Source organism: Spea bombifrons, chromosome 4 (assembly GCF_027358695.1).
Source record: "Spea bombifrons isolate aSpeBom1 chromosome 4, aSpeBom1.2.pri, whole genome shotgun sequence".
Lineage (NCBI taxonomy): Eukaryota > Metazoa > Chordata > Amphibia > Anura > Pelobatidae > Spea > Spea bombifrons.
In genome coordinates this window covers 45,123,300-45,232,888 of record NC_071090.1, presented here as the reverse complement: position 1 = coordinate 45,232,888, position 109,589 = coordinate 45,123,300, and the positions used below count along the sequence as shown (strand labels likewise).

The 109,589-nt window shown below is 39.6% G+C and overlaps 2 protein-coding genes across 9 annotated transcripts; both read right to left on the bottom strand.

Moving 5' to 3' along the window:
* Nucleotides 1–4,271: 4,271 nt before the first annotated feature.
* On the bottom strand, nucleotides 4,272–89,870 carry SRGAP1 (SLIT-ROBO Rho GTPase activating protein 1). Of its 7 annotated transcripts, none has more exons than XM_053462027.1 (22): nucleotides 88,992–89,870; nucleotides 58,202–58,397; nucleotides 52,350–52,512; nucleotides 43,024–43,086; nucleotides 37,217–37,396; nucleotides 36,765–36,893; nucleotides 35,845–36,066; nucleotides 35,114–35,215; nucleotides 34,709–34,906; nucleotides 34,510–34,600; nucleotides 33,498–33,525; nucleotides 32,424–32,526; nucleotides 29,491–29,551; nucleotides 29,287–29,364; nucleotides 28,159–28,296; nucleotides 22,479–22,584; nucleotides 17,585–17,809; nucleotides 16,061–16,140; nucleotides 7,247–7,427; nucleotides 6,691–6,825; nucleotides 5,572–5,917; nucleotides 4,272–4,902 (listed from the first exon to the last, which is right to left on the bottom strand). In XM_053462027.1, the coding sequence occupies exons 1-22, from the start codon at nucleotides 89,056–89,058 to the stop codon at nucleotides 4,525–4,527; spliced, it is 3,270 nt and encodes a 1,089-aa protein (XP_053318002.1). In that variant the 5' UTR covers nucleotides 89,059–89,870; the 3' UTR covers nucleotides 4,272–4,524. The 7 variants fall into 7 exon arrangements, with proteins under 7 accessions (XP_053318002.1, XP_053318004.1, XP_053318003.1 ...); XM_053462029.1 differs by having other exon boundaries at nucleotides 4,272–4,899; XM_053462028.1 differs by having other exon boundaries at nucleotides 28,159–28,293.
* Nucleotides 89,871–101,402: 11,532 nt separating this feature from the next.
* Nucleotides 101,403–104,812, bottom strand: RXYLT1 (ribitol xylosyltransferase 1). 2 transcript variants are annotated; one of them, XM_053462040.1, is made up of 6 exons: nucleotides 104,571–104,812; nucleotides 104,064–104,208; nucleotides 103,657–103,759; nucleotides 102,987–103,301; nucleotides 102,587–102,757; nucleotides 101,403–102,456 (listed from the first exon to the last, which is right to left on the bottom strand). In XM_053462040.1, exons 1-6 carry the CDS (start codon nucleotides 104,727–104,729, stop codon nucleotides 102,042–102,044), a joined length of 1,308 nt encoding a protein of 435 aa, XP_053318015.1. In that variant the 5' UTR covers nucleotides 104,730–104,812; the 3' UTR covers nucleotides 101,403–102,041. The 2 variants fall into 2 exon arrangements, with proteins under 2 accessions (XP_053318015.1, XP_053318014.1); XM_053462039.1 differs by having other exon boundaries at nucleotides 104,064–104,234; nucleotides 104,582–104,812.
* Nucleotides 104,813–109,589: the final 4,777 nt, after the last annotated feature.

Here is a 109,589-nt window from a genome sequence, read left to right as displayed (position 1 = left end):
TCAATCAGATTCCAAACTCTCCATCATGGCCAAGACCAAAGGGCTGTCCAAAGACCTACATAAAGCTGGAATGGGCTACAAGACCATCGCCAAGCAGCTTGGTGAGAAGGTGACAGTCCCCCTGCTTGAGAAAGCACATGTAAAGGCCCGTCTGAACTTTGCCAATGAACATCTGAATGGTTCAGAGGAGAACTGGCTGAAAGTGTTGTGGTCAGATGAGACCAAAATCGAGCGATTTGGCATCAACTCAACTCGCCGTGGTTGGAGGGTGGAGGAATGCTGCTTATGACCCCAAGAACACCATCCCCACCATCAAACATAAAGGTTGAATCATTATGCTTTGGGGGTGTTTTTCTTCTAAGGGGACAGGACAACTTTACTGCATCAAAGGGACGATGGATGCATCAAAATCCCTCCCGAGTTGTGTGCAAACCTGGTGGCCAACTACAAGAAACGTCTGACCTCTGTGATTGCCAACGAGGGTTTTGCCACCAAGTACTAAGTCATGTTTTGCAAAGGGGTCACATACTTATAAATCGATTTGCATTTTACTCAGTGAAATAACTTATTTGAAATGCATTATTCCGGATTTTTTTGTTGTTATTCTGTCTCTCACTGTTCAAATAAACCTACCATTAAAGTTATAGACTGATCATGTCTTTGTCAGTGGGCAAATGTGCAAAATCGGCAAGGGGTTCAAATAATTTCTTGACCTACCCACTGCAAAACTAATAGGCGGTCCCCTCTGTGCTTAATGCCGTTTACCATACTAATACTAATGTGTGTTTCCAGAACAGGACCATATATATTTATATTAAATGTGGGATTCGAATGATGGTAAATGTTGGTTTGATTACTACGGGGTTAATTGATTTATATATACTTGAATTGAAATGAGAGGGACCAACATGTTAACTAAAGGTAAGACAGCGAGGTAACATGTAGTAAGACTCTGGGATGATCACACATGATGAAGCATGTCTCCTTGATGACCTAGTATTGTTTGACTTTGGATACAATATAATACGGGGGAAGTCTGCGGTACTCCAGGCCAAGTTCCACAGCTGTTGAAATTGATACAACACACTGCACTTTGGAGAAGTTAGGGGTTAAATGTTCAAAGCGAGTGAGCTTCTTATTGTATATTGTTTCAGCTTGCTACACTACTTCTTGGTCTCTTCCCCACACGTATTGTCACCGAGACATCAATCAAGTGGTCCCAAATCAGGCCTGCAATGTTATTTTAATTATTTATGCTACATACACAATTGTATCGATTAATTTTAGCTCTTAATACGCACAATAAGGAAATTCTACTGTGTAATACAGTGATGTCAATCCATTCTAATGTCTGCTTAGAAACACCCCCAAGTCAACACCAGAAATAGGATTTCCCCCCTGAGTTCCAGGTTGCTCCCACTAAGACAAAGTATAAAGAGCTGTCTCAGTTGGTGGTGGGCTACATTATGTTTGACGCCATGAGCAGCTGACACAGACTTTGTTCTTTCATGAGTCATGTGCATTTACAGAGTGAAAGATATGCCTTTTATGGAATATTTTTTAGCACCCAACTATCTTCGGTTACTCCGTGCATGCAGCAATTTTACAGTCAGCTGGATCCACAGCACACCTACACAGCCATTCCCACCAGATGTAGGACCTCTGAACAGAAAGGAACATTATTAACAGTTGCCTCTCCAGCCTGGCTTTGCTTGAATCGCAGTGATATGTGTTAGTTTCCACAATTTCACGTACAGATTTGAATCCAAATATCACTACTTCCACTGTCTGCTTGTTGATTCACCTAGAGGGACTAAACCTTTAATTATCTGAGCAGCAGCCCCATTAAAAACAGATACTCTGATTATCCACTTCGAGAATGTTGGCGTCTTATACTATAAGAATGTAGACGGAAACAAGAAACACATAGCAAGGTGACAGAACTATATCTTTTTATTATAAAGAAAGTCTACTGAGGAACAAACCTGGATGAATATTGAAGCCTGTAATGGTACATGCCAAAATTTACAGTACTATACATAAAAGTGCATCATCACAACAGATTAACAGCATTTTTTTTATAAAAGAAATGTATACTTTTTACATTTTTTTTTCATTTTTTTTTATTCTATACAATGGGATTGAACGCAATGGAAATGTAATACTCTGAAGAGTAAAAAGTTGAAGTTCCTCTAAAATTTTAAAGGCACTTTCACATGTACATACTACAGATGTACACCAACACAAATAGTTAACAGTTTACAGAAAGACCGCTACCAGTACTAGAGTTCATTAAACAGACAGTTCAGGGACAATACTGACAATAGGCTTGAAGAAGTTACCCTGAAGCTCTGCGTTCCCAGAGAAAAGGATCACCACGCACAAACCTGTTCCTACCGAGTGGGTCGTACACATCTGCAGCTGTATCAGCTTCTAGTATTAAATGGCCTTCTACATACCTAGAACCATCAAACTACACATTTAACTTGCATGAACGTGCAAAGTGCCCATTCATCAGATGCACAGAATCTAGCATATCATTTTGTTTACTACACTAATTCTAATATAATTATGCAATCGGTTACAGTTAATTAAATTTACAAGTTTCAACTCCGTTTCAAAACACACATTTATTTAACTCTATTATGCCACATTGACCATATGGAGAGGAAAAAAAAAGGTGTACCAGGCTTGCCCTGTGCTTGAAAGACAGTGGATACTTCCAGTTTGTTCCTTTGAGATCAGCCTTTTAACATATTGCGACTACAGTGTCCAAGTGAGGTCCTATTTTGGAGCCATCAGGCTCAGCTTCAGGCTGTATTGAGGAGGTATTGAACTCGTGTGGCCGTAGAAAACTGCCTTGCCCATGCTGGCAGCTTAGCAGTGCTAGTGGACTTGGTCCTAAAAGTTATTAACACCGTAAGGCTGGTAAGAGAACTAACTAGCAAAAAGAAGCCGCTGCAGTAACATCTTCAGATGTTCTGCTTTGAAATGAATGGAGGAGAACAGGCCGCATCTAAAACAAATTCTCCCAAATGCAGTTGAGAAAAGGCATATGCTACACAAATGCAGACTAAAAATAACCGGTGCAGTCTATAGATAGCATCAAACTGTAAATAGGCTGTAGATCCGGCTGCCAGTTAGGCCAGAACACTTAAACGAATATGCCCTGATCATTGTAACAAAACAAACCAGAATCCAGAAATGAGAAAACCAAAAAAAAGAAGAGAATATATACTGCATTATACTACCCTAAATGCCATACTAATTAATAGCGTGGCTCAAAATGTATACCACAAATATACAACTTAATGGCTTGTATACAAAAATAACAATCATTAAACAAAAGTACCAGCATATGTTTCTCTGCCAACAACAGGATTCAAAAGAAGTGACATTTTCCAACCAGTCACGCACAACAGAAACCAGGCGGGATGGTTTGGGCATGTGCTCGGCATTGATTAAGCCGATTCTCACATAATACACCCACACTAAAAATATATATTTCAATCCATTCCTCTATTAAAATGATCTTTCCACAGGCAGACACTATAAAAAGAAACTAATCAACAGTGGGAAAAAAGAGGAAATAGACTTAATATATATAGGTCATTCACACGGGGTGAACAAACTAGCTGTTCCTGTATAGGACTTGGGTTATTAACACTGTGCTAGCACTGCCGTACATTATAAAAGCAGGCCTCTGCTTTTCTAGTCCATAAATTGGGTGCAAATGTTCTAGTTTTAGTAACTAGAAGCCAGTATGTGCTCACAAACTCTCGCTGAAGAATTACTCACCTTACTGCACAATATGCATAGGTCTCTATTTACATATATAGGTATCTCTATACATAGAAATATGTAATGACACGTCCATACATACCTATACAATGTTCACATGCGGTGCATACAGTACATGTAAAATCTACTTAGAAGCAAACACAGCTTTTGCCCACTAGGGGACACAAATAGTTACAGTAACTTTTAATAGTGGTTTGTATTGATTGTAGGTGTTCCAGAGCATTATTTGAGATGTATGTCCTACTGCTAATATGTTAGGCTGTCTGGATTTGCTGCTCATGCCCTGGAACGCCAGGTGTTACAGAGCACATGGTAAGGCCCCAATGCAATATCATTGAGAAATTTTAAGGAGCAAATCTTACGTTGCTGTTAAAGAGGAAATACCCTGTACTCACTATGAGTTGTAAATTAAAACAATGGCATATATGTTTTCAAACTGACCAAAAGGTATGCACAATAAATGGCAAGTCTTTGATTTTGTAAGAGGGAAGCCATTTGTGATCTGTGTTATAATTTATACAAATTGTGCAGCATCAAATCTTCAAGTAAGATGTGTCCCTACTTATTGTAAATAACACCTTAACATAGTCCAGTTTATGGTTTCCCCTCAAAGTGCCCTAGTGTAGTCATCACGCTCTATGCAAAAGCCTAGCATCTCCACTACGCACACTGTGGGACCACGAGTGTCCTTTCTTTTCTAAAAAGATAACGCTAAGAACAAGGTTACATTGTGCACGATTTATCTGCCCCCTGGGAAGATTGAGATGTTCCTATACCAGGATTAGTTTTTGGAAGAACAATGGGCTTTGGCCTCAATGCAGGTGGTTTCAGCTGGACTCCCATTCTAGGTGCCACCATGGGCTTAAATGTACTCATTGTGTCACTAGAGGTGCTGGTACTGCGTCGGATTTGTGGCTCTGTATTCTTCAGTATCACATTGTGATGAGGACTCAATGATTCTGTTGACGTTGCTGGGGTGGCAGAGTTTTTCATTTGTTCTAGAGTATCCAGGACAACATCTGGGGCATGCTTTGCCGAACTCTGACGTTCCAGCTCACGCAGCTCGTTCAGGGCTGTGTTCATGGTCTCTTCAATATCCTGCTTAAGATAATAAAACACAACAAGACTAGACCACAGTCCTACATGCACTATAACAACATAAAAAGAATATTTTGTGATGTGTATAAATTTAACAGGGTTAAAGACCAGATCATTAAAAGAAAGATATCTAGAGGAAATATAGGATCCAATTTGAACCATCTCAAGGTACATCCCTCTGGCATTGCTCTCTTACACAGTAAGGCAGTGAAAAGCAAGATTTTGCTGTCATTAAGCTAAAATCAAATCCCCCATTTTTGACACCGGTTTACAATAAGCTATAAACATTTTTTTGTAACCTCAAGAGAGGTTAGAAATTTTAGACTCCTGTTCAAATACAGGTCTCTAAAAGTCAAGAAACCACAGGCTTATTGTGCTTTAAGTGGTGATGGTGACTAGAAAATCAGTATAATCTCAACCTCAATATGTGCTCAAAAGTAAAATAAAAATTCTAACAATTCTGTAATTAGGGCAACACGCAAGAACTTAATGACAATTTAGAAGGCATATGTATTTATGAAAGGAAGGAGAGCTAATATACTACAATAATAACAAAAATTACCATAAAAAGATAAGGAAACCAACATGGATGTAGGTTGGTGCCCAGTAAAATTAGGGTAGACAGTATAGACTATGGACCATAGAGGCAGGACATTAACTCCCTCTACATACCTTAGCAATTCCTTCTGGGTCAAGTGGTTTGTGGTCATTAAAACTTGTATACTGCCCCGATGACGTGGATCTTCTTATAGGGGGGCTATCTATCTTCTTAAGAGAATCGTGTCTACTGATGTTGGTCAGACTTCCATGACCTGGCTTTCTCCTCCGTTCTGGGCTGTCAGTATTGAGGTTCCGGTTATGCAGAAGAGCTCTTGGACTACAATGGCTAGATATATTGGAAGACCCGATTTCCACTGATGTATTGTTTACAGTCTGAGAAGGATGCACAGGGCAGTGACCGTCACTTGTCCGGCCTGAACGACGAGAAGGAGGCGGAGGATCAGCTCTTTGCCTTTGCCTGCAACAGCATAAAATATGTGGTGAATAAAAATCTCTCCTGTCATAGGGCTGGAAACTCTCATCCTGGCAAAAAAGGTCCATACAAAAGCCCAAGCAGTTATAGGTCAAAATCGATAATATTGAAAGAACACCATCTTCTCCAGCGCACACTAGCCAAAAGAGGCTGTATTAAAATCCATAAAGGATTTATTGTTGGTATATATATTGCCTAAATTCCACTTTACTCAATACTCACTAAGCAAAATACAAACAGGAGGCGTTCAGGAGGTGGCGCAAAATCTTAAAATAAGAGCAGGCCACAGTGTTGATTGCCTTCTCCTCTGCCCACCTTTGCTAGATCGCTAATATTTTACATATATGTAACAACACACCAGTCGATGATGTAATCCAACGTATGTGGTGGTTTAATAAAACAGCATATCCAAAGGTTCTCAAAAAACCTAAATAAAACAAACTTTACTTCTAACAGTTAGGTACATAATCTTTGAAACCCCTGAAAAACTGTGCATTATATATCCCACATCATTCAGAATACTGCTTCACACTATTATTCTTACTGTTATTCTCTGGAACACCAATTAAAACTCAGACATGTGTGCTTTAGATAAACACTACTTAAGTATAAAATCCCTGTATAATAAAGCAATTTATTAAAAAAATAAAATCCTAAATCCAATCGGCAGATCTGATGGATCTTTCTGATGATTTTTCAGTGGTTGGTTTCTTTGTATTTCGGAGCAGCATTTATTTAAAGCCATGACGCACGCTTACCTGGCTAAATATAACTCTGGGCGCCTGTCTGTTGGCGAGTTCATATCTTTGGATGATGACCTATCTTCCATCACCTGCCCACTGCTACTTTCACTGTCTGCCTGCTGACTCAGGTTATCCGAAAATGTGTCATCCCTATAAATAAAATAAAAAAAAATCATACACAATAAGAAGTACAATAATTCGGTAAGGCACATTTAGTACAAGCCATTGCTGCCTATTGTAAAGGGAAAAAACATGGATACATAGCCCTGTACTTTGGATTTTTGTATTCATTAACAATATCAACAGGTGAAAAGAGTTTCTACTACAAGACTGAGGCTGGTGGCTACGTGGTGCTACATACTTTCTAGCTAATATTAATTTGTATCCAGTTTTAGTTATATTAATGTGTGGGTTATTATGTTGCAACTATTTTACAAATGTGGTTTGTCAAATATCAATGAGGTGTAATTTAGTTAATACATTCTATTATTTTTGTAGACAGTTTCTGGACATTACATTGTAAAATGAATGAACAGATGCAGGTGGTGGTGTGATGTTTAATTTCCCTTACATGTCTTGGACCACAATGTACTGGTGGGGCACTAGACCATCAATCCCATTGTGCCTTCCTTCCCACCAGTCTTCTGATGCACGGTGGTACAGTAGGAGGGAGGCTCCTTTCTTAAATGACAGCTCTCGAGCAGACCTTCCGACATAGTCGAATTTGGCAATGGCTTCAATTGGTTCACACTCTAAAAGCAAGAAATACAGTAACGATGAGGATCAATACTGCAGAAGAGATCATTAATAGGCAGAATCTGGAGACACAATGGCCGCTTTTAAACAGAATAAGAGAGGAATGAGGAAGTCCACGGGTTACATTAACCAAAACTATTTTTTTGGTGAACCAAAACAATCAATATTTCAGTACTCCTGGCCAACATACCGTATTTGCTCGATTATAAGACGACCCTGATTATAAGACGACCCCCCAAAATCTGAATATTAACTTAGGAAAAAAAGAAAAAGCCTGAATATAAGACGACCCCAAAGGAAAAAAGTTTTACCAGTAAATGTTAATTCATGTAAACTATTTTTTTTAATAAAAGCTATGATTGATGTGTTACGCACATCTGCCCCCTGGCTTGCCACTCCAATATGGCACTGTGGCCCATGATATGCCTTTTAACCCTCTATATGCCACTGTGCCCCATGGTATGCCTTTTGACCCCCTATGTGCCACTCTGCCTCCAGAAATGCCTTATTCCCCTATATCCCATTCTGGCATTTAGGGGGTTAAAATGCTTATTATGGGGCAGAGTGGCATATAGGGAGGTATAAGGCATTTCAGGAGGCAGAGTCGCATTAAGGGAGTTAAAAGGCATTGTATAGAGCACTCTGCCTCCAGAAATGCCTTATACCCCCTATATGCCACTCTGCCATTTAGGGGGTTAAAAGGCATATTATGGGGCAGAGTGGCATATAGGGAGGTATAAGGCATTTCAGGAGGCAGAGTGCTCTATTAAATCCCCCCTTAAATCCACTCCAGAAATGCCCTATGCCCCCATTTAACACACACACACCCTATACCCCCATTTAACTAACTAACACACACACACTCTCTCTCTCTCCCCCTCTCTCACCCCCCTTCCCCCGCTCTCCCCCCTCTCTTACCGGTGCTTCCAGCTGGGGCAGCGGGTTGACGTCGCCTTCTGCTGCAGCCGGAAGGAGGTGTGGCTAGCAGCGGGGGTTTGTATGCGTCCGTCGCGTATACTTTCCCCGGCTGTCAGAGATCAAAGTTCCCCGCACCGCGGGGAACTCTGACAGTCGGGGAAGGTCTATGCGACAGACGCAGACAACCCCTGCTGCTAGCCACACCCCCTTCCGGCTGCAGCGGACGTTGTCTACGCGGATCGCGTAGACGTCAACCCGCTGCCCCGGCAACACAGCAGGAAGCACCGGTAAGTGTGTGTATGATGGGGGGGGGGGGGGTCGGGTGAGACAGGAGGATCCAGGTCCCCTGCAGCGGTGCGGGGGATCTGGATCTTAGTCTCCTAATCAGACCTCTATTTGGGGTCTGATTAGAAGACGACCCCGATTAGAAGACGAGGGGTATTTTTCAGAGCATTTGCTCTGAAAAAAACCTCGTCTTATAATCGAGCAAATACGGTAATTATTCAGTCTACAAAAACTGAATTTGCCTGGAAAAAAAGGAGTCATCTGAATCTTACTTGGTTTATCCATTGAGTTATAGTAACTGCATAATATAGATTACCATAGAACCTATTTAGCCCACTATACACATATCTATAAAGACATCAACCTCTGCCAAAGTGAAGCCACCACGTACTAGGAAAGCTGGAATAGGGTTAAAAAACGCCTTTCACTTAAACAGTCTGAAGTTGCTGAAAATGCACTTTCCTCTACAAAGCACCACTTGATATGTTAAAGCTTTTATGTTGCACTTTCTTTTTTGTGAGTGGGTTGCAAGGTCAAAAAATCAAAAAGATAACAAACACTGCTGTGTTTACAGACTAAACAGCACTGTCCAAGCAAACAGCAGGCACATTATATGGTTCAGGCTGACTCTAGCAGACCTAATTATAATTAGATCAGTATCACGCCCAGATGGGTTCACAGTCAAGCCTCCTTCTTCTTATTTAGATTTCTAAATAGTTCGCTTGTATAGTCACACACATACAAGTAGAAGGCCAACATGACTAAGATAATGGACATCTTCATATAAGGAAATGTGACATGAGGTTATAGAGATATCCTACGACCTACAATTCTATACATATAAGAACAGCTATGCAAGATTTAGCCCCAAGAGACAAGATGTTTTCAACAGCAGGAATGGATGTGTCTATATCGATCAATCAATGAAATAGCATAAAGGGGCAGAAGCAGTAAGATTATTGGAGCCATGGCTACCTGGCTCATGACATGACACAGAAATAACTAATAAATATGCATCTTAGTGCATTCTCTGTGTGACTCATGAGTTTACGGTTATTGTCTCACGGCAGGACTGAAATCTGTATTTTTGAGAAATGCTGCTTTTATTTTAAACGATTGCCTGTGCATTCTTTTTTTGACGGGAAGTTTTATAATGTTTTTCTCCTTATCTTAATTTGTATTTATTTATTTTTTATTGTTACTCACGGCTCCCTCTGGAGCTTCCTATAGTGTGGCATAGAGGGGACTTTGAATGGAAGTCCACAACAGGCCTGAAGGCATCCCAGGAAATGACCTGGGTATCATTCCTCATCTGAAATCGGATCTTTAGACTGGAAAGGGCCCTGTAGCTGCTTTTGTACGCTATGTACAACCTGAAAACTTTTACAGTTTTCTTCTTTTTTTCTGTATAAATGAAAAACCTTTAATAATAAAATAATAAAAAAAAAATCCTTTGTCTTTCTGTTTTGCTTGTCTTTGTATGTTGAAAGATTGGAGAGGTGGTCTGGAGACTTTAGGTGCATTTAGCTGCTCAGCCTACAATGAGAGCTGCTTAGACATAGAACGCTTTAAGCATCGCTTACAGACAAATATTACGCTATTGAGCGGGGAGTAATCAGCATGTTTTCACAGGTCATTATGTAACCTATAATTTTAGAGGGCTCTGGGAGAAAGATTGAATCAGGGAGGTTATATCAGAACAGCTATATAAATACCAAATTCAGCGCACTGCTTATTATAGTGCGCAGTCCCAGTGCTAATGCAATAATAACCTTCTCTGAGCACAACCTTTCATTACAAAGAAATGAAAGAAAAATTGTTTACTTTAAGAATTTAGAAAACAATTGCTTTAGTGAAGACTAAAAATAAACAGATATTTAGTTCCTGGACTCTGAATAGGATGCTAAAATATTTAAATTAATTGGTGAAATAAGTTGATTTGTTTCCAGGCCGACTTTCTAGGCCAACCAAAAAAATATATAAAATGGCGGACGTACCACAGTAGTTCTGGAATAGACAATGAGTAGTAGGTACAGACTATTTCTAACCGTATATACAGCAAATACAGGCACTGGAAGGGTTAGCACCATAAAGCAGGTTCATAACATTCACAAGTTGTTGCTGGTGCCTTTGGGACTTACAACAACTAAGCTTAGGAACATTTTTATTGGCTGGTGTCTGTCAATTTGAGAAATCTATGCTTATTGGGTGAATTCTTTTTTTTCCCCCTTCCTGTAACATTTTGTTTTACTAAGGCTAAAAACAATACATTCTGTATATATGACCTGATATCTTGTATTGGTAGAAATGTTCTGTGAAATATGTGTATGATACTTGGGAAGCAAAGTGTCAAAATAAAATGTCCAAGGCACAGGGTAAAAAAAAAATGGGACAGAAATGAAAGCCAGTGGCCAGTACTTTCAGCAAAGGGGGCTAAGACTTTGCCTAGCCTCTGAAAACATGTAGCTATACGCAAGTGCCCGGCTTACCTTACTGAAAACACAGAAAGCTTAACGAGAACCCACCAATTTCTTATAGTTAGCCGGCATACTTGAACAGAAGTCACATTGTTATGCATGGCTACATTTACATTCACTGGGAAAGCATGTCAGAGCTAGACAAATGTTTAACGCCTAAGGCAAGCAGGGAGTGTAAGATATTTACATGTATATGAAATCTTAACCAAATTTAATTTTAAGTAGGGTGTCTGGTTATTCACCATTATATATATATATATATATATATATATATATATACATACTGTATTTGCCCAAATATAGGCCACACCCCCCCACACTTTAAGACTTTGTATAATCGGGGTTTAGCACAGGGCTGCACAATTCATATCGCCAGACACATGCAGTGTCGGGCGCGTGTTTTTTCTTTTTCATTTAGCCCTACTGCGGGTAAGCAGCAGGATTAGGATCCAGATCCCCCGCAGCACTGCAGGGGACCTGGATCCTACTCTCCAGCAGCCGGTGGCCATCTGCTCGATGCACGTAGACAACCGCGCTGGCGGCACTTCCGCCGGGGCTTCTATGGTGGAGCACCGGTGTGACATTACCTTCCAGTGCTCCACCATAGAAGCCTCGGCGGAAGCGCCCACACCGGAGGTGTCTGTGAGCATCACGCAGTTGTCAACAGGCCGGCTCCCGCTAGACACCAGGGAGTCTGGGTGTGCATTGGTAAGTCTGAGGGGGGTGGCATATCTATAAGTAAGGTGCATTATGAATTAAGGGGGAACCTTAATTAAAATGGCTATTGGTTTTCTGTTTGTATATAACATAGGCTGACTAACTGCATAATAGATACCAAAAATTTTAAAATACATGTATTCCTGTATATTAGTTCAAATACTGTTTTAGTATTCCACTGTGTTTTTTTTTCTTTAAAACATTTTTTCTTTAAAATAGCACCAAACAATAATAATTACACAAAAAAGGCAAGAATTTAGCCATTACCCAGCAAATACTACTCAAAAAAACCCCATCTAAGCCATAAATATTGGGGATTCCGTCACACTATATGACTGTATATTGCTTAGCCGGCCACTTCAAAGTTCCTTAAATTTGGTGATTCATATATAATTTTTCATGGCTATACTGCTTTCTAAATAGCTGAATACATGGGAACCCACAAGCCAGGCTTTAAATTAGCTCGAGCGTCACTGTAGGTTAAAATGCAATGTATATCTATCTAGATATACATATAGACACATATATATATTAAGATTAACACCTTTTAATAATACATGTATTATAACTCATGATGCCAATGGTGTCAGGAGGTAGGTGTTTGTATAATTTCCAGATTAAGGACTTTTGTAAGGAAATATCAGACATAAGAGGTGCTTTACTGAATGTGTGTGTGTGTGTGTGTGTGTGTGTGTGTGTATGTATATATATGTATATATACACATATACATACATACATACACACACACACATATATATTCAGTAAAGCACCTCTTATGTCTGATATTTCCTTACAAAAGTCCTTAATCTGGAAACTATACAAACAGCTAACTACCTCCTGACACCATTGGCATCATGAGTTATAATACATGTATTATTAAAAGGTGTTAATCTATGTTTCAAATGAGAACAAAATGTATAGGCAGTTTTTTTTCTCTCGTCTACTAATTTAAAGCTGATTTTAGAAACAGCGCAATTTAACAAAACAAGGTGTTTTTTTTTTTATATACTCCACATATAATACATGTTAATCTTTAAACTAATACCTTAATGGTACATAAACGAAGACCATGGGTGGTTATAGTCCTTGGCTAAAGACTCCTATGCAGTTTCTTTGTCTAGCTTGCAATGGTAAGCATTGTTTCCTTTACAGAAGAAGACATAAGACGACTTATCCCCTTAGGGGACAAAGACTCAGCCTGCGAAGGTTTTATATGTGAAAGGACTGCTTAATATATTCACCGTGCAAGCCTGGGGATTAAACCTGTCAAGTAATTGTGATGGAGCAAAGTAATAAATCTCCACAAACACAATCTCATTCGACTATCAATCAATAAAGCAAATTTTGGACAAATCAGTTCCAACACACTGTATGCGTGAAAGATACAATCTGATAACATATTTTAACTTGTATGTTTCATAGAATGTATAAAAGGCAAAGTGATACGTTTGTATGGATGCTGGTAAAATATAGGAGGGGAGAGCTCTGCAAATTTCACACTTTCAATGAATATTTTCTGGTGCACATCAGACATGTTAAAGAGGGCCCTGCTCACAAGCTGTGTAAGTTATCTAATATATGGATTTGTCTGTCAATTCTAGCTCCGTCATACCCTTTCATTATATGTACCGTAAGAAGAGCTGCCTAAATTGTTGGCGTTATATTGGTATAATTTATTAATATGCAGACAAAAGCAGCACACAAATATGCACTTTAAGCTTCCAATAAAAGCTGGCAGTAAAACCATTTCTTCTGAGCAGCAAGCATCTTCTCAGTGCTTTTATTGTCAATATTAATATGTATTTGATGAAAATATGCTGCAAATGAGTTTTAAGCACAGAGAGACTGTAATAAAGTAGAAAGAATGGGTGACAATTTTAACATTTATTAGAGAAAATATCTAGTCTTATTGTCACTTTAAAGAGGACCTGCATGTACTGGATGATCTTGATAAAGGAAAACCTGAACTGCATACACCAATTCTCTGTGCCCCGTAGGTGTAATTTATCCATGAATACCAAATTACACTGCAGAGGGAGGAGGGGTGGCTGTTGTGCAGGAGTTTGTAACACTGCCTTTAGCAAAAATACATTGTTTTGTTCTTAATTTAGAAGTAGATATAAAAAAAGTGTTTATTATATATATATATTTATATATACACATATACATATATACATATACCTACACACACACATATATGCACACAATTCAGGAAATCAGGATCTCCTCTTAAGAGTATTTAAATGTATTTAATATAATTTTTTTTTTGTTATAGCTATTATACATTTTGAAGCTCTAGTGAAGAAATAGATAGGTCCCCTTTTCTTACCCAACTAATCTTCATGTTTATTGGGACTTACCGTATTGGCTCGGATATAGGCCGCCCCCGTATATAGGCCGCCCCCGTATATAGGCCGCACCCTAAAAGTTTGGTGCTTTTTTAAAGAAAAAGTTTTTTTCTTTAAAAAAAGCACCAAAAAACATCCTGCCACTCTGTCCTCTCCCCCCCGAGATACGCTGCCACTCTGTCCTCCCCCCCTCCCCGAGATATGCTGCCACTCTGTCCTCCCCCCTCCCCGAGATATGCTGCCACTCTGTCCCCCCCCCCTCGAGCTACGCTGCCACTCTGTCCTCCCCCCCCCCCTCGAGATACGCTGCCACTCTGTCCTCCCCGCGATATGCTGCCACTCTGTCCTCCCCCCCCCCCCGACTTACCAGAGCAGACTCCCGGGTGTCTTACGGGGCCGGAGGGGGAACGTCCGTGCGATGCGCTTAGACAACCTCCCGTGCCGGTACTCCCCCCCGTGGGAAGTGCTGGCACGGGAGGCTGTCTGAGCGTATCAGACAGTAGGATACAGGTCCCCTGCACCGCTGCGGGGGATCTGTATCCTAACCCCGCTGCCTGCCCGGCGCCCGGGACTGCATGTCCCGGGCGTCGGGCGCTAGACCCCGAATATAGGCCGCACCCCCACTTTAAAGACTTAAAGTGGGGGAAAAAAGTGCGGCCTATATTCGGGCCAATATGGTATGTGCCTAGTTATATCATATCTCAACATCTTAACTCCACAGCAACACACTTACTAGAAGCAGAATGAAGAGATCTGTGCCTATGAGGTTGCCCTTAATCTCTTGTCACCAATGTAATTAAATGTGCTATTTATTGCCATTCATAAATCCTGAATTCTTAATGTATACATTACTTCACCAAGGCCATTACATGTGAAATATTTTCTACCAACATATCTCCCCATGAGCTCAGAGAAGCTGCCCAGCTAAAGTTAAATCACACAAGCAGAAGTGACTTTACAATTGGACTTTTATAAATACCAGCTCACAAAACTTTTGATCACACGGGCACTTGTTTCAATGGTCATTCCCACATACACTATATGGACAAAAGTATTGGGACACTTCACTATTACATTAGCAGGGACACCGTATTCATGACATTACATTCTAAATACATAGGCATAATATGTAGTCCCCCCCTTTTGCAGCTATAACAGCTTCCACAAGACTTTGGGGTGTTTCTGCAAGAAATCTTGCCCATTACTCCTGTATTTGTGAGGTCAGGCACTGATGTTGGATGAGAAGGCCTTCCCACCCAAACTCATCCAACTATGTCTTTACGATCCTTGCTTTGGGCACTGGGGCACAGTCATGCTGGAATGGAAAAGAGTCTTCCCCTAATTGTTCCGACAAAGTTGGAAGCACACAATTGTCTTAACTGTCTTTGTAGGTCCCTTTCAGTATACCAAGACATTTTGGACAAGGCTCACAAATGCTCTACTGGATGAATGGGAAGCTGTTATAGCTGCAAAGAAGGGCCAACTACATATTAATGTCTATGTCATGTTTTACCCATTACATTAAATGTACACATAGGTTTGCCTCTTTCAATCCCAAAATACTGTCATATCTTAAGTGTTCACTCATACAAGGTGGGTTGGGAAATTGTTTATAGTGATCTTAGCAAATATTAGAAGATTGGTCCATTAACATAATAAGCTCCTGTGCAGCCCATTGAAAATGTAGTGATAAACATATTTGAAACCACCGCATATAGGAGACAGGGAAAAAACATGTTATTTTTACATGATTGTTCCACTTTGCAGAAATACATTTATACGACATTCATCAAGTTTAATGGTAAGTAATTGGTGATTTGATGGGAAGGATGCTTCAAAGAAGAATTCTGAAGGTTATTCAGGTTCATAGTAACATAGCTTACCATCTTCACTCGTGTGCGTCTCTGTGCCTGCATCCGGATCCACTTCATCTAATGTGCCATGATCACTGTACGGGCTATCACTAGAAATAATAATCAAGAAATATGTTCATTAAATAGAATATACACCAGAAAATGCAAACTCTGTGAAGCCACACCAATTTCACTGGTGTTAAATATATATTTTTTTTTAAATGACATTTTTGTTTTATATATTTTTCGACATACAAACATCCAGGTACAATTAAAAGGACATACTCCAGGAAAGCCCTAAGTCTAACACACATGAAGTATACACAATAATAAATCCAACAAAAAAACAAAAAAAAATTCATAGGTTTGCATGTAAGATACTCCCTGAAGCAGGAATATCGCACTGGTTGTATTGCATTTTGTGTACAACTAATTGTAGTTTATGTTGTATATCCTCCCTCATGTATTGACTAAATAAGTGTTTCCATTGTAAGAAACCATACAATCTTATAGATGAAAATCCTTTCAGGATGTACACTTATCAGCTCCTTGGTGACAGCAATGCAATTAGTCTAAATCAATGCACTACCGTCACCATCCCAACACTAGAACCCAGTAGTCTGTGATATGTTTGCTGCATCCATAATTCAAAACGCGGCTGCTGACTATAAATCGCAAAGAGCAGGACTGTGAAAACAAATGTCCAAACATCCCTGCTGAAAATTAGTGTAGTGAGGGTTGCAACTGAACACAAGTAGTATAAATCACTACTCTTAATCTGAATAGTAATAGGTTGTAACATGCTATATGGGATACCACCTCATTATTTACATGAAGAAGACAGATAGAAGATGTATGCTCAAAAAATACAGTTTGTCCTTAAGTCACACTTGTTTTATATCTTAGAACCAGTTTATATTGAATAAAACCCCCACAATTTGGCTTTCATTACACTGAAGTACATCATAAATGAAGGCTTTCAAAATCTCTTATTTCTAGAATCGCATTCAACACATTCTGCATCCATTGCCTTTAGTTCCTTACCATTTATTTTTAGCAGTTCTTAGATACACTTATGTTGAACCTTGCCACGTATGAACTACACTCTGGAACAGGTGATGTGGCAAAAGGTAGCCCTGACTGCTGACTCCACTGTGCCAGAGAGGGATTCTTATAATGGCATAAGTCACAGATTACAAAACAGGTGGCAAAGTGGCCCAGTCCAACTGTTACTAGACTACAATGCCCATAATACCACTCAATGCGCCCCTTAACAGTACGGGGACGGTGTGAGTTTTAGCAAATGGCATATATAACACATTCTGAAAATATGTGCTACTCAGATAAAGGGGTAGGAGTCCTCCCGGAAGAATACGAGTCAATAAGTGGTCAAAAAGCACTATAAAGCACTTAAAGCATAACTACAAAAGAGTGAGCTAGAAGAAGCTGATTTGTGTCAAAAATGGCTCTCAAACTTATTTTTGCTAGAATGTGAGCTTTTATAAGAACTCTATTGTCAGAGAAAACAGGAAATAAAGAAACATTTTGGCTTACCAGTAATCATCCCCAGCCATGCATTTCTCATAAACCGGACCCTCCAGTTCCTTAGCATCTGGAAAAATGGTTTCATGGTGGATGATAATGGTTTTAATTATTTCATTCACGTGAGCCTGACAAGATACCTGATCTTGTACATCTGGAACTGGCATTAGAGTTGGGCCAAAACAGATTGCCAAGTTATATGGATCCATCATGTTCTCATCGCTGTACTGAGAAAGGCTGTGCGGAGATAAAAGTACAAGTGTTCAAAACGCATCATAAAAAAGCAGACGTCGTGTTCTGCAACGCACGCAAAGCAAGATAAACCCAATGGAAACTTGCAAGGATATTTTAAAACATCAACTGCTCGTTTACATCAGTCTGTATTGGGCATTCGAGCAATATGACTGCATTATACATGTATATGTAGGGAGGTAATCTTGTGCTAGGCCCATTACTGGCACGTTTCACTATTAAAGACTTAGACCAAAAAAATAAATGGTGAACATGACATTTTCCTTATTAATAAAAAGTAAAAGATGCCAGCTTACAATGAATGTCATCATAACCACACCTTGCAATGGACTCAATATATCTGATGCCTTTAAACCCACCCCAGTAGCCACTATGGATGGACCACTTTAATCGTAATGTTTTCTCCTGCAGCACATGAAATTGCCTTCTATAAAGTTCATACATATTTTTTTAAAAAAAATAAATATAGCACGTTAATAAAAAGACAAACTCCGACACATTATTATAATCGTCAAACACCTGATACGAACTCAGAAATGGAGAAATCAATATGAACGAAGCATTATGCTCTCAGCATAAAGAAGGTTTATGGACCTGCTGAGCACCAGACAAAGCATTATGATAATACATGTAAACACTGGCTTTGTGGTTTGCACCTGGATAAGGCTTGTTCCTTGTATATTCAATAGTGTTTGGCCTTTTCAGTTCTTTTTAGTACTCTCCGACCTGTACTATATGCAAGGTATGTGTTACGGTGTGTACTGACTGTGACAGGGCCAGGCTAGCTGGCTCATGTGTCATATGAAGTTTAGCCGGGTCACGGAGCACTTTTGTGTCCAGTTCCGTATCCCGTGATCCGGTAATATTTTATAAGACGTTTTATTGTGTATTCGGCCCAGAGACTGATGTGGCTTCAGCTCCAGCCTTCAAGGAGACAATCCTATAATCTGGCTGGGGCTCTTAATCAGCCAACACAGCCCGGTCTGCCCAGACGGCACCCGCACTACAGGGGGGATAACACAGGTGGGGGAACCCATTGTATCCCTTAATCCCCTCACCTGATACATCCCCTGTATACCGATGGGATTTGTGAGGGGATGTGGCTGATGGGATTTGTGAGGGGATGTGGCTGATAGGATTGGGGGTTGGGTTCGGTGCACATAGCATTGAGATTGTATATAAATTCTGTGTGGTTGTAATAAAGAGTTCTTCTTGGTTGACTACGAATGGTGGTCTGGATGATCCGTGGATAGCTGAGTGCTATCCGTATTAGGGACTGACTGGTGATTCCTCAGCCCTCAAACAGGGGTACCCAGCCTTGGGTACGGTGACCCTGTAACATTGGTTGGCAGCGGTGGGAAGAATCCCACGACTTGGGTGAAATCCAAACCACCAACTGGGATTGCAGACGAGAGACACCAAGAGAGCTCCTGGAGGCTTGTAGCAAAGGAAAGGCTACTCTGATTGCGGACTGCAGAGAGATGGATCAGCACCAGGATGCCCCAGAAGAGAGCCTCGGACTGAGTGCTCTACAAAAGAACATTCTATGGCACTTATCCCTGTACCCAGGAGGGGCTACATCGGAGCAAGTGATGACGGTGATTGAAATGTGTCACCAGGAACTGAGCCAGAGTGGGTCTGTATCTCCCAGACTAGGGGAACAGAACACCAAAATATTGCACCAGGATATCCAATCCTTCCGAGAACCAGAGGATGAGACAGACCGGGTTACAGCCGAGGTGTGTGAGATGGAACACCAGCAGAGGCAGTTAGAGTCTGCGCCTGCAGACTGGAGGGATGATTTCTCCCATCCCCACTTTGAAACGTACTGGGCACAATACTGGACAATGTGGGATATACGAGTTCCACTCCTGGGGGAGAACCCGTTGCCGGAGTGGGAAGACGAATTGAGGGGTCTCATATATGCAGAGCTCGACCTCCAGAGCCGCTACCAGGGATTCTCCCAGCAGTTAGAAGGTGAAGACCACAGCGACCCTCTAATGCTGTATAGCCCCGTCGACCCAGGACTGATATATGATGCCTTTCAATTTGACTCGTCCTTCGGAAGCCCCTGCCAGTACCGCAGGGATACAATCTGGGACAACCGTGCAGAAGTCCTGGTTTATGCTATTCCCCCCGAGCTGGAGGCTGTTATGAATTGCCTGGTCCAAGAGGAATGGCAGCTCGAGAGGGACTATAAAGAATTGCTGCGGAGAGTGGAGCTCCAGGAGTTACAAGGAGACTGGAAGCATGATACTACAACTTGCGGGAGTGGGACCGAGGTCCTCGCCAGCAAGAAGAAGCGGAGGAGGAAGCCAAAAGCTCCGACCCAAGTCCTCACCAACAACCCTGGCTGCTCTACCCCGGCAGAAGAGATGACTGTCCCCACCGCCCGAGTAAGTGGCACAATCCCCCTCACCAAACCCCTAGCTATGCCTGTAGAAGCCAGTGCCCCAGACTGTCCCCCTGATTTCCCGAGTGTCCTGGAAGAAGACCGGGTCACTGCCCCAGAGGTTCCCTATGAAGTCCCCGGTGACCTGGTAGAGGCACCGTTCCCCGACCTAGCGAGGGCGCCAGAGCGGCTGCCGAGTTCCCTGGGTCCTTTCAGTAGCCTGGCGCAGGCCCTGGTTCCTATCCCTGTGTTCTCCGATTCCCTGAGTATCCTGGGAGAAGCCCAGATCCCTTTCCCTATGTATCCCCCTTGTCTCCCTGAGATTACCGCAGAGCTGTTTGGTTCTGCGTGCGCCCCTGAGAGTACCTGTGACCTGAGAGAGGTACCGGCTCCTGAACTAGTAAGGACACTGAAGGGGCTGTGTACTTTCCTAGGTCCTTCCGGTGACCTAATACAGGCACCAGGTCTAGTCTCCGAAGTGATCCCTGGTTCCCCAAGTGTCCTGGTAGAAGCCCAGGTCACTGTCCCAGAGTGTTCCTCTGACTCTCCCCGTGCCCAGGCAGAGGCACCTGTCCCAGAGAGGAATATTGAGGGTCTGCTTAACCCTCCCGGTGGTCCAGTATTGGCACCTGTCCCTGCCCCGGAGTTTTCCCCTGGGTCCCCTCAGTACCCCGCAGAGCTGCTTAGCTCGCCCAATAACTCCGTAAGGGCACCCGTTCCTGTCCCAGAGTGTCCCCTAGGTCACTCCAGTGTCCCGGTACAGGCCCCTCTTCCTACCTCTACGTGTTTCCCAGGTTCCCCGAGTGGCCCTGGCCCGATGAGCACAGCTTTCTTTCCATGCAACCGCCCTGGCCTGGCAGCTGCCCCAGACCCTGTTCCCAAGGCTAGAGAGCAAAAGTCCCCAGGTGCCCCTGTTACCCCGGTGAGGGGGATTGCCATGTGCCCCCGGCTGAGCTGGGACCGTCCTCCAATTCACAGAGGACTACTGACTATCTTTTTGGGCAACCAGGGCCCTGGCCCACCTACTCTGGATGCTTCTGACAAAGGGGGCCATGAACTAAGGCCTGCACCTTTGAACTTTGTCCACTCGGACAGCCTGCAGCAGACCCGTGTGGATCTGCCTGGTCTGCCGGACCGTTGGTCAAGGGGGAGATCTGTGACAGGGCCAGGCTAGCTGGCTCATGTGTCATATGAAGTTTAGCCGGGTCACGGAGCACTTTTGTGTCCAGTTCCGTATCCCGTGATCCGGTAATATTTTATAAGACGTTTTATTGTGTATTCGGCCCAGAGACTGATGTGGCTTCAGCTCCAGCCTTCAAGGAGACAATCCTATAATCTGGCTGGGGCTCTTAATCAGCCAACACAGCCCGGTCTGCCCAGACGGCACCCGCACTACAGGGGGGATAACACAGGTGGGGGAACCCATTGTATCCCTTAATCCCCTCACCTGATACATCCCCTGTATACCGATGGGATTTGTGAGGGGATGTGGCTGATGGGATTTGTGAGGGGATGTGGCTGATAGGATTGGGGGTTGGGTTCGGTGCACATAGCATTGAGATTGTATATAAATTCTGTGTGGTTGTAATAAAGAGTTCTTCTTGGTTGACTACGAATGGTGGTCTGGATGATCCGTGGATAGCTGAGTGCTATCCGTATTAGGGACTGACTGGTGATTCCTCAGCCCTCAAACAGGGGTACCCAGCCTTGGGTACGGTGACCCTGTAACATTGACCTGCTGCTTGAAGATAGAATTACCTACTCTTTTGAAACGTTAAAGCAGAAAGGCAGGTGGGGAGAGAGTTTCTATGTAACTTTAGATATCTGGCAATCTTAGATCTGGACCCTGAATTCTATGTATCTATTCCCCTGAGCAGCAGCTGATGAGCCTGAATGTTATAGTACATTAACACTCTTACTTCTAGGGTACAAAGGACTTTCTACAAGCATGTGCTCTAACCAACTAACCTTGAAGCCAACACGCAGGAAAGAAAATAAAATATATATACATATATATGCAGAATTAAATATTTTATGACAAAGGATAACAAAAACAATTGCTAACAAAAGTGCGTGGAATATACACAAAGCTACCAATAAAGGTCATAAATTTATATACACACACACACACTTTTAGAAAGACAGCAAAATGGGCAGACTGAATAAGCCAGCTGGCTCAAAGAAACGTATGTGTTGGTAACAGAACACTAAACAGCCCTTATGCTGACACAATATAAACAGAAACTGGGGGGTATTACTTACTGATTGAGGAATGCAAAGAGGTATCTCATTACTATGAGCACAGTCCTGGGTACTGTCACCAGGATTTTATGTATGTGGATGGCCCTCTCATAGAGATTCTCCACTCCTATGAAAACACAATGGATGAAGTTAATATAAATACAACCCATACAGTCACTTCACAGAGGTCAATATAACATGACGGTATATCTGTATTATATGGTGATATACTGGAGTACAGAAAATTCCACAATAGGATACCATCCATTGGGCACAGACGGTATAAATATGGGGACAACACAATTCTAAAGACATAGACATGGGTAGAGTTCTCCTCTCAGATTCTGAAAACGTAATAGGACAGGATCCATTAGAGCGGGTAGCTATATGTGTGCACTTAGACCGCAGGGGATGTCAATATAAAAGTGATAATGTATATTCTTTCATGGTGAAGTGACCTACTATGAGGTACTTGCAGCATCCGTTCATGTCAGACACTCTCAAGATATGTGGACATACTATCATGTACATGGAAGAAGTTCTATGGTTTTTAACTTAAAGGGGCCCAGAAACTAAATTATTTAACGGAGGGCCAAAATGTAAAACCACAAAAGGATTTCAGGAATTGGCAAAGACATTGAAAGCATGAAAGGCCAGATTTTCATGTTTAATTGACACAAGTATCGTCTTGCCTAGAAGAAAAATAAAGCTTTGCTAAGGTAATTCTTGTGCACAAAAAAGTTAATTAAAAACAACACTGTTATTGATCTATAGAGCGGCAGCGGCTTCCCTAGCGGTTTTACTCTGTCCCATGGCAGAGAACAAGAAGCAATAATAACAACTTCAAGTATGATGCAAACAGGGATGCCTGTGAGCAATAATCCTATGAGTACCGGACCGCCGCAGACAATACCAAGCAGCTCCGGTCAACATTTTAAGTGGCAGAGCCGAGAACGCTGCAAGATGAGTCTTTCTACACAGTTTAGCGCATTTCCCCAACTTTACTTTCTGTACAATGGAGGCCAGATCAAGCTACTTTTCTCATTTCTCCTTGTAAAATGAACTGTAACTCACTAAGTAAGTTTACGATGTACTATAAAAGCCATCTAGTGTGCCAGCTATACATTTAACAGTTTTTAAAAAAACCTCCTGGACTAGAGGGGTTACGACTTAATATATATTTACTGATAACTAAGTGGTACGCTTATCGTGTTGGGTTAAAGAGTTAAAATAAATCTTCTAGTTGATGGCGGAGATGGACATATGGGGAACCGTTCACTAGACAGACTTCTAGGAAGATTAAGCCCATTGTCAGCCTCCTACGTGAATGGGTTCAAAAAGCTCGAAAAGACAGGAAATGGGGGGAGAACGGCGAGCTTCTGATTCAGCAAACCATAAAACAATAGTTGGCTGTGTGAAGCAGACGAAGGAGCCGCAGTGAAATCAGAGCACGAGGAGCTGAACGGCCTGCAGAATGCATTTCAGAAAATGCTAACACCATACAGAGAGAAACAATAAACGACGGCCACGTGGCAAACAAAATGTCCTCATTAACCCAAATAACCCGAGATACAAAATGAACCAAGCTGTCCAATTTTACAATAGATAAAGGCACAGTTCGCAGGATGGCTGATGACATAGTCGGCTGTTTTTGGACGTGGAGACATTGAGACTATTAGTGCATCTAAGACAGTCTTTACGAATGATTTGTATTCCAACAAAACAGCCAAGCCAGAAAAAATTAAAATAATAAGCCTTAAATAAATATATACAACCTTTAAATATATGTAAAAGGTAGGGAACAGAATACGAGCAAGCGTCCGGTGAATGATGTTGATTCATTAAGTAGAGATCACAATGTGATTGCCAGAAGCAAACCAAAATACAGTATTTTATGTCATTTCCTGGGAAATGCATTATAATGTTTTTTTTAATCTTTTGCCAGTAATAATGAAGGGCTTCTGCGCTGCATAGCATGTCCGCTCCAAACCACAACATACCCTAAAGTTCAATATCTGTTACCATGCGCTTTGTGATGAGCTTGGAGGGATTTGTAACAGAGGACATTACAGGATATCATCTCCAGCCGTAAGGCTTGAAGAGAAACTCTATATGATGGAATGTACACCAGAAGGGGTTTTCCATACTTGAAATCTGACCATGTGTGATGCAGTATATACAGAATCCAGGGGGGGGTGTTGGGGGGGGAAGCTACTTTTACTGTTCTTTTACTTCGATTTGAAGAAAAAAAAAAGAATATTGTGGTCAGAAGCTACAGAATTTCACTGTAAAACTTTAGAAGCATAGCATCGTTTTCATACATTATTTGGGATTCTGTACAAGTATTACTGAAAATAGATAGTCTCCTTGAGACTGGATAGGTTCTTACACTTGAAACAGATCTGCGACTATCCCTTACACAATTTTATTGAAGACCAAAAAATACATAAACCTTTTGCAGATTGAAAAGGAGATATATATATATATAATGTCATAAACTCCTTTAATGTCCATCACATTGTAAGCAACCTGGTTTAAGCCGCTCTGGCAGCATTTTGTTATGGAGTGTATGGAGAGGGGCAATGCCTTTAGAACTAGAAATGAATAGTTATGCCGCCTTTTGATACTTCAGCTCCTCCAGGGAAGTTGCTTACTTTTAAAACATCATGGCAATTAAAAGACAGAGCAAAAGCTACAAATCTCCCCAAATTTTGTGCCAGATGAATGCCCCTTGCAATAGAAACTGCATTGGGTTGAGCTATGGTAATGAAGTTGGGGAGTAATTACCAAGTGAGTGATGTGAGTTTCATAACATAAATGCATATATTTATGATCTAGCTCTGGATGACGTTACTACTCTTCACACAGCAGGAAATATGTGCATTATGTACGTTCATTTTCCACTCTCCCACACATATATTTAACGTGTATAAAGCGCAGAAATGTTTACTTTTTTATCAGGTCACGGAGTACACACAAAAGAAACCGCAGAACTTGATTTGTGAACGGGGTTTTGTTTGAAGTATCTATTGAAATGACAATGCAAATGCAAAGAAAAAAAGCCCACAAAATAAAACACAATGAAGTTCCATGCTGCAAGCTCAGGGGATTTGCATGTAAAGTGGACTGGCCATGCACTTGTGTTCAAAGAATCTGCCTTTGTATAAAAGGATGAAAACTAGCCAAAGTAGGCAAAATGATTGCAAACATATCAAAGGTTTAGATCAGATCCAGTGAATGGTATATGTGTGCAATATAACTGCATTGTAGGTGAACATACATGTATAGCTAGAGCAGGATTTTATGTTTGTGTACCAGTAGGATGCCAATGTCTACATACAATCAGTGCATTATAATTATGCGTGGTTAAATTACACATATGCACTCCGTTTTAAAGTAAATAAGTAAAGCTAGATTACAGCATCATGGCAAAGGTGATATATGTAAAATACAAAAGTCATGCGAACAGAAATTTCAGAGACTCTAGATCTCCACCATGGATAGTATAAGCAGGGTGTTTATGGGACAAATGGCACAGGCAGGGTGTTTATGGGACAAAGATGGCACAGGTAGCGTGTTTATGGGACAAAGATGGCGTACACTCGGCTGTTTGGGAACAATGCTGACTCATGCTGGGCTGTTTGGGGCAAATATGTGTGTGTAATTTCGGTGCTGGTCAGGTTCTATGTGGGCAATGTGGACGCCGCTTCTTTTGGAGGGTTATTAAAGAAAGCACTATTATATGTTCAGTAAATGTTATTTAAACGTGTTTATTTTACTTATAAGTTATTAATTTATTTTTTCAGATTTCTTGTTGTTTACAGTTGACATACAGTTTACAAATTGGTGCAATAAATATTCTTGCCAACATAATTTTGTAGATGTCTTTACATTTTTTGGGGGGGGGGGGATGCCACTTACAGGATCCGCCCCGGGTGCCAAACACTCTAGGTACGCCCCTGCCTCAGAGCAGTTTCTCCGTGCTGAGGTATTGTCCTACAGGTATTCCTCCTTGTAGTGGTTCTGGATGACAACTGGTCCAATGGAGCAGATTATTGGTAGAAGTGGGTTTTCTATAGATGTCAGTCTGTATTTTCAGACCGTCATCTATATAAATAGTCATGTCAAGGAAATTGATCTTTCTTGTCTGAAGTTCATGCGTGAACTTCATCCCGATGGTATTATTGTTGAGAATATCAACAAAACCCCCAAAAAGTGCAGGATCCCCATCCCAAAAAATCAAAATGTCATCAATGCACTGCCCCCAGAAAAAAATGTGACTAGTGTAAAATAATAAATCCTCATTAAAAACGTGCTCGTGCTCCCACCACCCCATTATTGGACTATGTGGGTGATGTCATGCTTAGTTACCTTTAAAGCAATTGGCTGGGTTTGGCAACACATCTTATATATGTGTAAACATTGGATATGATTGTTCCCTCCCCTAATCTGTGATGTCATTAAAAAAGGAGATATAAGGCCAAACAGTCTCCATTTTGGAAGCCATTAGCCCAGACCTCTGATAAAACTCTGAGGAGCGAAACATGTCAGGGGGGCTATTTGTTGGAGTTTTTAATAAGCCTGTGTCACTGGTCATAATTCAATTATTCCTGTTAGGACTGCAGCCATCAACAGTATATATGATTTGATATTATTAGTGTTATACGACTGTGGGCATATGCCCTCATGTTACAGTGACGTATACCTTTCATGGTAGGACTGGTGACACTGGTGTCTTTAAACATCTTTTTTGGTTATACCTTTTAACAAACATATTAATAAAATTGATGTTTTAGGGTGGGGTAATAATAAGGGTAATTTTGATCCCAGAAACAGGATTGGTTTGTTTTTAGTGACCTCACGTATGCTCTACTGGATAAATGGGCAAAAATTCCCACAGAAATACTCCAAAATCTTGTGGAAAGCCTTCCCAGAAGATTGGAAGCTGTTATAGCAGCAAAGAGGGGACCAACTACATATTAATGTCTATGTATTTAGAATGTGATGTCATTAAAGTCCCTGTAGGTGTAATGTTCAGGTGTCCCAATACTTTTGTCCATTTAGTGTATTTACATGTGGGTAATGAGCAGTATTTTCAATCCAGTATTCACAGTTTAACCTTTTAAGCACATTGTTCAAAAAATGTTTCATGGCTGGTCTTTAACAAATAACTTCTACTTGCTTAAAACAAACAAAAAAAATATATGTTTTCTGATCTTCTAAACTATCCCCACTTATGTAGAACGTCAGTTCCTGGGTTTGATGGAGTTCAGAGGGGCCAACGTGAACCACAAACTAGGTAAGGAGTATGCCTGTACTTGCTATGCTTTGTTCCTGCTGCTTGCCTGAACCTGATCTCTACATGAAAGAAAACACAATTAAGGATATAAGCCTCGATACTGCCTGCAAGAATATTTTCTTGCTGTGGAGAACACAAAGTTATACATAAACCAATTTAAAAAAATAGGAGCGGCCACAGCTGCAAGTATGACTGCCAGAGAGCAAGGCAGATGTGGGTCAAATTGCCTTGGAGACATCTGATAGCTTTTTTCCTCTTCCAGGAAGCGCTTGGTAGAACGCACTGGAAGGGAAATGTTCTGGGGGTTGAGCAGGAAAATGTATTTTTGTGTTTTTTTTTTAGGACAAAGAGAAGGTGCGGTAAACACATAAAAAATATACATACAAACAAATGCAGACTTACGGATGCAGGATATCAAATCGTTAAATCTTTCCCTGGGAAAGAGTGGGTTTTCTAAGCCTCGGAAATACAACTTCAGGACTCCAGCCACAGAGTTCATATCGTGATTATTCTGGTCATCAGTCAAGGGATCCTCACCTGCTTAAAAAAAAAATAAAAAAAAAACGTCTGCTCAAAAAAGGATTGCGTGTTTCTAGACATTTAAAATAGATAATTAATATTGTTTTTGTTTATTTTACTTATACTTCCCAAAATAGTTGAATTTAGTAATTCTTTTTATATGGTTATGGTGTACCGTGCCTTGTACTACAAGCAAAAAATTGTATTATATACAGAAAAATTCCAAAGTAATTATTATTATTCAATCATTTGGCAGGACCAAAAATATCAATTTTTAAAAAGTGGAAAAAATGACATGCATGATTCTACATGAAAGGTAATATGAGAACATGCAGGTAACTACATGTTACACTAACCATATGGTCTATTTATGTTCTTTTACAGCATCCCACATACGTCTTAATGAAAGGACCAGCGTCAATAATTGTAGCTAAAACAGACATGCCTTTTTTTGTAAGTAAGGATTACCATATGTCTGGTGCTCTGGCACATACTTCATCTGCAGACAATGCTAGTATACTCTTACCACATTCATGCAACGGAAGGGTATTTAAAAACCAGCCATATGACAGCAATCATTCTAACAAAGTGGAGAGCCATAGGAACGCATTGCAGAACTACAATTGTGACAAAGAAAGCTATTGTACCCAAGTGCTTGGCAAAAACCAACGCAAAGGATTATGCCACATCCTTTGCCATAACTAATATGATGCCTACGTCCGCTGTTTCCATAACGTTCAGTCTGCGGGCTAAAAGAAAGAAGGGTGCCCATGGCTGACTGAGCATCGTAGGAGTTGCAGTTTCACCTGAACATCCACCTATTTCATCCCTGTCATGTGGCTCATGTTGCCAAGATCTAGTAAAGGGGCAAAGATTCCATTAATCCCTCAGCAATAATTCACTGAATCTTAGACTATGCTTTTACGTGATCAGGGCAGGGGCAGCCTGTACGTTTCACAACTCCTGATATGTTTCATGGGTACGAAAAAAAATAAAAAAATATAAACATACCTCTTTCAAAGGCATTTTTAATATCATTGATGTCGACCTGGGAGCCGGACACTCTGAATATACCCTGGTGCTGAAGGCCTACAGATACAGAAAATATAGTTAAAAGTTATGTTTACTGTCCCAGGAGGGCATATCGATGTAAGCAATACAAAAATGTGCATGCCAATAATGGGCACAATTATCCCAAAATAAATAAAAGCTTACCATACAAGTTGATGAACCTGATACAGCTTTCCACGATGCGAGGAATAATCTGCCCAGATTCCTAAAATATACAGCACAAAAAAAGATTCTATCATTTTGTTATGTAGTGAAATAACACACGCTTCTTCTGGGAAGATGACAATCATCCAGCGATTAAGCAGTAATCTTGTGTATTCAGTGTTAAAACCTTTTACAAATTAGTAGCAAACATCCTTTCAACATATTTATCTTCACGAACCATGAAAGTCATGCCTGTTCCAGTTATGACACCCATAATCTCCAAAGATTTTTGCAGGTCAGGGTTTAGTCACACCAGGATTCCAGAATATCACTTGTCGTATTGCACGACCATAAACAATTATTATTAAGTATTCGTTATTAGACACATTTTAGAACTCTGGTGGGATTACGGAGCTAACCCTCTGTTTAGCCAGTGGGATTATGACTACCAGATTTCTGCACTTTAACCCTATGGTGTGCTTCTCGGCAGCTGTGTTTAAACTGCCGGTACATGGTATAGGGGAGTAAAAGGCTAGCAAAGGAAACAAAGACTATATGCCTTGTGTGTTGTCAAATAGATTTGCAAAGCTCCATTGCAAACTGTGCCAGATAGATTTTGCCTTTGATACAGGGATAGTGACATAATTTATAAAATACAGTGTCGGTAGAAAAGTATATGCCACTGATTTTCTCATTGTTGCATGTTTTCGCACTGAAGGCTACTTCCTAATATGAGATGTATAGGGAAACAGAGTGAAGAAATAACACATCATTTAATATGATATGTTAAAGCGACTTATCCAATATCTAATGGTGCTTGGCCACTGGTATCAGCTTTTTCACATGGAACGCAGTATTCTCCAGGATTATCCTGGTGCTTTTTGGTCCTTTTTTTAAATTTTTTTTTTGAGAGCGCTGTGGTTTCCTCATTGATACTGAGTAATCACTACTCTCTTAAATCTTTTGAATTTAGCCAATAGGTCTCTATTAGAAACCGATGTAGAACTTTCCAGGCTAAAATGTATCCGCAAATGTTTGGTGGAGGTGTTCAAGATATCCTTTGAACATGGCACAACGTGGTTTGGGATCTATGTGTGCTGACAACTTCAATCAGATGGTAAGGGCCAACATTAGTTAGACTGAATTTGGGCAGGGCTGGCCCAAACAAGTCTCAAAACACCTGACCCCAATAATTCCTTCCATTGGGCTGTTCAATGGGGAGGGGGCAGCAAAATTAGGTATCATTTCGTCTCTCAGATTCCCCCTAATAACTAAAATACTTAAAACGATCAGACCAAAATGAATATGAAGTACAGTATGTGCAACAATGCAGAAAATCATGGGACAGATACATTTCAGCACGACTGTATATATTAATATAATAATGACTTTCCAGTGACATCTGAAACACAGGTTATGTTTAGAAGACAAAATGCATATTATAATTGTGCTAGAGTTAGAAGAGCACAGACAACCGTTTGTTTAGGTAGCATTACCAATTTGCGGCACTGACATGACTGCAAAACACTGAGAAAGTTTTGCCATGTTTTTTAGTTTTTTTGTAAAAACAGTCATAATGAGCAGAGGCTTGTGAGGTAGAGACATAAGCCATCGGAGGCAGGGTTAGTTGTAATGTATGCATCAGAAACAGCTCTCTTATAAAATGATGTCTGCAGCGTTAATGAACAGGAACAGTAGTCGCTTAAAAAATGTCAAGCAGGTTGCTGGAACTTACTCTGTGCCCTAAACATAGCTTTATACACATTTTTCATTAAAATGTTGCTAGTTTCTCCTTTCCACTAGAGTGAAACTGCTTATACATCAACATTGTAGGATGCCAAACATTAATGGTGACATTTTCAATGAAAACAGCGTATTCTGGACCGGTATTGACGTGCAAACATTATTTTGTTCCGAGACAGAATGTATCGCAAGCGTGGAAAAGCAAAATGATATGCGCAGGCAAACAGATTAAACGAGAGGCTGCCAGAAGCACAATACCTGGTGTCTTGTGTGCGAATTCCTTCTTCCACGACTAGAAGCGTTATTAGAAAGACAGGATAGAAAAAAAGAGAGAGTAAATGTAGCAGAGATTCAGAAGTACTTCTAATTTCCAAGTACGACATTCCTTGAGGCACAGAGAATAGATTGGACAAAACTCGTGGATCCCTGGACAGTATCAATCACTTACCTTCCATAGTAAGTGCAGTGACTGCTATTATATTAAACACCAGTTACTTCAGTTCTTCAGGTAGATTTAGATTTCTAAACCAAACAAATTCACTTCTAAAAGTATTTTTTATGGATATTACCAAGAAATATTAGCGAGCTGATAGTTCCTGACTATTTTGGCTCTAGAACATCTAGAGCAGCAGCAAGTAAAATATTTCTGTCAACTAACGTTATGCCCGGACATGTATCCAAATGTAGTTAAGCCTTCATAGTACAGTCTGTATCTACCAAATGTTTAAATGTTTCAACATTTCATGTATACAGAGGTGGACAAGATGTGGCATGACAAAGCCAAGAAGAAGGATTAGTAATTAGGGTGAGTTGGAGGAGCACTCACTGCCAATAGAGCACTGGAAGGGAGCCGCAGTTCATTGAAACAACAATCCTTGCTGGTTTTGCTATAAAAATTTGTAAGGGGAAGGACCGTGAAGAAGCTTTTCCTGCCCAGAATGTTTAATATAACAGAGTTCAATGCACAGAATTAAAAGTCTCTACCAGGCAACCAGCTTATCCATGTTTTCACAAAGGAAGAACGCATCTGTAAATCTTTCTCTGTGACTTAAGGAAGGAGATTGATCAGAAGGGGGAAAAACAGCCCACCACAGTCTAGAGAGCAATGACCATCCTCCGCTGTCATGAGACTGATCATTACAGCAGAAGCAAAGTGTCCAAATTAGCCACCAGCATTGTAGTGCCAGTACCTTGATGAAAGATTCCAGATCCCCATTAAACAACTTGGCATTATAATGGGACTGGGGTCTGGGATTCCTTTGTTTCTGGGGTTTAGGGGGTACATTTGGAGGCCTAGGGAAGGGAATATGAGTAACAAGTGAGTAACAACAGCTTTATTTGAAAATTTAAAGGTGATTAACATTACACATAGTAGAGACATGGCCAGACAGAATACATTCCACAATGATATACGGGCTCGGGATTTCAAATTAACTCAATTCTACTTGCACAACAGTGATTATTAATTATTCGTCTGGGATATCTTAAATGGCGGAGACATTGTCCCCAGACATAGGTGAAAGTGATTTTTTTCATTATAAAGAGGCTGCAAAGTCTTTCACGCACCGATGAGTGGCTAAGTCATGCTGGCGTGTCACTTGGACTACAAACACTGTACTCTGCAGAAACAAAACCCCGTTCTTCACAGCGCTGGATTTACTGGATTCATTTCCCTACAGGAAATACCTATGTGTATCTTAAAGCACATTAGCTTTGGCTACATGAAAATAGGTGGAGGCTTGTCTTATGTATTTTTATGTATGAAAGTTCACTTTAGAGGTCAAGCAAACATGAACAGCAGCATATTTTTAAATTCCACCTGATTTAATAAACTGCTAATAATACAAGACACATGCTACTGTATGTCTACATTAATATGGAATCCCTAAAAGTTAATAAAAGCTGTGTAAACACAGGTACAAGATTAAAGATTCATATATCATAAAAAAATTCTACATAAATCCTATAGACTGCCTCAAGCCGTCTTTCCCAACAACTGGCTTAAGCCACGCATAACCCCCATAGCCATGATTTTAAATAGGGTCAAAGCAGTGCTGCTGCTCTATTTTTGGACCCATTTAATCATTTTGTATAGTTGTTTTTGTAGTTTGTATAGAGGTTTAAATTTTTAACTGTGGGACGGGGAACCAGAGCATAATATAAACCATGATGTCATATGCCTAACAGGTCTATTGTTGGTTCATTTTTCAGCCAACTTAACTAAAAGCAAAGTAGCACCTAACAGAAAGCAAACGTATTCTTACCTTGTAGTCATGTATTCTGCCCTATGACCTAAAAGAAGAACAGATTTATAGGACATGAATGAAGCTTTTAAGGTGTGTCTGCAATCAAACTTCACAAGGATTGAAATCTAATTTGCATTCATTTACAGAGTAAGATTAATTTTTATTTAGACAGACTCAATCTACCAGCATGTTCACCGCTTTTTGGGGTGTAGGAACGAACATTAAAATCAGACACTTGCTAATACATTTCACTTTCTATATTTGTGTCTCCGTACTTTCCGCTTCAGTTGCTTTGCGCACAACAGATAACTCATGAGTGTGTAATGAGTTGTCTGCAAATGCAAAATGGGTTTTGCTGTATTTTATGGGTAGAAAACCCTGTCTGGGCTTGGCTGAGTATGTGAAAAGATACAGCGGAGTTGATTTAACATAATGCTCATTAGGTGTATTTGAAGAATCTCTAGCATTCACAGCACAAAGTCATGTCAACCATGGCTTGTATCATGATAGGACACACACTTGGCCCCACACAGCTTAGTACCAGAAGGTTAAAACAGATATAACCACCAATACGACCTCCATTTAAGATCTACATGACAAATAGAAGTTTGGGTTCTACTTTTAAAGAAATGAAAGTTCTCATGAAATTTTCTTTGGCGTGAGTAGAAAAGTAAGCCCTTCTTCAGACATACAGACACATGACTTAGTGGGAAACAGCATTGTAATGTAATGTGAAAGTGTTATGTAAATTTATATGGTTTTTTTCCCTGTAAGTTGTGAAACGCAATAAAAACTATTGAACCATTGACTTTTGTGAGATAACTGGGAATGCCATGTGCTTCTGATTCAGCAGTGATCACTTTCATCTATGAACTAGAAAGATTCCTCTTATCCCATAGCAATAAACACCACATTTCCTTTTAAAGTTTTCAAAGAAGAAATACTTTAACGTTAAAAAGGTAGATTATTAGTTGATGCAATCACGGGTGGCTCTCACTGCTTTGAGTGGCTGAATAATCTCGTTCATTACCTTTGACTTCTGAAAAAGTCCTCTGCAGCAAGTCATGTTTGGCTTGGAGTTTTGTGATGAGATTGCTTCCGTCTAGATGTTCCCATAACTTCTAAATACAATTATAATAAGACATTGTTATCACTGTACAACAAACTTTGTGAATATTATCATGATATTTAGAAGAGGAATAAGTAAATCAGTTCGATTAGACTCTTACCATGAAGTAAAACTGTTCCGTCTCTTGCTGATTTGCTCGCCTTTTTGCGATACTAGGCTTACTTAAGTATGTCTCTGAGACAGTGGATTTTACAGACTCCGTGGAACGACTATGTTGAAAGCACTCAGACACATCATAATCCTCAATGGTGGCCATATCTTGGATAGTCTGTAGGGTGGCTTCTGTAGTTTTCTTCACCTAGAAAAAAGGAATATATTTTATCCTTTAAATATATTTGCTTAGATGCACATAACATTTTTACCAATGGTGAGCTGGGGTTGTGGTTTAGTTAAAAGTGGAAATACTGTGCAAATAAGGTTTAATTATAATTATACAAAAGAATACGATCAGAGAGAATATAAGACTACAGACATGGCACAATATTACATCAATACACTCCTCTACCTCTTCGTTTTCTATTTTCAGCATCGCCAGTCGAGATTGGAGCTGCTGGTAGCGGACCACAAGTTCTCCCTGCAGAGGCTGCTGGGCGCTCACCTGGCAAACCTTGGTTTTAAAATAAAAACAACACACATTCAGATGTTACAGAACACTTAACATTCCCTAACAAGAGCAATAATCACTTCTACATCACTGCGTATCACTGAGTGAATACTTCATCATGTAGACATTTTTAGATCACTGCACTTCAGTGCCACCTGGAACAACCCATCAAGTGGTACATTGTGACAAGCACTTTCATGTCAAACTGCAGTGCTTGTACCTTTCTTCAGCGCTAGCACCTGGAAATATTAAGCTTGTTAAGATCTTCTTAAAGTACGGTACTTTTTGAAACTAATCTGTAGCTCGGTCATTCTTAATAAAAACTGCTGAGTAAATTACGTACAATACCTTTATGTAGTGTTGTGGAGATCAAAAGTTGTGATAACCACCAGACAGTAGAAAGAATGCTCACAAAACCGTTTGCAAAAGGCTGCTTTTTTGGGAGCTGCTGCGGTACGGTTATCTAACATTCAGTTTCCCCCCCCCCCATACACAGTAGGACTGTAATTCTACAAGCTTTATTTTCTGGCTTTTGAGCCAACAACCCATTTTTAACGCCGCCACCATTGCCAGGATGAGTATCGCTGACATCTAATAAATTATACAAAAGTCAATGTAGTGTGTGCTCTTACTTCATCACCGAGGTGAGGCTGAAACTCAAACTTCATTGGCGGGCAGAAAGCCGTGGGGTACATCTCCATAAACCTTTGCTTGTCATTCCTGGGTTCCAGGTTATCTACTGCGTTTTCTATTATGTCTAGGCCTTCATGTCGGGAAGTCTCAAGGTTGTATTCAGCAGACAGATACGTTCTTAGGGCTCGGTTTAAACTAGCATGATATCCAAGGTCACAGCACTGTAAGGAGACAAAAAAAAAACACAAAACTTTGCTTGTCTAGGTTTACGAAGTGTACAAAGTTACAATGCTTAAACAACTCATTCTATATCTGTCCTTTAAAAAGGGAGATATTTCCTTAGGGACAGGGGCAGATTAACAATGGGGCAAACGTAGCCTTTGTGCACCCCCTGCCCAAGGTTTACAAAGCTTGAAGTAATCCAAATAAGATCACCTTCATTACACCAAGTGTAAGGGTATAATAAATGCAAAATTAGTCTAATCTACCTACTACATTTCTAAATTGCAGGTGCTGTATCGACACGACAACGGGGCATCATGATCAAAAATACAACCCGGATCAAATAATATTAAATGTACTACAGGTACAGGTAGTGTCATTATGCTAAAAATATTCCCAAGCGTGGAGGTCCTTGTTTAATAAATTATAGTATACAGCTACAACAATAGTATGAAAGTGGAAATGGCCGACTATAAACAAAGCCTGATGTTGCTTGGCAACTTTGCTATAATAATCCAAAAGAACGTCAATGTGTGCCATCTACAAGACAATACAATGGAAATGAAATTTATTTCATTGTTCAGACAGGAAGATATTGTCAGCCTTCCCCCCACCAGCTATATAAAATTCATTAAAACCATACAATTCAGGCCTTCACCATGACTCATAGCAAACAAAACAGAAGCAAAGAACTTACATCAATTAAATCCGAAAGGTCATGTATGTAGTACTTGAAAACTGAAGCATTTGTCGCTTCCAGCGTTAGTAAGTATTCGTTCCGTGCTTTAATTGACTTTAGCTTGTTCTCCGAGTATTTGGCTTGACGCTGCAGAGAAAACAGAAAGGGTAAAGAGCCATAAGAATTTTCCAGAAGAAGAAGAAAAAAAAAAAAAAAAAGTTATCCACTGATATAGCGCCAATAATTGAACGCACCCTTTTAATCTGCCATGTTTATGACTAGCAGACAGAGCTGTGAAGTCTACCAGCTTAATTAAATCATTGGAGCATTACAACCACATGTCCCATCATTGGCAATTTATTACGTATAAGCCTCACGACTGTGAAAAGCAGACTACGTAAATCTTTAGAATTAGTTTATTCCCCTAGATCCCAATTATATGGTGCTGTGTTTAGAAAGAGTCCCCCTACCTTCTCTTTCATTTTCTCAATTTTTTTGACGGAGCTTCTTCTTTGGTGTTTGTCCTCCAATCTAAGGTGGAACACAGGGTCGGACCTTCCGATCTGCTTCTCTTCTTGCTTCTCTGCTTCCTTCAGCTTACATTCTGCATTGATACTCTCTGCATGATACATGTGGTAGGTCTTCATGACCTGAAGAAACGGGGCAAAACACTATCAGTTATTTGGTCCATGGTGTCAAAACGAGAGTTAAGGTACAGGTCACACTCATTCCATAGACATTTGTGCCACTGTCTGAAGCCACTACTGGAATGGACTCCAATTTATTTCAGTTGAAAACAGATATGACAGAGTAAGTATGAGACACATTTTAAAGTTCTATTCTCTCTTCCTCAGATGGAGCTTCTGTATTTAAAGTGTAAATTTGAGGCATCAATTTTTAATTGTAGTGTTATGCATATGCTTAAACAGTGCCAACACTTGGGAGTTTCATGATTGACTCCAATATACTAATGGCACTAACATGCTCAAAAATAAAGTCCAGTATATGTGTAGAGCTAAATTTACACCAGAGGATGAGGGACTGCTGACGCTAACGCTTTCTAAGTAAGAGAAGGAACGGAGAACCAGCCTCTTTGTTTAAGCAACGAAGCAGTGAAACAGCATTTTAAGTTTTTGCGTTCTTACTATAAAGTTTGGTAAAATAGACACTCTGCAAAAGAAAGACTCTAAAGCATTGCAAAAAAAAACAAAAACAGTTTACTCGGAGTAAAACACTGATTCTGCTAGACACAGAGAGAAGCAAAGCAATATTGAAGCCAGCACGTATATATTTTATTAAACTGAATACCAGTACAATTCACCTGTGTATACAAACTTTACCATCATTATACCACTTTGGCACCAATTATCCTGTTGACTGACTACTCATTACCAAACAGTTTAAATACTATGAAGTATATGAACATTGTCCTTTGCCCGTATAACCCACGTGAAATCTCATGAATAGCAAAGGTTGTCAGTATAAAATAAAGAGATGACTGAAATATTTTGTTGGACGTAGAATTTGTGAATACAGAAAAGCCTAGTGATGACTAACTTGTACCAGGACCATGGCTTAAATAAACAGTCACGCCACTGAAGCATGACTTTACCGCAGTAAATAAAGTAATAATGAATCTATTTGAGATTAGTAAACATTTGTCACTCTACACACACTGAATCCAATGCCTATGGAGCTAACCAATATCAAAGTTTATTTACAATTACAATATATAACATTGCAATGTAAATATTAACTATATTTGCCAAAAAGGCAACTTGTCGCATTTGTTATTGAGATCTAGTTCTCCTAAGCAGAAGGTGGGAGTATATAGTGTTGTTTACATTAACATGGGCTAGAATGAACAAAAAACATGTTGTTTTCTCTTATTTTTTTTCCAATCAACTTCCATTAAATGGACTTCTCCAAGCAGACCTAGAGTTGTTATATGTTGGGCGATTTTCCCTGATCAAATACCACACTGAAATGATTCTTTATGCCAATGAAGTCCGTTCCTCTACAGACTTATTAGAGTGTCTGACTGGATTATTAATGAGATTAGTTTAGGGTTCCATGAAGCCTCATCACATCTCCTGCACGCTAAGAAATTGGAGGTGGGTAAGGAGGTAAATGCATATAGGGGGATACTTTATACGTTCATTGCCTAGCAGACTGAAATAAGATAATAGAGCCAGAACAAACATAAATGGCTAATATGCAGAAACTATAGCCGTTTCATTATTTTACTATGGTGGGCATTGGACATTTCAGATGTATGATAAAAAACACTTGACTTTCACCATTACATCCAGGAGGTCTCAAAATCATTTCCTTGTGATATCCCATCTGGATTATTGCAATTATCTATTAACCGGCGTGCCACCTTTCACCACTCTAAACACTTCTGCCAGACTAACCATTTTATTCCACAGCTCCACATGAGCTGCACTGCCTTTATGTTCTTATATGAAAATACTCTATTAACTGCCCTCTTCGCCCAACCTTACCACTTGTGTCTCCAGATGCTGCATCTATTCTCTAGAATTCTATCAGATTCCCTCATACTTTTCCTCACTTTAAATAAGTTCCAAAGGAGCATAAAGCATGCCCTCTTAATAACCGGCAACATGTATTCCGGAAAGAAACCCTCTGTTCCCGCACACTGTTAGTTTTCTACTCTCCCTCGTTGCAGTACCCCTAGAAAGCCAAATGGAGTTATAATACAAGCACTGGTCAATATGATTAATGGCATTGGGTCTTTCATGAAACACCATACATCCTTTCAAAAACAAATGACACCTTTGGACACATTATTTTTCATTAAATGCTCCTTTCCTGGCAGCTGTAACCAGTGGGACTTATAGATGGGTTTGCAATCCGCTGCCTGCTCCGTGGTCTTAAGATGAAATCTCCTTTATGAATGAACTGTCGGTATAACACACTGATAACGTCAATCTGGCATGCAGTCGTTCCAATGACAAATGCCAAACGTGCTACTGTTAAATTCTTTCTAGTTAAAGAAGCCACGGCTGATGATTAGTGGATTACACATTTCATGCATTATTTGAAACTGCCATCTGGAAAAATACTGTGTAGCGAGAGTAAACAACCACGGCCTGATTTTAAAATAAGAATATAAACCAGTTTCTCTGCCAAGTAATTTCTGAAACGTCACAAGACATTAGGACTGACAAACAGAAAACGATAATTATTTTTCATAGCCCCGGCATTAGGAAACAATAACTACGTACACATTTTTAGAAACTGGAACAAAAAGATTGAATAAGTGGGTTTGTTACAGAGACAGTAGCACAGGGCTATATAAATGAACCGAATGCTACTCTGTAATACTTTCATAATCAACAAACCTGTAACACAAAGTATTTTCTTTGTATCCAAAAGATACTATGTGTAAAACATAATTAAAATAAGAGGTATTTTACATGTACACAAACCATAGTGTTTGCATAAACCCAGCAAATGGATGGTCTTTGCTGTCACAAACCACCTTTTATGATCTACCGTTTATGTACCACGTGCTGAAAACATCCAGAACCAAATTTATGTATTGATTTATAAAGTGGTATCAAAATTATATTATATTGTAGAATCTGTGGCTGGATTTTCCAGCCCTGGGCTACACATTGTTTTATCGCATTTCCCATAACTTGGTGGTGCAATGTATTTATCCAGTAGTGACGGAGAAGGAGAATAGATTAAGGATATCCTGATGCAAAAGCCATGCATTAGAATCTGTCCCTGCAGACAGGGTAGGATACAGGATTGGCTCTATCCAGACTATTTGTGGAGGATCACAATTCATTTACAAATAAACTGGTAAAACGACCTACTAATTACTAGTATCATCATATTCCATGGAGCTGTACAATAGGTAAACAGGACATAAAACACAGAACTGGATGTACAGAAATAAAAAGATGGAGAGCCCTTCTCGAACACTTACAACCTGGAGTATGTATTAATTACTTATTAATACACTGGGATGCTTCATGAACGTTGTAATATTTCTCTAATGGTAGTGCTGTATGTTAACATCTTGTTTAATATCAAATGTATGCATGCACATACTCGTACATCTCTAGAGCTAATTAATGGGCCACATGGAGAACTGTCAGTGACGTCCATGTCAAGGCGATATACTTGACAGGCACGTTCCATGCTGGAGGACATGAGAGCTCAGGGAGTAACTTTCTGTTTTGCTGCCTGGTTGATGATTGATCTTGAGAGTACGTCTGAAGGCATAGTGCTCTGCAAATAGCATTCAGTGCACAGCAGACATAGGACGTGGTGCTCATCTCTGCAACACAAGAAAGGTTGGTGCTTGACCTTAATACGCTTACATTTAGATGAAGCACCCAACATCCGATGCAACCAAGAAAGTGACAGCATGTACGGTATTTAGTTTATACAATTTTATAAGGACAAAAATCCACCATTCTAAGCAATCAATGTGCCACCTCACATGTTGAATGAAAAGACACTAAGACCAAAGGGGCATGGATCTACCCTACCCCACCCCAGCTGTTAAAGGAAAAGATCGGGTTGATATATGTAGGTATTTGTTGTGTGGCATACAACAAGCTGAATACAGGAAGCCGAGGCAAAACAAGCTCCTACAAAGCAATTACAAAGATCCTTACCACAAGCTACTGTCCCTGCATTTGAATATATAGATTGGTGAATCTCAGTGTACTGGACCTGAACGTCTTCAGCACGTGGTTACTTGCCGCTAAGTGCCTTATAGCCACAAGTAATGTTATATGGCGGGACCATTGCCAGTATAAGAGTCTACTACTTTCGGGCAGATTGCATACAGATCTATGTCTGAATATTTTTTTTTTGGAGCATCATCCATCTTCCTTTTAAATCCAGTACAATAATAACATTGCACAATTGGGATTTAAAACTACAACAAGAAGCTTCTCTTTGATTTGCAGTTATGCTTCATCCTGCATACAAACAAGCTAACTAACCCTGTAAAAACAAAACTTACCACGGAAAATTAAAAACATAAGCCTGCATGGTCTATAAAACATAACAAGCCTGCCAAATGACATCGATTTTCTATACACTAGGGAATCAACACTTTTAACAGAAATGACATTTCTAGCAAAAGGACATCTTTTTCACATATAATCAATTAGCAGTGGAGAAATTGGAGACATTTTAGTATTTTATGTAGCATGCCTTTATGGTGCTGAATTATAGCAAAGTTCCGAGTATGAAATTTCAGGAATCCTTGCACTTTGCATAATAAGCATGTTAAGGTCAGGCTTTAATCCATGTGCACACTGTAATTCACAGTAACACATTACAGATAATTTCCAAAAGGCAGACACATGGCAACGGGAATTATTAAAGGGAAGGAAGCAGTATGAGCAGTAATAAAAGAATACAAATTCTTCTCATTTTTATTGTTGTGCAGCGTGTCGGAGATGCTATCTTGTAAACCTTCTCTAGCAGAGTCAGGAAAACCATTGCCGCGGAGACCACGACTTCTACTTGGGCTGACCAATGTTGGTGGTGCCAATGCAGTCCAACATTCAGTTCTGATTTTATCTCAGATGCAACCTTTAAGTAACATCAAGAACAATGACTCATGGAAAAATAAAGGCATCTTAACTGCCAGGGTTATGGAATGTTTATTTACCTGCTTTTAACGCTCTAATGGAGGAGTTTGCTGAATATATTATGAAGGACAAACCATGGAAAGTTTCCCCTGCCAGAAAAGCTTGCTTGGCCCTGTATAATACATAGTCAAACCAGTGATATTCCTTTAAATCTATATCACTGATTAAATAATGTTTGACGGAGGGCCAGGCCAGCACGGGGGGGAAATCTTCCTGGGGTTGGACTTTTATAATGTACAGTGAAGTGAGTGAGGTAGTTGAAACACTGTACATGCATTAATGAATAAAGCATAGATTTTGAAGAACTTGATAGCTTGACTCAATCCAAGTAACCCAAGTTCTACGTTGGCAAAGGCATCACATCCAGGCTCAGCTTAAAAGGCTTTTCATTATGATAGATGATAGCTAGCTCCAGAACACAGGGCTGCATGAACATCTGTCCTACTTCCAGTTTTCCTTTCATAAAGGTTATGTATTTATCATGCAGGAGAGTGCCTTTTGAAGTCTCGTTGAGATGTTTTGCCTGCAGAGGCAAAGGCCTGAAGCTTGCCGTCACTTGAAACCCCGCTGTACAATACCCAGAAAAAAGAAAAAAAACTAAAAAACACTGCGTATTCGCTGCTTACCGTGTACAGTTCGTTAAGGACTCTCATCAAATCTTCATGCAGTTGAAAGGCAATTTCTTTGCTCTGTAATGAAAGAAAAAAGTGTAGGTCAGGTCAGTGTTAGCAAGAGCTATGCAAAAAGAAAAACTTCAACTTACTTCATGTTTTATTTTAAAAACAACATTTTATTTGCCCATCAGCCTGTTTTGGTTAGGTTTAGATTAAAAGGTACTATTTTACTTATAGAAGCTATTAACAGTACTAAGATTTGGGGTAACAATGTCCTGATTTGAAGTCCCTTCTCCGTCATCTTTCCTCTAAAGACAGCTGTCACTCAAAGAGTAGTAATAACTTACCTACCTTCCTCATGAAGGTGAGAAGTAACTTAATGCAGATAGAATGTACCTATTGTATAACGTGACAAGCCTCTAATACCTATATGTTTCAATTGAAAACAATACAAAAGTGGTGGACTGCTTAAGCTCAACCACACTATATGCTCTAAATATTCATTGCAGGGATGTGAACAATGTTCGCATTCGTGAAATGCATGAAATGCGTCCCTAACAACACTGTTAATCTAACAAAGCCTAATTTTCAGCATTCCGTGACCAAGTAAAGTATTTGGGGTTTGTCAGCAATTACGTTAAGCAGGGGACAGATTTTAGAGCTGGTCTGAGCAGTGTTAAGAATGGGTGTTTTAGAGCCTTAACAGAGAGACATAAATCCTCCGCAAATAATCCACCAGCGGCATTGTAGTAACATTACTGAGAAAAGAAAGCGATCTGTTCATTCTCACACGCAGAATGATCTACAGATCATATAACGTCTCCTTACTGAATGAATGGAAGCATCTTTAAAATGTAACACATTAATATAATATATTATATATACATACATATACACACACACACAGCATTATAATAATCATGCAAAGAAGAAAACCTATAAACACACAATATTGTCACAAAAGGCTGTGCTGATATATAGACAGTGTCGCCGGTGATAAATGTTTGTAATAAAACACAGTAGTTGCATACTACCGCTTAACCAGAAACTGAATATGAATAATACATAACATACAATGCAGATTTATTATATCCGCATGAATATTTACAAAATCTAAACTATGATATGTTTGTACTACAAATAATGTCAATAAAATCATTTCCAAACCATTCACTCAGCTCAGAGCTGTTCTCACAGTTCAATAGAGGTACGTTCCGGACGTTATATTTACATTTATGCATATGACAACGGCCCCTTTAAAATGTTATAGGTTATGTGCATTGCCAATGTCTGCAGAAGATACTGCAGAATCCTCTTCTGCAGAATCCCCCCATATGCATTTGTCCCTTTCCACAACCCCCTAGCCAGCTGCCACGCAGGAGACGCGCCCAGCCACATCTCCGTCAATTTCGATATTTTTTCATTTTGAAGAACGCGTTTTAAAGCATACCTCCGGGCATCTACCCGCAGTGAATCGGGAAGCCGGGGACGGAGCTTGGGAGGTAGATGCGACACAAACTGGCAGCGCTGCTGTGCATGCATTCCAAACCACAGGTCAGGTCATTGCGGTCAGGAATCCCACTGTCCCACCAAGCTCTCCCTTCGTCCCCGAAAAAAAAAGGGAAAGCTATAGAGCTTGGTTGGAGAGTGACAAAATTGGGACTGTCCTGCGCAAAACGGGACAGTTGGGAGGTTTGATATTAAATTACTGACTTTAATATGACTTTAATATGCCCTCTTCTTTAGTAGGACCATCAGCCACAGTCAACTGTCCTGTTAAGGGAAACTAGTTCCTTCCATGTTCTGCTCTCAATACGGCTGCCGCTGAATTTACCAAAACAAAGTAAAATTACGGTACTAAAAGAATTGGCTAATGCCGTTTTTACTCAGCAAATAACTATGTCTAGGCACTAATTTACACATCATATCTAAAGTCGCACAGAACATGTGCCAGTCACAGCCGTCAAGCTACGGCGGAAAATTATATTCTGACAGACTGCGTTTACACCTTCTAAAATAAACTGCCTGGTGGAGGCACGTTCACACCACTTTATCTACGCACTTCACAGACACAGCGACTCCAGTGTGGATTTGGAGGCAACAGATAATCTCACACAAAATGTCACACTTACAGTTTTTAATGAAAGAAATGGAATAATAGCCTCGATGTGTATATTATCGGGTAGCCAGCTCTCAGCGGCAGTGCAAAAACACAGCGGATTATTTCCCAAAAGCTTTACATGCCCACTGAGCTCAACACAGGTTGTTGGCTAAATTCCTGGCTGCATGATTCAGATGACCTAGTTCACGTTATAACGTCTAACGCCACCGATAGCCGGATCACAACACCTAACACCCTCAGTCCACCATACGGCAAAGGGCGACGAGAGCTCTGCTTGATTAACACTTACGATGATGGTTTGCAGGTGATAAGAGTATAGGATCATACGTGTAATACAGCCGAGATATTTCACTTTTAGCAACAGCATTAACACTACTTTCTAGAGGTGCAAAAATCACAAACCCAAGTGATAAGAACACGGATGGGGACCTGATGCAGAAAATACACTCAAAACAGACAGCTAGACAGCGCTTTATTCCATCAGCTCCAGGAACCGAGCTACTCATGCATTTGTGGAGACTACAAAGCCCAGTCCGACAGCAGAAGGAGAAGTCAGGTTCCTCAGGCCACTATCCATCCTAATATTCTGTGATCTTAGACATTAAGTCCCTTACGTACCGTGAAACCAAAACTGCACAGAAGGGGAATTTTCCCAAAATCCCCAAAACACAGCACGCAATTCCAGAATTTAGACAAATTACAAGGATCAGGCTATTTTTATAAACAGGTTCCATATGTCTGTAACTTGCTTTTAAACACCAACATTGTAATTATGGTATAAGCGTTACTTTAAGTGAATATTTTTTTCTTTGGTAAGTACTATTTTAATCTGCGGAAAACACACAAACATCCCCGAATAAGAAGAACCAATTTTAGCTCATTGCTGTGGTAGTGATTTTTTTCTTTCCAAAATATGACTGGGTGACAGCCAACGCAAGGAAAATGGTTAGCTAAAATATTATCCAGGCACCGCCAAGTTACTATGAATGAGGTCATGTAGCTTATAGCCTGCAATCAAAAAAAATGCTTTCACCTCAACATTTTGGAATTTAGAAACATTTAGGGATCCGACCACCGCAAATCACAAATGTAGATTTGTATGGATCATAGAGGACACTAAATGATCATGTGTGACCCTGAACAACCCGGAATTTGGGGAGATGCTAGAACAGGATTTCTAAGAGTTATGGGTAACAAAGTTACCGCAAAAGTGACGGCGACAAAACATAGCTAATGCACAATGCTATCATGAAATCCAAATATAATGTTCTTAGGCAGATAGTAACCCCCATTATTAAGGTATTAACTGCTACAAATCACAGACAGCCAAGAAAAGGTTTAGCTTTTTTTTTTCTCCATATACATTAATTGTTGACTATGCTGTCTGGGGTAGGAAAGAAAGAACATAAAATGATAGATTTCTTTTATCTTCTGTTTCGAGGCAGATCACCTATATAATTTTTTATTTTCATACCTAACCAGGTGAAGAAGAGTTAACCGTTCTGGCTTTGCCCCTATCCTAAATATATAATCCTCCTGGATTCCTCACCCCCTGTCTTTTATCACATGGCTGCGGCTAGTCAGCCACAAAACAAGCGGGGGAAAAGAACAGTTAACTGGAAGCCAGGCTACATTATGTAGCGCAGGTTCACAATGAATAATTTAGTTTGGAAATAACAAAAAGTAAGCGGGCCCACAACGTCATCATGGTAAACATGCAAGCAATACAAGCGTACTGGTACAACGCATCCTATCCCATGTGTTAAAGTTTCGATGCAAGCTGTTAAACGGCACAGAATGAACGTGGAGTGTGCGTGTATGTATAAATGTATGTATGTGTATGTCAGAAAACGGTTGTCAGGACATTAACCTTTTGCATTATCAACCCAACTGTGTCCACTGAGCTTCAAGGTAGAGCAGCTAAAGTAGATCACTTTTAAATATGACGCTGGCTCCAATAGTAAAAGAGTAAATCACTGAAGTTACACTACTTCCAAATAGTATGTACCTGTGTCATAGCTTTTATATGTACATCACAAAAGTCTGCAAACGTTCTTTTAAGATAAGTAGTAACATGCCGCTCCAAAGAAAGAACCAGACCTTAAAATCACTGAAAATTTATTAAAACAAACTGCTGAGGTCAATGTGTTTCTATGTAAAGTTTAAAGATTAATGATAATTTAAGAAACGTGGTATTTGGTAAAAAGCTACAATACAATCTACAAAATGAGTGTTCCTGTCTCGGCTTATTGAAACAAGGGACGGACATTTGCCTGTATTTTCATATTGTACATGTTAGAATGTATATAACTGCTCCATGTTATTTACCAGTCAAATATACACACAGCTGTCCCTGAGAGATGAAAGCCAATATATAATGGTGAAAGAAAACGACAATGATATTCATCCAGATGTATGCCGTGCACACAAGTTCATGAGTTTCCACTAGCAGCACTTTAAACGCGCTTATGCTATGGAGCAGTTGTATCCTGTTTGGGTCAATTGTTTCTAAGCTCCCCAGGGCATTTTTAGCGAGCAGTGAATTTGTTATGGGTAAAAATAACTGCATTATTTTAAATGACAAGCCAGAGCTCTTCGACCTTCACTAAAGTCAGAAAAAAAGTGCAAGGCAAAGAAAATGATGTGGGTGGTATTAAAGGGGAAAATACCACAATAAAGAGAAAGCATTAATCCTAGGCTATATGCCTATCCAGTAACATAACCACCACCATTGGAAACGGCTTAGGAAATAACAATTGGCCTTCTAGCACGCAACTCAAGATTAAAATGTTCTGTAATGCGAAATAGAACATGTAACAGCAATGCAATCAGAGTTTCTCAAGTACGGCTATGTATGTGTGTATATGTATTTATGTGGAAGTTAACGTGCGTGTCTATGTGTGTGTGAAGGACTGTCTGTATCCAGGTATGTATGCAAGACTGACTTCAGCACTATACACATACACACACACACATACACACTGACCCTGAAGCTACAGAATACACACTCACATTAACTACTCTCTCTCACCTGCCACAATGTTGCCATCGTGAAACTGGCACACTATGCTTTCTTGTGCGTCCAGAGCAAAGCAAGTGCTGCAAGGCTCCTAGCGGGTCATTTATGTATTATGTGACCCCATTGGGTGCCACCCACCACCCGCTATACCGAATTCATGATGGCAGCCCTGCAAAACCCTGGGCGCCCTGAGGTAAACTAATCTGCTCTAAACACTGCAGCTTCATAAAAAGTAAATCCCCATCCACTATATGTTTTGAAGCAGCCAATAAGTGAAAAGAAAGCGCTCCTACTGTCATCAATAGAATTCTCATATACATACGCATAGAGTGTCTTGTTAGACTTCTTAAATCTTAAATGAGCCATCACTAGGAGCCACCTTTCAGGTGAACACCTTTCGCAATCCTGGGCAGAAGGTGCGGTTAGTTACACATCCCCTGTAAGAACTGGAGCTGGGGGTAAGAAACATGCTAAATGCATAATCCCTCCAGGGAAAAAAAAAACCCCTTCAATTACAGGGTAATACCTGACCATCCCATGCATTAAAGTGTGTGCCTTTTAACTTACGTGACTTGTAATTAGATGTGCTTATTGCTCTGGAACTTTACAGTATGGTCAAATATAGAGATTATCGCCAAAACTTGGTTCCCTAGCAAGTAAAGGAAAAACTAAGGAAATATAAACAAAACATCTGGCAAAATGTGTTGTAAATGTAGGTAACATGCTTTGAGACAATGCCTTTTCCGGATTAAAGACCTTTACGAAAACCTGGGTTTTTACCATGTGTTGGGTATAGTGCTGTAAGTGTTTTTCCAAGGTGGAGAAAGATGAAGCATGTTTGCCCCCTTGTTTGTGACCCAAATTGATTTAACTTAAATAATCAGAATAAAAGAATTGGAAAAGTAGAATTTGTTTCATGCAATGCATGAAATACAGTTTACCCCTTTGTACTCGAGACAGAGTTTAATGGACATACTACTCCTTCCTTTTGTATTGTAGAGTACGGCTAGCAATAACCACTTACAATAGTAACTGGTGGAATGACTATGTCTTTAAAAATAATAAATATTTAGAACGGCATAGTATTTCATTCTTCACAAAGCTTTGTCTCTTGCATGGCTGCAAATCACTGGCCTATTTAAGTACAACTTTTCTTTATTCTAAATGGAGCAGATGCATTTACTTCACAGGTTTCTGAATAATAGCCGAAGTCCCATGGCTCATGATCTGTTCTACTGAGAGTACTCACTCACATAACTAGAAAAAAGTAAGACCTACTTTAATGTGAATCATGGCGTCAATAACATGAAACATGAAATATTTCTCAGTAACACAAGAGGTACAAATACCCAAGCAGAAGTGGTAAAAATTAATACTGTGAGGGAATTTGAACATGCATGGGATAGACACAAAGCTATCCTGAATCTAAAACATCAGGAAAAATGGAAATCTCCCCTTAGATTCCATGTTTCTATTCTACTGGAAAAAACATTTTCAGAAATGTCCATCACAGGGCAGAACATAATCCAGTGTGGATGCTATACTTCGTCATCCCTTTTCCCGTCAGGTGACATCATACAGTCTGTCTCAGGAAAAAGCAAGCCAAAAGCATATAATTAAACTAAGAAACCATTTAGGCTCGGGCCATTTCAGAAGATATTCTAATGTAGATATGTTCAAAGAAAAACATCTTTTGAGATTTACTGGTCAAAACAAATACATGTTTAAATTATAATTCTCTTATGTTCATTTTTGTGTCATAGACCACATTTATGCATCAAGACTGGCTCCTCATGATCCTCACTTTTTTCAGGAGTAAGCCACATATGCTGTATATTGTTTTCAATAAGGCCCTCAATCACTTTTGTCTATAGCTTTCAGATGTTACAGTCCTACAAAATAAAACGTCAGTACTAGCTCCTGCCTACGTCCAATCGATGCACCCATAACATGCCGTCAGCCAAATGTGATGGCTTTTATGGGGCATTTTAGTGTACCAACTGGAACTGTTACACCTGCTAGAATACAAGAGCCATTTTACTAACAATGGCATATAAAATCTTATGCTGGTGGACTAGTTAGCCAAAAAAGCAAATTACTGGTGTCTCTAGCTCACTGGGGCAGCCTACAGTCTAGTGGGGCTGTTGTTGAGGCCAGGCTCCTTTGTGGCTCAGGGGCAAGGTTGATCTGCACCCTCTGCCTCTGAAAACATAGACATGACACAGACCACCTCTCTGCTTTGCTGCTAAACGATTTCTCTGTCAATGTGGCCCTCAAGGTTTGTCTTATTTTAGTCTTAACCATCACAATTCACCATGAGACAGAGCTGTACAGCTTACATGTAGTACTAACACCTACCACAACCCCCCCCCCCAAAAAAAACATGATACACATGCTTAATTTAGAACAAAATTCTCAGGAAACAACTTTTAGTTGTGTATAATATGCACCTCCTGCTGTGTCCTACAAAGTGAGTGCTACACATGAGATTTCACAGTAAACTAAAGGAGGACACTTGGGGGGTATAAGGACCACATTTTTATATCTTGTACCAATGTCTATGGATGAACCCTTTCTTAAATAAAGCACCAAGCTGTTTGTTGGGTAAATAAAGAAAACGCGTCTATTGAGGATTTACAAACCATGCTAAGCCGCTTTTTTTTTTTTTATATAAAATCTTTAATTGACAAAAACATACATGGATTATTATTACCATTAAAATAAAACTCCAGCTGCCTCAGCTGACGTCTGCCAGAAAAGTCTGTAGCAAGCAGCCATTGAAATCAGTGTGCATTTTTTGGTTATAAAAAGTAATGAAGCCGAGCTTACTTTTGAGGCTAATTTGTCTTTTGTAAACTTTGATTTGCATTAATTTTGCGTTCTACATTTTGCTAATAGACACAATGCTCAAAAGACCTGCTGGTGTTAATCAGCAGTAAGGAATGCATCGCCATAAATAAAGCCTCACTTGTTCAATGCAGAGACAAAGTAACAGGAAAGGGGAATAAAATAACTTTGTATTCTAGCTACAAACAACAACAGATCACAGCATGGCTACCGCGAATTTCCTTTCTGGGACAAATTCTTTCTGACTTCCGCTACTCCATGTGGCTCTAAGTTCAGACACGCTGGCATTGAGAGCGCACACTGGCTGTCCAGGATCTATTGGTGGTAAGTGGAGCACAGTGTTCCTCTCTGCACTGCTTTCTCACTATAGCCATGGGAATAGAAGACAGATGCAAATAAGACGCTGGAAGGAGGAGAAGACAAATTCCAAAGAAGTTATGTCCTTGGAAACACCATACTTTGAGCAGACTTGTTGGGTTATTGCCTGGAAGGAGAATTGCTGCGCTCATCTGAATGCAAGTTGCTGCAAGTGTGATAGTGGAAAGGAACTAATCAATTTGCATGAAAGAAGGTCAGCATGGTCTAAACACCCCTAATGAGATTAAAAAACAAAACATGTGGTGTACAACAAAGGGAACTTTTGGACACAGAAAACTTGGACTGAATTACACTTGTCTCCAAGTTTTGGTCAGTATAGTCCCAGCAAAGAGACAGCAATCCTTACCAGCAACCATTCTGCCATTACCAGTGGAATATATCCACATTACAGGCAAACGGGATCTCCATGTATATTTTAAAGAAACTAACTCGGGATCAGTGCTGCCAAGGATGAGTATCAGAATTTAAACATGTGCACTTCAAGACAGCGTGACTGAGGGGAACAATTTCTATCTATAAATAACACATTTTAAACAACAAGGGGCATATATTTCCCATAACAATACTCGAGTTAACACAGTTTCATTTAAATATACGCACTGTACAAAGCAACAGACACAAATAGAGATGCCATGTATATAGGTAAAACATTACCTTTAATGTTTACAAAACAAGTAGTAGAACAAGTACACAGACTGATGATCTACTAAAATGTAGAAGTTTGCTTTGGGTATAATATCAGATGATATTGTACAAAGTAGAGTACCAGGGAACGTACTCTTTAAATTAAAATTACCATATTATAGCCATTGTGCTTTATATTGTTTTGCACAAAGAGGTCTTATAAATGAAATCTCTGAAAACATTTAAATATATATGATGTATTATGCATGTATATCTGGACATTGAACAATTCTATTGTACATAGTAGCAAGCTATAACCTATGCGCATTAATAAAGTAAAAGTTGTACCTTTTTGAACATCCTTGTCGAATCCTCACTTATCTGCATGAAGCGCATTATGACATTGTTAAGGTAGATGTCACTTAGCGTTGCATGGTCCTTACTTTCTCTCCTCACTTGATTCAGCAGTAAATACCAGCAGTTCACCGGAGACAGCAGGTTCTGGTCCTTCCTGTGTGTTAGAGATACAAAGCATTACAACAAAGACAACTCTTTGTCCACAAATGTCATGTCGTTAACAAAACCTAGTAATTAAAGAACCGTTTCATGAAAAATATCATTCAGATTTCAAAACAGCTTCTACTAAGCCCACCAATGGCGTAAACGCAACATGGAAGTCACGGAGGGGTAACGGTTTATTTACTTAAGGGAGAGCGGTGGTTTCAACTCTCTTGCGTTACTATTCATTATGAAAGGCCAATGCTAACAAGCTTATCCTGAGCTGGCCCTATATAACACATAATTCAGTAGATGAGGAGAGGTTGAAAAATCCCACTAATTTAACCATGCATTATAGAGGGCCAGCAGTAGAAGCGCAGTGAGGTTGGACATTCATGATGTATAGTGAAGTCAAGGAGCTCAAACCAAACTCTCCGTTTTAGTGAATAAACCCCAGAATGTTTTCTCACAGGCTGTGTATAAGCAAACCCAATCAGTAATGAAGACCATCCATATGCTACAAGACTATTCAATAAAGTAGTTATTAGTCACACAATGAAAAATTCAACTGAACATCATGATCTGATTCCGTATGCCCTGGCTGTCTGGGAAGCTTTCCTTAAATAAAGAAACTGTTAATTTGCTGCTGCAAGTAGGAAGGAAGTCTGTGAATGTAACATATGGCAAGAGGGGAGTTAGACACAACTCCTAACGGAAATTAAACATGCTCAGTGAGACACCGTGCCAGCTCTGCTGTACAGAGAAATATTACATACCCGCAAGAAGATGGGCAAAATAAAAACTTTCTAGGAATAACAATAATTTCTCTCCATTTAATATATATTTTGCCCCTGTTATAATGGCGTAGCAGAGCTGGCATGATGGCTTACTGAAGGGGAGTGCAAAGGTCATCCATTTATCCAACATCATAGAGACGTTTTGAGATTATAGAGAGGTTTTGTGTGGGACCCCAGGGTGGAGTATTTGGCGAGCAGGCCAACAGACTGGATATCCAAGCCAGGTTTGCATGATCCAGGCCACGATTTTCATAAAGCCTGAAACAGGGACAGGAGTGGAGCATTTAAACTCACAATCAGGGAGAGTGTTGAGGGGAGAGAAGTTCCTCTGTGTTCTGGCATTCCCTGCCTGGACCCTGGTGCACTGTATGGGGTGGGTTTTCCAGAGCCTGGCTTAGCTGGGTCTGGCAGTGAGGCTTCAGTCAGTGGATATTTAAACTGATCAGTCTGGGCCAGAAAAAGCAATGATTTTGTTTTGGGATGTTTGGTTTGTTCACGAGTTTATCAGAGTATGAGAGTCTATGTCTTTCCAAACAACAGGAGTAAGACATAAAATGATGAGTATGGCCAGACTACCACTTGCATCTCCTATACAAGGCAATGTGCCATGAGCAATATCAACAAGTATGTTATGTGCACAGTTGGGTTCAACATTGAATCAGATATTCACATCTAAGTCTCAAAAACACAGTTTATATAATCTACAGAAAACAAATTTAAAGCCCATATCAAGAGCTATTTCTGATAGAAGGGAATAGTTCTGATTACATTAGGCTAAGTCTCGCATGACAATGGCCTTACAGATTTGGCAGCTGGGTACCCCCAGAGGAAGAAATTCACCTGCAAACAGGTTTAGGATAGCAGCTGCTAGAAAATAATAAATACAATAATAAATTATTAATATGTAAAAGCAAATCTAGCAGATTCATATGGGAGTGGCACAAATGAAAATGGAGACAAAGTGATCCAAACAGATATCACAATACCTAAAACACTCTTATTAATGCATAGTGATCATTCACCAAAACAAACGCAACTGTGCTTGCGTGTGAGCATGGACGCGCAACTGTGCTTGCTTGTGAGCATGGACGCGCAACTGTGCTTGCTTGTGAGCATGGACGCGCAACTGTGCTTGCGTGTGAGCATGGACGCGCAACTGTGCTTGCGTGTGAGCATGGACGCGCAACTGTGCTTGCGTGTGAGCATGGACGTGCAACTGTGCTTGCGTGTGAGCATGGATGTGTAAGTGGGGTGAGATGCAGTGTGTGTTAGTGAGTATGAGTAAGTGTGTGTAATTTGCGTTTACATATGTTGTATGCTGCAAGGGGGACAAGGGCCAAGGAAGGCACAAACAAGTTGTTTTAGGGGCAATGATGTCACAGATCAGCTGGTGAAGTTGGGGGCCCCGGGGCATATGTTCACACCAGGGCCCTGTGGTTTCTAGTTATGCCTCTGTGGGTAGGATATCTATATATCAAACCTGTTTAGCATATGGAAAAATATGCTGTCAAATTATATGCCATCTTAAATATACTGCACAATAATAAAAATACCCCCATAACCCCTACCACTTATGTCACAAATCGGTATTATCCCATCTTAAGTCTAGACTGCGAGCATGAGCAGGTATAGATTTACATATATGCCATAAAAAATAAGTCACAGATACTAGTGTTCTGGATATAATTTACAACGTTCTTCTGCAAGGCTATCTTCATTTAGAGCAAATCTCTCCCTTGGGGCACATATAGTATGACCTTCTCTATTTCTAAGCTGGTAATTTATTACAGACAGAAATATTGAATACAGGGGGAGAGATGCATAAATAATGGTGCAGGTTCTAAGTTTAAGCAACATCCCTTGAGTCTTCTTTTGCCTCTGCATCTGTATGCTTCATATAAAGCAGCAGTTCATACACAAATTTATACATAGCTTGGGACATAACACTTTATGCTGATACAAAATAACCAATAACTAGTCAATTATTAGGCTGCCAGATATGCAAAACAGTAAAATGATGTTGACCTTCGCATGTTGCATCTTCACTGCATTGGTGGAAGGAAGGCCAAAAATACTTAAAGCAAAGGACCTCAGTTTCTCTGTAAATACATTGCTCATACTTCCTTCCTTTCCTGTCTTGGATCACAGTCCTACTAAGGATCAGGAATTAGCATTGGCTGGCTCCAACGAGAAAAATGCAATGGTACAAGGCGGTAAACAATGAAAAGAAGAAATGCTTTCCACTGGTGCCATTATAAGGTAGTTCTGCATTACATCTCAATTTCCAGTTACCACTAGCTTGCCTATACAGTATGGACCTTTTCCATTCCACTTTACTATGGGCAAAAATGTGACAGTGGCCACGGGAAAAATACATTAAATAAACCTAGACTCTGATGAACAGAAGCAATGAACAGTCACACTGCAAAGGATGTTATAGGAAGCTCAGAAGTAAAAACATCAGCTTTAGGTGGGACTTAATAAACCAATAACCAGATACCACTATCAAACTAAGTCTTCGCGACATCTTTGTTGGAAAAGCATGACGAGAGGCAAGAAGGGCAGAAGGCTCTCAGCTTCAGAGTCACAAGGTGGTCACTCTGGAGCTGCAATAGAGGTCTGTGCTTCAACAGACCAGAAATCTTGAGACGTATGAGCTAAGTACCCATGATACCAACATTGTGTACAACAAAAACAGTAAACGGCTAATTTTGTAGCATTCCCAAATGAAATTAAAACATAAAAACCCTCTGACCGAGGCAGAACTAAATGTGGTGACAGCACAGGTTACTGAATGATTGTGAATTGCCAAGACTGAATGAAAAAAACAACGAAATTTAGAGTGAAGAAGCATATTAGTTATGAACAAAAAATGAATCCACCCTACTCCAAAGAACAAAACGAACAAGAACAATCCCTTTAAAATATTACCTGTTGGCAATAGGCTTCTCATTAGCAAACCAAGAGTTGGACAGTGAACGTTTAACTAACTGACATACTTTGATAAAACAAGTTAAGCAGATATTAGGCCTTATACTGAAGATGCAAGTGGAAGCCTATTAAATTATTCAAGTGATGCAGCCACACTCATTATTACTTGAGTAGCACTGAACAGAGGCGGTTTAATCTGTAGCCTGGACTCAAATGTATGTCCTTCATAGATTCTGGATTTCTGATTGCACAGCTATCTCGGGTCAGAAAGAAAAGCTATTCGGGCATCAAATAGCTTTTACATCAAAATCTCAAGCATCTCAAGTTTTTTTCAGCATTTACAAAAGCTAGTCTTACTACGGACAACAGCTGGCCAGTGACATTCTGTTGACAAGCACACAGCCCCAATGCTTCGAATAGCTTCTGAACAAAGCTTGTTATCCATGTACTCTGGAGTTGGCCAGAAGCACATGCTGTTCCTCTCTAGCCTGTGCAGGGTAAAGTACCGCTAAGGAAACATCTACACATCAAAACAGCTGCAGAGCTGAAGTGCCAGTGGTATTTACGATTCACTACCCACAAGAGGATCCGGGCACAAATTACAAAAAAAAACAAAACAAAAACATTTCCTACTCTATTCCGATGTAATCCAGCACAATCAACTCATCGTGCATGGTCAATGAGGTAATTAGAAATGGAGATTTAGTGGCATGTAACATGATTGATGAGCAGGGTACCAAAATATGCCATCTATGGAAATCTGAATGTGTTCATTTCTTTTGAGATGTTTACAGGTCCTTATAAGACATTATAATAAAAGGAATTGGAATATGTTAGTCGGTACACTGATTGACTGAATCCATAAAAGTTTACCTTAGACAGCTCTCCCAATCTCGGAAAACAAGATAACACATAAACAAAATAGTATAACTGAGTCCCAGAGGGAATACTTATAGATGTGATGTGAGGGAAGTATTACTTCACTGGGAGAGTAGCAAATAATAGGAGCAGCCTTCCAGTAGATGTGGAAAACTAGATCGGTGAATGGTTTTTATCTGCCATCAAACTCTGCAATTCTAAAGCTTGTTGCTATTTTTACAGTGTTTGTTCAACCATTATTAACTTTTTTGTGTTTATTGTATCCACACAAATTATGGATTGTTTTTTCCCAAGACAAGCAAGGCATTTGAAACCATAATCACACATAAAACACCAGAATGTATTAGCATTAAAATATATATTAAAAAAATTACACGTTACCATTTTCTTTTTAATATTTTTGGCTTTTAATGGGCAGTGAAGGTTTTTATTTTTATTTTATAGTTATATTTTTTTCTTATTTATACACTTTGTTTTGCGTCTTCCTCTCGTTAAGGTACGTTTTGCCCTTAAGACACGGAGCGCCGGGAAACCACATCATATGGTACTCTGTGTCTTAAAGGTTTGCAGTGCGGATCTGGCACAGGCTCGGTAGTGTAAAGGACAACGGAGATCTCCCCTGTAACTGGCCCATTGAGCAGCAGGACACAAGAAGGCCTGATGAGCCAGGACGGCGATCTACCCCCCAGTTTGGAAGCCTCTCCCTGGACCTGCTGCACTGGGTCAGGATACATCAATGCCTTGGGGGGTTTTCTACACCCCAGGGATCCAGTTACTAATATCAGTTATAACTAATCCCATTTCTACCTTTTCTCACACTAATCTCCCTGTGTGCGATCAGTGACAGGGTCTTCCTCGTTTATAATTCAATTGCCTGTAGTTAAAATTACTTTAAAAAAAAATCTGGAATAGGTTGGTGCATGCCGGGAAATATTTTGTGCTAAGTAAGTAAGTGTGTTGTTACAAAGGCGTAATTGTTTAAACATGTTAACGCAATAGAAATAATAAAAACAACTTCTTTAAGGAGAAGGAGCAAAACATATAGATGCAACAGATGCGTAGAAAAGGTTACAACGAAGAAGTACATATTCTTACTTATACTGTTGGTGGTCTTTTGTGCTTCTCGTCTTAGCCATGAATCTCTCTGCCAGTTTTTCCAGATTCCGGGAATACTCGGTCTCAATTTCTGCTTTTCTGCGGAAGAAGTCCTGTAGATCATTGAGAAGCTGAGTCCTCATTTCTGTCTGCTGCTCCAAGCATTTCTGCTGCTCAACTAGCTGAGCTCTGATCTCTGCAAGAGGAAAGAAACTAGATTAGAACCTCACAATTACAAGATAAACCGGATCTTTTAGTCTACACAGTTTGTTATCTGCGTATGCCTTTGTTAGGCTTGCAAAAGTATGTTTTTTCAAACCATATGGTCATCTTAATATGTTTGTTAGTATTGGCTCCCAATAGGACGAAGGGGAAAAAAAGCTTTGTATGCAGAATTACATTATTCAACTGTAAAATAATCCTAGTTTATACATTATTGCAGCAATGGCATACATTTGATGGAGGTGCCTATATGAGGCAGGTATGCGAGAAAATGCCAATGGATTATGTTTTGGGTTGTTTTGACTAGGAAAGTCAAAAATTGTTTCGTCAACCATACAGAGAAGAAAAATGACATTTTAATTAATTTATACATATTGCACTGTATTAGATGTATTTTAATAAAAACAAATGGCAACATAGATAATAGACGACTGTGGCAAGGCAACACTACCCTTGTTGATGTAGCATCCAATGGCCCAGGGAAAAACTATTTACATGGTTCTTTAAGGCTTAACCAAAGACAAGGCATCTACTCACATGCAGAAGACTACTAGTAAGCTGTAATACAGTTGAAACATTTTGTCATCAAAACACTTAGAACACTAAACTGCAAGCTGTTTCTGGTCTGAGCATAATACACTTTTTTTACATTGTGCCTTCTACAATTTAACATTCCAACTCTCAGCGTTTCTGTGGCATGTGGTAATTTTCACGTTGCTCTGGTATTTTTAAAGAAGCCGTTTGAGTTTAATGTGGATGCTCAATCTTTTGCCCAAAAATGTAAGTTCTAGAATAATGCCGGACATAGCTCCAAGAAGCCATATGCTACAAAGTGATAACATTTAAAGGGAAACTGTCTGCTTTAAAGCTTTTAACATAACTGGGTGCTTTATTACAATTAATAGAATGAGATATATATATATATATACACACACACACATACACACTAATAATTATAACAACAATATATGATATTTAATAGACCAATGCCATATTATTCTGTCTACTGGTTCTCCTCACTTGATTCTTTCAAATAATTCTTCCCAATCAATTTCCACCCCCAGGAGCTATAATTTAACAAAAGGGGAGGAATAATAATACAAATCCTTGGAACAGGGAGCGAAGAAGGCCACTTTCAGTGACAAGCACAAAAAGCCCTTTTCCATTCCCCGTGGTACACACAAGAAGATGGATCATTCTATTGCTATTTGAATTTGAAAATACGTAATTTTCAAATAGTTGTCTAGCGTACATGGCTGCCATATGTACATTATCAAGAAGTAATTTGGAAAGCACCAGATAAATTAATTACTTTAAACGCATTTAGAGGAAGCCATGCTAATTTTTATAATAAATCTTTCATAATCATATTAAAATCCCTAAACCTCGGCAATACTCAGAACATCAAATGTATAGAAGAAAAACTGCTAAAAAACCACTGGTTTAAGTCTCAGTCTATAAACTACTGTTTAATGTTTTGGATTGTATTGACATTATTGCTGTTTTTTGGTTTTGGACATCACATCCGCCTCTACCAAAGGGAAGTAGGAGCATTTTACAAAGATTTGTGTCCATTTTCCTTAAAAAATATGCAAATTAAGACACATTAGGGTAACTTCAGTAAGCTGAAAGTTTAATAAAACAAATTTAAATGTATTATAGATCTGAAAGAGCCTTTTGTGAATAAGCAATTTTACAGAACTTATGAGAGAGAGAAAAAAACACAAGAAAAATCAGAAAATTACTACACTTGGCTACGATTATCAATAAATGTACTACATTTTAGAGATAATTAAAGAGACAAATATATGATGTTAGCGTCGCATTATCCATGAAATCCTTCACGCCCCAAAGACTACAAATATGCCTCTTTTCTTTATAAAGATCTGGAAATTACTATTTGTCTTGTAAGACACAAAAGAAATACAAACTGTGAATTTAATGAACATCTCAGCAGGGAACTGATGTTCCCCATTGTGTTCCAATATTTTTCTGCCGTGTTATTGAATGTCCTTATGCAAAACACAATAAACGTCTCAGAAATTTGACACTATTGCCAAAAACAAACAAAATAGATTTTATTGCAAAGCGGTGTTCCTTGCACTTATCACACACCTTCCAAAATGTCATCTGACGTGGAAAAAACAGCCCGCAGGCTCACTTGCAGGGCCCAGAGAAGCTACACCTTAACCCAAATATCTTTCTTTGCTGCCTCCACCAAGTTCTATTTAAGTTTTTAAAATACTTAAGGAGGCGTCATTAACCCATTGAACCGCTCAAACTCTATAAAAACCCAATTTGGCCAAAAAGTTAGCACGTAGGAACAAGCTACACAAACAGCAGAGGATCATGGGCAGGTGGCAACTCTCGTAAAACACGATAATTTTGGGACACACAATTATATATATATATATATATATATAGATAGATATAGATATACATATTTGTATATTACAACCACAGGACAATAACCCATTGGAATATTTAATTCCTCTTCGATCACACTTAATTTCTACCTGCTTAAAATTAGCAAAATCTGTCACAGAAGACTTTTCCCCCCAAATGGACAGCACATGTCTGCAGCACAATAAATAAGCACCACTTAACAGTCCGAAAGCTCGTTTTGGTATCAATTAAGGTTTCAATTTCTATGTATGTCAGAACATTAAAAATATAGAAATAGTTGACAAAGATTACAATCAAATTTCTATTTTACTTGTATCTATTTAAAACGTGGCATTTTTTTTTTTTTACATATACAAAAATAACTCACTGAAATCAATGGCACTGTGAAAATTTAATGAGTTTCCCCCCTCTCTATGTTTCTTTCTTTTGGTACTAGGAATGATAAACGACTGTGCCGGTTTCTAAGACAACAGCATTGAATGAATGGCCTCCAATGTACAGCCAGTGTATTCGGCTACTACAGCCTTCTTAGTGGAATGCAGACCAGACACAAAGCAAAGAATGGTCTTCAAAACACCCACGCAGCTACTTCATGTGCCCGTTACTGTGATGCCTCTAAAAACACACCGGATAGAGCACTACTAAAGAAAACCTTCACATAAGCAAAATGTATGTACAAAATAGGAATACTGAGGCATGTACTGGCCGGGGGGGCCTTGACACCTTCTGGCCTAGGGGGGTAGGTAAAGGTAAGTGACCTCACAGGCAGAAGTGAATCTAAAGCCTGGACTCAGGACTTACACCCCTCCCCCAAATTTACATTAGGAAAATGTCTACTGTCTCATTTATAGATCAGATCAAATCACCATCACATACAGAAGAACGATACATTAAGATAAATCTCTACCTTGCTAGCTATATATGTGTCTCTGTAACCTAATACTATTTGATAAAACAGATAATTTATATTTCTATATATCGTCCGTCTTCTCATAGAGGACAGTTGTGCTTTCAGCCAATCAGATCTTCCTTTCCCTACCCAATGACATCACAGCATGACACAATGGTCTAACTGACCTTGATGTTCACATTTGACTCGTGCAGTCAGAGACGACAAGTGACATTTAAACATCCTTCTTGTATATGAGATAAATGGGGCAAACACTACCTAGCCTTGTAGTTTTTCCGCTCAGAGAGCAACTGAGAATTACTCCACTGGCACGTGTTCTTGGAAATGAAAATACCATGCCTTTCATTGCCAGCCAACTGCTGTGTTTACCTGATCATTTCCATTTCCTACAGAAAAGGCAAGTGAAAGTTATGGGGTTAGGACTCCGATGACTAAGAACAAACTTTTTAAATTAAATTCCAAGGTGCAATATTCACCAGAAATGGAGACAAAGTTGGGAGAAAAGCCTTGGGAGCAGCCATGGTAGCTCACTGGATCCCCAAAGGGATTATATCACCCCTTATGTCACCGGAAAGGCATGGGATACAATGTGTATAATATCGGCTGCTCGTAAATAGTCGTTGCCCTTTTTAATTTTTTTTTTTGTTTGTTTCAGGCCTCCCAGGACACACTTCATGATGCTATTCTATTTGTGCAATCGAGGTCAGCTGTTTACGCATAAACAACGGGAGGAATAGAATCCTGCATTGCTGATTATTCCAAACAATTGTTGATGATTTGTTAAGTCTTTTAAATAATAATGAAAACCCACAAAAAGCTAAGACATAAAGTAGCATTTTTTGTCATGTGTATAAATAACTTGAAGAAATGAAACCTCAGAAGAACGTTAGTGTGAAAGGAGGGATGGAAACGTTTGGGCAACAAGAGCCAAACAGCCTGGAAACATAGTGACCCAAAACACATTTAACACACAGCACACATAGTCAATGGGCGGTATCCAGCCCACTACACATCTATCAAGACATTGGGAAAGTAACTCACAGAATAGATATGGTCAGTATGTAAACAATTTATAAAATGCAAAGAAGTACTGAGGATATATTTAGATTTAAAAGCAAAAAAAACACACAGAAATACAGCTTTTGGTGGCAGTGTAAAAGCTTTATAGTTCAGTTCAGCCCGCTGGGTATTGTTCAAAAACACAAAGCAGAAATATAAAGTCTATCTTGGAACGCCCATGAGAAACTGCAGCCCTACATATTACCTACCAGGACCCCATACTATCTACATTACAATTTGCGCCACGGCTGGACTGGCGCTCGCGTTTTCTGACCCTGCTGCGTGCATGCCTCCCTATGCGAGCTCAAACTTGTTCACAAAGGGCCAGTGCACCCTGGACCACCTTTGTGAACAATATTGGACCACCACAGGGGCAAATGCAGCCCCTGTGTCTATGTATTAAAAGCATTTACCAATATGCTGGGAATGGAGTGGGGTGAGACTGGGAATGAGATGGAGTCTGTGCCCCCCAAAAAAGGGCATATTTTGTACATTACACAGAGTATGGGATGAGGTGAAGAGGGAATAACTGTGGGCTACATCCAACAGTGATTATTTGCAGATCTGGTATCCAAAATGTTTTTATAGTGTTCACACTGTACAAGTCTACAGATCATTTTTCTTTATTTTATTTGTTTTTATGGACTCTCCAGTCATCTTGTGAACTTAAATGTACATAATAGCTGAGTGTCACCGTATATATCGTACCTATTCTTGGAATGCAAATGTATGATGAATCCCTCTATGCATGTGCCCTTTTCCCAGCACCATCTAGTTGACTAGCAAGTGATAATTTCGAAATGCATCACCTGCTCAGCAGTAACCATGGATGGGTGGTATCTCCAGGGAAGACCACCCACACACACGAAAATTATTTAAAATGGAGCCATTTCCCTGCCAGCGATTTGACATGCACAAATCGTGGAGGACAGTTTTTCTTCTTCAAGGTAAAGAATGTATATTAAACTACTTACTAAGTACTTCAATAAGCGTTCATCGTTGGTGAGGCTGTTTGGAGCAGCAGATGGTCGCGTAACTATTACTCAGTGTATGCTGAATGTATTCCCTATGTTTCTTAACACATGCAAGCAATACTTATGTGCTTGAGAAAAGGAAAAGGAAAAAAAAACCAAAACATTTAAGGCTTTGGCTCAAGAAGATAGCAGCAGCGGGAAAGTTACAAGTAGCAAGTAAATCAAACAAAGTGGGCAGCAAAAGCAGCCAGGTTTAGAATAAGCCCAGTAATGTCTGTTGCACATTAGCTGCCACTGTCTAATTGGTAAAAGCAGACCAAGCTACCGGTAATACTGAATTACAGTACTTACAGTTTTATTGTTCTGTGAAAACGCTCAGCCAAAAAGCTATTTATTTTTTTGTAAAATCCAGTTTACATTTTTCCAGAGGAAAATGATATCCAGAAGACAGAGAAAAAAAGTCAAAATTCAGAGCATTACGAGCTTATAAACGATTCAATGAGCCAAAAGAGGTTACTATAGGAAAATGTCAGCTCTTTAATCAAAAATTAATATTGAAAAACTTAAAAACCCAAGGGAAAGAAATGAAGTAAAACAAGTTTGCTGCACTTGAGTATGCATGGTAGACATTGCTTGTTTTTGCGGTTACAGGTTGACTTGTCAGTGATCTTGAGGCACAGGTTTGCTATGATGCATCCTCAGGGGCAGCTGCTACCATCAATCCTTTGGGGTCCAACAGTTCTCACTAAACCAAAATTTGCCGGCCAGCGCTGGCGCTAATTGTTGTTAAGTATAAGACGGGCACAAAGATGTGTTCGGCTGAACACAAGTCCTGCTGGGAAAATGGTGGTGGGGGGCAAAAATGAAAATGCATATAGGGGATTTTTAGAACCCTCTCAAGCATTTGCAAGGGAGGGGGGACAGCAACCACAGAATTTTAACAGGACCTCTCAACTATAATGTTGAGAGGTTAACACAGTATCAGTACTTAAATCTGCTTCAGGTTATATAACAAACAGCAGAATTATCCTGGGACATCACGCATTCTGAGGCGGTTAGGCTTTGCCAAGAAAGTAGTCATGCAAATGAATGTGTATTATAGAGTAATACCTTGTGACAGACCATTACCAACTCACATGGAGCAGAAAATAACTTAATGTTTAACTTGCCAATAAAAAGGAGGTAAAGAAATAGTGCATTATGCCGTAGGAATGAGAAATGGGTATAGGTATTTGAAAAGTGTAAGTAAACAGAGGGGAAATTACCTATGCCCTTCAACGCAAAAACTCCAAGACTCACTTAAGCGAAGGAAAAACAGACTATGTTTATCTATCAGGTCTCTCACTGAAAGAACATCTATCGCAAACTCCTGGCTTGGCACAAAGGCTCATCCAAGGTAAGCCAAGCCTCAAGAAAAAAAACTCTACCACACCTGGGAACTTCCCATGTGTGCCTGCACACAGGTCTTCTCTTGCTTTCCATATGAAGGCCAGTAAGGGAGATGGGCACACATGGTTAGCAGCAGGTAGGTGGGAAAATGGATGTAACTAGGTAGAGTGGGTCGAGTCCTCATTGATAAGGAGGACTGCCCCTGACGCAATAAGCACATTCCAAGTATGGCAAGTATGGCAGATCCACATTCATTCAGGAGAGGACTAACTTCTCTAGATCATCCTCTAGAATTTATATAGTGGTAGCACAATAGCTAAACAAGCATTTATGAAAGCATAGGCACAAAAGTCAAGAAAATGATTCTGTAGAATATTTAATGACAACAAAAAGCAGATGGAATGACTTGCCACTTGTGGAAAGGTTTTATGCCTGTGTTACCGACAGCTCCGGTTCAGAGAGGTCAGTGCAAGAGCATGTCTGACTGCATGCAGCTGGTAGCTGTACAGATGGGAGGACACGTGGCCAGAACTCTAACAATCTCGTTCCTCAGAGTCAAATAAAGAGTTTCACAAAAATAAACATATGCATCATAGTTAGGCTCATGGGACTGTTCCATAATAAACACCAGGATCTATCAAGGATTGAAATTTAAAAAATGCATAGCTAAAAGATGGAGTCAATGCTAAGTGCGCACACCAGCTACACAAGGCCAAATGCCTGAAAATGTGTCAGAGAACCTCTAAATGAGTAGGCATTACCTAAACGTGAAGGGTTTGCTATCTACAATTAAAATCCAGCATTAGAGTTTGGATATCACTGTAGTTCTAAAACATTAATTATCTTTGTGCTCCAAATAATTTCTTTACCGCAGCACATTTACATAACTTGCATAAGCATATTAACAGCTAATTAAATATAAAATTAATGAAAGCTTTAGTCTTTATATGCACACAATTTTTATGGCACCATTATAGGTAAAGAAACGCATGTATTGTTTGAGTGAATATAAGCTGGCTTTTGACCAATATAAAGGGTCGCACCTCAGGCAAGAATGCGGGAGACACATACAGCTTTGCACACGGCCTGACCTACCGTATATATCGCTAACGGCAACATTCCATACATCGTACCTGGCTATATGTTTGCACATGAGCCCCTGTTTTGCACCAAAAACGTATATTTCTGTGCTTATACAACTTTTTGCCCATTTCCGCATAGTTTCAAGAGTAACCAATTGTCACGAATTACGTAGCCTTACGCCCCTCTTGCCGGACGCGATATAAGCTATAGTATAAACATAATAAAGCAGAGTGATTTTGGACCTGACCCAGCGTGTGTCTTGTGTCTTATTTCTCTCTCCGTGCACGTAGATAATATTTGATAATTCGGAGCAGTTCAACAACCGAAGAAAGGCTTGATTAGAAAGCATCCAAAACACAATTACCGGATTAACCTTACCGGCTCAACTCCCTTTTACAGAAAACTTTTGGGTCTTGGAGCCTTATAAAAAGGAATGATATAGAGGGATATAGAATTTTTGCCTTATATATGGCTCAGAAATTAGGTCGAATAGCCCCCGAAATTAGGTCGAATAGCCCCGTAATATTTAAAATGGACATCTCCAAAATATTCTGTAGGACTGTTTTAAAGTTAAAAGCACTTTTTTTTGCCTTTGGAAGCCCGAGGTGTCGTGCTTCTGTGAGGAAGCCACAGCAGAGGCCTGATCCTTCATGAATGACTTGGCAGTGTCAAATTCGCGTCAGATATATAGTATAGCACTGGCACGGAGGGATCACAGCAGGCTTCAGTCCTGAACTGTACCCACAGGGAGAATGTATTAGGAACATGGGAATGCATACCCCATTATTGTGCATACCCCATTATCTATGCATGTGTGAGGTGCAGGAAAGCAGATACAGGTCACAAAAGACAGAAAATCAATGCTGAGAAAATAAACGAAGCAAACACAACACTTTTTTTTTAAAATAAGTGTTAAAATACGAGTGAGCTCTGTGCGTACCTCACTACCTTTTCACATCCCATTCATAATAAAATCATTTGAAACTTACCTATATGAACATGCAGCGTATTTCATTTACATTGAACCCTACCCATTTACTAAAGGGCAATGAAATGGAGCTCAGCTTCACAAACCATGACTAAATACTAAGTCATCTGAAACATGATGTGATCAACACTGACAGCAACATTATGAAATATTTTATGAGCCACAACTCTCTCTAATCCCTTGATAAGAACGTGCTAAATGCATCTAATATTATAAGCTTCATTTCCTATCAGATAACTAAATTGGCAAATTAAGATGAAGCGTGGAATGGATATTTTATGTGAAGCAGCGCAGTTTCAAATACTGTATGCAAATGTAAGGACACTTCACCGTGCCTGAGCATGGCTTGACACGGGCAGGTCTTTGCCAACTGGTGACTAACATACTAAAGATTCACTCATTACCCAGAGGCGAAGAGCTATACATGTAGGTAAACACTTGAAGTAGATAGAGATGCTTTACAAACTGCCGCTGCCTAAACGGATACACCCTTATGCGGTATTCTAGTCCTAACACTAGCTTCATTGTCTTCTCAAGAGATCCAAAATGGAAATGGCACTTGCAAATCTAATCCCCACATTATTTCACAAACGTCCCTGCAAAAATAAGTTCTATTTCAACTCCATATCTTGGATCAGTTATCTTCAACACACCACATATTTAAAAGAAAGTATAACAAGGTAGGAGAACAATGCAACATAAAATGGGAGTATCAGGGGCCTAGAAGAGCATACAGTCAAATAAGACGTAAATAAGAAGCTCTAATAAAGTCACGGCATGGGTCCTTATTGTGTGTGTTGTATGTGTGGCAAGTGCACCAAATCCATTCTCAGAAAATCACAGATGGTCTTGGCTAGCAAGCATGGTTACAGACGAACTAGTGGCATGTTGGAATGTGATAAAAGTTGGTGAATTATAAGCTGCCCATCTGCTATTTTTTTCTGCAGATGACCCATGCTTCAAAATAGTTAGACTATTTGTTAACTCAAACTAGCTCCACCAAAAGAATGCATATTAAAAGTACTTTAATACTGTTGAACCTGTTGAAATAACTGAAAGAATGAGCATGGGGGTTTTAAGAGATTGGTGGGAACTCTTGCATCTATCCTTGGAGCTGGCTGGCCAGCACAAGAAGTGTTCCAATGTATGCATCTCCCACAAGCCAACAAAGCTATGCATTAAAGTACACCAATGGATGGAGTGGTTCCTTCAATAGCAGTTCGCACGGCTCCGTCAGACTCAATATTACCAGCTTGACAACTGTTATCACAACTATGGAAACATCTGGGCAAAGGATGGCAGATTATAGATTCTAAACATTTACTACATAAAAACAGATAAATGGTAGAGAGTCCATTATTAAGTTATTAACAGATACTTTAAAAGCAAACAACTTAGAGTGGAATAAATTCACTTACATCATAGTATCTTTAGTACCTTTATAAGAAATTAGTTTAGCCTTGCCGTTCACGCCAGTAAATAACCTATAGAGAGTAACCACACACCACCCCAATAAAATATAAACCCTAACTAAAATGACGGGAAAAATAATAATGGGATGAACCTCATGAAAGTCAAGATGCGCTGAACCGATAGCCAGGAAGACAGAATTTTAATAACCTTCTACCCAAAAAGAGCTTGTACCTGATCATGGGACCCAGTGAAGCAACCAATAGAAAGCTGTTTTACCAGGACCAAATCAAAAAGAACTCATAGCTGTAATCCAGGTGTGTGTACTTTCACATCCCTTGCGCTCAATATGCTGGGCGTAGAACGCACACAGTTTTCTCATCTCATTACCAGATAATGCTTAGAAATCTTAAGCAATTAAAAGAAACCCCTTAACAAATGATAATGGTGATGCTCAGATGCCTTCTGTTTCCCATAACTGGAGGGAGAACACTAAACTAACGGGTAAAGCATCCACATTGCCAACATGAGAAACTGCATGTAATGTACCCACAAGTGTACAAAAACACAAACATCTGCTATAGCCTAAAGCATAGGCTGACTGAGCCAAAGCAAAAGAAGCCCTTGATGCAGCTGCCCCATCCCACCTCACTGCATAAAACTGCTACTGGTACCTGCTACATACACACAGGCACAGATCTATTGCATGTTCCAAGATAACTCTAGGTTTCAATGCAAGAGGTCAGCCTTAGTTGGTCCAAAATAACCATCATTCCCAGATTGTTTCTCAGCAGGTAAAATCATTTCATCATACTAGTAATTCGTTCAGCAGGCTTTGTTCCGTGAAATATTATATCTTAAATAATACAGATTCAAAAACAAAAATCACAAGCTATGATGTGCAGGTTATAGGTCCACCTTCAGCCACAGATACTATGTATGTGTTATAAAGAGGTTTTGGTGCTCAAGGCATGTTACTTGTCTAGTACACCACTGGCACCGAGGGATCCGGTTGGCTTCAATTCTGAACCCTTCGCATAGGAAGACCACAGGCAAAGTTTTGGTGTGACCATGATTGCACCTCCTAGCACAGTAAATATTTATAGATTAAGACACACTAACAGGTCTCTTGTGACATAAAAACAGAAGGAGAGAAATATAAATTTTTTAGGAAATTTGGTGCTCTAATGAGTATAAAGCGTTGCCTAAGCTCATGGGAACTGTGCTCCGACACATCTGAAAAGCTACCGGTTACATTCCCCTGCTGTACCGTTTAATTAGTCCAGAATCCCAGATAGATACCTATGAGGATCCTTTAGATTGTCTAAAATCATGCTTTGCTATTGCTCCCTCAAAGCTAAAACATTGACCTTATTTATTACTGGCACAGCTAGCGGTTCTGTTCTCTTTCCAGAAGTGGTGTCAGATGTGTGAAATGAAGTGGATATTCATCTCCAGAGCGTGTCTGCTATTTACACAATGTTCTTTTTTTTACATAAGTAGGGGTTTTGTGGTGCGTGTTTGTGCAATTGATTGAAAGCAGTTTGTCTCTGTGCACCGCGCACATTATACGCACATCAACAGACAGAACACCAGTGTCTGGACCAAAGACAATTTCCTGTCTCTGTATAAAAGTTCATCCTTCAGCATGCATGCCTCGGGCTGACAAGCCACCGAGCAGCTCATTACAATGGCACTGAGGCACACACTGCTATTACACCCAAATGCAGGTGGAAGCGCACATTTATACAGCTCCCACAAATTATACAATATTTCACTTCCGTTAAAAACTCCAAACCAACCCCAAAGTCAGAGAGTCTGTCTACTGCATAGCAATTATTGTACACAACAAAACATCTGAAACAAAATTACAAAGAAAGATAAAAGGAACTGGAAGAGAACAGTACTTGACAGTATTCTCTATTCACAAAGACACAGGTGAGGTGGACCTTTGATAGCTCAGGGGTACCTCGGGCCCCATACGGTTCAGTGAAAATTCTACAGACATCTGCTACAGACATTCCAAAGAAACTGTCACTATTTATTATTATATTGTGCCTACATGCAAGACCCCAAAAAACTCAGTAAAGTGGCCGCGTTTAACAAGATGAACTCTTATCCCCTATTGCAGCCACAAGCCACCCAATAAAGTACCCAAACCTTAGGGCTTGGTGGACATGTGCAATGTTGCCACTTGCCCTGTTAATTCATTAAATATATTTGTCCAAGTAAGGGATATTTAATATTTTTTTCCAAATCAACGCAACTCCTGGTAACAAAAATACAGCGTCCGATGCCAAAATGCATTGTTTGAACTGAAAGAGTAACGTACAGTTTGCTATCACACATGCTTTCAGTAGAGATCCAAATTATTCCAAAGACAAGCCGTGTTCTCAGTATGTTAACAGTGCATAATTTATAGGGTATGCCATATGTTGCCTCTCTGTGGGCCCAATGAAAGTGTCAGCACTCGTCTCTCCGTACAAAAAAAGCTATCAATTACCCTGCTTACAAATTCTCCTACACTGGTCAATGGAGCCACAAACCACAAATGGATTATTATTTATTGATTTAGAAAACGGCATCATATTCTGCAGTGATGAACCAAGGGTAAACAGGACGCAATAATTGGACTTACATAATCAAAAGGCGAGTATGGCCCTGTTTAAACAAGCTTACAAATAAAACAAACATACGCTAACACACTGACACAAACCATGCCAGATCCAACGTATTCCAGTATGGTAGCGTCAGAATGACTACTTTCCTTACTATCAATGAAGAAGCGTCCCATAAAAAAAAAAAAAAAAACACACAACCAGAAAAAAATAAGAGCAGATGAATAAAAGCAATCCTAATCGTCTTACAACTTTTTATATTTCTTTTAGCACAAGCACTGCATTACGTCTGTGCTAGCTACATGTGTATGTACTATGACCTCATTCTTCCACAACTTTACAACAACTGTACAAAGGTAATAATGCTAATGTAAGCTCAAATACTTTATTGTCATTATTATTCATTGGTACAATCAACAAAACAAGGAAGAAAATGTTTGGTTTTTTAAAATTTTTTTCCCCTTTTGACCTCAGGAAAGCCTGTGGCTGTTTGCTGTAACATGCCAAGTCTGTGAGCGGCGCGAGCAGTAGAAATAACAGGATGGGAGCTCAAGGATCACAATTTATCATTACAAAAGCTTCAAAATTGGAAATGGCTTTAGAAAAAACAAAACAAAAAAATACAAAAATGTCGGATGGAAATGGGTAAACATAACTCATTCATGAGTGAATTAAAATCGGAAATGCCTCCATGCCGGGGAGGGGATTTATAGTTTATAATGTTAAAGACACATAAAGATAAAAGATAATGAAACATACACTTGCTTTGCCAAAGGTCCCCTGCACGCTGGTGCATATAGAGAAACACAAACGGCTGAAGGAAATGCACAAATTGAAGATGGCAGTCATTATGAAAGGAAAGCAAGAAAGATTAATCTGCTTTAGGCTTCATCTGCGGTTTAGCAAACCTAAAGCTGGATCCACATTAAGGTAGAAGAGCAGTCTTCAGGAAACCAGTTCAACATAAACATTTCAAACTCGTAGCTGCATTACATCCACATGAAAGAGAAGCCAAAGCATCCCATGACTTGAAATTCAATTTTGTATCACAGGACACTGGGCATTAGGCCCCATGTTCTACTGATAACGCTATTACCGACACAAAACTCGTTAAATAAAAAGATCTATTTTCATCTTGTACCCTGGAAATATCTCGGCATCAAACGCCAACACCTGAAATGTCTAAACATAAAAGACGATTATTATAAAGCAATGACTTCCCTAAAGGCGTCACAAGACATTTATTCTTGTCAGGCTCATGCTGGCTCCTTAGTTTGCAAAACACTCTAATCACGGTGTAGCAGACACAAAGGGAGCGCTGGTTTCTCGCTAATAATATCAATCTGAGCATTTGAAATCAAACACTACTTCCTGTATGATCAAACAGGGAAGGATAAAAATGTATCTACGGTATATTATGAATACTTAGATCACCAACAAATGCTTTTAGCTACAGGCACCTTATGGTGTCTAAGAGGAGAAAGTAAAGATGGAAGAAAAATCTTTTAGAAAGTGGCTTTTTTGTCTTGATAAATACACTAATGATAGCTCCAGGTTGATGAAAAAGAAAAAAAAAATCAAAGCTATCAATTTTTAAACTGTAAATAATAACCATAAATATCTGTCATTCCATTGGATAATATTGTTTTTGGAAACAATGTAAAGCTTATTTGTGCATGGGAAGAATGATGTTTTATCTCAAAAGGAAAAACGGAAGGCTATATAGACGTTGAGAAAAAAAAATTATTATATCCTCAACGCACGTCACTGAAAGAGTTAATTGTGTCTTAGGGAGGGTGGGTCTAATTTAAGCCATCCACTATAAACTTCCGCATCAGGATTTATGGACAAGTGAAAGTCTTGCATTTTTCTTGATTGTCACTGTCTCCTAGGCGATGGTTGCTAGGATCAACAGTACAGATGGGGCCTGATGCTTTCTCCCTGGTCCCTGCAGTGCAGATTGATTAGGTCTTCCAAACGGCAACATCCTCTACTACACTTCACGTCACATTCTGATCTATTTTAGTACTGATCACACGCACATAGTGTCCTCTGGCTGTACTTCCAATGAGACAATGGTGCAATGTCACTGCAAACTTTGGAACAAAGCGGAAAACTAGCATATATTTCTAGATATAAAGGAGTTTTCCCCTTTACACACACACACACACACACACACTAAATACACACACTAAATACACACTAAATACACACACATATCGGGTAATTGGAGTGCAATGTTGTCAATTTGTAGAGAACGTTGATTTCTTACTCCTGTGTGACATATTTTGCGAAGCCACCAGGAGAACAGATAGTATCAAGCCACAAAGTCCTGGTTGAACTGAATGCAAATACATCAGATACAGATGTGTAAACAAATCCTTAGCCATGAAACAAATCTCAGTTTTTTTTTTTTTAAACAGACGTTGATTGATTGAAAATTCACAGTCTAAATTTTGGGGGAAAATAATCTACTTTTAAACCTTTGAGGGTTAAAGGGTAAGCAATGAGTGAATCACACATTGGAAAGGCCACAATAGTAACAACTGGAAAGAAATCTCATTAAAATGGCTGAGATGTGCGGTCTGTGCATGGACTGGACTACAGCAGCTGTGTATTACATTATCTCAGGAAAGGGGAGCCACAATTATACCAGAAAGGGAAGGAACTGGAATAGCTGCTGTGTAACGTACTCCAGTTTTGTCTGATTTCATTGACTCTGAATGACTTTGCGGATGCAGACAGCGTAACATGAGAAAGAGGCCCAAATAGCCACGGGAAGCCGAAATAAGAAAAGCAAATGTCTTTGAAGTGGTAGAGGACACTTGGCAGAATACGACACAAGAAACCTACAGACTGTGGTAATTCTTTTTATACTTCGCCCAAGGAGTCCAGCAAAATAATCAATAATAACCCAGGGTGACATAATAGGAGCTTTGTCAGCTGTATTAGCTGGCTCATAGCCTTAACAGTATCGACCATTTGAGTGCCGGCTGGGCTTGCACCTGATAAAAACAGGACTGTAAGTTGCATGTGGAATTCACAATTTTAATGAGCAGCAGCGCAAACTCTCTTCTGTCCTTTTCGTGCCTCAGGACATGAATAGGCAGTGTATGGATCTTCTATTCTGAAAATGGTCATCATACGGCCATATAGCACCTAAATGTGAATACTGATCCATACCCGATTACTTTATTAAACGGACAAGAAAAGGAAAATAAAAATATACAGTGTCCAAGTTACATTAGAATTAGGTTATTGTGTCAGTAGATATGGCACTTTGAAAAAAGTACAAATGATCTGTGTTTATGTAGCACTTGTAGCCGTGCACATCACTTGACAGCCATAGATATATCTCCCCAAAACCCTACTAGCTTCAAAGTGTGCTTTCCAGTTATTGTTGGCTATGACCAAAAATTATGATATTTCTGCTAATAATTACATAGAAGCTTGCGCTGGAAATCTGGGAAGTTAACTGGATCGAAAATGTATCGATGCTGGATTGTCTGCTGCAGCACACTTAGTTGTATATTATACACATAACATAATACAAACACCAGCTTTATTCACTATAAACCCATTAGTTCTGTTTATATATAAAGTCCATTATTTTCAAGTTCACATCTTCCTGGATGCAAATTGGTGTAGCCATTGCTTAATTTTTGGAGTCAGACAAAGAGGTTTCTGACTCATGTAAATCTTCCCTTGGCTGCATTAACAAAACAAAAAATAAATAAATAGCCCATTTTGGGACCAGACTGATGCTATAAACTGTCCTTATGCCAAGACTTTACAGATACATCCCATCTGCTGAAACACAAAAACATAGATGAACTCGTCTAGACAGGACCAGTCATCCCAAGCCTATATCACGCTAAAGTGGCATCAGAACAGTCCCTGAAATACAGATGGGGTTAGTTAGTTAATGACAGATGTACGATGGATATGCAATGTCAAGTTAGAAAAACAATTGTAGAAGCATACTCGTGGAGTAATTACGCAGACATGGTGTGCCAGTCATACTTCTGTATCATAGGTAGAAATGGCGAACCCTATTAATCAGTGATGCCCAAATGAATGTAGGCAGTAGGTACGCAGCATATAATCCTGTAAGAATGGTAATATAGATAATAAAGCAACGCCATTAAGCTCTCAATGGACTAAAACTTCCATTCTTTTCCGCTGAGAGGCTGGGGTGCTGCTCTGTCTAGCTCTGGTTTAGGAGAACCAACAGTTGGGTGTCATTAAAAAATAACTTTTGCTTAGAAAAGTTACACAACTTTGCCAAGAGTTTTGTCAATCTGCAACAGCAAACTTAAGGTATGTATTGCTGGCTGCTGACAAGAATGGACTGTTAGCTACTGGCTTCCTAGCATGCCAGACATATCCTGTTCACAAATTACCACCCGGCTAACGCACTTGAATCTGGAGCTCTCATGAGGTGATAGTCATATTATGTTCCGCACCAGACATACTAGGGCTTTTCATTAGACTTAAACAGTTAATCGTATATTTATCTCAGCAACCACAACATTATCAGAGCGTTTCTTTGTGCAAGCAGCTGCGAGAGTCACAGAAACCACTGCAAGAAGGGATTCTGAGGTCAACTGGGACAAACTGTACATTCAAAGTCTATCTGGTGTCATCAAAGCGATTTCTCACATTGTGCACCTAGGTAGAAAAGTTCTCCACAGCTATGATTAGCCCTGAACATGTTCTTTTGTAGTCGCCTCCCAGGCTCTTGTTCTAGGTAGTTTGCTGATGTGAGGGCCAAGAGAACTATTTCTTGCAGCAGATGTTCAGACGTTCTTGTAAAAGTGCGCCGCAACAACTAATATTGGTTATTCAAGCATATTGCTTTTCTTTACCAGATACCTTTTCCACTCAATTTGTTTATCGCAGGGAAGACATGTCCCCTTGTATATTTTCAGCTTACAGGCATTTTTTTGGCAAGCATCTGCTTGAAACTTTATGGAGGGCTTCTTCTATAAGACACAGGCACGGCAAAAGCACTAAAAGTCCAGACAGACGGTTAAACTGTTATGGTTTTGAAGGTTTCCTATGGATTTGGAATGTTAAAGACAGATAGATAACAGGTAAAACATTATTATAAACCCGGGATATTTGCTATGTCAATTTCACAAATATACCGTATATGCCTTACACAGTTCTATACAGTTATAGAAAAAGTTAGGGTTATACAGAATGTGATATTCTATGTGGTAATATTCCTCTGTATGGAAAGAAATCTCCCAGTTGGTCATTGAACATTTTTCTTAGGGTGTGTGGCCTGCACTCTGGGTTAAGTGGTTTTGTTATTTCCCGATACAATAGAAGCCGCTGCTTTCACAGTTGGGCATTGTTCGTCATAGCCTTCATATCCGTGTATATTGATGATATGAGTTTTGTCCATTTGAGACAAGACCCATATATGGCTCCATGCAACCCATGGCAAACATCTATTATGTTTTTAACAATCCTGACATGTACAGTGTTGTCTCACTACCTAGGGAGGTTGCATGGGGCACGGTGGTTTGTCTGCAACAATCAGCATTCATCTCAATGTAGTCTTTACTCATCAAGAACAAGTACTGCTACATGCAGGTACAATACAATAAACTGAACGTAACGAGATTCCTTTATTTAAACACAAAAATAATCGCCTTATGCAATATACCAACGTAAACCCAAAGCAAACAATCTGTATGTCGAATTTTAAATCCAACTCATCATCCTGGAATGGCCTCTACAAAAAAACATTCCTTGAGCAATATTGGAGAAGTCAGGTTAGAAAAAGGGAGCGCTAACCATCTGTCGGCATGTGATTCTATAAGAACATAAAGAAGAGAATGAAGTAAGGGAAGAACAAAACCAAGCCCTGCTGAGTCTTTCATAGTGTGCTGAAAAGTTCATGAAAATGGAGACATTCACAGCTCAGCGAGCAGAGGTCTTGACAAGCCTGACCCTTCCACAAAAAAACCAAAACACAAAAGACCCGTAATGCACAGACATTGTCCTTATAACAAACCAGGGACAATAGGTACTGGAGGCCTTTGTTTGCTATGAAAGTCACTGATGGCCTCTAGATCGTGGAAAATTGACATTAACCATTTTAGCACTAATTTTATTACTGCTATGGTGTAATGATGCGCAAATCGCATCACCAAGCTGATCATGTGTTCTGGGCGATTCTATTCTGCATGCAATATCAATATGGCATTAACCATATATTAATGAATCATTCATATGCCCCCCCTCAAACAATCACACGCTGTTTCAATATTAATGCCATTATAAATGGGGATTCCAGTTCTATGAAACAAATAAAATAATTAAATAGTATTGAAATACGTGTTTTTAGGAAACTAGCCTATTAACTTAATGTTAAAATTAAATAGTAGCTGGGACGGGTGTTGTGTAAAGGTCAGAATAAATCTTTCCCCATATAACTTTTTATAGTCTGTTTTGGGGTTTTGAAGCGCTAAATACAACTATTAAATGTTAAGCATGCATGCGTAAAGCTTTAATCCCTGATATATCAGCAAAGCTCTTCCCATCTGCTGGACTGGTACAAGAAAACTACCCAAATCCTAAATCATAGGCAGGTGCTTGGCAATCTATTTTTGTCAGAAGCTTTTTCATCACTAAACAATAAAAAAGAAAAAATACATTTGTACTAGTTCTACAAGAAAAAAATGGATATCTGGGGATGCTTATGAGAACCTAACGTGACCTACAAAGCATCCTTCCCATGGAAGGTGTTTACAGAGCTCCCAATTAAAAACACACATGTCCCAGGATGGGGAAAATACAATCATACCGGGCAAAAAATATATAAAAAAAACAGTAGCAAACTCAAAAACGAATGAGAAAGTTCAGAGTATTCTTCGTGCATCTGTTTTGTTATTTTTAAGTAGATTGAGTGAGTCTGTATTATATTTCTACGGGGAGGTTGGTCTTTGTGCATGTCTAGTATTTACTGCCTTACTGGGGGAAGACTGAACCTGAAACAGGACGCATTAGTAATCTGAATAAGAATTTCTTATGCACACGTATCAACATCCAGTTATAAATGCGCATTATTAGTCTGCAGCGAGCCGCCTGCGTTTGCTGTAAACAGTCAGCAGAAACAGTTTCCTTATTTAGAATATTACTTTATTCTTTAAGCTTGCCTTATTACAGCTATTAAATTGCACTTAGAAATTCATAACAAGAATAGCTGGGATGCTTTAACATACAGATATAGCAATAGACAGCTGTTTGGGTAACAAGCGGCTATAAATTTACTAAATGGATTACATTAAAATAAATGCATTGTCACATATGCTTGCCCAGTCTTACATTTTTATCACTGTCATACCAAACCAGATTTACGATCACATTTATAACTAGAATATTTCAATTAAGGGTTATTAGTACCTGGCAAATATAAATTATAGATATTACATACACACAAACACAAAATTGCCAGTTATATATCTACAATAATTACTTTGTAGGAAAACTGCTGTAACTTTTACATGCAACCCTAAGCCATTGCTGTGTCTAATGATATCTATCTATCTATCTATATTTATATTTACACACACACACACACACACACACACACACACACACACACACACACAGGACTATATATTGGCTCAAACTATTACTTAACATAGACTTTGGATGTATTTTTTCAAACCCAACAGGCAAGCAAGAACTGATACAGTCATGGACATTCATGTAACGCAGTACAAATACTCTAGAAGCCATGAATGTGTTTAATCAAACAATTAACATTATCATTGTATTCCTATAGAACGTCCTACGTCTTAGGAGAAACATTAACCGCATTTGCTAAACCCCTCAGCATTTATGACATCCACTTCCTAGCCGATTTCAAAGGCTTTCATGAAATGGCAAGTCAAAACGACGAGGGGGAAAACACACACACACACACACACACACACACACACACACACACACACACGAGTACCACACAGGAGCCAGCTGGCTAGCGAGTTCCTAGGAAGCATTATACACAAACCTCACTAAAGTCTCAGGCACCGGAAACCAAAACAGTTTGTTTCGCTGATTGCCCCTTTAAAACGGCTCTTTAATTTTGAGTGTCTAGGGATTAAACACATGAGGGCAATGAGTGAAGCTATGTGCTCTTCTGGAAACAGCTTGATCCTGATGGGGAAGCAGATGCATTGGGTCTCTCCCGCAGTAAAGTGTCATGCCAGGCCTCGTGGGTGATAAAAATTAAACACACCTCACAGATGGATGAGAAACTGGCTCCTGAGAACCAAAATAAATATCACAGTTCTGTCATCTCCAGACACCTTCAATTCTCGGTTGCACCCAAAAGTGTTTTGAGGGCTATAGAGTAATCTAAATGCTAGGGCACACAGAAGCCACGTGAACATGTTAGACTGCTGCACAAAAAGCCACCTAGGCCATGCATTAGTATATTTCCTGCACACAGTCCTCCACGTTTGTGGCATGTTTCATTTTAAAAAGGACCTTCAAAGTGTATTTTAACCCTTTTGGTAACTGGAGACTGCTACCATAACACATCATCAATAGTGGCAAAGCTTCTTGGACTTGCTGATATTGTCACCCTGGCTCACATGCTCACGGTATGCACGGACCATCAATATATTTAATATTAAATGCCAGGAGTTCATGCTCATAGACATGATGCACTACACAATGACTCGGTTCATCACTGAACCTATGACATCAGAAGGAAGCCACTGGGAAAGTTACTGGATCGACATACTGCTGACACTGCAAAGATTCAGTGAGGGAAAGCAAAAATACTTGGCCATGATAACATTTCCACTGATGCTGGAAATCATAGACTGAAGCAATATTGAGGGCAACAGCAAATAGCTTTCAAAAGGGCTAGGATTTTATGCCAACACATGGTTCTTGTCCTAATGGAAGAACAAGTGATGATCCAAGTCAAAATGCAGGTATACAAAAAGAAAACAGTTAGCTAAAGAAACATTATTAGAACCACATAAATGTTTCACTACTTTCTCTCCACTGCTGTCATGTCGGATTACTGGAACAGAATGAACTCTGTAGAAGGTAAACCATCGGCAGAGGATAGACAGCCCTAAAGGGGCTCAGCAGTTTCCTCCCCTGTTTCCTGGCAGAAGTATATCGAATTAGCACCGGGAGCCGGTGTCAGGCAGAAGTACAACTTAAACTGCTCTGGGTAACAGGAAAAAAAACAGAATGTTACACTGTGCAATATACTTATTATACTTACTAGTGTGATACACAATCATCACAACTGTAGAACTGTATTAAAATTGCTTTAAAACAAGTCACCATAGAAAGTGCATGAAGTTTTTTTGAGGCAGAACAAAAAAGTGTTCTAAAATAACTACATGAAGTTGAAAAAACCCACTGCAGTTACAGCATCCATGTGATGAGTACAAGGATAGAGTAATCCAACGTTGCCTTTTTACACTAAACCACTATTTCCTTTTCACCTTCCAAGCACATCCTCCCCCAATCTAGCCTTCCTTTCCTCCCCCACAGGCTAATTACGCATCTGCCTTCGGTGAAACGATAAAAAGGTGCTCTCCCATTCACGTTTTGAAATCCAGCAGTTTTATGACTCAAATACAGCATGAGGAACCTCATTCCTTGTATTTTGGAATAATCCAAACCCTTCTCGGAAATAGCTCTTTAATCGTGTCAAATTTTGCCTCCTTGGTAAAACTTTCAGGAAATTCTTAGTTGTTATGAGACACAAAAGTAGGTGGTAATGGGTTGTTGCCATAAACTCTAAATAGCTATTAAAGGTTTTTGGTTTTGATGCAATCAGATGAAATAATAAAATTACAGTTCTGCTAAGGTTTATTTGCTTAAAGTGCTAGACCGCTCAGTTAACGTTTGTGTCACAACACATTTGAAAGAACATGCCACCATTCAGAGGACTAAGGGAGCCCACGAAAGAAGGTGTGAGTCTTTACATCAGGAAATATGTGCCCACTAGATGGGCTGAACGGTTCGTATCTGCCGTCAAATGCCTCTATGATCAGAATAGACTCAACTGGCAAGATCTAAGAGATGACTATAAGCATAGCGCAGAAGAACAAGAAAAAAAAAACGCAAAGGCGTTTGATTATATTTCATTTTGTATATATATATATATATATATATATATATATATATATATATATATTTTTTTTTTTTTTTTTTTGTGAATTGCTGGAAAAAAATTCAATAAAAGGTTAGGATAGATCATGACATCTAGGCTGCGAATGTTTGCCACACTGCCTCACCCCTACACAATGCCTGAATTAGACTGAAACAGAGATTGTAACCCATTACAGGAAACCACATCTATTTTAGTGATACCACAACATTACTGCAATTACGCAATAATAACACAGCCATGCTGGATACAAGCTGTCCATCAGCGACGGGTGGGTGTTGTAGCCAAGTATCTGGAAGGTTTTACTTTACAATAGAATATTTGGAGTAGTTTTACACCTTCACACAATCCCCTGATAAAATAGGTCAGATGGACAGCTCCAGAGGATGGTATTAAAGGGACCCAGCTGGTGTTGTCAGCTCCATCACGTTATTCAATGCCATGACAAGGATCAGCCTACATGAAAGCAAACCTGGCAACCCTCCGGGGTGAAGGTTTATGGGACACTTTTACTTTCTCTACACAAAATTACTTTTACTATTCTAAAAAATAATTTTCAATCAGAACAATCACCCTTAAAATATTTACTTCATGCCCGACTAATCAAATCAAAGTACAGGCACTACATTAAAACGATTCACAAAAGACCGAATGATCACAGTCTTGAGTAAGTGGCCGCTGCCGTTAAACGCATTGGTGATCTGAGTGAAGGAAGCTCATGTGAAAGGAATCTAATCAATTAAACAAAAATAACACTGAAATTATTACAGTTCATCACCCGGGGGCCCAAGGTTCCCAGTAAGTTAAAACCAGCGAAAGGACCAGGAGATGAAACCTTGCTAAAGACAACTTGAGCAGCTGCCAGATGACATTTCTAAACTGCACTAGGCTAGCTGAAGTAGCAAAAGCCTTGTGCTTAAAAATAGACAAACAACTGTCTAAACAGAGGTCCATTCCACGCATCACTGTTCACCCCTGTGTAAACAGCTATACGGCCCAATGCTTTGGGAAGTATTACCTTGGCAATGTAAAGACTCTTTAGCACATCGCCGTAAGGGAAGCCAAGCCTTCAAACTGCTAAGAGCAATGGTCTTCTAAAAATACACCAAGCACCCCTCCAAACGCCTAACATTTCACACAGCTCTCCATAAGCCAGGCTCCTTTTCCCGTTCTTACACGCCAAGAACACAATACACCTGAATGCAAAGGAAAATGTATTTTGTCGCATTTGTGACAAACGTGACAACAGATGGACATTACAAATCATTAATGTTTGTGTAAACTGGTGAAATACCTCCTAAATATCATTTTGGTGCCACATATTAATTATGTCCAGCTGGCATTAAAAGGGTTTAAAATACCTTTGTAGCTGCTTTAATTGAGGAATAACAACATATTCTTTAATGGTAGATGCTAATTAGATTTAAGATATATTTCTTTTTCTGATGCGAACTAGGAAAAGAAAAGCCTGGAGGCAGTCATTACATATCGGCCTAGAAAACATCAATCATGCTTTGGAACATCAAAAAATAGATTAGATTCATGGGTGTGCAGATGGAGCTGCACAGACATGAAGGCTGCTTACTGTCATCTACTTCATAAAATGAAATGCTGTAAAGTGCTAGAGAGAGCGTTCCAGGGGTTGTAACAATAGTCGGCCTACCAGAAGCATTGGAACAGTCTTTCCCTTTATTCATTGTCCATAACCACCGCCATCTTTATGATATCACACATTTGCATGGCCAGTGTTGGAGTATTACTTTATTTGGAGTATTACTATACGATTCAGTTTCGAGTGGGACAATAAGAATTTAATTTTGGAAAAGGCACTTCAGTATAAAGTGCAACCAATCACACACACTTTATTAGCACCGATTAGCAGCAGGAGAGCATTAAACAACCCTAACTTAATACAATATAAAGATACTTCCACCCCCATGAACCATATAAGCATAAACTCCAAGCCCACAGAATTTGGAACATCACAAAGATTAGAGTAATCTATATTTACTTTGATACGAGAATATTGTAACCATTAAATTGTACACACACACACACATTATTAAGGCACATGATTTTTTGCATCTAGATCCTAAATCATAGCATAAAGAGTTAAAGTTTAATTTATGCCGGTACCTCCAGAACGTGGTGCTTCATTTTAAAAAGTAAGAAACCCATGGTTTCTAAGGCAAAACATAAAAACGTTCCCCACTGGGCTGCACAAATGGAATAATTGTCTATCCGAGGCTGTAGCTTTAAATCAATGCATTTTTATTTGCAAAAGCTAAAATTATATGGCACTTGAGAAAAAAAAAAGCGTAGCATACGTTTAGCAGAATGGCGCAATTAGTTTTAATCACATCACATTGTTTAAATCCCGAAAATAAGCAGTCGTGAGAACTTGCGCAGATGACTAATTTTGGATTGGTTTGAGACAGGTTTTCCCAAGGACTTGTAAGAGAACATTTTTGGGGTATGTAAAAAAAAAAAAAAAAATAAAGAAAGCAACCAACGCAGTCACTTTTATTGAGCTTAAACTAAAAAAAAAAAAAAAAAAAAGTCTTTATCTTACAAAGGGGATAACAGGTATAATTTAGCACTTCGGTTATACTGGGTACACAGATCAGGCAGACACTCACATTTAAAGGGATCTTTTCACTAAATTAAATCAATTTTTGGTAATTTTAAGTAATTGGTAGTGATGATTCGGTGGATACTGTATAGTAATACAAATATATCCCAACTTATTACGCCATGGTTGCCGCATTGCACTAATATACATGCATACTGGCTAAAGCACACCCATGAGCATTGAGAATGGCCTTGAAACACCAACAAAAACATAGGTGACAACTGAGAATGTATGTGCTTCCTTTCTTTACAGCAGATCTGTCATTCAAAGTGACATCTGTATGTATATGCTCTCCTTGCCCCTGCCACCCCAACCACTTAAAATTTAATGGTTTAAAAACTGCTTTCTGCAAGGCTCCAGAAGTTCTGCACTGCAGGAGGGTATACTGCAGCCTCCGTCATCAGAGTCAACTGCTAGCGCCCAAGTCTTGATCAGTTGACCAGGGGCCAATAGAACCTCACAAAGCAATACAAAACTTCTGTCACTCCTACAAACGACGGGATCTTCAACTCACCAAAAGTCTGTCAAGCCACTTGGGAGCCACTGCGTTTATTTGGAGTGTATATTGTACTGAAGAACGTGTTAAGAGTCCATGCAGGCGCATTAAAAATAAATAGAATAAATGCACGTCTGAATTACGCCTCCACTGATGTACCAATGGCAAGACATGTTGTCTACACTACAGTATCAAGTAGTAAGGCACAGCCAAAGCAAGATAACTCTCCGCATATGCCTCAACAGCACAGCCTTCACGAAGCACAAACCACGCCAGCGACACAAAGGCGCACACAATTAACATATGATAAACACTGGGAGCTATCCTACCAGATAATAACTCACTGGCAGTGATATATGCTAGACACAAGCTCCTTGCCACATGCTGAAGCAAAGGCACTGAATGCCAGTTCTAGTTTAGCATGTCTGCTATGCAAAGCGTGTGTGTGGGGGGCAATCAATCAGGCAAAGAATGAGAGGTTTTCTGAGATTTGGATACTGTTTGCCAGTGGCTGACTGAGATCATGGGAGTGAAACTACCAGCTCCTGCATTCCGAGGCTTTTCCTGACACCTTGGGTTCTGTTGCAGTGGAAATATGGTGACATATCTGGTATGATAACATACAGTACTGTACGTTGATCTATGAGCCATGTGTTCACAATTCTTACCACCTTTCCAACAGAATGTTATCTTCTACACATATAGCTAAATACTAAAAAACTGGAAACGCATCTGTTTATCTGTGCTCACACGCTAGAACACTCTGTACTGTTATATTAGGCCAGTAACAGATAAAAAGATACTAGTAACGCAGAAATTAATTAGGAGCCGTCATTTATAGACTTGTATGTACTCCATGATTTGGAAAAAGAAATGAGTGCTTTGAAAATATCAGAAAGCAAGTCTCTGCTTGGCATTCATTCCCATGGGATGACTATAACAGAGAAAAAAGAAGTCACGTTGGCCTGTCTCCTTTACCCTTACCCCAGAATCGTGTACTGCGAAATTCATCATCTCTTACATGGCCAGTTCACTGTCAAAGAGGATCGTATCATTGCACTGTGGTGATTTTCTATTTTTATTCACCTTCAGGGAGCCACATCAAAACCTACTAGTGGTAGTAATAAATGAGACAGACCACAAAAGCATCTTGGTCGGCACTGCACCCAGCTCTGACTCACACAGTCATGAAACAATTTCCTAATGATCGGAGAAAGAGTCACTTCCAAGTGATGCAGCACAAGCACCATGCCATGCGAACCAGCACTGAAATAAAACCGACATGATACAATAACCATTTATTATCTGCCTGGTTATAAAGGTCATACATACCAGATCTGTGAAGTAGGAGTTAACAATTTACAATTACGGTAATATAAAGTGAGGTATGAAAACAGAGTAACTATATAAAGGTGTTTAAAATGTACAAGTAAGCTGAATACACAAGACACACATCGCTCCTGATTCCTGCAACAATTACAGACATTTAAAAACGTAACACACGAATCTACAAACGTTGGGTAACTTTGTGACGTAGGCGTAATTCAAAGGCCAAGTCCAACATGATATTAGCCATTTTAGCAGAAGTTGAAAGGGAGACTTCACGAAGACGCCAATGTTCAGTGACACCCTAATGAGCTTGAGATATCCATCATCCGTGACAAAAATATCGTCAGCGATTTACATTATCCGTTCCCATGTTTCACAAAGGCGGGAAAGGTTGAATAGAGCCGCATTTTGTGTCCACATAAACAAGGCCAAAACCCTCCTGATGGGAGCTGCACAATTGGCAACCCAACCATGGGTGGTGTTGTGGGTTGGCTGCTGTAAGATTAAACAATTTAAACAACTATGCTGGCCCTATTCAGTTTTCCTTCCAGAATAAAACTACTGGAGTCAGCCCTTCATAAGGTTTATAAAAGTCACTGCTTACCCAATTAACAGATGGGCAAAATTTAAACTAGAGGATTTCATGTTTGATCATTTTAAGTGAATATTTCCCTTGGACACAGTACAGGCAGTTTTCTAACACAATAACGATTCATGATAAAAATAGACTTTTCCACAATTCTTGAGTTCTATATCGGTGTCTCGGGATTCAAAATGCATCAGCAGAATGCAACCTCCATTGTGTCCTCCCTACCCCCCAATTACTTTTCTAGCATACAATGTAGGCCAAATTAAATTTCATTCTCTAAGGAACAGGTCTACCTGGATCCCAACTAAAGTGTGCATGTCAAGAGCAAAGTGGAGATGACAAGTATGCATTGTGGTAGCAGAATACAATACTGATCTGTACATTTGGTAACAGTGGGTTGGTTATGTTGTATTTCATGCACTGGAGTTGTTGAGGGGCAAGCAGAACGGATCCTGCCATTAGATGTATATGCTCTCCTAGATAACATACACCGTTTATCTGCTGAACAATGGACATACAAAACACACCATAGAAATGACAATTTGGTTTTAGACCCATAAAACACACCAGTCACGATCATTTACAAGCCATACAAAAAAATAAAAACAAAAGGAAAATGAGACATCGGGAACGGAGATAAAACGGAAAGTTCTAGGGCCTTAACAATGGCGGACTGACACGTTTGGACAATGCTACCTAGCATTAGACTAGGAGACAGAACGGAGAACGGCCTCCATGTGCTTAGCATTTGTAAAATTAGAATACGTAACAATCGTATGCTCTAGTCAAGCAAGCCAGAGCCACCGAATAGTCACGGACATGCTGAAGATGCGTACACACAAAACATAGGGGGTACCACATTGCAACACTATCAAATACCCAGTGTAATGCAAAGACACATTTGCAAGCAAAATATAGGTTTTTCTTCTTGGTGCCCCTTTAAATCACTCTCTTGCCAGCATGCACTTAACAACCCGGCTTTCACAGGCAGCCTTTTTAAAGCCAAATAAGTTTCAAGTGCTTTGTTTATATTACAAACGCAAAAAAAAACCAAAAAAACTATTTGTGAACTAAATAAATCCGTAAATATTTAGGGATCCCAACTTATAAAGAAAATATTTTTGACGTGTTTATTTACGATTAGTTTATTAACCATTTGTGGAGTTACCAGTGTCTGTTCGGGCTCTAGAGCAGATCGTCATATACACACCTACAGACTGAAGCAAGTACTAGCCTAGAACATCTCCTGGTACCATGCCACATAAACTCAGAAAGAGCAGTCAAATGTTTTGAAAGCTCCAACATCAAAAGATGAGTAGGAGGGAATGTATTAGAATTTGTGAAGGAACTCGGAGATCATTTGTCTTCAAGTATGTGTGCAAAGTTTCCCCAGAATATGCAGCAGATCTGCAGGATCTTTCCGTAACAATAAGCCCTCACATTGGGATCCAAGTCAAGTCTTTGCCATTCACCAGAGAGTTTTTCTGTAATGAAGAATCTTCTAGTCCAAATGACCTTTTGTCAAAAATCTAAGAATCATTTTGACCGAATGGAATATTTGCGCATGTTAATATTATATGTATGCAGGGACTTCATAGATCGCAAATTCAGTCCGCTGTGCATTTAGGAACGCCGTAATGAAATATTGAGCATCATTTGGCCAAAGGAAGCAACGCATTTGGTTTGAAAATTTAATTAATTTGGGCACGACGGAAATCAATTTGTATCAATACAAATCTAAATCTAAAATAATGTATAAACTCACCATTACTGTTTCTAATAAAAAATACCAATATGTGAGCCAACACGGAGTAGAAAGCGAGTCAGTTTTCATTCATTAGCGATGGGTCTTGAGTCAATACGTTGAGCAGTTTTAGTTAATGAAGCGATATACAAACATAAGGCTGTGTGCCAGCCCAGTGGCTCTCCAGTGTCACCCGGGCCTGTACTGGGATACACCTACAGGTAGGATTGTGGATAACACACTCTTTGTGTTGTGTCACCGTTCTCACAGCACAATGACTACACCTCTCCTGTGCCATCTGATATTAATTGTTCATTGTGTTCCCTTTGTCTGCTTCTGCTAGCTGTTAAATTTGGGAGCAAAGAGGAAGGAAATTCTTTAGAATCTGGCGGTGTACGTAACGAACCAGGATTTTACGGACAGCCTCAAAGAAACAAAATCTTATTAAAAAAAAAAAAGACAAATCTCTTGGATGATTGGAAAAAAAAGGAAATAAGTATGCGTCAAAGCATAACATACACAATTGCAAAATGCTTTTGACTCACTTATTTCCTTGTTTGCACATAAAAATTGTTTTTCAAAAAACTATGGCTCTTAAATTATCAATCTTTATTTATAACAATTTACAGAACAATTTTACTATTGTTGTACCCAGACAAAAAAAAAAAAGAAAAAAAAAACTTTATTAAATGATCCATCCCACCAACATCCACAAGCACCCCCGATACGCACTGATGCCACCTTAAGGTGGATGCCAGTCGGGAATGCTGACTTACCTTTCACTTGGCTCTCATATTCTGCTATGATTTCTTTGTCTTTCTTGAACCTGTTGGGAGTCGACATTTTCCAGGAGTTGTCCTAAAGCCCAGATGCCCCCTTATTTTTTTTTCCTTTTCTTTTGCTCACAGCTAAAACTTTTAATCCCTGCCCAGGATCAGCAGCACGTTGTCTTCACGATGTGTGATCACTCTGCTGGGGTGTGCAGGGCGCCGGGGATATGGGTCAATAAAGAAGCCATCATAGAAAGCCAAAAAGAGACGGCCACGGGGTAATTCCCAGGGGAATTCGGAGTAAATGAGGGTGCAAAAAAAAAAAAAAAAAAAAAGGGAAAGAACAACCTGGAAAGGAACGAGAGAGCACCACCCAGTGAAACACGCCGCACTTTCCAGGCAAAGGGACGGCAGACAAAGGAAACGAGTCCCGATCCACACAGCAACGAACCACGGAACGAGCACAGGGTCAGTCAGGGAAAGGGCTTGATTCGGCTTATCGAGGCAGACGGGTGCGGGGTCTATGTCCGGGTCCAGCAGACGACAACGTCCCAATGAATGAGAGAGCAGCGGCCGGCAGACTAAGAGCACAACGAACGGCAGGAACAGAAACACCAGCCGGCTCTCCGGGGGATCAGGGGGTGCAGCCGCACCGTGCGATCACAGCCACCTCTCCTCCGTGATTCGGTAGGGGGAAATAGAGGAATTCGGGAGAACACCCGAGTGGGAGCTGCAGAGCAGGATGTCACCAGCGAGACCGGCTGTAGGAATCAGTAGCCTCGGGGGCAAATCAGGCATTACCAGTACCCTGCTGCGGAGCGATAGCCAGGCACTACAGAACAGACACTAACCCCCGTTGCGCCGCTTTATCACCCCCTCCGTACTCGCTGCACAGCACTGCGCAGCCAGACCTTGCGAGACACGGCAGGGAGGGAAAGGGCGGACCAGGAGCCTCCCACTGCCCGCCTCCTTCATACACACAGAGCGGCCGACCCATGCTACTTGTGACTGACAGCTGTGGCGGACCAATCGAGAAGCTAGATTTTTGAGCTCTTGTTGCCAGCGGAGCAATGAAAGGAGTGGCGCCGGTTGCCAAGCGGGGTCCCTGCCGTAATGTAGTGGCACGGCGCTGATTGATAGCGAGCGCTCTCACTATGTGCCGCGGGCAGCACACAGCACCGCTCGTTGATAAATGTGCGTGCCAGACCAGGGCTAGGAGATAACTGCCACGAGCGCAGTCCACTGAGGCCCGGGTGTCCCCGTGGGATAAGGAAGTTTACACACACAGGCGGGTGACTCCTGGTCAGCTGCAGCGTGCTGTCCATGCAATCTAGGGCTTTGTTCACAATAATGTGTTGCAAATGAACATATAAGAGCCCAGAGCAAATCTTGTGTATTGAATAAAAAGCCTGCCCAGTGAAGTGCGAACCATGTTACTATACAGCTAAAATATAGATTGTTTTAAGCTGGGAGGGGGGAGCCAAATAGTACCGGCCTTATAACAATAGATTATAGAATTATGGAGGTAGATGTGCGGATGTAGGGTGAGTGCAAGTTTATGGACACCATATAAACGCAAGGTACTAAAAGTAAATATTGCTGTATATTGGCAGCAGGACACTGGCAGAACAGGCCCAGACTGGCCATCTGGCACACAGGGTAAATGCCCAGTGGGCCGCTGACCAACAGCATCACCAGCAGCTGGATAAGCCGGTCCACTTGCCACATCAGCAGAAAAAAGTAGTGTGCAGCTGTGTATATCCAGCTGTCAGCCAAACTGATGTCGTCAGGCGTCCACCATCTTGAAGTGCCAGGACCACCTGGTCATCGCCGGTCCAGCTGTGGTGGCATATTTGAATCTAGAGAGTAAGGGGCCCTGCAAGCATCAGCAATGCTGGATTCTATTCATCCTGTTGTGGACCCACAAAGTTTCAACATTAATGGCTGTGTGTTGAGTTAATTTGAGGGGACAGCTTACATTGTAGCAGAGCGTCATTTCTTCAGTGTTGTCACATGAAAAGATATAATAAAATATTTACAAAAATGTGTGAGATACTGTATATATGTGTAAGTGTATGGTGGTAGAGTGACTGTATGTATATATATATATATATATATATATATATATATATATATATATATACGCACGTGTATGGTAGTAAAGTGGGTGCGTTGGGCCACCCTGATCAATTGTCCACCTACCAGCCAGGATGGCCAACTCTGGATGAACAGCCTCAAGACCAGGCCCAGGGCAGGCAGCCCACTGGGAAATTTTCTGGTTTCCAGCCAGAGGAAAATGCCATCTTACAGAAGCATTTGAGACCCACAGTGAAGCTACCTTAAATCATAAAGAACCTTTTGAAGTTTTGCTGTGTTAAAAAGCTTCATCAGTGTTACTAATTACTAATTAGTCCGTGCCTTGATGAGCATTAATACAATCAAAAGAATCTGAGTCTAATTGGTAATAAGCAATGACGAGTACAGTAGATATAATTACTAGCTCACACAGTAATATTTGAAAGCTTTTCATTAGTATATCTATCGTACCCACTAATTGCTAGTTGGCTATCATGCAGTACAAATATATCCAGCATGTTGAAAGGAATGTAGTTAATTCCATCTATAGTAGGATATAGCACATTTCATTTTAGATTTTTTTTATGCAATGACCCAGTGAATATCATACAAGATTAGAGTGTGTATATGAATTGAGATGTTGCATTGTTGTGCCACAAACTGTCATGTCAAACTGTCATGTCACATTGTGGAGACCAGCCACGGCTGGAGGTGGCATGGCTGGTCTCCATGAGGTGAGACGGGGAGAGAGGGAGGGGGAGTAGTTTATGTGAGAGAGTCAAGGTTTGTGTGTATACTATAATTGTGCATTTGGATTTGTGCAAATTCACAGAATTCAGCGATTCCTACGAAGCCCTAAAAATGAAGCAAGACCGACCATGAATCGGACAAAAACAAAAAATGCGAGTCCATATTAACTTACACTCTCTTACACTCTGCCCGACAGATGCTCAATAGGGTTTAAGTCTGGAGACATGTTTGGCCAGTCCACCACCTTTACGCTCCTTTAGCAAGGCAGTAGTCGTCTTGAAGACATTGTTCCCTCTAAGCTGTGCACTTGTGCGCGCGCACACATAGCTTTTAGAGAGAGCGCACATGTCGGAAAATTGTGCGCACAACCAGTAGCGCACCTAGCGGGGGGGGCGTTCTGCCCCGGGTGCCGCTCATCAGGGGAGTGCCACCACCCCTCCAGAGGCTGACAGTAATGTCCGCCGCTAGAAGAGCAGGCTCAGTTGGGGAGATCAAGGAGATCTCCCTCTAACCGGCTTAATAACAATCAAGGGAATGGGAGGTCTGTTAATGCAGACCTCCGATCCTGCTCGATTGCGATGCACACGGCAACTCATGTTGTGCGTCGGGATTTGATAGGATCACTGCACCGGAAGGACTGAACACAGAAGAAGAGCCAAGAGGAAGAAGGAAGAAGAGAAGGAAAAGTGACAGAAAAGGTAGGAAAACATTCAGTGAGAGTAGATTAGTAAGTGTGTGAGAATGATGGGTATTAATGCTGTAGTTTATGCTGAATGTTTGTGAATGAGTGTGTGTGTGTGATAGCATGGATGTGTTAGTGAGGGGGGCATAGCATGGCATAAGGCATTTTTTTTGGTGTGTTAACCACACTTTTAGTAAAAGTAAGTAACACACCAAAATTGGACAGAACAATTCAATAACAATATTAATATATATATATATATACGGTATATATATAAATGATTGCTAACAGCATTCATACTCCTATCATTCCCAGGCAACAAGTACATGCTAGTACCTGGGCATGATAGGAGTGTGGTGATTGCTGTTAATAATCATATATATATATTAATATTGTTATTGATTTTTTTATTGATTTTGGTGTGTTACTTACCTTTAATAAGTGTTTTTTTTTTTTTTTTTAAATGTATGGGGGGGGGGGTCATTTTCATTTCGGTGCATCCCTACTATATACTAAGCCAGACACTGAAGTGGTAGGCCTACACCACATCAATGTTTGCTTAGTATATAGTGATAGGTTTTATGCTGTACCACCGTCAATTTGTGCCTCAGTATATAGTGATAGGTGTTAGGCTGTACCACCGCCAGTGCATGCCTAAGTATATAATGATAGGTGTTATTCTGTACCCCCTGTCAATGTTTGCCTCAGTATATAATGATAGCAGTTATGCTGTACCACCATCAATGTTTGCCTCAGAATATGATGATAACAGTTATGCTGTACCACCGTCAATGTTTCCCTCAGTATATAATGATAGCAGTTATGCCGTAACACCGCCAATGCCTGCCTTAGTATATAATGTTAACAGTTATGCTGTACCCATGTCAATGTTTGCCTAACGATAGACGCTATGCAGTTTTAAAGTGTGTGTGTGTGTGTGGGGGGGTGCCACATACAGGATCCACCCCAGGTGCCAAATACTCTAGGTACTCCCCTGCGCACAACAGTTTTTCACAAAAACCGTACCTCTGCTCGTAATTCGCTCATAATTTACCTATGCAGTGGGAATTTCACCATTTGCAGAAGCATATTGTGCACACAAAATTTTGGCTCTGGGAAAATTTTTGCACAAGAGAAATTTGTGTGTTTGGGGTTGTTATCATGTTGGAATACTGCCCTGTGCCCTAGTCTCCGAAGGGAGGGGATCATGCTCTGCTTCAGTATGTCACAGTACATGTTGGCATTCATGGTTTCCTCAATGAACTGTAGCTCCCCAGTGCTGACAGCACCCATGCAGGCCCAGACCATGACACCCCCACCACCATGCTTGACTGTAGGCAAGACACACTTGTCTTTGTACTCCTCACCTGGTTGCTGCCACACACGCTTGACACCATCTGACCAAATAAGTTTATCGTGGTCTCATTGGACCAGAGGACATGGTTCCAGTAATCCATGTCCTTAGTCTAATTGTCTTCAGCAAACTGTTTGAGGGCTTTTTTGTGCATCTAGGACGACAGCCATACAGACCAATTTGATGCAGTGTGCGGAATATGGTCTGAGCACTTACACGCTGACCCCCCAGCAGCAATGTTGGCAGGACTCATACATCTATTTCCCAAAGACAACCTCTGGGTATGACGCTGAGCACGTGCACTCAACTTCTTTGGTCAACCATGGCGAGGTCTGTTCTGAGTGGAACCTGTCCTGTGAAACCGCAATATGGTCTTGCCCACCGTGCTGCAGCTTAGTTTCAGGATCTTGGCAATCTTCTTATAGCCAAGGCCATCTTTATGTAGAGCAACAATTATTTTTTTCAGATCCTCAGAGAGTTCTTTGCCATGAGGTGTCATGTTGAACTTCCAGTGACCAGTATGAGAGAGCGTGAAAGCGATAACACTAAATTTAACACACCCGCTCTCCATTTACACCTTAAACCTTGTTGAGTCACATGACACTGGGGAAGGAAAATGGCTAATTGAGCCCAATTTGGACATTTCAACTTAGGGGTGCACTCACTTTTGTTGCCAAGGTTGTGTGTTGAGTTAATTTGAGGTGACAGCTAATTTACAGGCTGTACACTCACTACTTTACATTGTAGCAGTGTTGTCACATGAAAAGATATAATAAAATATTAAAAAAAATGTGAGGGGTGTACTCACTTTTGTGAGAAACTCTATGTACATCACATTTAGTATAGTGTATATATATAAATATTCCTGCTGCTTGCTCCAGTTTTAGAAATTTGGTAATATTTCAATATCAGTATAACATTTTAACTTTAAACTAGGTCAAGGACATATATTCGATGAATATTAAACAATTAAGCCCTGTGTTTGGTTCATGTTGCATGTTTAGGAAACGGTAGAATTAACAGGTTTTTATATTCAGTAGCTAAAAGCATTACAAAGCTAGACGAATAAAGAGTGGGCAAAGTCTGAGTCACAAAATTACTCATGGAATATCTACTTGGCCTCTTTAACAATATTAAGGGCATAAAATTGGCCATAAATGTGATGCTGATATAATGGAATGTAAAGTTCAGGGCTGTTCTCTTCTCTACTATATGATTTTTTTTTTATACCTTTTATTTCAAATGGCTTCACCCTAGTATAATTATAAAACCTAAGCCAGACATTCCATGGCAATGACCACCCACATTTTCTCTGCTCTTCCATCCAATGGTGATACGTACTTTCAGATATTAAACCATGACACAGTAAAGCTATTATCTGACACATCATTGCAGGAAACATGTACAAACTGATAGGGGCATAATTACTCACAATATCCAGCTAAAAGAAAATAATATGAAAGATATGAAATTAATCATCAAAACTCCTAGATATGAACAGCAAGAAAGGAGACGGATAAAGAAGGGAATCTAAAGAAATTAGATTAATCAATTGGCTTTCTTTGTTTAACAGGATGTGTTTTCACATATTCTAAACTACATTCTTTCACTTAATCAGCTTTTTTTCTGCAGCCAACAACTAACTTAGCATCATTCCCAATCGGCAATTGGTCCAAATGACTTAAACAGAAATGCTTGATAGGTTCACTTGCATTAAACTGATGGTTGATAGAATGGGTATAGGCTTTCTGAATGTTAGAGTGCCCTCATATGGTAGTGATCAGTTCAATACACTAATAACCTTTCTTGTCAAGATCACTATACATTTTCCATGGCCCCTTAAAACACAATAATTAAATCTCTAGAAGTTCTGCAACTTGGTCAGTTGGACAATATTTCTGCTTAGGGAGCTCATGAAGAACACATATTACTACATTACTACATTGATTATATAGTGCCAGTAAATTTCTTAGGGCTACTACAATGCCAGCGAATGCAACACTAACAATAACAATTTATGTTTGTGTGGTCGACAATATGTAGGAAAAACTGTGTGGAGCATATTAAATAAACAAGGAGAATTTTTGATACACCTATTTCCCGTCACTTGGGATTGAGATAAGGTAATGTGAACTGTAAACTACCGTATTACTGAGGGCATCATGATGGATTTACTAGATACATACTATCTTTCTGCATGGTCTCAATGAGGGATAAGTATACTCCTTTCCTTAAGGAGCGAGATATTAGGAGGGATTTAATATTAAACTTGTCAGCGCTTGGATAGCATCATATGGTTTCCTATTAAGTATACGTATGTATGATGGAGTAACTGTATTGTTTTTGGCACTCACTGCAATATATGCTTTAGATCCATAAGGCATAGGGTTACATCTTTGATTTTCTATTGTGGGAATTAATCTGATATTATAAGTGTAAACAATCCTTTGAATACATTAATTATCATATAAATGAATGGCATAATGATTTTTCTGCCGAGAGAGCATTTGCTTCACGCTAAGCCTTGGATCCGCAAGACATGATAACACGTGGTCACATTAATAAATGTTTATTGTATAAATACTATTTGGGGTTTTCCTGTGCACTAGATGCACTTAGGTGTGAATTATGCTTTTTAATCATTTAGTAAAATAAATAAAGCTGGAAGTTTTTTTTCAAGTGCTGGATCGATCCCTTTGTTTTTTTTTTGTGTTAATAATTTGGTATACAATCAGTAAATTTTCTAAATTTGTATATCAAACAATATAACGATCTAACTGCAAGAAAGTTGGAGTGCCTGTGCCCCTTTTGTCCTACTGTCCTCTTGGCCTCCTGACCCCTTTGCCTGCATTGGATTTATTGTCTGCCTGCCACCTGTTGTATTGACCTTTGACCTAACTTTGGATTCTCCTTTTGTAGGTCTTGATATCTATTCACTGCCCACGTGGCTTGTCTATTCTACTTGTCGCCACAGTTAGTGGATCGCCTCCCATGGTCAAACAGGACTAGGCTCGCCTTCCGCTAAACCAATCAGCAAAGCATCTGACGTAACAAGGTAGGGCAGAGTTTCAACCCCGGGTTTCTCTTTAAAACCACCGCAAAACTACCCACATACTTTGCCTGCCTATGACTATGAAAGAGAGAAATAGATTGTTTCAGCCTGTTCTAGAGAAAGGTTTAAGGACAGTCTAAATTACCAATATGCGGCGTATGTAGGGCTCTGTGCGAAACAGGGATTAGAATTGTTGGTGGCTAGTACTTTGAAGTATGCTTTCCCTAAGAATTAGCTCCCAAAGCTGTTTTGTTACCAGATGCTAATTTAGATAGTTATTCAGGGAACCTAAATTGCTTATCAAACCCTGAATTTACGGATCATCCTACAGCTTGGATTTACCTTTGTATTACAATTTATATCATTAGATACATTAACCCTTGACAATGGGCCAGGCAAGTCATGGAAATGCATTCTTTTGAGGACTGTTGGTTAAACAAGCATTCAGCAACTCCAAAAGTTGGAGCCACACAGGGGCCTGTGTGATCACTCCCTGGTGCAACAATGTGCGCCATATAAAATATGATGGCTGCCTGCTTTGAAATGATCAATGATCCCCTCCTAAGGTCAAACGGTATTGCTAAGATGCCTTGATATTGAGACGTTCAGCGACACCGAAAACCCACCCCAGGATGCAATGTGGTTGCTCCAAAGATCTCCCCTGCAGGTTGGATACAGGTACTGCATTCAACCATGCAAGTAAATTGAGCCCGGCTTACTAATCACAATGTGATAAGTAAAAAAAAAAACAACAAAATAAATAAATAAATAAATATATATATATATATAGTACCAGGTTGCTAGTACCAGGTTGGACCTCCTTTTGCCTTCAGAACTGCCTTCATACTTTCTACATTCCTCAGAGATTTTGGTCCATATGCACATGATGGCATCACACAGTTGCTGCAGATTTGTTGGCTGCACTTCCATGACGCAAATCTCCCGTTCCACCACATCCCAAAGGTGCTCTATTGGATTGCGATTCAGTGACTGTGGAGGCCATTAGAGTACAGTGAACTCATTGTAATGTTCAAGAAACCAGGTTGAGATGATGTGAACTTTGTGGGTACACTGTGGTCAGAAAGGGATGGACATGCTCAGCAACAATACAGGTAGGCTGTCGTGTTTAAATGATGCTGAATTGGTACTAAGGGGCCCAAAGTGTGCCACCAACACCATTATACCACCAACAACCTGGACCCTTGATATAAGGCAGGCTAGATCTGTGCTTTCATGCTGTTAACGCTTAAATCTGACCCTGCTATTTGAATTTCACAGCTGGAATCGAGACTCATCAGACCAGGCAACGTTCCTCCAGTTTTCCATTACCCAATTTTGGTGAGCAAATTGTAGCCTGTTCTTAGCTGACAGGAGTGTCACCCGGTGTGAGCTTCTGCTGCTGTAGCCCATCTTCTTCAAGGTTCAACGTATTCTGCATACCTTCATTTTAACAAGTGGTTACTTGGTTGTAACGAGTTACTGTTGCATTTCTGTCATCTCGAACCTGCCCATTCTCCTCTGGTCTCTCACATCAACAAGGCATTTTCGTCCACGCAGCTGCCGCTCACTGGATATTTTCTCTTTTTATGGACCAGTCTCTGTAAACCCTAGAGATGGTTGTGCATTAAAATCTCAGGAGATCAGCATTTTCTGAAATACTCAGACCAGCCCATCTGGCACCAACAACCATGCCATGCCATGCGTTCAAAGTCACTTAAATCCCTATTCTTCCCTATTCCGATGCTCAGTTTCAACTTCAGCAAGTTGTCTTGATTCTGCGTGCCTAAATGCATTGAGTTGCTGCCATGTGATTGGCTGATTAGCTATTTGCGTTAACAAGCAATTGAACAGAAGTTCCTAATAAAGTGGCCAGTGGGTGTGTGTGTATATATATATATATATATATATATATATAAAAGTAACATTCACAAATAATTCTCCTGTTCTGTCACTATTAGGGGAATCATCCAGTTAAAAAAAATGTAAAACAAAATAAAAAATAAAATGCTTAGTTTTATGAGCAAGTCCTAAAATCAGCAATGTATCTGCAAAATATTGGCATGTAAAGTGTTAAAATATCATACAAGAAAATACATATAGGTTCTCTAGTTTTTTTTTTTTAAATGTATGGTTTGATGGGGTAAATTGAAACTGACCTGGTTCAAAGATGTCCCAAAAAACACATGGGAGCAGGATGACTGGATGTCAAAATTCCAAATTGAAAAATGTGCACCTACCAAATGTGGGACTTTAGCCCCCAAACCCAACAAACCTATGAAAGGGTGGTATCACTGTAGTCAGGAAATGTTGTTGAACACATATTGGGTGTTGTTTGGCCGTGACACATACTAGGCACTATAAATCCATAATTAAAGCACAACGTGTGTGAGAAAACCCCCCCACAAAAAAAAACTACTACCACAAAATGTTGGCAAGGTCTGTTGGTAGAATTAGTACATAGAAAGAGTTAAAATACAAACATTTGAAATAACCCGAGGGGTCTAGTTTTTTAAAAAATATGGTTTGATGGGGTAAATTGAATAGGCAGGCTTTAAAGATATCTCAAACAGGACAAGGGAGGGGTGACCAGAAAACTGAAATGTGCATGCCCCAAACAATAGGTTGTATGTGTGTGGACACACAATGCCATTTTTATTTTAAGATGAAAGTGAAAATACTTCATACTGTTATTACTACTGGCAAGAAATGTTGAGCTGGTCCTGCATAACAACAATAATAACCTTCTATTACCAGGATGGGTTGATGGAGTCAGGATGATCTGTTTAGGATGTTAGTTCTTGAGATGGCTTGATTAAGATTCTGGCTAAGTGTTAGAAAGAAAAAAAAATACAAAAATAAGTTGTTTTTTTTGAAAAAAGGTGGCTTTTCCGAGAGCTTTTAAAATTTGCATACAAGGGAGAAAGTCTGATACAACGGGGTAGGGAATTCCAGAGAAGGGATACAGCGCGTGCAAAATTCTAAATACGGAAATAGGAAAATGGCGGTAGAAGAGAGGTGCAGTTTGTAAGAGGAATGAAGAGGGCAGTTAGATTTGTATTTGGATAAGAAGGTAAAGATGTAGGGGGTGCAGAGTTGTTAAGAGCTCTGTAGGTCAAGGTATTTTGGTTTGCCAAATTCAGATGTTTTTCAGGTGAAGCCGGCAGGATTCCGTGGGGCACTGGATGTGAAGGATGAAGGAGAGGGTAGGGTCAAATGTGACACCTAGGCAGTGAAATTGTTCAGTTGCTTGGATGGTGAAGTTGTCAACAGTAATAGAGATGTCTGGAATTATGGACAGAAAGGATGGCGGAATAACCATAAACTCTGTGTTGGAGATGTTAAGGAAATGCGACACCATCCATGCACCATCAATTCCAAGTGACTTAGAAGAGAGGGTGAAAGGTCAGGAGATGAAATGAAGATTAGGGTGTTATCCACATATAGGTGGTATTGGAAGCCAAAGGAAGGTATGAGTTGTCCAAGGGAAGAGGTGAAAATGTAGAAGACTAGAGGCCCAAGAACTATTCCCTGGAGAATACCAACACATAGTGGTAGGGGAGGAAAAAGTTCCAGCAGAGACACTAAAAGGTACGGCCAGAGACGTAATGTTTGATTCAAGAAACAGCTGTGTTACATTTGCCATGAACGTGAAGGGTTTTTAGAAGGAAGGGGTGGTCAACCCTGTGAAAGGCTGCAGAGTGGCTGCAGAGTGATCTAAGAGCATACGTTTACGTAATACGTAATTTTAGTGATTGTGGTCTCGGTGGAATGCTGTGGACAGAAACCAGACTGTAGAGAGTCAATCAGTGAGATTGTGGAGAGAAACATAGTTAGCCAATTAAAAGTTATTTGTGCCAACAGTTTTGGCACCAAAAGGCAGAAAGGAAATTGGACAATACTTTGAGGGGAAGTGGGACCAAAGGGAGGGTTCTTTAGGATGGTAGAAATGATGGCATGTTAAATTGAAGGGAATACACCAGAGGAAAGAGATTAAAAAGGTTGGTTAGGGCAAGGAAGCCAGAAAGAGATGGTAGGAGATGTGAGGGTACAGGGTCAAATGGTGAGAGGGGGGACAAGAGGACCTCAGAAACTTCACTAAGGGTGACTGGACTGAAGCAGTGTCTTGTGGCAAGGAGGGAAGTCAGGTACCATATGATTAACACAATAGGGGAAGATGTTACCCCTGATGGTGTCAATTTTGTTTTTAAAATAAGTCTCGAGTTCTTGGGTAACATGATGGCTTTTAAAACTTTGATTTGTCTCTTGAGATTGCCATGTGTATAAACAAATACACTGAAATATACAGTATGTATGGTTCAATTAAAAATAAAAGTCCTTACTGTTCTCTGGGTAAAACCCAGCAATGCTGGACATGTCTATTTTTAACAAGACATTTGCAATGACCTCTCTAGATTAATTTGTATGTAAAGTTACAATGAAATTGCACAATCATGGACTAACTTGGATCAACAACGTTAAAACAAGAATATATATTTCTTAATAAAATATCTTTATTTGACTGTCCTCCACTATCACATGGTAATATACAACCACTGCACATTATTCCATCAAGGGTGGTTTAATTCACTTTTTGAAAGAACATTTACAAAACATTGAATATGAACCATAACTATTGTATTTGTTGGGTAATCTATGGTTTGTCATGGATGATGTCATGTTTTCTATAAATCTTGTAATACTTTCATAATTCAATTGTGTTATACTAGTACTTATCCCAATTTAGCACTGTTAGATCAGCAATTTCCCAAAGAAGCATTCACATTTCTAGGGAAAAAAGTCAGTAGAGGGTGATGAGGTAAGATTAATTATTTCATTTAAATCAATGGCAGAATGGGCTCCATTTTCCTTTTAAAAAATCAATTTGCCCTGGGGTGTTCACAGGCCTGGATAACATTTATCATTATGTGTGACAATGATGGTAGTGTCTTAAGTTACAGTGCTAATGAGATGAAGAAACCAATAAGATAACTGGAAGTCACCGATGTCTTTAAATACAAGATGAGTGTTTGGACCTTTTTTTTTTTTTACATAAATAGAATAAATAAATAAAAGGGCATTATTTCGCAAGTTACTTTTGTTGACATGCTCAGTTCTAACATATCCTGCATCCCACAAGGACAATTACTGATCATTGTGCAGAAATGTTTTTTCAAGAGCATGTATAAAGGCTTGCTTCAGCTGTATTCTAAATTGCCGGTACCATTCCAAAAGTCTTTTCCTTCTTTGGATCTTTTCTTGTAAGCTCATAGTTTTCTCTTTTTGCAAAATATCAGGAAGTTCTTTCCAAGACTTAATGAAAATAAATGGAGCCCCCATAGACTTCAGTAATTGCAAAGGAGCATTGCTATACACAGAAGAATTTCCACACTCCCCTGGTGTCATGACATCTTCTACAACCGGAACAGAGCCGTAGGAGCAGGCCTCATAAATTCTATAGCATTCAGTGTTTACACCAACAGGGCTTAATGTCAGGTCACTTTGGAGGAGCGCATCATGATAGCTTTTAAGACTTGCATTTGTCTCTTGAGGTTGCCATCTGCATAAAAGAATACAAATACACTAAAGTATACAATAATAGGATGTATGGTCCAAATAAATAAACAAAAACAGTGGGGTTTATAAATAAAGAGTTCATCACAAGTGAACTGAAGCAGTCAAGTACTTACTGTTCTCTGGGTAAAACCCAGCAAAGTTGGCCAAGTCTCTCTTTCTTCAAGACATCCACAATGGTTTCTCTAGATGAATTTTTATATACAGTTCCTATGAAATTGCACAAGTATGGACGCACCTCTTGAACCATGGACCAACTTGGCTCAACAACAGGGAAGTTTCTGTACCTAGAAAACATTGGAACATACAATGTTATACACTACAGATTGCTAATAACTATTGAAACCAGAATAAAGTTTCTATATATAGCTGTGCTAGGGAAAAAAACAAAAAACACCCAAGAAATGCATCAGTAACTGGATCTACGCAAAAACAGATCAGTGAATACCGCACACATTAAGTTGTAAAGCTACTAACACCACCAGTAACCGCTAGCAGTGTATGCATACTACTTACGTAGCCACCCCCAGGGGCCATTGATAAACATCATCTTCATTAATCCACGTGGAGTCATAGACAACAAATAGAAGATCCACAAACCCCCCATGTTTCTTCATGTAGGGGAGAAGCCACTCATTATTGCACTGCTCACTTCCAAGCAGCACAACAGCCACGTGTTGGAGTTTATGGTTTTGCACCAAGGTCTGTGTGTAATGCAACCACTGAGATGCAAAGGAAATCTTGGCTTCTTCTCGTCCGTTGAGAACCAGCACTACATTATCTGCTTCAACTGAAAAGTACCCAGGAACAATTGCGGGGCCTGTGATAAAGCTGCAAACCATGAAATAGGAAAACAAAATCAATATTTTGTTGTGTTTTTTCCTCCCAAACACTTTTAAATTTGTTATATGAATGAACAAAACTGCCCTTCTAGAAATATATATATATATATATATATATATATATATATATATATATATATATATATTATAATGGGAACCGTATTCATAGGATGGCACCAGTTTCACATTATCCACATTTTGAGACAGTGTCTGTCTAGTCACCAAGGGATGACCCTTCTAACCCATGTGATTGCTTTGCAAAGCAAACTCTCCTAGGTTCCTCAATTTCTCTTAAATACAACAAGTGTCAAAAGCATTTTAGAATGCAGAATTTATTATATTACCTTAGATCTGTTTTTCCAATCCTGAGCTTCCCTTCTCTCCATTGAGCATTAGCATCAACAGGCTCAAGCGACCCTCCCAAAATATGCTGCCAAAGATAATGCCCTGAAAGTAGAAACATGTATCTATTTTCCATAATGTACATATGACAAAGCTCCATTTAAATCATGTCATGGCACACAAATAATAAGAGCAAGAGGAACAGAATGTTAATTCATTAAGTGTACCCTGGGACTGGACAGTTGCTACAGGCAGAATCTCTACACATGCTGTCCATGATGCAGTCCAATTATATTGTCCCTTCCTGCAAACTGGAATTGGTTGGCTAACGCAAGTGCCATGCCATTACAAAAATAAAAAGAAGTCTAGCTTATTAATAATTAACTTAGCAACGCTAAGGAAACATTACCAATAGCAGCCTTGCCCCAGATCTGGACACTCAGGTCTGCTGGTTCACGTTGAGATGCACGATTTAATATTTGCTTAAGTTTATTCTCTTGTTTCTTCTGAAAAACATCCTTATCGCTTTTTCCTTCGTCTTCCCAAGGATTCCACTCCTCGTTGCCCGGGTAAAATGCCACTTATCAAAATAAAAATCCATAATTATCATACAAGATATCATACATTTCCAGTGCAGATTACAATAGTGATGAAAAAGCATGGTGTGAATGCAGAGAGTAAAACACTTAGGGGTGTAGTTTAATTATGATTGCTTTAGGAATATACATGGAGACTGTTAGCTGCATGGAATGAGGACACTGTAATAAAAAAGCAATGTATTTCTTCGTGGACTCCCATGCCGACAGTTAGCATTTTCTCGGCTGCCTGAGCGGCATGGGAGTTGCTGCTGATGTTCCCTGTGCCAATGGAATACACCTAAAATAGGGTATTCCATAGTATGAGCAGCCGGCCGCACAGACCGCGTACCTCTGGTGTCTCCTTCCTTCTTCTTCACCACCCTGTGCACCCGGGATATCTGAGAGGGTTTAAAGAATACATTGTAAGCTGCATAAAAGGAGAACAGACAGTACAAAAACACCAACAATGAGCAGAAACGCTTGCGGGTGAATCTCATGCTGCTGCCAGGTTACCCCATATCATCCACAGTAACATCTCCGCCGGCTTTCCTTTCAGCCGTGCGGCGCGTATGTAACGAGCATCCTGATTGGCTGCACAGCTAAACGCCGCATAACGCGCGAAGGAAAAAAAAAAGAATCCACTTCCTGCACGGGATTACGATACGTGCGCTGTGGTGCCTGTGCCGCCGTATTGCTGATCACTAAGCCTGCGGCTCTAATTATGTAGGGATAACGAGGATAACAACCTAAATGCATCACTATTCTAAGTAGAAAAAGGGAAGGGTGAGCAACATATGGAGAGTTGTGCTAGTCAACGTTTAGTGACTAAGCGGAGAAAAAAGAAAGTACGAATCATCTAAACTGCAGCGTTTAGCTGATACACTGTATGACCAAAAGTATGTGGACATGCAGACCAGCATGAAGGCTTGGCTCCCATCCCAAATTGGGTCCCATAGGCAGCTTTAGAGACGAATTATTGTCATTATGATAGGGACTTGATGTCCCCCTCCCATGAGTGACAGCTGTCACAGAGAGAGGGGATCATCCAAGGTGAAACAAATAACAAGTTATGATTAAAAATAAACATTTTTTCAATAAATAATAATTACAACCTGGTCACTTATTAGTGACACTTTGGGTTTTTCATTGAGCTCACTTATCAATTTCAGTGGCCTAAACCTGTCACAAGTGATCTCATTACATTAAAAAAAAAATTACAGTAAAAATTTCATGTCTCAAATGTTTTACCCTAATCCAACGTGACCACACTTAAATGAACCTGATCAGTCTCACCAATCAATAGCCAGTGGCCTAATCTGATCATTATCCCCAACACTAACAGTATACCGTAACCTTATATCTAACTGTACCTAACTAGTTCGCTATCCACTAACAGGATCCTGGTGTGTATTTCCGAACTATCCCTGTTTGGGAGCTAAATAAACAAATCCCCATTTCCTACACTGATGCTCATCTTTTCTGGGAGTCTAGACTGTTTGGTGGGTGTGAATTTAAGAGTGTTCTACAGCACCAAAATTCACAATATGTTTAGAAACAGCAGAACAAATATACAGAAACTAAACACTGAATAAAAGAATACAATGCTATAAAAATATTTTGGCTTAAGGTAATACTTAATTACATAAATAACAATTGATATGTCACTTAGTCATGTTGTGTAAAGCCTGCCTCCTCATCCATCACTCTCTCAACATTCTTAAAACAAACGTGTCTCTATAGTTAAAATAGTGAGAGGCATACTTAGGTAACCAATATTTTCAGTTCAACATAATCTAAAAGAATATACATTGGCATATCTTTAAACGTTTGAGCGGGACACCTTTTTATAAGGTATTTGATAACCAATTGATATTTTGTGTTACTGAACTAGGCACTTAGAAGAAGAAGGTCTGTTATTTGTACAATTTAATTTCTAGACACACTTTATGCTGTGTCTACACTCATTGAGCAGAATTATGACTTCTAGGATTACCGTGAAATTCCTTATGTAACATGAATCACAGTAGAATACCCAGTTAAAAGATAAGGGAATTAAAACTATAAAGCAATACAGAAAATCCAGAATAGAAAATACTTAAAAACATGAATACATTCTCCATGTTTCTTGTGTATCTTGTGAGAAATAACAAGTTAAAGTCCATAATGTCCTAAATATGGAGATCAAAGGCAGAAAGCCTGCCTCTGTATAAGACAGCACCTTATTCCACTGGTTTTATACTCAAAACAGATTATCTTCATGGAGATGATATTTACTTTGAACGCTAGATGTCACTATTGTACACATTTTGCAATGGATCTCCGGGGTGTATATATATATATATATATCTCAGTACATATTATAGATACACTTATCCACACAGTTTGAATAGCCAGATGCAAGGATGTGTGCCTAGCTTTCCTGAGTGAGTTTGTATTTTTAGAAAGGTTAGGATTTGACAAGTTTCATATGTGCAGGTTAAGTCTCTGAAAAAGTGTATCACAGGAAGCCAGCAAATCTTACATATATTTCTTAGACAACTGAGATCTTCTTTCCCCATCTCCGTGTGCTTATCAAAATAATAAAGGACCCGACATAGTTACGTATTATGCTGGTGCTTGCTTCCTAGGAAGTATATCTTTTTGTTTTGGGACATATTTTATGTTGTCCATTTGTCTTACGGTTCCATGCCCGTAACCGCTTGTTTTTTTCAGGCATTTTGAACAGTTGGACCTTAGTTATTAATAGGTTCCTAATTTATCATATTAATACAGTCTTGTACAATTGTGTTGCATCCCTGTTTTTGGATTAGTGTTGTCTTCCAAAGTTAAAATATATCTGTTTCTAAACTGTGTGGCAAATGGTTTACTTCAAGGCAAACAAAGACTTTGAGCTGGCTTTAGGGTTATCAGTTGATATGTATTTGGAAATGGGTAAAAAGGTTACTTTGACCTTATTGTTTAATTTTGTGCTTAAATACTGTCGTCAGTCCTCTGGAAATCTCACTAAAATTACAGGTTTGTATTACCCTAGCTTCCTTCCTTCAAAAACAAAGGTATTAGGTAAAGTAATTACTGTAACCTGCCTGCATTTTTACCTTTCTGTGATTATCGTATCATAACCATTTAGATAACAATAAGCAGGGTATAAAATAAATGTTAAAATATATATCACTAAGCTTGTTTTATCCCCTTCTGTTCACATTATTGTTTACCATAAGCCATACCGCAGTTTTTTAGTTCATTTTAGGCATACAGTACAAAGAGAGAACCAACAGGAGTAAAAGAAAACATGGTCAAGATTAAAAAGACCATAAATGTATAGCAAGTATGTATACTTTTATGTATCAGTTTATATAAAGCATCAACAAGTATAAATAACTGACAAAAATTAAATTATGATATTATGGGGTTTGGATCAATAAGACTTCCTAAGCAAGAAAAAAATACACAAGTTCCTCATTTAGTGAATATGAAAAAGCAAAGCATTGGAGTGACCAGCATATAAAGTTAATGAGCTGGATTTTATGGCTGCAGATAAATCACGATAATGGAAAAAAGTGAATAGTGACACATTTTTATCTTAAGCCAATGCATTTGGCCCAATATATCTGTGGGTTTTTTTTATCCCACATTCTTTTGCAATCGATGGGAGAATTGATATTAATTTACATGCAATAGATTTATCTCTATAATGGAAGGCACCTCAATATATGGTTAGATGGGTAAAGACCTTGTGACCACTATTTAACTAATAAAAGATATAAAAAGTAGAATATCAGTCATACTGTCTAAAATAAAGGCAAAACAACCCACAAATCTTAGACAAGAAAAAAGAAAAAAGTTATTACTGAAAATTAAAAAAAGCAAACAAAAAAGAACAGATAAGTACACTGTGTCCTTAAATTCCCAAGAACTAAAGAATGTGATATCACATGTGAGAGTAAATACATAGAAGAATACTTAATGATTATCCTTGTTGATCTTCAGTAAACATGCTTCAGCAAATAACCTGTAAGATAAAATCATAAAAATCAATGTATTGTATAACTCTGTGATAGGGTGGATTAATGTGATAAGTAAACTGGTCCCACTCACTTTTACCAGAGCCAAACCTGATCTGTGATTTATAGATCTGCTCCCAAGAGTAGTGATGCCCTTAAGGAGTAGTAAATGGTGCATCCACCAAAAGCCAATGGTGTAAAGAAACAGCAAGCAAGATATCCCGAGAAATATAATATATAGTTAAATCGGTTAGACTTTGAGAGTCTTTTCAGTGACTGGGCTGTATTTTTCTCCAACTAAGCCCCTTCTACATGGAGAAAATCGCAAGAAGTTGTCATTTGTAATGCAAAATGGAACCAGGGCATTTACAAAATTGTAGCATAAGATGAGAATGCATATAAATACTCCTTTTTATGGCAAATGTAATATGCAGATAGTATCATCTTTTCCTTTACTGGTGGTTTCAAAGGTAAAGCCACCACTTTGTGTTCAATACTTAGACACTGGATTACACCAGATGTTTATTACCTAGTGTTAGCACAAGTGGTAATTTGAATTTTAGCAGATTTAGGTACCTTGGGAAACAGAGATAAGCATTGAGTTTTAATGCATAAGCTTCTGGTTACCTATTATCTTGCTGATTAAAGCACACTTTAACTTGTTTCCCAGAAGGACATTCAAAATGCTTAAATCCATACACAAAGCGTGATAAGAAGTCATGAAAACAGCACACATTTCGCAGCAGCTGTGGGACGCAGTAAATTCTCAGTAGGCCAGGAGGTAATGAGCCAATCATAATATATAGAGACACAGCACCACTGACTATATTGTGGAATAAAATAGTCGTTATCACAAAATTGTCTATTAAATGTAATGTTCAATAAATAACTTTTGTTTGGTCAAGACACACAAGCTAATATTATTTATATAGTGCTATTGAGTAATTTTCAAAATGTTAAAATCTATAAATTAATTAAAACATTAAAGAATGAAGCATATTTACTGTGACTGATGCTGAAAATTTAGTGTAAACAATAGAAAGTATGGAGACCCTTGATGCCTTGCCCCTATTCATTCTTCACCAACTAATGCTAAAAAAACCTATGTGTAACATAAAATGGCCACCTGCCCAGTATTGTCTAGGTTCCCCTTTTGCCCAAACAGCCCTGACTAGTCATGGCATCAACTCCACTAGACCTCTGAAGCTGTGCTGTGGTATCTGGCACCAAGCCTATAGCAGGAGATCCTTTAAGTCCTGTAAGTTGCGAGGTGGAGCCTCCATAAATCAATTCTGGTGCCATGTGTCCTCCAGGTAAGCGACACATATGCATCTGGCCATCCACGTGAAAATGAAA

Excerpts from the sequence above, each read along its gene's own strand:
- SRGAP1 (XM_053462027.1), bottom strand. The coding sequence starts at position 89,058 with ATGTCGACTCCCAACAGGTTCAAGAAAGACAAAGAAATCATAGCAGAA. Across the intron at positions 43,087-52,349 it reads CGACAAGGATGTTCAAAAAG|AGCAAAGAAATTGCCTTTCA; the intron begins GTACAACTTTTA and ends CTTTCATTACAG. Across the intron at positions 29,552-32,423 it reads ATCTGGAATCTTTCATCAAG|GAATCTGGGCAGATTATTCC; the intron begins GTACTGGCACTA and ends TGTATATTTTAG.
- RXYLT1 (XM_053462039.1), bottom strand. The coding sequence starts at position 104,729 with ATGAGATTCACCCGCAAGCGTTTCTGCTCATTGTTGGTGTTTTTGTAC. Across the intron at positions 104,235-104,581 it reads GAAGGAAGGAGACACCAGAG|TGGCATTTTACCCGGGCAAC; the intron begins GTACGCGGTCTG and ends TATTTTGATAAG. Across the intron at positions 102,758-102,986 it reads TGGCCCCTGGGGGTGGCTAC|GTACAGAAACTTCCCTGTTG; the intron begins GTAAGTAGTATG and ends AATGTTTTCTAG.